Here is a 144179-nt window from a genome sequence, read left to right as displayed (position 1 = left end):
TACAGGACAGGCCTAACAAAGAAAATAACAGAACGCCACTAGCCGTCACCTTCAGCCCCCAACTAAAACCCCTCCAACGCATTATTAAGGATCTACAACCTATCCTGAAGGATGACCAAACTCTCTCACAAATCTTGGGAGACAGGCCAGTCCTTGCCTACAGACAGCCCCGCAACCTGAAGTGAATACTCACCAACAACCACATACCACACAACAGAACCACTAACCCAGGAACCTATCCTTGCAACAAAGCCCGTTGCCAACTGTGCCCACATATCTATTCAGGGGACACCATCACAGGGCCTAACAACATCAGCCACACTATCAGAGGCTCGTTCACCTGCACATCCACCAATGTGATATATGCCATCATGTGCCAGCAATGCCCCTCTGCCATGTACATTGGGCAAACTGGACAGTCTCTACGTAAAAGAATAAATGGACACAAATCAGATGTCAAGAATTATAACATTCATAAGCCAGTCGGAGAACACTTCAATCTCTCTGGTCACGCAATCAGAGACATGAAGGTCGCTATCTTACAACAAAAAAACTTCAAATCCAGAGTCCAGCGAGAAACTGCTGAATTGGAATTCATTTGCAAATTGGATACTATTAATTTAGGCTTAAATAGAGACTGGGAGTGGCTAAGTCATTATGCAAGGTAGCCTATTTCCCCTTGTTTTTTCTTAACCCCCCCCCCCCCCCCCCCCCCGGCCTTCTGGTTAAACTTGGATTTATGCTGGAAGTGGCCCACCTTGATTGTCATGCACATTGTGGGGAGAGTGGTCAGTTTGGATGAGCTATTGCCAGCAGGAGAGTGAGTTTGTGTCGGGGGGGGGGGCGTAAAAAACCTGGATTTGTGCTGGAAATGGCCCACCTTGATTTTCATGCACATTGTAAGGAGAGTGGTCACTTTGGATAGGCTATTACCAGCAGGAGAGTGAGTTTGTGTGTGTGTGTTTGGGGCGGGGGGTGAGAAAACCTGGATTTGTGCTGGAAATGGCCCACCTTGATTTTCATGCACGTTGTAAGGAGAGTGGTCACTTTGGATAGGCTATTACCAGCAGGAGAGTGAGTTTGTGTGTGTATGGGGGTGGGGGGGTGAGAAAACCTGTATTTGTGCTGGAAATGGCCCACCTTGATTTTCATGCACGTTGTAAGGAGAGTGGTCACTTTGGATAGGCTATTACCAGCAGGAGAGTGAGTTTGTGTGTGTGGTTTTTGGAGGGGGGTGAGGGGGTGAGAGAACCTGGATTCCTGCAGGAAATGGCCCACCTTGATTATCATACACATTGTGAAGACAGTGGTCACTTTGGATGGGCTATTACCAGCAAGAGAGTGAGTTTGTCTGTGGGGGGGCGGAGGGTGAGAAAACCTGGATTTGTGCTGGAAATGGCCCATCTTGATGATCACTTTAGATAAGCTATTACCAGCAGGAGAGTGGGGTGGGAGGAGGTATTGTTTCATGGTGTCTGTGTATATAATAATGTCTTCTGCAATTTCCACAGTATGCATCCGAAGAAGTGAGCTGTAGCTCACAAAAGCTCATGCTCAAATAAATTGGTTAGTCTCTAAGGTGCCACAAGTCCTCCTTTTCTTTCTGCAGGACTAAGTATTTCTAGACCATCCCTGACAGGTGTTTGTCTAACCTGCTCTTAAAAATCTCCAGTGATGGAGATTCCTCAACCTCCCTAGGCAATTTCTTCCAGTGCTTAACCACCCCGACAGTTAGGAAATTTTTCCTAATGTCCAACCTAAACCCCCCTTGCTGCAATTTAAGCCCATTGCTTCTTGTCCTATCCTCAGAGGTTAACAAGAACAATTTTTCTCCCTCCTCCTTATAACAACTTTTTATGTACTTGAAAACTGTTATCCTGTCCCCCTCAGTCTTCTCTTCTCCAGACTAAACAAACCCAATTTTTACTATCTTCTCTCATAGGTCATGTTTTCTAGACCTATAATCATTTCTGTTGCTCTTCTCTGGACTTTCTCCAATTTGTCCCCATCTTTCCTGAAATGTGGCACCCAGAGCTGGACACAATACTCAAGTTGAGGCCTAATCAGTGTGGAGTAGAGCGGAAGAATCACTTCTTGTATTCTTGGTTACAACACTCCTGCTAATATGTCCCAGAATGATGTTCGCTTTTTTTGCAATTGTGTTACACTGTTTACTCATATTTAGCTTGTGGTCCTCTGTGACCCCCAGATCCCTTTCCACAGTACTCCTTCCTAGGCAGTCATTTCCCATTGTGTATGTATGCAATGATTGTTCCTTCCTAAGTGGAGTAATTTGCGTTTGTCCTCATTGAATTTCACCTTATTTACTTCAGCCCATTTCTCCCAACATTGGTTTTAAAACCATGAGATTAAAAAAAAAAGAAAAAAGAAATCAATCTCTTGAATTTGGGGGCCTGTCTCGTGGTTTTTGAATGCCTGGGTTGGCCGTGCAGTGTGTGGGACACACTGCAGAGAAAGGGCTGTGTAAGTTTCCGTCACCTCTGACGTTCGCCCAGAAGGTCTCCTGGCAGCATCAGCGGATCTTTAAGCAAAGCCGATGCCTGGTGTGTGCATGCCCTTGAAACTGCTCAGTCAGATCAAACCTGAGCCATTCGCGGGTCCCCTCCCTTCTTTCCCCAGCTGCCTGGCAAATCCTTCAGAGTGAAAGGGGAGCTGAATCCCTGAGTGGTTTTATGAAACAGGAAACTGAGATGAGCCCCCTTGGCATGGGGATAATCACGACATCCCAGCCGCCTGGCCCAAGGCCCTGGCACATGCATGCCGGGGACATGAGCTCAGGAACTGTCACCACTTCAGTGCTTGGATCCAGCAAAAACCAAACTTTTTGTTTCAGGTGGTGGTAGTTAAAACATGGGCTTTGATCTCAAGTAAAGCTTTTATCACAGAGACTTCAGCCCCGGTGAGCGGAGAGGATAATCTTCCTTGCACACAAAAGGTCACATCTCTGCACGGGTCACGGGAGGGAGGATTTCACTCGAGTGAAAATGGTTTTCTCAGGGGCTCTCACCCAGAGTCCAGCTGGCAGCAGCTCCCAGCAAAAGCCTTTTATGAGCTCACTTACTGCCTCAAACTCTCCACGCCACTTCCTTTCACGTGCAAAGGGGGGGAAAATCTACGAAAAGTTCAAGTAGTGCAGGCTCAGAGGCTTTGCACGTTGGTATCACCGGGAGCCACCCTTAATAACAGGCAGGGCGAGAGCCCCTGGCCAGTCGCTCCCATTCCTCCTCTCTGCTCAGAAGACAGGCTGCTCTGCTGAGCTCTTGTAATGCTCGGTGAACTCCAGGGACAGTCAGCACCAGAGGCCTTGGACCATTGCTCTGCGATACGCCGGCCTGACCGGGCAGAGTAACCCTGACGAAGCCAGCGCAGTTGCTGTGGCTTTAGCCCTGTGTGGCTGTGATCTGGATCCGGCCGCGATAACGGAGGCTCCTGGCCCAGCCGATGAGAATAGCGACGCTTCACCAGCAAAACAGCTCAGCCCTTCCCTCTCGGTGCTGACCGCAGCACAGGGGCAAGGGAGTGCGAGGGAGACAGGGTTTGAGCACCCCACAGCTCATCACCTTGGTGAGCTGGTAGCCAGCAGTGGGGGCCTCACGGCATCACAGCATAGGAGGGAGGTCCAGGAAGGGACATACTCAGCACTAGGATCCACAGGTAGGGCCAGCCAGGTGAAGCTAAGGTATCTCCGTGGCTGGAGAAGGGGTTCAGGTTTCTCAGGCACTGGGGACCCTTTGGGGCAGGAGGCCCCATCCTGAGAGGGCAGGTTTATGGAGAAGTCACTATTATCACAACAGGCTCCAATTTCCTCACCCAGGAGCCGGGCTGCTGGCAACTAGACACGGGGTTGGGGGCGGGGTGTCAGCCCTCAGAGCTGGAAGGAGCCACAAGGGTCACTCAGGTTGGACACAAACATTGCACATGCCTGCGGGGGCAGAAGAAGAGACCGGCCGGTGTCCAAGAGGAGAGCAGCTAATGAGACAGGGCTGGGGGATAATGCGGTTTGACCCCCAGGGAGGAGCTTGTGGGCGTGTGGGACAAGGTACCGCGTGGGGATTCTTCGTGATGGGAGTCCTGGGCAGGAGAGGTCATGGGGTGGGAAAGGGAGCCTGCCTGTTTTATAAAAGAGCCTCCAAGAGCGGGGCATGGAAGAGACAGCTGGGTGGGGCAGGGGGGATCTATTGAGTTAGAAATACTCACAGAACTGTAGCTCCCAGCTCCGAGCCAGGCTAAAGGCCAGGGTATGTTAACAGAGATTCAAGAGGCTGAGTTTTGCACTTAAAGCAGAGAGTCCATCTCTGTTATGTGTGAACAGAGTCTCCCCCTCAAACATACAGCACTTACGCCGTGGGCCCCAAACATACTGCCACATCAGTCATTTAAAAAGGAGTATTTAAGAGTTTGGGAGGGGGAGACGGGGTGAATCTAACCTGTTTCCATATCCCTTTCACCAAATCATTACTGAATTGTGAGATTTAACAATTGCCTCCCTTCCAGATTTCAGCCAATGCTAAAGCACAGGGCTATTTTTAAAGTTTATTACTGTGTTGAATCTAAAATTACTACTAGATGTTATTCATGTATTTCAGTACCGCAATGATGGGCGAATGTTTTAACCCTTGAATAGATCTCAGATGAAATGGAGGTTCCAGCATCTCAGCTTTTGTTAAAACAATCTGTGTTTTTGTGCCCTATGACTGAGAAGATAATCATAGAATATTAGGGTTGGAAGGGACCTCAGGAGGTCATCTAGTCCAACCCCCTGCTCAAAGCAGGACCAATCCCCAACTAAATCATCCCAGCCAGAGCTTTGTCAAGCCTGACCTTAAAAACTTCTAAGGAAGGAGATTCCACCACCTCCCTGGGTAACGCATTCCAGTGCTTCACTACCATCCTAGTGAAAGTTTTTCCTAATATCCAACCTAAACCTCCCCCACTGCAACTTGAGACCATTACTCCTTGTTCTGTCATCTGCTACCACTGAGAACAGTCTAGATCCATCCTCTTTGGAACCCTCTTTCAGATAGTTGAAAGCAGCTATCAAATCCCCCCTCATTCTTCTCTTCTACAGACTAAACAATCCCAGTTCACTCAGCCTCTCCTCAGAAGTCATGTGTTCCAGTCCCCTAATCATTGCCCTCCGCTGGACCCTCTCCAATTTTTCCACATCCTTCTTGTAGTGTGGGGCCCAAAACTGGACACAGTACTCCAGATGAGGCTTCACCAATGTCGAATAGAGGGGAACGATCACATCCCTCGATCTGCTGGCAATGCCCCTACTAATACATCCCAAAATGCCATTGGCCTTCTTGGCAACAAGGGCACACTGTTGACTCATATCCAGCTTCTCATCCACTGTAACCCCTAGGTCCTTTTCTGCAGAACTGCTGCCGAGCCATTCGGTCCCTAGTCTGTAGCGGTGCATGGGATTCTTCCATCCTAACTGCAGGACTCTGCACTTATCCTTGTTGAACCTCATCAGATTTCTTTTGGCCCAATCCTCCAATTTGTCTAGGGCCCTCTGTATCCTATCCTGACCCTCCAGCTTATCTACCTCTCCTCCCAGTTTAGTGTCATCTGCAAATTTGCTGAGGGTGCAATCCACACCATCCTCCAGATCGTTTATGAAGATATTGAACAAAACCGGCCCCAGGACTGACCATTGGGGCACTCCACTTGATACCGGCTGCCAACTAGACATGGAGCCATTGATCACTACCTGTTGAGCCCGACAATCTAGCTAGCTTTCTATCCACCTTATAGTCCATTCATCCAGCCCATACTTCTTTAACTTGCTGGCAAGAATACTGTGGGAGACCGTGTCAAAAGCTTTGCTAAAGTCAAGGAACAACATGTCCACTGCCTTCCCCTCATCCACAGAGCCAGTTATCTCATCATAGAAGGCAATTAGATTAGTCAGGCATGACTTGCCCTTGGTGAATCCATGCGGACTGTTCCTGATCACTTTCCTCTCCTCTAAGTGCTTCAGAATTGATTCCTTGAGGACCTGCTCCATGATTTTTCCAGGGACTGAGGTGAGGCTGACTGGCCTGTAGTTTCCAGGATCCTCCTTCTTCCCTTTTTTAAAGATGGGCACTACATTAGCCTTTTTCCAGTCATCCGGGACCTCCCCGATCGCCTTGAGTTCTCAAAGATAAAGGCCAATGGCTCTGCAATCACATCCGCCAACTCCTTTAGCACTCTCAGATGCAGCGCATCTGGCCCATGGACTTGTGCTTGTCCAACTTTTCTAAATAGTCCCAAACCACTTCTTTCTTAACAGAGGGCTGGTCACCTCCTCCCCATGCTGTGCTGCCCAGTGCAGTAGTCTGGGAGCTGACCTTGTTCGTGAAGACAGAGGCAAAAAAAGCATTGAGTACATTAGCTTTTTCCACATCCTCGGTCACTAGGTTGCCTCCCTCATTCAGTAAGGGGCCCACACTTTCCTTGACTTTCTTCTTGTTGCTAACATACCTGAAGAAACCTTTCTTGTTACTCTTAACATCTCTTGCTAGCTGTAGCTCCAGATGCGATTTGGCCCTCCTGATTTCATTCCTACATGCCCGAGCAATATTTTTATACTCTTCCCTGGTCATTTGTCCAATCTTCCACTTCTTGTAAGCTTCTTTTTTGTGTTTAAGATCAGCAAGGATTTCACTGTTAAGCCAAGCTGGTCACCTGCCATATTTACTGTTCTTTCGACACATCGGGATGGTTTGTCCCTGTAACCTCAATAAGGATTCTTTAAAATACAGCCAGCTCTTCTGGACTCCTTTCCGCATCATGTTATTCTCCCAGGGGATCCTGCGATAATCCTGAGTCCATAACACATTTGTGCACAAACATCTTTCTGGCACCGTAGGGAGCATGCTGGGAGGGCGTTAGTGTGGTGGAAGGTGGGGATAGCAGTAAGCAAATGCTTGGAGAGTGGTTTCGAATTGAGTCTGAATGCTGTCTTCAGAGATGATTGCTGGGCTTTGCAGTGTTTGTGGCTTTATAAGGAAATACATTCCAGCCATGCGACGCCCAATGAATTCAAGACTTATTTTGTGCAGGAATAACCACAACGGGGTGATGACCCATCACCATCATCTGGACGAGCAACATAGTGTCAAGCTGGACCTGCTTTTCAGAGCAGCTTCGCTTGGTGCCGCCAAGAGAGAAGGCGAGTGGGACTCCGGCTAGGCAATTCCAGTGTGGGGCTGATAGCAGCCCCAAGCTCCGCTGGCCGTGTGGTTGTCTCTGCACCGTTAGGCCAGATACCAACAAGTGCACGGAGATGTGCTGAGAGAACACAAGGAGGAGGAGCTCTGAGTGGGCAGATTTGGAAGCTGGTGAACAGGTGGCAGAAGGGCTAAGTTAAAACAACTTGTCAAAGCGTGGAATGAGCCTGCAGGCAAAGAGAGACTCCATGTTCCAGGCTCAGATGCAGCATGTGCCTACGAGCAGCAGCTATTGCACTACGGGGAGGGAAGTCAGAGAAGGGCACTCGTTTGGGGGAAAGTGCATCCCACTTGGGAGGGGAGAACTGGACGGGAGCCTAAACAGTCCTGCCTAGAGTGCAAGCCTGGCATACAGGAGAGAGACACAGACCCATGAATGACCCCAGCACCATTCCCTAGCCAAAGAGAAGCAGGGAGGCTGCACAGGTCCGTGTGGGGCCCCAGCCCGGACAGGGTCATCACAGAGGATGGGGAACAGTAGAGTATTTTTTGGCTTCAGCCTGCCCTGTAGAAAAGAGAGGGACAGGCCTGGTCCCAAATGCACAGTCCCCAGGAAATAGGCATGCCTGGAGCAGAGCTGGCTCTGAAGAGGAAGCCAAGGAACTAGGCCCCTCGAGAGGCCTGAGGCCAGCTTGTCCCCAGGGGTGAAATAGCAGAGATGTGGATCAGGAAAGCAACAGCCTCAGCAACAGCAGCTCCTCTGGGGCCACTAACATGGAGCCAAAGGAGAATCTCAGCATCCCTGAGCTGGCAGCCTCCCTCCAGGGCTGGGGACACACCTGCCGAGAGAAGGGGGTGAAATTGCATCCTCCGCCCCACAGTGCTGAGAGCTGCATATGCCCCTCCCTCTGAGGGGGTGGGAGATGGCTCCTTCCCACAGTGTTACCCCATCAGACCCTGCAGGCATTTCCCACATACATCACCACGGACCCTACTCGAGTGACCCCCTCTGCACGCTGCCCCTGCCGCAGACCGGGGCTTGTGTCAGCACTGTTGCTGAGGGAGCTGGGCTCTCCACGTGGCTGGGCAGTTCTGGGGAGCAGCCCTGCTCCCCCACCCCTCCCCACAGCTGTGCACATTTGTGTTCACCACCCCAAGTGCACTGCACTCCTGTGATGCTATTGGAAGCCTCATAAAGCCACACCCCTAGCAAGGAGCCCCACCTCCCCAAGAAGATCAGCACTCAGAAAGTCCCTCTGCAGGCCGTCCCCCATAGGAGGATGGGTTAGGGTAGCAGTTCTCAAATTTTTGTACTGGTGACCCCTTTCACATAGGAAGCCTCTGAGTGCGACCCCCCTTATAAATTAAAAAACATGTTTTTATATATTTAATACCATTATAGATGCTGGAGGCAAAGTGGGTTTGGGGTACAGGCTGACAGTTCGCGATCCCCCATGTAATAGCCTTGTGACCCCCTGAGGAGTCCCGACTCCCAGTCTGAGATCCCGTGGGTTAGGGATAGGCCAGTGAGGGGCCCACCTGGCCTCCCATCGACAAAGGTGCAGGCCAGCTCCTCCGTCGTGATGGGATGATGCACTGCAATGGCCTCCCTGGAAAAGCATTTGGTGTCTTTACAGTGTCTACAGTGGGGGATTGTCAGGGGACCAGGTCGTAAGCGGTCTGGCGTAGTGGTCAGAGCAGGAGTCAGGCCTACTGGTTGGAGCAGGAGGTATAGCCATGTAGTAATCATAGCAGTAGTCAGAAGATAAAGGGGGTAAGGAATTGATAGCAGGAATGCAAGAGACCCATAGATGTAGACCTGTTAGAACAGCTTAAGCAGTTAGTATGAGTATATGGCCTTCTAGCCTGAGTAGGAGTAGATGCTCAATAACTCAGCATAAGTAAGTAAACTAACAGTGACCTAAAGCCTCAAGATGGCATAAGACTTTGTTTATGGTTTTGTAATAATCACAAGTGTTGCAAACTGCTGGTCGGTAAGTGCAAGAAGGCAGGTTGTAGTACAGTAGAGGAATATTGGAGAGGAATATCAGCAGATTCTCCACTGCAGATAACCACAGTAATCCAGTTGACGTATATGTTAATACACTTAATTTCATTAATATACTAAGCTATAGAGTAAGGACACCCCAATGTAATGAGGTTGAGAAAGTTAAGATATGGTCAAGAAAGGAAGAGCTATGCATACATATGCATGAGGACCATCAAGGTCTATAAAATGTCTGGTCTCAGGTACAGCTGTTGGAGTTCTTCATCACCATGCCAGAGCATCTGTCTCAACCTCTAGAGCTCTCCCCAAGGACAGAGCAAGTATATACCTGTAAAGGTGCCGGTCACTGACAGTGTTATATTACATCACCATAGTTGTGTAACCCTTCTGCCAGGTGGAGTTGGCAGCAACAAGGGCTGGGTTCAATAGTCAGGGATCCATCTTAACAATACAACACAGAACCGGCTCAAGCCCCCACCCAGTAACCTGAGAAAATGAAACACCACCCCTTGGCGCCTCCACGAGGTAATACTTCCCTCTCACAAGCACAGAGCATGTGTATAGCAAAGAAAAGTTTAATAAAAAGGAGGGAAGTTACCCGGAATTAATTTGGGAAAATACCACAAGCAGGATTCATAAACATAAAACCATGAGCCAACCTCCCTCCCCCCCAGAGTATGTTGGCCAGTGTCTTTTGCCTCAGGTTCTTGAGTCCAACAACCAAAAGTTCCTTTAACGTGTCCCTCCCTCATCCCTCCACCACACCCCACTCACAGTTGTTGTCCTTAGTCAGTGAAGACCCAGAGTTCAGAGGTGCAGCTGTGTGAGTTCACCTCCCACCCCGGCTGAAGCGGGAGGCACCTTGCTCGCTCCGTTGTCTGGGTGCTTGCTCTGGTGTCAGCTGCCCTGCTGGGTGACTGGCCACTTGCCGCTCTGCTCACCACCCGCCACTCCACCATCGGCCGTTCTGCTCCGCCAACTGCCCTGTGGCCATCAGCGATGCACACTGTCACCTTCTGCGGCCACCTGCCTCTCTACTATGACCTCTGCAGGTTGGTCTCTTGAGGTTCCACCCGACTCTCAGTCATTGTCAGCTCTCAGTGGGGGAACCTCTATTGCTGAAGCAGGCTGGACACAAATGCTGTCCCACAACTGATGATTTCAGCTCTAGTGATCACTTAATAAAACAAAAAAACTCCGAATGGAACCTTAATTATCTGTATCTTTGACCAGTGGGGAGGGGCAGGTTAAACCATGCCTAGGACTCAGGCAGAGACCACACCTCGCAGCAGGAACACCTGTCCCCACCCGCTCAAACCTTTCCCAGGCCTCTGGCATCTGAGCCCCCTGCTTAGCGAATTCAGTTCAGTTGAGGGTGACCCCCTCAATCAGGACAGGCCAAGCACATTTCTGCTGCCCTTTACTCCTACAACATTTCATTACCCCTGCACTCAGTACTACAGTGATTTGTAACCCAGCACCAGCCAAAGTTGATCACTTTGCCAACACAGCTCTGTCTGCTCATACCTAAGCGGAGTGGGTGTGTCATGTAAATAAAGTCTGGCCCTGAAGCCTTTCCCCCCCAAGCTCATCACTAGCTGTCAGGGGAGAACTCATTCAAATCTTGCTTAGACTTATTTGGATTGTTTTATTTATTGGACTAATGATTGTAATAATAAAACTGTTACAGTTACAGAAGATCTTCCCTGAGCGTCAGTGTGGTTGTCACTGCTGTGCCCCGCATGGCTCCCAAAGCAGCAATTCTGATAATACTGGGTCTGCTCTTGGGACAAGAACCTACCAAATTACAGTGTCCTAACTGGGAAAACTAAAATCAATCATCTAATCAACAAACAATCCATAGATCCTGCAACAGAGATCAGAGTCCAAATGCCAGAGCCAAAAGAGACAGAATCAGAACCACACATCTCCCTCTCGCGTGCGTACCAGGTTATAGGCTCCGCACAGGTCTACTTTTGAGCAGAACGCAGTCAATCTAAAAGTTTGTGGATGAAAGGGAGCAGAGAGTTGTTCCAAACGGTCATCTTGTTGAGTGCCCAATAATCAGTGCAGGGTCCCAAGGAGCAGCCCTTCTTAACAAAGAAAATTGGGACTCCCACCGGTGATGTGGATGGATGGAGAAGCCCCTTCTATAGGTTTTCTGGCAGATAGGTGTGAAGAGCCTGAAGTTCTGGTTCAGAAAGAGCATATCTCTGACTGAATAGAACCCCAGCTCTGGCCTGAAGGCGATTGGGCAGTCAGAAGTCTGGTGCTGGGACAGGGTGTTGGCGTTTCCTTTGTTAAACATGTCAGAAAACTGTGGTTCTTGTGAGGTATCTGTGGCAGCAGACTTGCCTGGGGTGGGGACTGTGCATTCTTGTGGACTTGTTGCCTTGCAGCAGGGATTCTCTAGGAGGCAGTGGGAGCTGCATAGGGTACTGGGTTTTGGGAGACAAATTGCCAGTAATACTGGAGAATCATATCATCCCCTTACTCCAGTAGACACAGGGGTCATGGGTGATGAGCCAGAGCACCCCAAGGATAACCTGCGGGTGGGAGGCCTGGATTAACCCAAACTGGAAGGTTTCCTGATGGCCCTGGAAGGTTACCACCACTGAGAGAACAGTCTGACGGTTACTGGGCTGGAGAAGAGGAGGTCTCAATGGTCTCCACCAGGTTTTATGCAGGAGTCTTAGCAAAGCCCTACTCCATAAAGTGGTAGGAGGCTCCTGAGTCAACGAGCACCTCCAAATGGAAACAGAATCTGCAACGGAAGCTGGAGGTGCACTGGGTGCTGACTTGCTGTTGCTACCATTCGGATGGGGGCACACCAAGAACTGCAAAAGGGAACAGGGAGCCACCCAATCCAGACCCCCTTGTTGGGATGTTTCCCAATCCATGAGCCAACGGGGCTTTCGCTGCGCATGCTGAAGCAAGGTGTCTAGGTCCCCATAACATAAGCATAGTCCTGAGGCTAGTCATTGGTGCTCCTCTGCTTCAGAGAGGGGGGGCGGAACTGGTCAACTTGCAAGGGCTCTGGCACCTGGGGTGAAAAGCGCAGCTGAGGATACTTGGTCTGAAATGTCAGCAGGATTGGGGTGGGGGGGTGTTTGACCACATTCATGGCTCTGTACCATCAGGCGGTCATATCCTAACACATAACTCAATCAGATCATCCAAGCTGGGCGGAGGTTCTCTCTGTTCGTCTTATCTTTAGTAACTTAGTTCAGCTCCAGTTGAAAATGCTGACACTGCACAGCCTCTTTCCACTAGAAGTCCATGGCCCAGCAATGAAATTTGGCAGCAGATTGGTGCCCCTGCTAGAGCTCTTGAGCTGTGACCTCAGCAGTTCATGTGTTGTTGGGGTTGTCAAAGACGGCTAACGTGGCTTGAACGAACTCTTCCAGTTGGCCTAGGAAGGGACTGGATTGTTCCAAGAGGGAAAAGGCTCAAGCCAAGGCCTTGCCAGTCAACAAACTAATGATAAGGCCGACTTGGGCTTGGTCGATGGGGAACAAGCAGGGATGGAATAGGAATAGGAGCTGGCACTGATTCAGGAATCCTCGCAATCGGCCATGATCGCTGTCAGTTTCATCTGGAAGTGGGATCTTTGGCTCCCAGGGGGTTGGGGCAGCTGCAGCTGCGTGTGCCTGCAGGGTCGTGTTCTGCACCCGCAGGGCAGACACCCCTGGCTGTGGGTTCTGTACAGTGTCTACCAGCTCCATCAGGGAGAAATTGGTCTTAATGGGATTCATGCTGGTGAGCTGAGTCCCTTGCCTTTGCGTTTCTGGGGCTGGGCAAACTGTCAGGGGGCTGGGCCGTAGGTAGTCTAGCCTTGTGGTGGGATCAGGAGGTCAGAACTTGAGTCAGAGCACAAATGCCAGAGCCAAGTGAGACAGAGTCAGAGCCAATAATCAGAGCTGTGGGTCAGAACTGGGTTATCTGGAGTCAGGGAAGGCAGGAGCAGGGCTGGTTCTGAGGCAGAAGCAAGGCTGGGACAGGACTGGAATGAAGCTGGGTGCAGGGCTGGGTCTAGGAACGAGGCCAGCACAGGAAAGCAGAGAATCTATGGGCATGTGTGTTGACCAGCTAATCTCTTTTGTTGCTGCTGGGCTTATAAACCAGGCTGCTGATCCTGCAGGCAATCAGGTGCTGCAATTAATCTGGCAGTTCCAGGACAGTGTATCTGAGCCAATTAGTTGCCTAGCAGGCAAGTTAGCAGGGGAGCAGGCCCGTAGCTGGGCTGACCCTGACAGGGATAAAGAGGCACTGCTGGCACCCTGCTACCTCCCGGCTCACTGGCCACCAGGCAGTGCTCCATGAGCTGAAGCTGGGGCCCTCTGGGCTTGAACAATCCTGGGAAGGGCTCATCTACACTGGAGAGTAAATTGGGATTAAGAAAGTATGATTTAAAGTGTAATAGCTATTACAGAGTCACTCCAGGTGTGTGGAAGAGCCCTACTCGCCCCAACCAGTAGAGCGCAGTGAGGTTTAGCCCTGGGTAAGGGAACAGGGAAGGTTTTTTTCTTTCTTTTTTTTTTGAAACAGAAAAGAATTTTATTGTAACACTTGCAAAGAGTTACCAAGAAAACAAAACAAACTATGCAACAAAACAACACAAACAGAAGGTATAACACAGCAGCTTTCAGGAGGGAGAAGTGTTCAGGCTAGCCTGGGCCCAGAGCCGGGGGGCTTCCTCGACACTCGTGGTCTTCCACCCTCCTGAGTTACCTAGTGGCCTAGAGCGGGGGGGCTTCCTCGACACTCGTGGTCTTCCACCCCCTCGAGTTACCCAGCGCCGCGCCCGGTATCACCGATTATCCCCCCCCGACAGTGCCCGGCAAGATGGGCACGGCTGCGGGGTGGGTGGTTTGGGGGTGGGGTGGGACACCCACGTATTATAGGACCCCTCCTAGATGACAGTGACGATGGTATCCACAGCGGCAATGCCTGGGGCTGGTGTCTCTCGCTCTTCCCCTCAATCAAAGGGTCAGACGGAGGGACCCGAACGGGGTCACCGAGCAGAGAACCCCGGACAGTGCCCACCGCTCTTCGAAGGTGTCAAGGGAGTCGGTGGACGCCGCCCAGAGAAACTCCGCTCGGATACGTGAATGTACTGAGGATCGGAAAAAGGCCCTACAATCGCAGGATGTTTCATGGGCCAACCTCCTCTCTCTGGTTTTGTAAATGGCTGTTTTAGCCAAGGCTAGGAGGAGGTTAACCAGGAGATCCCGCGATTTTGTGGGGCCACGGATGGGGAGTGTATAGATAAAGAGGTGGGGAGAAAAATGAAGCCAGAAGCGCAATAGAAGATTTGTGAGGAGCCGAAAAAGGGGCTGCAATCTGGCACACTCTAAATAGACATGCGCCAGGGTTTCCCTCACATTACAAAAAGGACAAGTATCCGGGATGGAAGTAAACCGTGTCAAAAACACGCCCGTGCTCACAGCTCCGTGAAGGAGCCGCCAACTGATGTCCCCGACGGGCCTCGGGACCAAGGTGGAGTACAGGCTGGCCCACCGAGGTTGCTCACCCTCCAAAGGCAGCAGGAGGTCCCACCACTTTGTGTCGGGGCAGGACACCAGGGTGTGGGCGTGAAGGGTGTGAAGCGTGAGTGTATACAAATATTTCCGTGATGCAAGTTGAAAACTGACCGGCTGCAGTTCATGCAGCCGGCTTGCAGTGAAAGGGTGAGGGGTTTGTTGGGATTGGCAGGGTAGGGGCCCAATGGAAACAGGGAAGGGTTTTTTTTTTGTTTTTTGTTTTTTTTTTGAAACAGAAAAAAAAAAATTTTATTGTGACAATTACAAGAATTACCAAAGAATCAAATCAAAGTATGCAACAAAACAACGCAAACAGAAGGTATAACACAGCAGCTTTCAGGAAGGAGAAGTGTTCAGGCTAGCCTGGGCCCAGAGCGGGGGGGCTTCCTCGACACTCGTGGTCTTCCACCCCTCGAGTTACCTAGTGCCACGCCCAGTGTCACCGATTATCCCCCCCCCGACAGTGCCCGGCAAGATGGGCACGGCTGCGGGGTGGGCGGTTTGGGGGTGGGGGGGTAGACACCCACGTATTATAGGACCCCTCCTAGATGACAGTGACGATGGTATCCACAGCAGCAACGGCTGCGGTTGGTGTCTCTCACTCTTCCCCTCAATCAAAGGGTCAGACGGAGGGAACCGGACGGGGTCACCGAGCAGAGAACCCCGGACAGCGCCCACCGCTCTTCGAAGGTGTCAAGGGAGTCGGTGGATGCCGCCCAGAGAAACTCCGCCCGGATACGTGAATGTACTGAGGATCGGAAAAAGGCCCTACAATCGCAGGACGTTTCATGGGCCAACCTCTTCTCTCTGGTTTTCTAAAAGGCTGTTTTAGCCAAGGCAAGGAGGAGGTTAACTAGGAGATCCCGCGATTCTGTGGGGCCACGGATGGGGAGTGTATAGATAAAGAGGTGGGGAGAAAAATGAAGCCAGAAGCGCAATAGAAGATTTGTGAGGAGCCGAAAAAGGGGCTGCAATCTGGCACACTCTAAATAGACATGCGCCAGGGTTTCCCTCACATTACAAAAAGGACAAGTATCCGGGATGGAAGTAAACCGTGTCAAAAACACGCCCGTGCTCACAGCTCCGTGAAGGAGCCGCCAACCGATGTCCCCGACGGGCCTCGGGACCAAGGTGGAGTACAGGCTGGCCCACCGAGGTTGCTCACCCTCCAAAGGTGGCAGGAGGTCCTGCCACTTTGTGTCGGGGCGGGACACCAGGGTGTGGGCGGAAAGGGTGTGAAGCGTGAGTGTATACAAATATTTCCGTGATGCAAGTTGAAAAGTGACCGGCTGCAGTTCATGCAGCCGGCTCGCTGTGAAAGGGTGAGGGGTTTGTTGGGATCGGCAGGGTAGGGGCCCAATGGAAACAGGGAAGGGTTTTTTTTTTTTTTTTTTTGAAACAGAAAAAAAAAATTTTATTGTGACAATTACAAGAATTACCAAAGAACCAAATCAAAGTATGCAACAAAACAACGCAAACAGAAGGTATAACACAGCAGCTTTCAGGAGGGAGAAGTGTTCAGGCTAGCCTGGGCCCAGAGCGGGGGGGCTTCCTCGACACTTGTGGTCTTCCACCCCCTCGAGTTACCCAGCGCCGCGCCCGGTATCACCGATTATCCCCCCCCGAGAGTGCCCGGCAAGATGGGCACGGCTGCGGGGTGGGTGGTTTGGGGGTGGGGTGGGACACCCACGTATTATAGGACCCCTCCTAGATGACAGTGACGATGGTGTCCACAGCGGCAATGGCTGGGGCTGGTGTCTCTCGCTCTTCCCCTCCATCAAAAGGTCAGACGGAGGGAACCGGACGGGGTCACCGAGCAGAGAGCCCCGGACAGCGCCCACCGCTCTTCGAAGGTGTCAAGGGAGTCAGTGGACGCCGCGCAGAGAAACTCCGCTCGGATACGTGAATGTACTGAGGATCGGAAAAAGGCCCTACAATCGCAGGACGTTTCATGGGCCAACCTCTTCTCTCTGGTTTTGTAAATGGCTGTTTTAGCCAAGGCTAGGAGGAGGTTAACCAGGAGATCCCGCGATTCTGTGGGGCCATGGATGGGGAGTGTATAGATAAAGAGGTGGGGAGAAAAATGAAGCCAGAAGCGCAATAGAAGATTTATGAGGAGCCGAAAAAGGGGCTGCAATCTGGCACACTCTAAATAGACATGCGCCAGGGTTTCCCTCACATTACAAAAAGGACAAGTATCCGGGATGGAAGTAAACCGTGTCAAAAACACGCCCGTGCTCACAGCTCCGTGAAGGAGCCGCCAACTGATGTCCCCGACGGGCCTCGGGACCAGGGTGGAGTACAGGCTGGCCCACCGAGGTTGCTCACCCTCCAAAGGTAGCAGGAGGTCCCGCCACTTTGTGTCGGGACGGGGCACCAGGGTGTGGGCGTGAAGGGTGTGAAGCGTGAGTGTATACAAATATTTCCGTGATGCAAGTTGAAAACTGACCGGCTGCAGTTCATGCAGCCGGCTTGCAGTGAAAGGGTGAGGGGTTTGTTGGGATCGGCAGGGTAGGGGCCCAATGGAAACAGGGAAGGTTTTTTTTTTTTTTTTTGAAACAGAAAAAAAAAATTTTATTGTGACAATTACAAGAATTACCAAAGAACCAAATCAAAGTATGCAACAAAACAACGCAAACAGAAGGTATAACAGAGCAGCTTTCAGGAGGGAGAAGTGTTCAGGCTAGCCTGGGCCCAGAGCGGGGGGGCTTCCTCGACACTTGTGGTCTTCCACCCCCTCGAGTTACCCAGCGCCGCGCCCGGTATCACCGATTATCCCCCCCCGAGAGTGCCCGGCAAGATGGGCACGGCTGCGGGGTGGGTGGTTTGGGGGTGGGGTGGGACACCCACGTATTATAGGACCCCTCCTAGATGACAGTGACGATGGTGTCCACAGCGGCAATGGCTGGGGCTGGTGTCTCTCGCTCTTCCCCTCCATCAAAAGGTCAGACGGAGGGAACCGGACGGGGTCACCGAGCAGAGAGCCCCGGACAGCGCCCACCGCTCTTCGAAGGTGTCAAGGGAGTCAGTGGACGCCGCCCAGAGAAACTCCGCTCGGATACGTGAATGTACTGAGGATCGGAAAAAGGCCCTACAATCGCAGGACGTTTCATGGGCCAACCTCCTCTCTCTGGTTTTGTAAATGGCTGTTTTAGCCAAGGCTAGGAGGAGGTTAACCAGGAGATCCCGCGATTTTGTGGGGCCACGGATGGGGAGTGTATAGATAAAGAGGTGGGGAGAAAAATGAAGCCAGAAGCGCAATAGAAGATTTGTGAGGAGCCGAAAAAGGGGCTGCAATCTGGCACACTCTAAATAGACATGCGCCAGGGTTTCCCTCACATTACAAAAAGGACAAGTCTCCGGGATGGAAGTAAACCGTGTCAAAAACACGCCCGTGCTCACAGCTCCGTGAAGGAGCCGCCAACTGATGTCCCCGACGGGCCTCGGGACCAGGGTGGAGTACAGGCTGGCCCACCGAGGTTGCTCACCCTCCAAAGGTAGCAGGAGGTCCCGCCACTTTGTGTCGGGGCGGGACACCAGGGTGCGGGCGTGAAGGATGTGAAGCGTGAGTGTATACAAATATTTCCGTGATGCAAGTTGAAAACTGACCGGCTGCGGTTCATGCAGCCGGCTCGCTGTGAAAGGGTGAGGGGTTTGTTGGGATCGGCAGGGTAGGGGCCCAATGGAAACAGGGAAGGTTTTTTTTTTGTTTTTTTTTTTGAAACAGAAAAGAAGTTTATTTGTAACAGTTACAGAGATTACAAAAAGATAAAGAAAAACTTAGCAACAAAACAACGCAATCAGAAGGTATAACACAACAGCTTTCAGGAGGGAGAGGTCTTCAGGTTAGCCCAGGCCCAGAGCGGGGGGGCTTCCTCGACACTCGTGGTCTTCCACCCTCCTGAGTTACCTGGTGGCCTAGAGTGGGGGGGCTTCCTCGACACTCGTGGTCTTCCACCCCCTCGAGTTACCTAGTGCCGCGCCCAGGGTCACCGGGGTATACCCATGGAATTGCTGATAACTACAGGGCTGGGGTGGGGGCAGGCCAGGGGACACTGCGGTTTGTCAGTGGTGTGGCGGAGTGAAGCCAAGGTCTATGTTTAACTTGGTGGCATTTCTCTGTCTGTAACCCACCCACCTGAGCAATTCCAGACTGTCAGGAATGGTCTCGGCAGCACGGGCCAGAACCCAGTGGATTTGGGTGAAAATTGGAAAAACCAAAAGGGGGAAGTGGGAGACACACATGGAGTCCCTGGCAGCTGGCCAGCAACTTTAACCAGCTCTGTAATGGCCCATCTGTCATCGACCCCGTCCAGCATCCTTCCCAGCTCCACCCTGTCATCCCAAAGGAGTCTGCCTGGGGACACCAGGAAATACGTCTCTCCCAGACAGAAAGAAAATACATGAGAATGGAGCGGGGGAAAGGATGGGGAGAAGGAGTTGCACACTGCAGCCCTGTGGGAGGAGGAATAAGGGACCCTGATGGGGGAGGAATGGGGAAGAAATGGGGGGGACACAGAGTCCCTGGCACTGTGGAGAAGGGGGACATAGGGGAAAAGGAGGAATGAGGAACCACACTGGCAATTCCTGTCTCCTGTCCCCAGCTGTATGCACACAGAACCCCTGGTGGGTGAGGGAGGGGGATGGGTAGCACACAGAGCCCCTGGAATGAGGGAGGGTGCAGGGAGTCCCTCAATAGAGGGGGATTGGAGGGAGGCGTGGGGGAAAAGAAGGAGGGATGCAAGGGGCCCCTGCAGGGTGCAATGCACTCAGCCTACACAAGCTAGGAAGCGTCCATGCTTTTCTGTCAGGACCTTTTCATGTTGCTGTCACACTTTATTTTATTCCCATCCAAATCTCCTGGGAGTTTTCCTCTCCCTGCCCAATTTCATTGTTACAACTCCTCCCAGCTAGGATCCTTCCCCCAGACACCTTCTCCAGTGGTCCCTAAACCTGAAAAACCATTTGCACTTAAAAAGCTGAGGAACACATAGCATGGGCCCACATGAGCAACAAAGCATGTGCCCCTCTAGTCTCTAATACGAGCTGTTAGCCTCCAGCCTGCAGAACTACTCAGTTCTGTGAGTGTAACTCATCTGAAACCAGTGGAGTGACGTGGGATTTGCACAGGAGAAAATGGGAACAGGATTGGGCCCGAGACAAGGGTAACTTAAGCTCTTACTTAAAAGCAGGAGCTGGTCACATGCAGAGCCCAGAAAGGATTTTATCCATCTAGATTATTGCATAAGTGCCTGGGTAACCGGGGGGTGTTTCCCTTTCCTGAGACATGTATACTATTGGTCCTGGCCAGAGGCAGGGCACTGGAGGAGCTGGCCCAGTGGTCTGATCAGGTTTGGCAAATCCTATTTCCTCATTGATTTTCTCGAAGGGATGCTCGCTGGAGGACGCCGGATATATGTATTTGTGTGAGTGGGGCATATTAGAGCATCAGGGAGTGAGATTATAGCCTACACTGAAGGTCATTCTCTTCTAAACCCCTCTTTTCAGTCACTAACAACTTTGAGAACGAATTCTTTGTGCTGAAATGTCTTATGCTTCGTCCTGGAGCAAAAGGTTGGGGGGAACTGGGAAGGAGATCTCTGGACATGCTCTGTTTTACCAGAGTTTAAAACCAGGGGGCGTAAATAAATAAGTCACTCCCTGGTAATTCCATTCGTTGTAATCCTCCTCCTCCTCCTCCAGCAACAGCAGTGCGGCCCCACTAGCCAATGCAGGGAGGCAGAGGAGCCAATACATGAGCATCCGTTGGCCCACTTCCTTTCCAGTTAGCAATGTCCAGAGCAAAGTAATAGCTGGAAAGATCAAGAGAGAAGGGAAGAGATGCTCCAACCAAACACCCTCCCACACATCCCCAATGGAGAAGAGGGGACTCTGTTTACCAGAATAGCCAGTGTGTCGGGTGTTCCTCTCCTCCCAGCTGACCCAGCAGCTGCAATTGCAGAGTGTCCCAGGCTGTGAGCCAACGCCAGTGGGATTGCATTTCAAGGGTGCTTGGACCCCCGCCAGCCACTCCGTGCCAAGAGACCCAATGGGTGATGCCAGGCCCAGGCATGAGATGACATAGAATCATAGAATATCAGGGTTGGAAGGGACCTCAGGAGGTCATCTAGTCCAACCCCCTGCTCAAAGCAGGACCAATCCCCAATTTTTGCCCCAGATCCCTAAATGGCCCCCTCAGGGATTGAACTGACAACCCCCGGTTTAGCAGGCCAATGCAGAAACCACTGAGCTATCCCTCCTCCCATGACGAGGTGCCTGCCTCTTATTGGAGAGGCAACTGCTGCTTCCCTCTGAGCCCAGGGGGCTGCCCTACCCCTTACCAAGAGCCACTCAATAATACCAGCCTGGTCCTACACCAGTGGGGCACAGTCTTCAGTCCACAGAGCCCCTGTGGAGGGGGGCTTCTCATGCTTGTTTCACTCTTTAAAATGAATAAGCTGCTACGTTCCCTGCAGCTGCTATGGAAAGGCAGAACAAGGAGCCGATGGCTGGAGGTTAAAGCCGGACAAATTAAAATGAGGAATTAGGCACACACTTTTCCCAGTGAAGGTGATTAACCACTGGCACAAACTGCCAGGGGAAGTGGTGGATTCTCCATCTCTGGATGTCTTCATAACCAGACTGGTTGCTTTTCTGGCAGAGACGTTAGCCAGACCCAAGTCACTAGGCTCAATGCACTCGTAGCAGGGTGAAATACCCTGGCCTATGTTACACACAAGGTCTAATGGTCCCTGCTGGCCTCAAACTCTATGAATCTCTGAGTACAGGAGAGGTAAACCCACAAGTAGAACTCATCTGACTCAGGGAGAGGGACAACAAGGAGATCGGCAGCGAGGTAAAGCAATTGGTTCATTAACACACAACTCCTCATTCAGAACAAACTCAGTGGGTGTAATGCTTTCGCTCTGCAGGCTAATGCCACTGACACAGAACACACTGCTTTCAGAGAAAGTGGTTTCTACCTACCTGAGGGGATACAGACTCAGGCTACATCCCGTAAAGGTTTGAAGAGGATTCCAGGAGCACCTGGGACACCAGAGATAAGGTTTCCCCAGAGGCCCATTGGTCAACGCTTAGATCTCTGCACGTTGGGATAAGAGCCAAGTTCTCCACCTTTGTTGGGAGTGCAAGTCACTGAGATGGCTAGGGAGGGCCTGGGGCCAGGTTTCTCTGTCAGCCGTCTTGAAACCAGCCAGAAGAAAAGCAAGGGACATACTAGAGGCAGCAGGAATGCACATCACAGCGAGCAGCTTTCCTAACTGGCGGCATCCTGCTATGAGGAGCAGCCCCCTCCCCGCCATCTAGCTATGTACCTGCACCCTCAGTTTCCACCTTGTCATTGCAAGGGTTGAGGCAGGAGGACAGCTTGGACTTAAGAGTGGCCCCCCAACTCTAGCTATGTACCTGCACCCTCAGTTTCCACCTTGTCATTGCAAGGGTTGAGGCAGGAGGACGCTTAGACCTAAGAGTGGCCCCCCAACTCTGGGGGCGAATCCAGGGATGCGGCACAGTTAGGCTCATGTTCAATGTGGGTCTCATAAAGACAGGGAAAGGTTGTGCTACAAGAGCCCTTAGCTAAAGGCCCCGTTGGGAAGGGTAGGGAAGGGGCGGATCTTGGACACCTGTGCAAATAGGGCTCGGTGGAGGCAGAGAAGGCAGCTGCGCCATCTGCATCCATTTCTATTGATCCACATCCTGAGGCTAATCTGGAAAAGCAATTCACTGGGGAATAAAGAGATCTTGTCAGCCTCCCTCAGGGACAAGGGACCTGAAGGCTGACTGGCCATTAAGCTATCCCCTAATTCCCAGATGCTTCCCTGCACGTCGCTGGAGACTCATTAATGAGGGAAGCCTCCCCTACTGGCCAGTGTAGGTTCAGAATAAAGTCCTCAGGCAGCCTGGATGCAATAGCACTGCTGTCCTAACAAAGAGGCTAGAGCATGGACCTGTGACGAGGCTGGATGGGCCAAATCCCCAGAGCTGGGATGGACACTCCAGGGTCTTCATGGGAATTCCAGGTAGGCACCAGGGAGCAGAAGGTACCAATCTGCCCTGAGATGGGTGGGGCCCTGCAGAGTTCACACGCTTGGGGTAGGTGGAGGCCCCAGGTAGAAGCAGTCTCTGCTGTGGAGAGGGGTGGGGGCCAGGCTCTCCACCTGCAGTGCTCAGTGACCCAGTGGTGAAGTGCCTATGGGGTAAAGTTGTGATAGAAAGCTGTTGTTTTCCTGTGTGTGACAAGCCCACCCCACTGCAGCCCTGCCAACCTGCTCCCTCTACCCACCCCTCCCCTCCCCTCCCTAGAAACAAGCCCAAAAAACATCCCGCATCAGCCCTAGCCCATGTGACAAGCCTGCCATTTCCTCCCTGCCAGCTGGCAAATCCAGCAGCAGGACTTTGCCTTGGCCCTGGTGTGACCGCTGCTGGGACACTGTGCCATGCTCTGGTGCCCGCAGTTCAAGGATGTGGATGAATTGTAGCGGGTTCAAAGAGCCATGAGAACAATTAAAGGATTAGAAAACTTGCCTTATAGTGATAGACTCAAGGAGATCCATCTATTTTGCTTAACAAAGAGAAGGTGAAGGGGTGACTTGACCACAGTCTGTAAGTACCAACATGGAGAATAAATATCTAATAACAGGCTCTCCAGTCCAGCAGAGGCAGGTCTAACATGATCCACTGGCTGGAAGTGGAGGCTAGACAAATTCAGACTGGAAATAACAGGAACGTTTTTGACAGCAAGGGTAACTAATCACTGGAACAATGTACCCAGGGTCATGGTGGAATCTCCATCGTTTTCAATTTTAAAATCAAGACTGGATGTTTTTGTAAAAGTGCTGCTCTAGGCATTATGGGGAATTTCCCGGGCCTGGCTTACACAGGAGGCCGGACTAGGCGATCACAATGGCCCCTTCTGGCCTGCGATTCTATGAATTAGTTGGGGATTGGTCCTGCTTTGAGCAGGGGGTTGGACTAGATGACCTCCTGAGGTCCCTTCCAACCCTGATATTCTATGAATCCCTGAACCCACCATCCTCTTCATCTTCCCCAGGCCAAGCGCAGCCATTCACGTGTGGGATCTGTTGCTAAAGCACCCAGGCATGATGCTCATTCCCCTGAGAACTCACCAGCACACTGGGGTGACCTCTGTGACTCGACAGCGGGATCTGGTCTCTGGGCAGGGGGCTTTGCTCCTGGTAGAACCTTTGTGCTCTCCGGAGTGCAAACAAGTCAGGCTGCTTTTACGGACACTGGTTAGCCCAGGGGTCGGCAACCTATGACCTGCGTGCCAAAGGCGGCATGCGAGCTGATTTTCAGTGGCACTCACACTGCCCGGATCCTGGCCACTGCTCCGGGGGGCTCTGCATTTTAATTTAATTTTAAATGAAGCTTCTTAAACATTTTAAAAACCTTATTTACTTTACATACAACAATAGTTTAGTTATATATTATAGACTTATAGAAAAAGACCTTCTAAAAACGTTAAAATGTATCACTGGCATGCAAAACCTTAAATTAGAGTGATTAAATGAAGACTCGGCACACCACTTCTGAAAGGCTGACGACCCCTGGATTAGCCCCTCATTACGTATCTGTGTACACCTCCCCTGAAGGGAAATGACTGCTCCTTGGTATACAATTGTCCCGATGCGTCTAATCAAACTCTCAGCCAGCACCTGCCAGCCCTGGTTCTGTTCTCTCCAGCTGCTAACAGGCTTGTTACATGGGAAAGGAAATTGGGTTCGATCGGTGCAGTGAGGTGAGTGCCCAGCACCGTGTGGGTCACGGAGGAAGCACTGCAGCTCTGCCCAGAGCCTTCTGGCTAAACCCTTCACACTCACAGCCAAGGTGTAATAGGGGAAGAGACAAGCAGCTGACACACCGGGGAAAGAAAGCAATTTGTCGTGCCAGGTTGTTTGACAGATGAGTCTGAAGTTGCCAATGGAAGCGGCAGGGCTCCAGCCTGCATTAGTTGTGGCACATGGCAGTCTGGAGGAAAGGTGCTGACAGCACTGACACTGCCAAGGGACCCTTCTCTGCTGCTTCTTCGCGGAGTTGCTCCGACAAGTTCAGAATGATCACTCAGCAACGCCTGATTCCCTGTCAAATGCAAGGCCATCTTTCTGCAATGTCTAGCATTCGGTATGCGAGAGCAGTAGAGCCTTTTGCAGCCAGAAGAACCGGAGTAGAGGAAAACAACAGGTAACAATATGAGGGGAACAAGACAGATCCTAGCAATGAGGCTCCAGCTGCATTCTCTGTTATGCCATCATTTCTGCTAATTCCAGTGTGTACGAGGGGCTGTGAGCTTGCTGCCAGCCCGGGCTAAGTTCCCAAGTCAAATCCCATAGGCAACACAAAGCTGGGCCTGGCTACTACTTGGATGAGAGGTCTCTATTCCAGGGTTTCTCAACCCATGGGTTGGGACCCAAAATTGGGTCGCCAGAATGTTTCAGAGGGTTGCATGGTGGCTCCTGCTCCATGGGGCTGGCTGGGCTCACCTTCCTGCTCCAGGCACGGCAACTTCTGGGGTCTCAGCGCCACTCAGATTTGGGCCAGCCATCATGACAATGGGAATCCGAGTAGGCCAAATTTGAGGGAGTGACACTGCAACCCCACAAGCCAGGTCACAATTCCACTCACACAAATTTGGTCCACTTAGGAGGGCGGGGCCAAATCTGAGCAGCACTGCCACCTTGGAGCCTGCAACGCCGGGAGCAGAGAGCCTCACCCAGCCAGCCCCACAGACAGGAGCTGCAGGAGCCATCACTGTGGGGTGACTTCTGGGCAGGACCCAACCCTCCGGGGAGCGGGATGCAACTGAAACCACCCCAGGGCCTCCATCCCCAGGTTATTTACTGGGTCACGACAGGCCATAAATATTTACAAATGGGTCCTGAGCCCAAAAAGATTGAGAACCACTGCTCTAGAGAAAGCCTAGGTGCCAGTGAAAGTGGTTTTGACAATTCAGTAGGTGGTACAATCCCCTGAGTCAGCACTGAGCCAGTGCTCCACTAGGGTGCTAGAGGGTGCTGTGCTGCTGGAGATGTCGTGTCTGATGTGATATATAACCACAGTCCTGATGATGGATGCCATGGCACTTTCTGCAACAGTAGGAAACATTAGCCCTACTGTTTTGTCACATTCCACTCAGAGGGTATGTCTACACTACGAAATTAGGTCAAATTTATAGAAGTCGGTTTTTTAGAAATCGGTTTTATATAGTCGAGTGTGTGTATCCCCACAGAAAATGCTCTAAGTGCATTAAGTGCATTAACTCGGTGGAGAGCTTCCACAGTACCGAGGCAAGCGTCGACTTCCGGAGTGTTGCACTGTGGGTAGCTATCCCACAGTTCCCGCAGTCTCCGCTGCCCATTGGAATTCGGGGTTGAGATCCCAATGCCTGATGGGGCTAAAACATTGTCACGGGTGGTTCTGGGTACATATTGTCAGGCCCCTGTTCCCTCCCTCCCTCCGTGAAAGCAGCAGCAGACAATCGTTTCGCGCCTTTTTTCTTGAGTTACCTGTGCAGACGCCATACCACAGCAAGCATGGAGCCCACTCAGGTAACCGTCACCGTATGTCTCCTGGGTGCTGGCAGACGTGGTACTGCATTGCTAACAACAGCAGCAACCCCTTGCCTGTGGCAGCAGACAGTACAGTAGGACTGGTAGCCGTCATCGTCATGTCCGAGGTGCTCCTGGCCACACATGGCCGCAGGGACTAAATTTGGAGTGACTTGACCAGGTCATTCTCTTTAGTCCTGCAGCCAGTCCTATTGAACCATCTTATGGTGAGCAGGCAGGCGATATAGATTGCTAGCAGTCCTACTGTACCATTTTCTGCCAGGCAGGTAAGAGATGAGGATGGCTAGCAGTCCTACTGCACCATCTTCTGCCGAGCAGCCATGAGATGTGGATGGCATGCAGTCCTACTGCATCGTCTGCTGCCAGCCAAAGATGTAAAAGATAGATGGAGTGGATCAAAACAAGAAATAGACCAGATTTGTTTTGTACTCATTTGCTTCGCCCCCTCCCCCGTCAAGGGAACTCATTCCTCTAGGTCACACTGCAGTCACACACAGAGAAGGTGCAGCGAGTTAAATCTAGCCATGTATCAATCAGAGGCCAGACCAACCTGCTTGTTCCAATAAGAACAATTACTTAGATGCACCATTTCTTATTAGAACCCTCTGTGAAGTCCTGCCTGAAATACTCATTGATGTAAAGCCACCCCCTTTGTTGATTTTAATTCCCTGTAAGCCAACCCTGTAAGCCATGTCGTCAGTCGCCCCTCCCTCCGTCAGAGCAACGGCAGACAATCGTTCCGCCCCTTTTTTCTGTGCGGACGCCATACCAAGGCAAGCATGGAGACCGCTCAGCTCACTTTGGCAATTAGGAGCACATTAAACACCACACGCATTATCCAGCAGTATATGCAGCACCAGAACCTGGCAGAGCGATACCGGGCGAGGAGGCGACGTCAGCACGGTCACGTGAGTGATCAGGACATGGACACAGATTTCTCTGAAAGCATGGGCCCTGCCAATGCATGCATCATGGTACTAATGGGGCAGGTTCATGCTGTGGAACGCCGATTCTGGGCTCGGGAAACAAGCACAGACTGGTGGGACCGCATAGTGTTGCAAGTCTGGGACGATTCCCAGTGGCTGCGAAACTTTTGCATGCGTAAGGGCACTTTCATGGAACTTTGTGACTTGCTTTCCCCTGCCCTGAAGCGCATGAATACCAAGATGAGAGCAGCCCTCACAGTTGAGAAGCGAGTGGCGATAGCCCTGTGGAAGCTTGCAATGCCAGACAGCTACCGGTCAGTTGGGAATCACTTTGGAGTGGGCAAATCTACTGTGGGGGCTGCTGTGATGCAAGTAGCCCACGCAATCAAAGATCTGCTGATATCAAGGGTAGTGACCCTGGGAAATGTGTAGGTCATAGTGGATGGCTTTGCTGCAATGGGATTCCCTAACTGTGGTGGGGCCATAGACGGAACCCATATCCCTATCTTGGCACCGGAGCACCAAGCCGGCGAGTACATAAACCGCAAGGGGTACTTTTTAATAGTGCTGCAAGCACTGGTGGATCACAAGGGACGTTTCACCAACATCAACGTGGGATGGCCGGGAAAGGTACATGACGCTCGCATCTTCAGGAACTCTGGTCTGTTTCAAAAGCTGCAGCAAGGGACTTTATTCCCAGACCAGAAAATTACTGTTGGGGATGTTGAAATGCCTATAGTTATCCTTGGGGACCCAGCCTACCCCTTAATGCCATGGCTCATGAAGCCGTACACAGGCAGCCTGGACAGTAGTCAGGAGCTGTTCAACTACAGGCTGAGCAAGTGCAGAATGGTGGTAGAATGTGCATTTGGACGTTTAAAGGCGCGCTGGCGCAGTTTACCGACTCGCTTAGACCTCAGCGAAACCAGTATTCCCACTGTTATTACTGCTTGCTGTGCGCTCCACAATCTCTGTGAGAGTAAGGGGGAGACGTTTATGGCGGGGTGGGAGGTTGAGGCAAATCGCCTGGCTGCTGGTTACGTGCAGCCAGACACCAGGGCGGTTAGAAGAGCACAGGAGGGCGCAGTGCGCATGAGAGAAGCTTTGAAAACCAGTTTCATGACTGGCCAGGCTATGGTGTGAAAGTTCTGCTTGTTTCTCCTTGATGAAATCCCCCGCCCCTTAGTTCACTCTACTTCCCTGTAAGCTAACTACCCTCCCCTCCTCCCTTCGATCACCGCTTGCAGAGGCAATAAACTCATTGTTGCTTCACATTCATGCATTCTTTATTCATTCATCACACAAATAGGGGGATGACTACCAAGGTAGCCCAGGAGGGGTGGTGGAGGAAGGAAGGAAAATGCCACATAGCACTTTAAAAGTTTACAACTTTAAAATTTATTGAATGCCAGCCTTCTGTTTTTTGGGCAATCCTCTGTGGTGGAGTGGCTGGTTGGCCGGAGGCCCCCCCACCGCGTTCTTGGGCATCTGGGTGTGGAGGCTATGGAACTTGGGGAGGAGGGCGGTTGGTTACACAGGGACTGTAGTGGCAGTCTGTGCTCCAGCTGCCTTTGCTGCAGCTCACCCATACACTGGAGCATACTGGTTTGATCCTCCAGCAGCCTCAGCATTGAATCCTGCCTCCTCTCATCACGCTGCCGCCACATTTGAGCTTCAGCCCTGTCTTCAGCCTGCCACTTACTCTCTTCAGCCCGCCACCTCTCCTCCTGGTCATTTTGTGCTTTCCTGCACTCTGACATTATTTGCCTCCACGCATTCGTCTGTGCTCTGTCAGTGTGGGAGGACAGCATGAGCTCAGAGAACATTTCATCACGAGTGCGTTTTTTTTTCTTTCTAATCTTCACTAGCCTCTGGGAAGGAGAAGATCCTGTGATCATTGAAACACATGCAGCTGGTGGAGAAAAAAAAAGGGACAGCGGTATTTAAAAAGACACATTTTATAAAACAGTGGCTACACTCTTTCAGGGTAAACCTTGCTGTTAACATTACATACATAGCACATGAGCTTTCGTTACAAGGTCGCATTTTGCTTCCCCCTACCGCGTGGCTACCCCCTCAACCCTCTCCCCTCCCCGTGGCTAACAGCAAACAAACGCTGCAATGCTTTGTAGTACAGTGATTCCCGAGTACATGTTACTGGCCTGGAGTGGTAAAGTGTCCTACCATGGAGGACGCAATAAGGCTGCCCTCTCCAGAAACCTTTTGCAAAGGCTTTGGGAGTACATCCAGGAGAGCCGCGAATGCCAGGGCAAATTAATCCTTTCACATGCTTGCTTTTAAACCGTGTATAGTATTTTAAAAGGTACGCTCACTGAAGGTCCCTTCTCCACCTGCCGGGTCCAGGAGGCAGCCTTGGGTGGGTTCGGGGGGTACTGGCTCCAGGTCCAGGGTGAGAAACAGTTCCTGGCTGTCGGGAAAACCGGTTTCTCCGCTTGCTTGCTGTGAGCTATCTACAACCTCCTCCTCATCATCATCATCTTCTTCGTCCCCAGAACCTGCTTCCGTGTTGCCTCCATCTCCATTGAAGGAGTCAAACAACATGGCTGGGGTAGTGGTGGCTGAACCCCCAAAAATGGCAGGCAGCTCATCATAGAAGCGGCATGTTTGGGGCTCTGACCCGGAGCGGCCGTTCACCTCTCTGGTTTTCTGGTAGGCTTGCCTCAGCTCCTTAAGTTTCACACGGCACTGCTTCGGGTCCCTCTTATGGCCTCTGTCCTTCATGCCCTGGGAGATTTTGACAAAGGTTTTGGCATTTCGAAAACAGGAACGGAGTTCTGATAGCACGGATTCCTCTCCCCATACAGCGATCAGATCCCATACCTCCCGTTCAGTCCATGCTGGAGCTCTTTTGCGATTCTGGGACTCCGTCAGGGTCATCGCTGCTAATGAGCTCTGCATGGTCACCTGCAGCTTGCCACACTGGCCAAACAGGAAATGAGATTCAAAAGTTCGCGGTTCTTTTCCTGTCTACCTGGCCAGTGCATCTGAGTTGAGAGTGCTGTCCAGAGCGGTCACAATGGAGCACTCTGGGATAGCTCCCGGAGGCCAATACCGTCGAATTGTGTCCACAGTACCCCAAATTCGACCCGGCAAGGCCGATTTAAGCGCTAATCCACTTGTCAGGGGTGGAGTAAGGAAATCGATTTTAAGAGCCCTTTAAGTCAAAATAAAGGGCTTCATCGTGTGGACGGGTGCAGGTTTACATCGATTTAACGCTGCTAAATTCGACCTAAAGTCCTCGTGTAGACCAGGGCAGAGACAAGATAGGTGAGGGAATATCTTTTACTGGACCAAGTTCTGATGGTGACACAGACAAGTTTTTGAGCTTACACATCCCGCTTTGGGTGAGTACATTCTCCCTATATTGCTCCTGTATTTTCAGCGGTCCTCAGCATTCTTCTTCTACGCTGTCATACAGCATTGCCCTGTGCAGTTAAACAACTGCTTGCGTCATAAATCAGAGAAATATGGGTTAAGAGATTTTGGATATATAGCAGGTAAGACAGTCTGGGTTTCTTCAGAATTAAAGGCATTATAAAAATGTAAATCACTATGCACACACCATCCAAGCACTGCACGCCCCATGCCTCTTCAATAACAAAAAGTGCAATTCCAAATAAGCAAAGAAGATTCTATCACTCAGCAGACTCAGCTGTACCAGGGTTGAAACAATAATTTAAAAAGAGAATTGTAAAACACAGCGGAACCAGGTAGTATAGTTCCCATAAAGGAAAATCATGCATCTGCTACTAGAATTATTTGTGTCAATAAAGCAATGGATGAAGAAGAACTAGTTTATTTAATTGATTTGGACTTTCCAAAAGCCTCAGTAGAGATTGTTAAAAAAACCAAGAAATCACAGAGTGGGAGGTGAAGTTTGTCATGGATCACAAACTGGCTCTTCATGGCAAAAGATGAACAGTGAGGGTTCCCCCAGGAACTGCACTAGACTTGTGTGTATTTAACAGAATGACTAATTACCTGGCAAGAGAAGGGAACAGTGAGGTGGCTAAATTTGCAGATGACACAAAATTATTTAGGTTAATTGAGACTAGAAGGATCTGTGAGGAACCTCAGAGGGAGCTAACAAAGCTAGGAAAGGGGGCAACACAACAGCAGATTAAATGTAATGTTGACAAATGCTAGGTAATGCACATGGGAAGGAACAATTTGAATTGATCTTGCATATTGCTAAATTTGAAATGTGCTGTAATCATTCAGGAAAAAGACCTAGATGTTATTGTGGGCCGTTCAATGAAAACGGCTTCTCAGTGCACAGCGACAATAAAAAAAGCAGTATGTAGAATGGGACAGTAGAAAATAACAATGAGAATATGGCCATGCTGTTAAATATAAATTGATGCCATGATCTGACTTTCGATATTGTTTTCAGTTGTGGCCACTTACAGCGGGGCACTCACCTCCGGAGTTCCTGGAAGCAGCTAAGTGCAGCACCGCAGTCCTTTTCTCACCCCTGGTGCTCCCTGCAGGCTACCGGCCAACCTTGATGGGTCTTCAGTGACTTGGCCTTCCTGCCTGAACGAACCCCCTCTGGGGTAGTAAGGAGTCCAATAAGTAGACAGTCTATTTGCCCTCACTAAGATCTTCAGCCCTGGATCTGGGCCCTTCAAACTCAGCCCTTTGTTCTGGTTCCCAACTAAGCCTGCTCCTCTTCCTGGGGTTCATACCACTTTAAACGTGGCCAGTGTGGGAACTCCAGGTTCCAACCCAGAGATTCTACAAACAGCAGCCACGAACAGCTCGATCCAATTCACTGCTGCTGCTTCTTCCCTGCGCCTCTTCCTACCTGGCCCCTTTAGCTTCGCCCTTATACTGGGGTATGGTTCTTAGATCCTCTCTCTCCTTGCAAATCCAGTTTGGCAAAATGCAGCCAGAAAACAGACTCTGGCTAGCCCTCGAGTTTCCATAGCCATTCGTTCCCCCTCAGGTCCCAGCCATGAACTGACCTGCTAAGGCCTGGCAGTGCCTTTGATCTGAGCCTGCTGGGCTCTGATTGGCTGCTTCTGTGAGGCTTCTCTAGGCAGGCTTAGAGGAATCCTTCCCCTTCACTTTGCTGCTTCCCGGGGCAGGGTGTAGTAGGACTGCCTCGCCACCTGTGGGGAGCAGCAAAGGCCAGATGTTACCCAGTCACTCCACTCTATGTCAGAAAAAAGCAGAACTAGATAAGGACCAGTGATGGGGAACAATTCATAGGTTCGCAAAAAGAAAAGGAGTACTTGTGGCACCTTAGAGACTAACCAATTTATTTGAGCATAAGCTTTCATGAGCTACAGCTCACTTCATCGGATCTGATGAAGTGAGCTGTAGCTCACGAAATAAATTGGTTAGTCACTAAGGTGCCACAAGTACTCCTTTTCTTTTCGCGAATACAGACTAACACGGCTGCTACTCTGAAACAATTCATAGGTTGTAGATTTTAAGACAGCCCATCTCCATTAAAAGACTTCAAACGATAGAGAATCCGCCACCCCTCTAAATAGTTCCTCTGCTTAATTACCCTATTTAAAAATTGCACCTTATTTCCAGTTTGAATTTTTCTAGTTTCAATTTTCAGCCACTGGATCTTGTTCTGCCTTTGGCTATTAGATGAAAATACTTTCTAGTATCAGAAATATTCTCCCTGTGTAGGCAGTTGCAGATTGTGATCAAATCACCCCTTAATCTTCTTTCTGATGCGCTAAATGGATTGAGTTCCCTAAGTCTCTCACTGTAAGGCAGGTTTCCAGATCTTGAACCATACTGGTAGCTGTTCTCTATACCCTTTCCAACATCCCTTTAAAATGTGGACACCAGCATTGTGCATAATATTCCAGTTTCACAAATGATCAAACCTACGATGCGTGCAGAGGTAATACAATTTTCCTACTCCAACTTGATATTTCCCTGTTAAAGTATCCAAGTATGGTCTTAGCCATAGCATCACTCGGCGTTCACATTCATTTGGCCAAGTCCTTTCCAACATAACTGCTTTGTAGGATCTCTCTGTAATTGTAAGTGGCTGATGTACTTTGTTTCTAGTCATATAACCTCTATAACCTTACATCTGGCCATACTAACATACACATTGTTTAATGGCACCAGGCTTACCCAGAAATCTAGATCACTTTGTTATAGCTCAGCTGATCTCTGCGTCATGAGCAAACATTATCTGCAATGACTTTATATTTTCTTTCAGATCACTGACAAAACACTGGGCTGAGAACCAGCTCCTGGCAGGGCTCTACCAAAAGACCCCCGTTTGATGATGAGGCCCCATTAACAATTATATTTTAAAATCTATCAGTGAACACTACACAAAATCAACATGACACATCATAAATGGATTAAAAACTGGCACATTTTAAATCAGATTTCTCTGTGTGGGGAGATGGATAACATTAGGACAATTTAGAGAGGACACAGAAAAGAGGGGACAGGGCAAAGCTTTAGACCAAAAAAATCATCTAGAGAAGGTAAAGTGAGGGCTCCTGTTTGCACTTTTTGACATAATACATAATTAACTTGTGGAACTCATTGCCATAAGGTATCACTGCAGTCAGGGGCATATTAGGATTAGCCATTTATTTGGATAATGGAAACATTAGTTAGGGTAAAAAAAAATATTCTAGGGACAGCAGGTAGTGACCCCTGTATTTATTCTAACACTCAACTGTTTCTTTGAGAAGCTCTCACACCTTCATTGTTTGAAGCAGACATTTGATATTCAGGAAGGAGAATGCCCTTGGACTACAGAAGTGCCTTTTCTTTGTCCCATGAAATTCTGTTATGACAATCTGCTAAAAATCTCCATTTCCTTTCTCTGGCTTGCATTCTTTATACTTTTGGCAGTCTGGCAGAATAATAAGTAAATATGCCAAAGCAGCAGCAGCCACTATATAAGGAACATCAGGGAGCTCCTAGAGCAGCTTTGGGTGGTATAAAGGAAATTGGTATAAAGGAAGAGAACCAGGATGAGGTCCTCCCGAGCTGGCACAGAGTCCTAGCGGCCCTTTCTTCCTCCCCTCACTCTTGGGGCCACCACATAGAATCATAGAATATCAGGGTTGGAAGGGACCTCAGGAGGTCATCTAGTCCAACCCCCTGCTCAAAGCAGGACCAATCCCCAACTAAATCATCCCAGCCAGGGCTTTGTCAAGCCTGACCTTAAAAACTTCTAGGGAAGGAGATTCCACCATCTCCCTAGGTAACGCATTCCAGTGTTTCACCACCCTCATAGTGAAAAAGATTTTCCTAATATCCAACCTAAATCTCCCCCACTGCAACTTGAGACCATTACTCCTTGTTCTGTCATCTGCTACCACTGAGAACAGTCTAGAGCCATCCTCTTTGGAACCCCCTTTCAGGTAGTTGAAAGCACCTATCAAATCCCCCCTCATTCTTCTCTTCCGCAGACTAAACAATCCCAGTTCCCTCAGCCTCTCCTCATAACTCATGTGTTCCAGTCCCCTAATCGTTTTTGTTGCCCTCCGCTGGACTCTTTCCAATTTTTTCACATCCTTCTTGTAGTGTGGGGCCCAAAACTGGACACAGTACTCCAGATGAGGCCTCACCAGTGTCAAATAGAAGGGAACGATCACGTCCCTCGATCTGCTGGCAATGCCCCTACTTATACCTCCCAAAATGCCATTGGCCTTCTTGGCAACAAGGGCACACTGTTGACTCATATCCAACTTGTCATCCACTGTAACCCGTAGGTCCTTTTCTGCAGAACTGCTGCCGAGCCATTCGGTCCCTAGTCTGTAGCGGTGCATGGGATTCTTCCGTCCTAAGTGCAGGACTCTGCACTTGTCCTTGTTGAACCTCATCAGATTTCTTTTGGCCCAATTCTCCAATTTGTCTAGGTCCCTCTGTATCCTATCCCTACCCTCCAGCGTATCTACCACCCCTCCCAGTTTAGTGTCATCTGCAAACTTGCTGAGGGTGCAATCCACACCATCCTCCAGATCATTTATGAAGATATTGAACATGTGACTAGAGCTCCCCCTACTCCCAAGGAGGGTGGAGAGAGAGCCCTCACAGCAGGCCAGGTTCCCTCCTACCACCATTGGTACCACCATACGGACCCAGCATCACATCCTCCCCTCTTGAGGCAACAAAAGGGACAAGAACTCCTCCAACTTCAGGGAGGAGGTGAAAAGAGAGAGTAAGGCTGGACTGAGCTCTCCCCCAAGCCCATCCTGAGGGCTGAGTCCACCCCCAACCCTCCAGGCTCACAGAGTTCTCTTGCTGCCCACTAACGTAGTTAGTCCTGAAGCTCACGTGGTCTAAGTTGGTGCTGTAATGTTAAATGTTCAGGTTCTAACTCTGCTGAGATGCCTGATGGGTATTCTGTACGTACTAGAATTCAGTTTTTAAACTTCCTGAAAAGAAAAGGAAAACAAAAACGCAACCCAAAACAGGAAATTTCCTAGAAAAAACTAAAGAATGTTATTTAGAATGCAAAGTCAAGCACTCAAAAGTTAAGAAATGCCACTTTACCATTACTGTGCAACCTTACTATGGGCCCCTTGGATATCTACTTTATGAGATAATCTTTAATTAGATGATTACAGACTTTTTTTCAACAGGATCCTGCCTCACACAGTGCACACAATGGACACATGAACGGGATGGGCAACGGTCGTTTCCTAACTTTTAGATACTCAACTTTAAAATGTAAACATCATCATTTTAACAGATTAAAAAAAACAACCCCACAATAAGGGCTATAAACTTTCCTGCTTCAGGGCATAAGCCAACAACCATTAATTGGTCATGGTCAGGAAGAAATTTCCCCAATGGCCACGTTATTCCCTGACTGTCCATTACAAGGTTCTTTTGCAGGTTCTTTCTTGGAAGCATCTGATACTGGGCACTGTTGGAGACCGTGTAAAGGGCTAGATGGGCCCAGTTCTGCTCAGGTCTGGCAGTTCCTATGCAACACAGCCTATGCTGCACGTGACTTAGGCCCAGCTCCTCGCTGCCTTCAGGATGGCGCAATGTTTTAGAGACACAACAGAACTCCAGAAGTCCAGGTGCCCACTTTCTACCCCACAGCTGGGAGGGCAGTAGAAAATCACAGATACAAGCAATTTCTACAACCGCATTTTCCTCCCAAACAATCAATTCATTTACATTTTGCAGTGCAGTTACATATTTCATCTTACACATTTTATTTTTATAGAGGAAAAACAAATGCAGCATAAAGTAAGAAATTAGCAATCAATACCTTACATTGTACATGCTCCATGCTAGTATATGCTCTGAAAAATACACTTTCTTTCTAGATAGAATGCAGGTGACGTTAATGTTGCCATTTGCTCTGACATGTGTATTGCACCACTGCAGAAAGAGCTGGAAGTGGGGGGTTGAGGTATTATTCTCGCAGTGATGCAGGAGATGCTTGATGGACTTTGTACAATGGCATCTTATGGCTAACAGTTCACAGTGCTGGTGCCATCCTCTATCTCCTTTCTGGGGTAGGCCTTGCTGCAGCACAGAGTGGCACAATGCAGGAGTCTGGAGGGGAGATATGGCTGTGCCCAGGCAGACATGCATAGGGCCCCGTTCAGGTCTTCCAGGGGGTTTATGCTGTTGCAACCCCACTGGTTCAGTGGAATGGCTGCTGGCTGAGGGTGATGGAGGAGCTCAGAACCAGAACCGTGCAAAGAGCTACTCCCCTTCCCAAAATGATTCGCTCACATTCGATAAGGACATCCTTACCCAGCCACACGCTCCCTCCGTTGTTGGTCTCTTCTCTACCTCTAGCCATGAATAGTCTAAAGAAGCAACTTATTACAAACTGACCCAAACTCTATGTGTAGGGCCCTTAGTTCCCAGCTTTTCCCCATGATAAATCTGCTTATTTCTACCCATTACTAGGACCACTTTCACTCTGATCCGCTGCAAGCATAGTCGGACCCCTCTGGTAGAATCATCAGCAGTGGGGATTGAACCCAGGATCTTCAAATCTAAAAGCAGGAGGCTTTACCGTCAGCTGAAAGACCCAGCTCCATTAGCTGAGGCTTGCTCGTCAGTGAATTCCCATCTAACACCCGCCCTGGCTTCTCCAGAGACTTTCAGAAGTGAAGACATCCTGCTGCATTGACCCAAAGGCTAGCTCTTCACCCCTTGCACTGTCTGGGCCTGATCTGGGATGTCAGCTCTAGGGTCAGGCTCTGGGCCACTTAGTGCAGAGGACGCCTGCAGAATTTAGATTACATTGTCCCTTGGGCACAAACCTGTTTTCACACGTGTTTTTCCCCGTGTTTGGGGAAACGCCTGCAGACGCATCACTACTCTGGGGACGGCAGCAGCACAACTGGCCCTGCTATCACACTGCCCATTCTGAACACCAGCAAGGATTCCTATGAAAACTAGGTTCGGCCTGCTGCTGTAGGGAGCAGGAGTCTGCCATGCAGCACAAGGATCCAAGGACAGGACCTGGACCTTGGCGGGAGGAAAGCACAATGGAAGGGATTTCCATAGGGGAAGAACATGTTGGGAGTGGGAACCTTTGGATCTTGAGGGGGAGTGTGGGAGCGGGGAGCTTAAACACCTCAGGCCACAGTCTGCAGAGAGCAGCAGAGCTTATTGGTACAAACCTCCTCCTGAAGAACTGCCCAATGTACAGGGAATTTGAGTAGATTAAACAGATGCCATGGGAGTCCTTCAAGACACTCACAGCATCGCAGATCCTGCAGGATGGACACTCCTGGGGGTTTGGATCCCCAGAGGGGAGGGTATTTTGTTCCAACAGCCCACGTACAAATGCAAGAAGCCGACACCCTAAATGGGTGGGCTAGTCTGTTGGTTAAATCAGACCTTGTGTTAGATTGGGTGAGAACACCAAGAGTGGAAACAGCGCTGCCTGGGGCTGTCCTGCTGGTGAGTGACTGCACCGAGCACAGGGCTGGAAAGGCCAGGCCTATCATAAGTGTCCACCTCTCAGGAGCAGTCACCGCAGTAACAAATTTCTCAGGCATGGCTCCAGCCCCAGCCCCTAATTTCATGCACTGTAGAGGGAAGCTTGAGGCGTTAAACAAGAGTGCTCAACTAGCAGCTGAGATGCTGATGACAGCACAATAGTACTGGGGGCCTGAGGCCTAATCCATGGCAGTCAGAAAGAGTTACTCACTAACTGCGGTCCTTCGAGATGTGACTTGGATGTCCGTGCATGTCCCGAGCACCAGAGCCAGAGAAATTTGGCTAGCAGTACCCACAGAGGGGCAGTACTCTGATGCAGATGGGACGGAGAGTAAGTCAAGGAATACACGTCTGCTTCACATCTTGAAGAACCAGTGACCATTTCTTCTTCTTCTTCGAGTAGATGCAGCTATGTATTCCACCTAGGCGACTCACAAGCAGTACCCTCACCCCAGGAAGCAGGGCTCGGAGTCCAACTAAACAAGGACCGCAGGACTGCTCTACCAAAGCTGGCATCTGCCATGGAAGACACGGTTATGGCATAATGGTCCATGAACGTAGGTACTGACAACCATCTAGCAGTCCTGCAAATGTCCAATATGGAAACATCACTGAGGGATGGTACAGGCATTGCTTCGGCCCTTGGAGAATGAGCTCGCATCTGCTGAGAGGGGGTAGCCAAGGCTAAATGATAAGCAGTCTTGATGCAGGATGTTATCCATTTGGAGATCATCTGCGAAGAGACCACTCGGCCCTTCATGCGATCTGCACATGACCCAAACAAACGAGGCGAAGCATGAAATGGTTTAGTCCTATCCAGGACATCGCCTGACATCTAGGGTGTGGACACACTGCCCCTCCTGAGATGGATGCAGCTTAGGAAAACACAAAGGCAAATCTATCACCTGGTTCAACTGAAACCGAGAAACCACTTTAGACAAACATTTTGGATGCTGTTGTAAAGCCACTTTGTCTTTGGAGAGTTGTGCATAAAGAGGCCCGGCCATCCGAACCTGCAATGCATACACTCTCCCGGTGGATGCTATTGCTACCAGGAATGCAGTTTTCTGACACAAAAACGGAAAGGGACAAGATGACAGGGGCTCAAATGGAGGTCCCATTAAGACCGCTAGGACTGAGTTAAGGGTCCACAGAGGAACTGGCGTTCGGATTCAAGGATGTAGACAGAGACCTTTTAAGAATCTTGCTGCCATGGCTTTGGAGAAGACTGATCTTCCTTGAATGGGGGGATGAAATGCTGATATCGCTGCCAGGTACAATTCTAATGAACTAAACACAAGCCCCAACGACTGACGGTGCAGTAGCTACTCCAAAATGTCCTGGATAGAGGCCAGTGTTAGTTGGATTCCATGAGCTAATGACCACACTGAAAATCGCTTCCATTTAGCTGAATAGGCCATCTGGTGGAAGGTTTTCTACTGTTGAGGAGCACCTGCTGGACAGCCACCGAAGATTTAGCCAAGCAGCAGCCATGCCATGAGATGCAGGGAGCTAAGCACAGGATGAAAGGTGCAGCTTTGGTTCAGAGTGAGTAAGTCAGGATGAAGAGGAAGCGGTATGGGAAGTTGAATAGACAGTGTGAGAAGGTTGGTGTTAGGGTATAGATATTCAGGCCTGTCTGCAAAGGCCTGTACTTTAAGAATTTAGGTGTATTCTTATCACTTGGCTAGTTCTAGAGGTATAAAAGAAAGAATCAAAATCACTGTCTGCTGGTGTAAGGGCCTTCTCTTACTGTGACAGTCTGAGACCCTGTTCTTAGGCTAAGGCCTTTGGCTAAGCAGCAGAGGCAGCCATAAGCTGGGAAGCGACCGGTCACTCCTCACATTCCAAACTAGTCACATTGAAATAAGGTGCTATTGGGCTGTTAGGCACTATCAGGACAGGATTGTATTCCTATCACCTCCAGAGAAAGGGAAGTGCCTAGAAAATGTAAACGGAAACTTAGTTTGATAGCATCCTGTCTGGCAAGAACTCACTTATCAATAGCTGGGATGTGAAATCCTCACTTCTGTATTGTTTTGTCATTATAGTTCCCACTTTGCTATTGTTTGTCTGTATAATCTCTGTCTGGTTCTGTGATTGTTCCTGTCTGCTGTATAATTAATTTTGCTGGGTGTAAACTAATTAAGGTGGTGGGATATAATTGGTTACATAATCATGTTACAATATGTTAGGATTGGTTAGTTAAATTTCCGGAAAATGATTGGTTAAGGTATAGCTAAGCAGAACTCAAGTTTTACTATATAGTCTGCAGTCAATGAGGAAGTGAGTGGGCGTGGGTGGGAGGGGATGGGTGTGTGGGTGGGGGGATGGGAAGAGGGAATGGGGGTGCGGAAATTGGAATCATGTTTTGCTAAAGAGGGGAAATGGGAACAGGGAATAGGGGTAAGGAAATTTTAATCATGTTTTGCTAAAGGGGGAAATGGGAACAGGGAATGGGGGTAAGGAAATTGGAATCATGTTTGGCTAAGGGCAGGAATGGGAACGGGGACACAGGTGTAAGGCTCTGTGGTGTCAGAGCTGGGAAGGAGGATACTAAGGAAGGAAACTGGAATCATGCTTGCTGGAAGTTCACCCCAATAAACATCAAATTGTTTGCACCTTTGGACTTTGGGTATTGTTGCTCTCTGTTCATGGGAGAAGGACCAGGGAAGTAAGTGGGTGAAGGAATAAGCCCCCTAACAGTTGGAGAACCAGAACTTACTGGGCCATGCTGGGGCAACGAGAATAAGCTAGGCCCAATCCACCTTAAGCTTGAGGATGACCTGAGGGATGATCAGGAGAAAGGTATACAGGAGAGCCGACTGCCAGCTGAGGTGGAAAGCACCAGACAGGGAGCTTGGACTGAGGCCCCCCAAGAGCAGAAACGACATTTCTTGTTGTCCCTTCCAGCAAACTGGTTGATTGTTGGGATACCCCAAGCTTTGAAGATGACCTGGAGAACACTTGTCTTTAGGGACCATCCGTGACTCAGGGAAAAATACCTGCTGAGATGGTCCGCAAGATGATTCCAAACCCCAGGCAAGTGAACACTTATTGGAGTAATGTTCTCCTCAGGGCAAAACTTCCACAGCCAGAGGAAGAACTTCCACAGCCTGCTGCTTCCACAGGCAGAGCAACCTGGAGCATGCTCCCCCTTGTTTGTTCACATAATATATCACAGTGGTATTGTTGATAAGCATATGAACTACGAGTCTCTGATACGATCCCAAAAAGTGTGACATGCACTGTAGATGCTCTAAATCTCCACCATGTTGTGAGGCCTCCGGCTCTGACCACAATCCCCCTACTTTCAGCACCCAGGTGCGCCCCCCAAGCCATCAGGGAGGGATTTGCAACAACCAACCTGGTTGGCAAGGGACGGACAAAGGGAACACCTTGGCAAATGTTCTCTGGACACATCCACTACGACAAGGAGTCCAGGAACCCTGGAGGAAGATGAACCGGTCTGTCTAGAGCAGGGGTTCTCACAACAAAATTTGTCATGCTCAGAGTTCCTGCTGGTGGCTGCTCTGACACTTTTTCCTAAAATAATTAATTAATTTTAGGAAAAACAAATAACTATGCACATATCCACACCCAAATCATTGCAATGTATTTATGTAGGTTTATTTTTTTGCAGACTCAGTAATAAAAATAATGCACAGTTGTCTCTGTTCTTTAGTGGACCTAAACACCATGGTTTGATGTCTGTATTGGGGAATAGGGGGGGCAGGCATGGCAGATTTAACCAGGGCTGGTCTTTCAGGAGGGAGATGTGGGCGACCTCCCAGGGTGCCACTGCCAGATGGGGGGCCGTGGTCAAGAGGTGAGGAGCAGGGGCGGGTGGGGACTAGGTTGTGAGGCAGCAGAAGGGAGTCCGTGGCAATGGGGGAGAGAGGGAGGCAGCCAGGCCTGTGGGTGATTGGCTGGGGGGAGTCCGGGGAGGCAGTGGGGGCCAGGGGCAATGGGAGGGGTGGGGAGACTGGAGAGGTAGCAGGGGACATGAGTGATGGGATGGGAGAGAAGCCCAGGGAGGAAGTTGGGGGTCAGGGATGATGTGGGAGTGGGTAAGTGGTGAGTCCTGCCACCCTGGGGCTGGAGCCTGAGCCCAAAGCCAGAGGTGGATTAAGATTTACTGGGGCCCTGGGCACAAACATTTGGGCCCCCCACATTCCCTTTCCCCTGCCATGGGCCCTGCCCCCTGTTCCTCCCCAAGAGCAGCCCCTGGCACATGTCCCTGACCCCCAAGGCATGCTGCCCAGGGCAGGTGGAGGGTCCAGGGCTCCCCACAGCAGCCCAGGCTCCCTGGGCGGCTCTGACCACAGCCTAGGGCAGTGGGTCCCTAAAACTGTAGGGCACGCCTCCTAGGGGGGCACAGAGAAATGTTCGGGGGGGCACGGTGGGGCCCTGGCCTGCCCCCTGCCCCCAGCCCCTGCTGTGACTCTGTTCCTGGCTGCAGCCCCAGCTGCAGCTCCAATCCTGTTCCCAGCTGCGGCCCCACTCCTGGCCCCCAAATCCAGCCCTGCTCCTGGCACCAGCTCCCAGGGTGGCACGGACTGGGTAAGGGGGGAGGGGCATAACCAAAAAAAGTTTGGGGACCCCAGCCTAGGGTGACCATATGTCCCAGTTTGGCCCCAGATGTCCCAACTTTTTTGGCAAAACTGGGCATTTGTCCAGTTTGCTCTCGGCAACTGATCACCAGGGCAGCAGGGCTGGGCTCAGGCGCTGGCCCCGGGATGGCAGGTCTTTGGACTCCCTGCGTGGGAGAGGAGGGAGACTTGGACAAGTGGCTCAGGCCAGCTCTGCACAGAGGTATGGAGGGGCTAGGGCCAGCTCAGCTCAGCATGGAGGAGGGATGACCCTCGGGCCAGCTCTGCTCCGCATGGGGGACAAAGGGAGAGGGGCTCTGGTGTGCAGCTCAGCCAGCTCTGTGTGGGGGCAGGGGGAATAGACTCACCTTACCACAGGCTCCATCTTCCAGCCAGGCCAGGGGGCAGGGCCTCAGGGGGAAGAGGAGGAGCAGTGAGGAGGAGCCCGGGGCAGGGAAAGAAGGAGCAAATTGTCCGGGGCCCCTCGGCACGGGCCCTGTCGGCCCATGCAGTAATCTGCCACTGCCCAAAGCCCCGCTGCCAGAGCCCTGGGGCCCAAGCCTGAAGCCCTGCCACGCCGGAGCCGGAGCCCGGCTGCCCCTAGGAAGGTGGGTTGGGAACTCACCAGCTGCCTGCGGAGTCCAAGGCTCCCCCGGCACTGTGCCCCGAGTGGCTCCAGAGGGGCTGCAAGGCATCGCTCCATGCTGGCGGCGCCAGCAAACACAAAGTCGGCACATCCAGGCGCAACAGGGAGGGGAGGGGCTGCTGCTTTGTCCCCCAGTCTCCCAATCACAGCCCAGGAAGTGGTCGTGGCCGCAAAAACAGCCGCTGGTGGCTGTGGGTGGCCACATTTGAGAAACGCTGGTCTAGAGAATGAAGAGTAGGATGGTAGATCATCCTGAGACACATTTGAAGGGGGTGAAGGCACATCTTTGCAAAATGGACGACCAACGCGCATGCAGACATGCGGTCCAAGAACCTCAGACATGTCCGAACTATCATGGAGGACTGAGACTGCAGACTGAGGCAAAGATGGCTAATTATCTGAAAACGGTTAGTTGGCAGAAACACTCTCAATGTCAGGGAATATACCAGGGTTCCAGTGACCTCGATTTTTTGAGTGGGAGCCAAGGTGGACTTTCCAGTGTTTAGAACGAGACCCAGACTGTTAAACAAATGCAGTGTTGTGCTGACACGAGCAAGAACTTCTCTGAATCTTCTCCTCAGTAACCAGTATTCCAGATAAGGGAAGATGTGAATTCCCTTCTTCCTGAGATACAACGACCACACATTTGGGAAAAACCCAGGGGGCAGAGGAGAGGCCGAATGGAAGCACTGTGTACTCAAGGTGGTGTTCTGTCACAATGAATTGAAGGAACTTTCTGTGGCTCAGCAAAATTGCCACATGAAAGTGGACATCTTGAAGGTCCAGAGCATCAAACCAATCATTCTGAGACAACATAGGGAAAATAGTTGATAGAGTGACCATTCAGAACCTCATGTACCTGATATATTTGTTGAGGCTGCGAAGGTCAAGGATGTGTCTTACCCCTTCTTTGGATTTGGGTATCAGGAAGTACTGGGAGTAAAAGCCATGACCCTGGTGTTCCAGTGGAATCTCCTCCACCGCTCCAAAAGCCAGCAAAAGACAGACATGCTTGAAGAGTGGTATTTCATGAGAGGGATCCCTGAAGAGGGGTGGGGAGTGAGAGTGGGGAGATGTTGTGGAGTGCAGTCAACAGGGAATAGCTCCTCTGTTTTTTCAGAGAGGCATCTGCTCCAGAACGTGAGACGGCAGCGCTCTTGGAACCCAAGGGTGATCTAAACAATCTGCAGATCGTACTGTTACACTGCATCCCATATTCCTCATAGTGGTATAATTATGTTACGATCATGACAATTATGATGCACCTTGTACAAAGTGTATCAAGTGCGGTGTCTACGGAAAAGTTATGATTTGCTGACTATGATTATCCTATGTGTGCATGTATCATTTTTGTATCTGAAATTATGAATATTGACTATGTATCTGTATTTCAAGTGTGCTTCCTCTGGGTAATACCCACAACTAGCCTTTCAGGTACAACAAGAAGCTAGAGACAGTGCTAATGGCCCATCACCAAAACAGTGGACTATGGAAAAGGCTTGTCCTCATCTGGGAATGCTTCAGCCAGCCTATGATTAATGGCTGCTATGAGTCAGCAAAGCATGCAACCAGACCACATGATACTGAACTCCATTTTGGTACCTGTACTTTTCCACAAACTGGGCTGGGAACTTGGCTTAGGACAAAGGGGTTCCCGCCCTATGGAGAGACTATAAAAGATAGGGAGTGACATCTTTTCGGGGCATAGGCGCCAACTTCCTCTCTGCCCAGTGGTGCTCGACACCCCCCCCATACCTGGCCCCACCCCTGCCCTGCTTCTTCCCACCCCTGCACCGCCCTCACCCCACCCCCATTCCACCCTTTCCCTAAAGTCCCTGCCCCACCCCACCTTTTCCCACCCCAGCCATGCCCCCTTTCCCACCCCTTTCCCCCAAATCCCCACCCCTGCCCTGCCTCTTCTCCACCTCCTCCCCTGAGTGCGCCACGTCTCTGCTCCTTCCCCTCCCTCCCGGAAAGTCCTAAGCTCTGCCAAACAGCTGTTAAGTGGCAGGGGGGTGGGAAGCGCTGTGAGGGAGAGAGTGGGGATGTGGCATGCTCGCGGGGGGCGGGGGAAAGGAGGTGAGGAAGAGGGAGCTTGGCTGCCGGTGGGTTTGGAGCACCCGCTAATTTTTCCCCATAAGTGCTCCAGCCCTGGAGCACCCACGGAGTCAGCGTTTATGTTTTGGGGCCTCATTCCCCACACAAGAGAACACCTGGAAATGCCTGAGGAACAAAGACTGAACTGGGGGAAGTGCTGGTCTTGGGTTAAAGGGATTTCTAGCCTGTATATGGAAACTTGGTGGACTGCTTGTATTATCAGTCAGGGTGAGATATTGCTGATTCAAATCCTATTAGTATATTAGGCTTAGTTTGCATTTTTGTTTAATTTCCTAGGTAACCAGCTTTGATTTGTTTGTTATCACTTATAATCAGTCTTTCTGTAGTTAGTAAACTTGTTTTATCTTAACCAGTGTGGTTTTGAGTGAAGTATCTGGGAAAATCTCAGCTCAGTTAACAAGGGCTGGTATGCATTGACCTCTCCACATCAAGGGACAAGTGAACTGGGTAATAAATTCATACCGATCGGGTTTTTGACCAGGGCAGGACAGTACAGTTCTGGGGTCCTAGGCTGGGAAGTGGGGGGTATTTTGGCTGTAGCCTCTCTATTGTTGGTTCATGCAGTGGCTGGCTAGAGCCTACATGTAACTGCAGCTGGGTGTAGTCCTGCCTGTGTGAATGCTGGTGGAAGTGCAGGACCAGGAGCAGTCTGCAGCTTGTCACAGCAGCACAGTGTGAGAGGGAGCCCAGGCTGGTGAATCAGAGGTCTCAGTGATATCACAGTTCCAGGTTGCACCCCGGGGGGGAAGACGATGGGGGGGACTCATCACACGTACAATGCTCTTTGATGTGGGCCTTGCTGAGATTGAGCAAGCATCGTGTGTGGGGATTGCTCTCCCACATGACAGACCTATGTTTAAACCCCAGTGAGGGCACCACTTAGGGAAACAAACTACTACAACAAACACTTCTCTAACATGAAGGGTACTACTGACTAGATCGGGGTGGGCAAACTATGGCCCGCGGGCCACATCCGGCCAGTCAAACCATTTAATCCGGACTCAGCTCCCGCCGGGGAGTGGGGTGGGGGGTTTGCCCTGTTCCGGTGCTCCAGCCAGGGAGTGGGGTCGGGGGCTTGCCCTGCTCCACACGGCTCCCAGTAAGCAGCTGGCATGACCCAGCCTCCAGCTCCTACATAGTACACAGAGGGGTGGCCAGGCGGCTCTGCGCGCCGCCCCGTCTTTAGGCGCCACCCCCACAGTGCCCATTGGCCAGGAATTGTGGCCAATGGGAGCTGCAGGGGTGGTACCTGCAGACGGGGCAGCATGCAGAGCTGCCTGGCCACGCCTTGGAGCCGGAGGGGGACATACTTCTGGGAGCTGCTTACAGTAAGCGCCGCCCAGAGCCTGCACTCAAGCCCCCACCGCGCCTCAATCCCCTGCCACAGCCCTGATCCCCCTCTTGCCTTCCGAACCCCTCGATCCCAGCCCAGAGCCCCTCTTGTACCCCAAGCCCCTCAGCCTCAGCCCCACCCCAGAACCTGCACCCCCAGCCAGAGCCCTCCCCCATCAGCCTGCCCCATCCCTGATCCCACTCCTGCCCTCTGAACCCCTTGGTCCCAGCCTGAAGCCCCCTCCTGCACCCCAAACCCCTCATCCCCAGTCCCACCCGAGCCCTCATCTGCCCCCACACTCCAACCTGGAGCCCCCTCCCACACCCTGCACTCATTTCTGACCCCACCCCGGAGCCCACACCCCCAGCCGAAGCCCTCACCCCCTCCCACATCCCTACTCCCAATTTCATGAGCATCCTGCAAAGGAAAGACGATTATATTTAGATATGATAAGTATCAATGCTATTTTCTTCACTGTTCTTGTTCGAAGGAAGAATTGTTCCTGGACCATTTCATTGCTGCTAGCAGTAAGCAGCAGCATTTTTACCCTCCCTAGGGAGAGGGGGTTGGCCCTAAGCCTCATCAAACCAGTTTCATGCTGTGTTAACAGAGTGGTGCTTTAACTCTTGGGGTGCTAGGTCAAATTCCCAAGAGGCCCAAGAGCCCAGCAGCGAGAGAAGGTTTGGAAATGTCCAAGGAGAGCTTCAGCAAAAGTTAGCAGAGGCCTTTCCACTGCAATGACCTCCCAAGACCTTGAGCACCATCTCCTGGCCATTCTTGGATTCAGGGTTAATTTAAGTGTCTTCAGTTTGCTTCTGACTTAAAATCCCCAGGGACAGACAGCCTGAGCATGTGCGTGCCTGAGGGAGATTCAGAGGTAGGAGCACATCACTACACTGTGCAGCATTTCAGCAACATCATCATCCGTCACCCACAAACTCATGCTGCAGAATGTCTGCTTCTCTGGGCCTTTGCTCCCAGCAAGGAAAATGGCACCTTGGCCATTTGCTCACATCCTTCAAGTTGAAATAGGGGCATCAAGCAAGGTGATTGGCAAGGAAAGCTTGGACTATTTAACAACAGTCTCAGGCTAGTGGTTGCAAGGAACCAGCACAGGATGCTGTTGGAAAGCCAGGATCTGTTCATCTTCTGCTCTTGTGTGGCTCTGGGCAGTATGATTACATGGGTATAGCTCACCGTGGGGGCTCGGCCCATGAGGATCACTGTTCAGTATGTAAATGGTGCAGTGGCAGAGTTCAACCTTCTGGCATGACGAAAAGGAAGATAAATGCTACTACTTCCCTCTGAGCTGCAGGAACCCCGCATCCATCTACTCACACTTCGTAATGGGTTCAGCAAACCATTAATTATCAGATTATATTTTAGGAAACTGCAGATAAGAATGCTTTGTGAAATTTATTCTTAAAGGGGCCATTACACAGCAATGAAGGTTTTGCATTGTGCTGGCACAGACAGCGAGCTTTATGCAAGGTATCTGAAAGCGTTTCACAAAGCCATGTATTGTGTGCTGCAGGGGAATGGCTGTGTACAATTCTGGCAACCATTATGTGCTCAAAGAGAAATATTTGCATGAGCGCCAATTCATCGGTAATAGTATTAAACGCCTGAGAAATGATGGGCCACAGCACTCAGATTAGCTACTTCTCTCTTCAAACACTGCAGCTTCAGCTGCACTAGAGGAGGCAGGGAGATCTTGCGGCTTTGTCATCTTACAAAGAGGCTACAAGCTGTAGCTGTCCAGCTGTGGGTCTGACCCTACTACTTAGTGTAGGGCATGAACTGTTCTGATAGCCTTGGCAGTGATTTGGCCAGGATTAGGCTCTGCCTACACAAGGCATTGCTAACCCTTGCTGGAGACAGGTTAACGGAGCCAGCTGCAGATATTAGGGGCTATCGGAGGCTAGTGTTTTTTGACTTTGGGTTAGAGCTTCCTGTATACCATTTTAAAAGTTGTGCAGTGCTGAGGGGGATGCAAGATGTGGGATGGATGGACAGCCAGCTTTCCCAGGAGGACTCGGCCTGAGAAAGGCAAGGGCCACTTGCTGAAATCCTACAAGGCTCCACGTAGTCCCCAAGTTAGCAAGATTGGTGCTTAACGGTCCTGACTAAAGGAGAGAATGAGGCTGGGCCATTCCCACCTGCTTAGCAGCCACTTTCTGAATAACAGACAGCTAATTAGATATGTTACATCTGCTGAGAGAGGTGACCCAACATCCTGTAACTGTGCACAATGGTTTGTCCCACGTGCTTGATCCTGAGACCCTACAGCTGCCAGCCCCAGACACCTTATTTTCATTCCCATGACTAAGCTTTGGATTTCCCTTTGTCAGGTTAAGACAGACACTTAGGGCAATGCCCCTGAAACTTCAGCTTGAGCAGAGATCCAAAGGGATGGCCCAACTGCAGCCAAATTTTCTATGGGTATGTCTGGGCGATAGAGCTCAAGCCCAGTCATGTACATGGCTGTTCTTAGTGCTGTAGAGTGAACTCTGTGACCTTGAGTCTGTAGACCCAGGCTCTAAGACTTGCTGCCAGGGGTTTAAAATGCAGTGTAGACACATCAGAGGGCCTCAAGAGCAGTGTAGCATGTGAGAGGGGGCAAGAGAAGAAATGAAGCAGTGTACCAGAAGTTGCCTTATCCACACAGACCTATGCTCTCGCAAATATCATGTGTGTCCATGTACAGCCTTTAAACTCTCTGATTTCTCCATAAGCATCTGTCACCAGCACCCCAACATAGCTGAGAGCAGCTCTTAGTCTGGTTCTTGATTATTGAACGGGCAGCCCCTAACTCTTTCTATGACTGACTGAAATTCCCTCCATCTCCCTCTTCTGCTCCCCACACATGCTTGTGCAGAGCCTTTGCTTAGCTGTGCTCCATCTCTCTCTTTTCCTATTACTCAAACCTGGGCTGGAAGGGACATGTGGCCAGCTCCCACAGAACCAAAAGCTGCTGCCCACCGCCCCTGCTAGGGAAGGACGCCATCCTGGATCCATGACTTCCAAGCAGGGTGAGTTCTGCCAATCTCTCACATTCTCACACGTGCTGGGCCTGCAGTGTGTGTCACTTCTTTTGCCAGTCTCACATATCCCAGTTTTTTGCTGCAAAAAACCAGAATTTCACTGCCAGAGCAGCACACTTCGGTACGTACAGCCGATAAGCCAGCTTGGTGGTTTCCCCTCCAAGTGCTCTCAGCCATGCCTCACTTAGCCTCTTCACAAATCAGAGTTACTTTGTCATCAAACAAGTCCTCCATAGTCACTGCCACCAGCTCCGAGCCAGCTTGGTTAGTTTGGGGATCTGGCAATGTCACAAAGAGTTGGGAGTCAGCAAGCTGGGCTTCGTCCAAGGTGATCATCTGCTCAGCTGCTTCTCCTTGCTCCGATGTCTGAATCACCTGAATGAGAGAGTCAAGGAGAAACTTAGAGCAAGCTTTCCTCTAAATTGCTCCAACGTCTGCATCATTCATTCTCGGCCCAAGCTCTAACGATAACATTTACTTTCACGCCAGAGGACTGCAATTACAATAGGCATGAGCCTAATGGGAAACTCCAAGCTGCATGCATCAGTGATGCAAAAGAGAAGTCAGGCAAGCAATTTAAATATTTCTCTTCACAAAGCTGCTATAATTTAGCACCATATGCAGTCTTGGATCATAAAGATTCTATGATAACACACGAGTGGAACGCCATCCCAGGGAATCTCACACACCGGGCTCCCACATCCAAAGAGTTATTCTCTACTGATAGCGTCAATATAAAGGGACAGTATGGGGTTCCAGGCCTAATTTGGCCTTCTACAAAACAGTTATAATCTAATGAGGAATGTCATCTGGATTCCAACAGACTCTTCCTTTGGCTAATCAGTCTGCTCCACACATCTCGCCAACACCTCCGCCTGAGTTCCCCGAGAGCATGGGTGAGAATGGGAGTCTGGGTCTGTGGAATGGAAAGCGTGGAGGTAAAGGGCTGTTCGTGATGGGGAACCAATTCAGTTTGAACAAAGCCTCAGCACTTCCTGCTTACCCAAACCCTGACTGATGTTAAAGTATTAACATACTGACAGGGCTCCCTCCTTCCTCCCCACCAAACCAGTCACACCCCTGTGTTTTGCATACCAGAGCCCAGGGAGCTCCAAGCAGCCTAAAGACCTATCAGACATGGGGCTCACTGGAGTCACGCTTTCTTGCGGGGAAGCTGTGGAGCAGGAGTGGAAGTAGGGGAGCTGGGGATGCCCACCAATGCAGAGAATAATGGGGCTGGGAGGAGGCAGGGGAGGAAGGAGAGGGATGGACCTCTCAACCCTTAGTAGGGGAAGCTAAAGTGGATGGGAATCTGGGAGGCAGTGACCAGGAGATGGTCGAGTTCAGGATCCTGACACAGGGAAGAAAGGAGAGCAGCAGAATACGGACCCTGGACTTCAGAAAAGCAGACTTTGACTCCCTCAGGGAACTGATGGGCAGGATCCCCTGGGAAAATAACAGGAGGGGGAAAGGAGTCCAGGATAGCTGGCTGTATTTTAAAGAAGCCATATTGAGGTTACAGGGACAAACCATCCCGATGTGTCGAAAGAATAGTAAATATGGCAGGCGACCAGCTTGGCTTAACAGTGAAATCCTTGCTGATCTTAAACACAAAAAAGAAGCTTACAAGAAGTGGAAGATTGGACAAATGACCAGGGAAGAGTATAAAAATATTGCTCGGGGATGCAGGAGTGAAATTAGGAAGGCCAAATCACACCTGAAGTTGCAGCTAGTAAGAGATGTTAAGAGTAACAAGAAGGGTTTCTTCAGGTATCTTAGCAACAAGAAGAAAGTCAAGGAAAGTGTGGGCCCCTTACTGAATGAGGGAGGCAACCTAGTGACTGAGGATGTGGAAAAAGCTAATGTATTCAATGCTTTTTTTGCCTCTGTCTTCACGAACAAGGTCAGCTCCCAGACTGCTGCACTGGGCAACACAGCATGGGGAGTAGGTGACCAGCCCTCTGTGGAGAAAGAAGTGGTTCGGGACTATTCAGAAAAGCTGGACAAGCACAAGTCCATGGGGCCGGATGCGCTGCATCTGAGGGTGCTGAGGGAGTTGGCGGATGTGATTGCAGAGCCATTGGCCATTATCTTTGAAAACTCATGGCGATCGGAGGAAGTCCCGGACGACTGGAAAAAGGCTAATGTAGCGCCCATCTTTAAAAAAGGGAAAGAGGAGGATCCTGGGAACTACAGGCCAGTCAGCCTCACCTCAGTCCCTGGAAAAATCATGGAGCAGGTCCTCAAGGAATCAATCCTGAAGCACTTAGAGGAGAGGAAAGTGATCAGGAACAGTCAGCATGGATTCACCAAGGGCAAGTCATGCCTGACTAATCTAATTGCCTTCTATGACGAGATAACTGGCTCTGTGGATGAGAGGAAAGCGGTGGACGTGTTGTTCCTTGACTTTAGCAAAGCTTTTGACACGGTCTCCCACAGTATTCTTGCCAGCAAGTGAAAGAAGTATGGGCTGGATGAATGGACTATAAGGTGGATAGAAAGCTGGCTAGATTGTCGGGCTCAACGGGTAGTGATCAATGGCTCCATGTATAGTTGGCAGCCGGTATCAAGTGGAGTGCCCCAAGAGTCGGTCCTGGGGCCGGTTTTGTTCAATATCTTCATAAATGATCTGGAGGATGGTGTGGATTGCACTCTCAGCAAGTTTGCAGATGACACTAAACTGGGAGGAGAGGTAGATATGCTGGAGGGTAGGGATAGGATACAGAGGGACCTAGACAAATTGGAGGATTGGGCCTAAAGAAATCTGATGAGGTTCAACAAGGACAAGTGCAGAGTCCTGCACTTAGGATGGAAGAATCCCATGCACCGCTACAGACTAGGGACCGAATGGCTCGGCAGCAGTTCTGCAGAAAAGGACCTAGGGGTGACAGTGGATGAGAAGCTGGATATGAGTCAACAGTGCGCCCTTGTTGCCAAGAAGGCCAATGGCATTTTGGGATGTATATGTAGGGGCATTGGCAGCAGATTGAGGGACGTGATCGTTCCCCTCTATTCGACATTGGTGAGGCCACATCTGGAGTACTGTGTCCAGTTTTGGGCCCCACACTACAAGAAGGATGTGGAAAAATTGGAAAGAGTCCAGCGGAGGGCAACAAAAATGATTAGGGGACTGGAACACGTGACTTATGAGGAGAGGCTGAGGGAACTGGGATTGTTTAGTCTGCAGAAGAGAAGAATGAGGGGGGATTTGATAGCTGCTTTCAACTACCTGAAAGGGGGTTCCAATGAGGATGGATCTAGACCGTTCTCAGTGGTAGCAGATGACAGAACAAGGAGTAATGGTCTCAAGTTGCAGTGGGGGAGGTTTAGGTTGGATATTAGGAAAAACTTTTTCACTAGGAGGATGGTGAAACACTGGAATGCGTTACCTAGGGAGGTGGTGGAATCTCCTTCCTTAGATATTTTTAAGGTCAGGCTTGACAAAGCCCTGGCTGGGATGATTTAGTTGGGGATTGGTCCTGCTTTGAGCACGGGGTTGGACTAGATGACCTCCTGAGGTCCCTTCCAACCCCGATATTCTATGATTCTATCAGAGGCATTTCAACTTTGGGAGCTTATTCCAGCCTCCCCTACATGAGGTTTGCCTGGCACTCATGGTGACTGCCAGCGACTGGAGGAATCAGTTACCTGCACAAGCTGGGCAGTGGTGGCCTGGCATTCCGTGAACGTCACCTTTGGGTGCTCAGCGCTGTAATGACTCTGCAGCTGCTCCCGAGTAGCGAAAAGCTCCCCACACAGCCCACAAGTGAAGGTGCTCTCTATCTGCTTAAAGTGCTCTGTGGTGACATGGTGCTGCAGGGCCCCCGGGAAGCGGAAGGAGGCCACGCAGTACAAGCAGCGAAATGGCTGGGTCCCTGTGTAAGAGACATGGAGAAAGCATCACTCTGAGTAGAACATACTGGAGGAGCAGAGAGCCAGGGCTGGGGCAGGCATGGGAGGAAGGAGTGCGATGCTGGAGACAATGGGGAGCAGTGTGTGAGAGGCTCTGCAATGAGCCGCACAGTGGTGTGTGCAGGGGTGGGACACCGAATGTGATGGTGAGGGATCCTGCCCGCACCCTGTGATGCATTATGGTGTGGATTGTTGTGGGGGTTTGGTTTTAATCTTGCCCATCTGCCTCTCACCCATAGCTCTCTCCACCCCGCTTCTGCATCACAGCCTCCATCCCCCTCTTCCCTGCATTGATTCAATTGCCTCTTCCTGTTACCCTCAGCCCTCTACAGCTCCCACCAGCTCCCGCCTGCTTCTCTTCCCATCTCCTTCCACCAGTTCAAATCCAGATCCTATATCCACACTCCCCTTCTCACCTCGGGAGATATCTGCCCCAAACTTGGCCCTCCCTCCATCCCCCAACCTCTCTACCTGCCAACCCCATCCCTGCCACCACCTCCACCCCTCATACCCATCTCTCTCCTTCCCCCTTCTCTTGCTGTCTCTGGAACACCCACTCCATCTCCACCAAGATCTCAGCCATCCACGACCTCCTCTTACCTCGCTCTCTCCAGCTCCTGGCTCTCACACAGACCTGGATCCCTTCAAGCTGATACTGCCTCTACAGCTGCCCTCTTTCTCTCATACTCCTTGCCCTGTATCAGATTGTGGTGGGGCTGTTGGGCTTCTTCTCTCCCATTACTACTGCTGCCAGCCTCTCCCTCCTCACTCCTCCTCATTTGAGCAGTCCTGCGTCCGACCCTTCTCTCCTCTCCCCTGCCATGCTGCTGTCATCTACGATCCACCAGCCTTCCTCTCCAATCTCAGCTCATACATTCACAGAACATAGGGCCAGAAGGGACCACTGTGATCAGGTAATCTGACCTCCTGCACAACACGGGCCATAGGACTGCCCTGAATTAATTCCTGTTTGAACTAGAGCAGATCACTTAGAAAAAACTTCCAATTTTGATTTAAAAAGACCATTGCAAGATCTGCCTTCACAACGCTCAGCCCCAGCTCACCCCCAACATCTGCTTCCTCCACTCCTGCTCCAGCGTGTCTTGGGCCAAACTCCTGCAACCAAAGTGACTTCCTCCACTACATATTTGTTCTCTCCTCCGTCAGTTCCGCCATCTTCCTAGCTAAACACATTCCTTTTCCAACCTAACTGAACACCATGTCCTCTATCCCAGCCGCGTTTTCTGTCGCCTTTGACTCATTCCTCCCTCCTCGTCCTGCCTCCACTTCTCTTTCTACACGGGAACTTGCTGATTTCTTCCATGAGAAAATTGACAAAATATGACAGTGACCTTCCCTCTCCCCTCAGCTTGCCTTCCCTTCCCGCCTCCCCACCTACAACATTCTCCTCCTCTGCTCACAGACACAGAAGTTTCTCATCTGCTCTCCTCCTCCAACCCCTCCACTTGCCCCAGTGACTCCATCCCATTTCCTGATCTCCCTCACACCCTCCCTTATTCTTCTCCTTAAACTCTCACTCTCCTCTCTCGTTCCCCTCACAAGACAAACATGCTTTAGTTTCTCCCATCTTAAAAACACACCCTTGACCCCACCTACCTCACAAACTAGTGCCCCATCTCCCTCTTTGCTCTCTACGATCACTGTATGGAACTGGAAAAGTGGAACTCCATTCCAGAACCTCTCTACAGTAGCTTCCTCCCCTTCAGCTCTACTGAAACTGCTCTCATCAAAGTCTCCAGTGTCCCCCTTTTAGCCAAATCTCAGAACCAGTCCTCTATCCTCATCCTCCCTGACCTGCCAATCGCCTTTGACACCACTGACCATGCTACTCTTCTTGAAATCATGTTCTCCCTTGGCTTCCCTGACTGTCCTCTCCTGGTTCTCCTTGTACTTCTCTAATTCCTCCTTCAGCATGTCCTAGGAGGATCCTCCTCATACCCCACCCCAGCTGTCTGTGGTGCTATCACAAGGCTCTGTCTTTATCCCCTTCTCCTCTCCCTTTACATCTCATCTGTAGATAATCTCATCTGCAAACACAAATTCAACTACCATCTCTATGCTGAGGGCTCACAGATCTACTTCACTACTCCAGACCTGTCTCCTTCTGTCCTAACTCAAATCTCGGCCTGCCTCTCTTACATCTCCTTATGGATGTCTAGCCATTAACTGAGGCTCAACATGGCAAAAACAGAGCTCTTAATCTCCCCAGCCCTCCAAACCTTTCCCCTACCTCCTTTCTTGATCACTGTGGACAACTACCCAACCAAGCTCGTCACACAGGCCCATAACTTGGGCATCATCTGTGACTTGGAATGCTCTCTAGGGCCTCACATCCAAGCTATGTCTAAATCTTGCAGATTCTTCTTCCATCACATCCTTAAGATACGGCCTTTCCTATCCATCCACACAGCTACATCTCTCCTCCGGGCTCTCATCTCATGTCTTGATTACTGCAACATGCTTCTCTCTTGGGCCTTGACAAAGGCAACCTTGCCTCACTCATATCCATTCAGAATGCTGCTGCAAGGATCATTCTCTGAGCTCGCTGCACGGACCATGACATCCCCCCTGCCTTTGCGTCCCTCCACGGGCTCCCTCTTCTCTACCGTACCATACATAAGCTATATGTATTCACTTTCGAGACCCTTCACAGCCTATCCCCACTCTACCTATCATCTCTCATTCACTATTGAGATGTTGACTCCCACCTCTGATTGGCTCGTGATGCCAGCCTCCATCACCCACTCGTTAAATTTTCAAACAAGAACCTTTGTGCTTTCTCCTACACTGCCCCTCATGTCTGGGAGGCACTCCCCATAAACACCAACAAAGCCATTTCATTAGCCTTCTTCACATCCCTCCTTCAAACTCTCCTTTGCCATGATGCCTACAAAACACTTGACAACAGTTAGGCTGCTGGTGAGCTGAGTCCGCTGGTGCTGACCAGTAGTGTCTGACTGTTTCCTTGTACTCTCCCTTCTGTTCAGTAGCCATCTGTTGTCTTCTATTCAGATTGCAAGCGCTCTGGGGCAAGGGCTATTTGTTCTGGGTTTGTACAGTACCTAGCACAATGGGGGCCTGGTCCATGACACAGGTTCCCTAGGTGCTATGGGAATACAAATAACAATAAAAAAAGACCTGAGTGCCTGCACTTGACATGGACCTGCAGCAGAGCCAGCGTGGGGAAAAGCTCATTACACTTCTCACACTCATGGAACTTCACATCTGAAAAGAAGAGCATGGGGAGAGGTGTGGGCTCAAAGTTCCTTCCAGATCAGACAGTCTCTCTGGACCAGGGCTCCCGACCTAGACACACGCCATTTCTCAAGGGGCCATGGCAGCAAGAGCCCATCTCACTACAGTAACAAGAAGCATCTTAGGAGGGATGACTTAGCAAAGGGAAGTTGTTACAGAACTAGTTAATCACACAGAGGGTATGTCTACACTGCAATTAAACATCCACGGCTTGCCTGTGTCAGCTGACTTGGGCTCGGGCTGTGGAGCTGTTTAACTGTGGTGTAGATGTCCAGACCTGATCTGGAGCCCACGCTCTGGGACCCTCCCTGCTCATGAGGTCCTAGAGCCCTAGCTCCAGCCCAAGCCTGAATGTCTACACTGCAATTAAACAGTCCCGTAACCCGAGCCCTGCAAGCCTGAATTACACGGGCCAGCTGCGGGTGTTTAATTATAGTGTAGATATTCCTAGAGAGGGGACTCACTGGAGGAGACTGGTTTGATGGGATATAGTGAATTTTAGTGCTGTCTCAGGAGACTGCTGTGCACAATCCTGCCAGGTTAGGGCTATTCATGCAGCTCACTTCGAACTCCACAGCACTGGCTCCCCAGAGCACACAGTGCTGGATTCTTACCTGCATGTTCTGCCTTGACGTGCTTCTTGTGAGCAGTAGTGCTGGAGAAGGTTTTGTCACAGGAGCTGCACTGCAGTGAGGAGAACTTGGAAGAGCGGTGATTCTGAGCTGCAAAGACATCAGGGTGATGGGTCCGGTTGTGATACCATAACCCTGACAATTGCTGTAAAGATATAAAGCAAACCATGTTACAATGGCAAAGCTGTTCCACAGGATAATGTGACAGCAACAGGCTGTGGTCATAAGGCCACATGGATACAGCAGCTGTGCGCCGTGGGAAGAGACACAGCAAACTGTACTTCTCATCTGATCTGATCCCAACCCACCCTGTGCCACTCAGCACAGTTGATACTTCGCTTGTGTTACTGTAACTCATTTACATCAGCAGTATAGCATCCTGAGTGGGGCTTAGAAAGCATGTGAGCTCTACTAACAAAATTCATCCCACAGCCTCTGAAAAGCCCAGCACTATTCGTTCTCTCCCATCTTCCTCACTACAGGCCCATTTGGCGCTAAATTTTCATATCTGCTGCTTCACTAGGGAGCCATTTGCAAAATGGGGAATTCTATTCTAACGGCTCTTAGCAGCCAAGAAGGCTAGAAACTTTATATTGAAGCCAAAGCTCAGATTCTGGGGAGTCCAGGGCAGGAATTTATCTAGATCTTTGCAACTGGCACATTTTCAGAGCCTACAGATTTCTATTGTCCTTGTTTGTACGCCTCCCTTCTTTCTACTGGTCACAAGACTAACCCTGCTCTGAACAACGAGTCGTCTTGTTCCTTTTGCAATGGAGGCATTGCCCTGTGTGAGTGTCTAATTGCACACTGTCAGTGAGTGGTTTCTCTGAAAAGCAACATGCAATGGGGTATGCTGGAGGGGTGGGATAACATGTGCATTAGGGTACTTGGGATGTTGGGGTAACATGTGCACTGAGCCCAGCCCACCTGATAGGCTTTGTCACAAATCTCACAGCTGAATGGCTTCCCTCCAACATGGGTCACCATGTGGCGCTCCAGGAGGGATGGAGCACTGAAGACTTTCCCACAGGTAGTGCAGGGATGGTACTCCCTGGAGTGGGCCTCATGAATGTGCTTGCGATGCTCCTGCAGGGTGGGGAAGCTCATCCGACATTTCTTACAATCATACGGATCCTCAATATCTGCTCCCACAAAGAGGTGGTGAAAAGCAGGGATGGGGAGGAGAGAGGAAGACAGACAGATCAAGAAGAAAAGAAATGAGAAGAGGCAGAAGAAAGAGGGGAGCAAGAGAGGAAAAGAAATGCTAGTTATTTCCAGGCAATAGCAAACATTTGAGTTTTAGGATCTTTGCAGGTAAGTACTATTCCCCTCTTTCTTCCCCCGTCACTTACAGTGATGAAGATTCCCAGTTGGTTCTTTGGAGCCCCACTTTCCCTTGGCCTGTGGTGTTAGACGGTGCTGTTGTTTCCTTGAGAAGATCCCACCCCTACCTCCACCATGTAAAGCTTAACAGCCTTTTCCTTTCCAGGAGGAAAAGTACCACCATGGAAGCACCAGTGAAAGACCAGACTGCAGTCCTTCATAGAGCCCATGAAGCTCCAGGACACCAGGACTGCCCCTCGCATTGTCTGGCAGAGCAAGGACTGCTGTGGTCTGGAACATCAAGCACTTGAACATGGCATTGCCCCTTCATCTCTGCCTCTCAGTCACATTCTGATGGCCATTTGTTTAAGGAGCTCCAACAGCTCTGTTCTGCCTTATGGGAAGGACTCTATTTGAGGCATGGCAGGGCTCAAGATACTCACTGTGGAAGGTGCGCAGATGGATGGAGAGCCCATTAGCCTGCCTGAATCCTTTCCCACACTCCCTGCAGACATATGGCTTATCTCCGGTGTGAGTCCTCACATGACGAGACAGCTCAATGGACTGGGCGAATACCGCATCACAGTACTGGCAGGCATACATCTTCCCTGCAGTGAGAGCCAAGATCAGAGGCTGGAACTTCTCCAGCTGGCCCTGACAAGGGGGACAGGATTTCTGGACATCATAAGCTCACTTCTCAGGAAAGGTGGCCGGAGGTTACGGAACACAAAAGCTCTCATGTGAGCAAGGTGTCGGTTCCAACACAAACTTCCGACAAAAGCAGTCCTTCCCAAAGACGCTGGCATCAGAACCACAAAACCTTGTGTGCAAAAGGTGAGCTCTCTCTGACTATAAACACAGACAATAACATACATGCAGCTACAATGCAGACCGTTTAACTACTAGCTGTTCTATAGACACAGATTTATTACTGTAAATAATACAGGGGGGAGGGATAGCTCAGTGGTTTGAGCATTGGCCTGCTAAACCCAGGGTTGTGAGTTCAATCCTTGAGGGGGCCATTTAGGGATCTGGGGCAAAAATTGGGGATTGGTCCTGCTTTGAGCAGGGGGTTGGACTAGGGGACCTCCCTTGAGGTCCCTTCCAACCCTGATATTCTATGATCTATGCTGTGCCACAAGTTTGCAATGTGCTTTACAAACATAGCAACACGTTCTCTGCTCAGAGGAGCTTACAAGCTTCCACGAGACAAGGAAACACACCCAAGGCAGCAGTCTGTCAGGGATGGCCTAGAAAATACTTAGTCCTGCCATGAATGCAGGGGACTGAATTAGATGACTGCTCGAGGTCCCTTCCAGTCCTATGATTCTATGAGGGGGGATGTAGGAAGCATTGATGAGTAGAGTGAGGTGGAATATTTCTACTGAAACATTTTCCAATCTAAAGTGCAATTTCCTTGAAATTTAAATGTTTTGGAAAAACAGTTTGATTTTTATATTTTTCAGTGACAAAAATTAAAATGAAGCAAATTTTTTTCATTTAATTTAATTTTTCAAAACCTTCCAAAAATGGGGTTTGATTTTGGGGGTTCCCCTCACCTTCTCCTCATTTCCTACTTTTTGTACCTTTTTTCCAGAAGGGAAAAAAAGAGGAAGGAAGTTTTTTGTTTGTTTGTTTGTTTTAAGAAGAGAGACAGAGAAAAAAGGAATAAATTTTATTTATTTATTTATTTTTTTAAAAAAGCTGGAACTTTTTCAGTTTTTGAAAACCAAAATGGAAATGTGTTGTGTTTGGATTTGTTATCAAAATGTACCATGGGAAAATCTATTGCAGAGAAGAGGGGAAGGCAGGCTGCTTTCATAGATGAGGCCAGAAGAGACAACTATACTAGTCTGACATCCTGCAAAGCATGGGCCATAGAACTTCCATGAATTCAATCGTGTTTGAAACAGTGAGATTGGAGGCAGAGAGGGCATCAGGCAGGCAAGCACAGCAGGGCTGTTCCAGGCAGAGATGGCAGTGCTTAGAAGGTATAAAGCTCAGAACAGGAGGAAGAGACAAAGGGGGAAGAGAGGGGCAGAGACCTGGGACGAGAATGGGGGGGGGGGGGGGCAGTGGGGGAGGAGAAAGAGACAGGGACTAGGTGGGGACAACAGTATGTGCTGCCTTCCAGGCAAGGTCTTGGAGCTTGTATGGGAGACTGTAGAAGTCAGAATGCCAACCCAGGGATTCCAGGAGTGGGTACTGAGGTCAGAGGAGTTTCACAGCTGTGGCTGGGACAGACTAGAGAAGCAGGAAAGCCAGCAATAATCAAGGCAAGAGATGACCCACATGGGGATTGGGGTTTCAGCAGTGGGGATGGAGAGGAAAGGGCAGGTTTACCAGACAGGGAGAAGCATTGATTCAGCGAAGGACTCAATGTAGGGCTGAGGGGAGGAGTCAATAGACACTGGAGCTGTGGGCCCAGAAGACAGGAAGGGCAGTGGACACAGAGAACAAAGGCAGAGAGAGGGAACACAAGAAGGTCTGTTTCAGAGACAGAGTGAGATGGCAGCTGGGCAGTGACAGGCTGATGTTAGAGGCAGCTGGAGCTGGGGAATGATCTGCATCAACTGCTAATGTGAGTAGCTGAAACCATTGTCAGCAGATAAGGTTAGAGAAAGGCAGGAAGTCAGGGAGACAGGCACCAGCCAAGGACAAAAGCAGAGGAGCCATTACAAGGGAGGCTGAGGGAACAACCCACCAACAAGGCAGGAGCAGTAGAGGTAGCCAGGCGTGGATGGATGAAGCCATGACCCCTCACACATGTAAATACTAATATCCCATTCTGCAGCCAGGGCACCTATAGTGCGGCCCTGTGCTTTAACTGCCAGGCCATGCTCCTCCTCTAAGCATACACAAAGGCACACAGGCCCTGGGGCACAACAGGGACACAATGACTCCAGCAGGCTCACCCTCAGAGTGCTTCTTCTTCGTGTGATAGGCCAGGGCGGAGGCCTGTGTGAAGGTCATGAGGCAGTGCTTGCACATGAAGGGGCGGTCTCCGGTGTGCAGCCGCAGATGGTTCTTCAGGGTGGAGTTGGCCGCAAACTTGGCACCACACTCTTCACAGGAGAAGGGCTTCTCGTCAAAGTGCTCCGTCAGCTTATGGTACTGCATTCCTGGGGGTAGGAAACCAAGGGCAGCAGTTAATGCCCGGCACAAAGGTATTTTGTACAAAAGCAATACCCCATCCCAGCCTTGACACCAGGTGACTGCCTAACTTCACATCCAAGGAGCTGATTTTCTTAGCAGCCAGCAGTCCCAAACTGCTTCCCTAGCTGCCACTTGCTGATAAGAGGAAAGAATGACATGGCAGTGAACTCCTTCTTCCCATAGAGCGGTGTTACCCCATCCACCACGCTGAGAGCAGGGAGGCTTGGGGTAAGGGGAAAAAGAACCCAGAGCACTGAGAAGCTTTGGCCCTTTTCTTACCACCAGCTGAAGAACTGAACAGGCCATTTTGCAGTGCAATTATTTCTGGAGGCCTTTTAAATTGCCAGCAGCCCCACTTTTCCAACATAAGCTTCATGCAATGGTGGAAAAAACAATCACGCAAGAAGCTGGGGCAATCAGCAGGGCAGGTGAAATGAATTGAACTGCATTCCCCTCTCCACAGTGCAGTTCAGGGCTTCTCAATCTCCCCTAGAGTCCCCAGTGCATAAGTGAGGGAAGGGGCTCTGATTTCAGGCTATCTAATGTGTTGTCAACATGGCCATTACCCTGGTATCTAAGCACCTCTTCCCCTGCTGCTTGTGGAATCTCTCCCAGGTCTAACCCTACCTGAGGCATGAGCAAATTCTCTTCCACAGATGTCACATGTCACTGGGAGCCGCTTCTTCTTCTTTTTCGCTGTCCCTGCAGCTCCAGGCCCTCCATGGGCTTCCAGCTGATGCTTTTCCAGCTCCTTCTTGGAGGTCTTGATCTCACTGCACTCTTTACACTGCACTTGCTTCCCCTTGGCCACACGACACCGCTTTATGTGCACCTTCAGACGGCAGTAGAAATGGAAGCTCTTATCACAGGCCTTGCAGACAAAGTTCTTTTTGGAGGGAGCTTTCTCTTGGGGCTCCTTCTGCTCCTTGGCGCTTGCACCCCCAGCCTTCTCCTCCTCCTTGTCCATAGCTTCAATCTGGGATTCACTGTTCACCTTCCATTTCCTGATTCCAGCCTTCTCCCCACTGCCCTCGGTCAGGAGCCCTGTGTGCACAACTCCCATTTCAGTGCTTACTGACAATTCCAGGTTCTGGCCTTCCTCACCCCATGCCTACTAAGAGGTGTGAATGGATGCCTGAATGTGTGCAGAACATGGTCACATCCGAATGGCAGCACTTCACATTCACTTTGTGAAGGTCGCAATGACAATATCAGGTGCAAGGAAGTGGAGCATCAGGCCTGAATTTCTCTGTCAAAAATGCCAATATCTACAGAGGGTTGGATAAAGCGACAGAGCACCTGGGCAGAATTTCAAAAGAACTCAGCTCTCATTTCAGCACCAATGAGAATAACGAGAGCTGCAGGGAACTCAGCACTTCTGAAACTGCCTCCTACTCACATGAGTGAAATTACTGTGTGGGTAAAGATTTGCAGGTTTGAGGCCTTTGTTATGATGGCACCCTAGTGGCACCAGAGATAAGGCAGCATTGAATTTTCCATTTAAAGTGAATACAGATCCCGTAATTGAACAGGGTAAATCCCAGGAATCCCTCTCCATCATAGCCTGTTTCTAAGAGGACACATTAATGCTCTGGGGTGCTTCATGCTCTTCTGGGAAGACCGCTACTGGATTTAAAATCACTCATTAGTGCCCCCTTTCCAGAGATTCTAACAATTTTTCAAGCCCCAGCAACAGCACAATCCCAAAAGGCACAAACTGGAAAATGTACACCAGACTCCAGCCTACAGGAACCCCCCCCCCCCCCCCCCCCCCCCGTGGTAATCGGTGTGGGGGAGGCAATACAAATATAAACAGCTATTTGGCTTCTTCATTATAGGTAGAATTCTGCAAATCTGTGGCCATGGAAACTAGTGCAGAATTCACCCCTTGCCACAGCACGGTTCTCAGGAACTCCAGGCTGCATTTTTGAAAGTATGTTTCTAACTTTTGTGGTTATGGAGCGAACCTTGCAAATGTAAACTGAGTGTAACCAATGCAGGGTTGTCACCCTGAGTTTGTAGGTAGCCTGAAAAACAGCTGAGGGATGTTAAATACCCATGTATTTTAATGCATCATTAACTCTGAAACCTAAAGATGTCACTCTGTGGCATACTGAAAATGTAGAGTGTGTAAAATAAACTCTAAGACGAGCCTCCAGTTCACCCTCCTTTGCCAAGACAGCACCATCCATATCTCACCTCTTCCATTTCAGCCCCACTAAAGTTCCACTCTACTCCCCTCCCACAGACCAAATCTACTCCCCTGACACCAGCACAGGAAGCTTTTCCCACTCTCAGCATTGAGGCTCCCTGTAGCCTTCAGCACCTTAAATCATCTTAAATAGGTTTTTGTGATTAGACAATACACACTCTTTTGGATATGCTACAGAGAACATTCTCTAAGATATGAGCAGCAAGGAACTTGGGACTTAAGATGTTCCCAGGCCCTGGCTGACTGATACGGCATCCTGGGTGAAAATCCTGACCCTACTGAAGTCAGTGGGAGTTCTGACATTGACTTCATTGTGACCAGGATTTCACCCCCTGAATTGAACTTGCCATTGAGCTGCAATACTTATTGTAGTACATAAACTACCCAAAGAATGTACAGGGTGTGTATATGAGGCAGGTGATTAAGGAAGACTCTTAGAACCCACCTCCTGTAATCTAGGTCACTGCTTGTGAGACATCAGCAGTGGAATGTATATAGACAAGCACCCAATGAAGAAGAAATGATTACTCAAATTACAGGAACTGTAGTTCCTCAAGACTGGTTGTTCAAATATATTCCATAACCCGCCCTTCTTCCTGCTACTGCGAGGTCTGACTAAGCCTGGACTCTGTATTGGTGAAGGAACTGAGGGGCAGGTGGGGTCACCCTGCCCTTTATGCCCTTGGCTGGGAGCACCAGGACACTTAGTCCCCCAACAGCCACCTTTGGCCAACAGGTGCAGAATTTGATTGCACCAAACACTGGAATAGATGTGAACAACACATCTCGAAGAACCACCATTGCTGTAAGCTAAGCAGGAAACCCCCCTGTTTTCTGAGGTGCTCTGAGCAACCCCACACCCAGATACCTCAACAATGATTACAGGATAGACCAACCAAAACGAGCATCGGATCTTGATGCTTCCACTATTTAGTAAAGCTGGTTGCTGCTGGACATATTTCTAGTGTCAGAACACTGCTCAAAGACGCAACAGAAGCTGCATGTGCTCTAGCAGAGTGGGTCTATGTGGGCTAAGAATAAGTAGAAATCCAGTTAGGAAGTCTCTGTGTTGAAATGGCCTGACCTTTCATCTGCATAAGCTATGAACAGACTGGGGAATACCCTCAATGCCTTAGTTTTATCAGTGTAAAAGGAGCACTCTGCGAACAGCTAGGGTGTGACACTTAGGTTTGCCTTTGTTTGAATGTGGTTTGGGGGAAAACACAGGTCATGTATAACCTGGTTTAGGTGGAAGTCAGAAACTATGTTCGGTATAAATTTTGGATGAGGTCTTGAGGACACCCTTGTCATTATTAAAAAACATATGTGGGGGCCCTGTCATTAGTACTTTTATCATCCTTACCTTCTGATGTTATTGCTACTGGAACATCTGTTCTGGTAGAAAGATGAAACAGGAAACATATAGCTGGTGGCTCAGAAGGTGGGCCCATAGCCCTGCCAGTATAATAATTAGATCCCTAGCAGGGGAAAGTTTTCTGTCTGGAGGCTATACCCTCATACGGCCTTTTAGGAACATCTAGTCACCGTAGGGTCTGAAAAGGTGGAATACCCCTGAACTGTAGGGTGGAAAGGTGAGATGGTTGCTAGGTGGACTCTCAGAGAGCTTATCAGTGACAGTAGGACTGCAGGATGCCTGGTATCAGAAGCAGAGATGGCAATAACTGGCATTATTGTGTCGAGATAGTGAATCTTTTACACTTGGCAGAGTAAGTCTCAGAGTCCTTTCTACTGTGGAGGAGAACATTTTGTATCTCAGTTGAACAGATTCTCTGTGCTGATGTATGCCAACCAGTATCCATGCTATGACAGACAGGGAATGTGAATCTGGATGGAGGATCTGTCCATCTGTTTGAGATATCATATCTGTATTGGAGTTTGGATGGGTCTGAGAATCAGAACAGCCTCAGCCATGCTGGCACTACCATGATCATTCTGGCTGTATGCAGCCTGGTCACTTTGAATCAATGGAATTAAAGGGTAAGCATACGTACAATAGGGCCAAATTAAGAATACACTAGGAAAAACAGCCTGAATGTTCAAACAACCACTAAACTGCATAGTCCTTGTGCTATAGGGTTGTAATGTCACTACAGACTTGTGCTGGACAATACCGTTATCTTAGGTCAACCTATGAGATGGCTAATATATTTACAATATGAACACAGAAACCTACATGGATCCAGTATCATGTGAACAGCCAGGGCTGAGATAGCTCCACATGAAAGTAAACCAGTGAACATGCAATGCAGCTAACAAACAGCCTGAGTGTTTCCTGAGCAAAAGCCTAGCCCATGAAATCACATATAAAGGTAGTGGGTGAATCACTGAAGTTAGAGATGGTCAACACCTATTAAGCCAACCAATCCATGTCCCTGCTAATGTAGGAATGACCTTACAGTACATTTCCTAGTACTAGGGTACATGCATGAATCCACTAGGATCCCAAGCACACCTTTAGTGAATGCCCCATTCTAATAGTACAATACAGGGGTTGGGCAGGCAACAATTCCATGCTGTGATCCCACATTAAACCACACACAGCTCCAATTACCAGAGACTGGTGTAAGCGAACTGGAGTGGTACTTGCAGGTTTCTTACCCACATGCCCCAGCTCCTGCATCACTGGTTGTAGGCCTGGGAAAGACTCATGAACAGTGCATAACAGCTGACAGATCTTGATGGCAGGTACAGACTTCTCCTGTGCAGCGCTCAGAGCTGCTTTCAAGGAGGCCTCTGAACTCTCCTTCTGAGAAGAAATACTCAGTAGCTAAAGAAACACAAGAGAGAAGAAGTAGTCACATGGCAGATGATGTTGTTTTCATTCCTGTAATTGCTTTAGCTTGGTTTAGACCCCTGTATGAGAAACAGAAGAACATGCCTTTCGCCACAGAGCTCAGAACATAAGAACAGTCATACTGGGTCAGACCAATGGTCCATCTAGCCCAGTAACTCATTTCTGACAGCGGCAAGCGCCAGATACTTCAGAGGGAATGAACAAGCCAGGCCAATTTTGAGTGATCCATCTGGTCATCCAGTCCCAGCTTCGGGAAACTGGAAATTTGGGGATGCACAGAGCATGGGGTTGTATCCCTGACCATCTTGGCTAATAGCCATCAATGGACCTATCATGCAGGAACTTCTGTAATTCTTTTTTGAACCCAGTTATATTTTTGGCCTTCACAACATCTCCAGGCAACAAGTTCTACAGCATGACAGTGAGTTGTGTGAAGAAGTACCTTCTCTTGTTTGTTTTAAACTTGCTGCCTATTCATTTCATTCAGTGACCCTAAGTTGTGTTATGTGAAGAGGTAAAGAATACTTGAAATAACAACCCTTTCTCCAGACCATTCATGATTTTATAGACTTCTATCAGATCCCTCAGTCGTCTCTTTTCTAAAATGAGCAGTCCCAGTCTTTTTAATCTTTCCTCCTATGGAAGCTGTTCCGCACCCCTCATCGTTTTCATAGCCCTTCTCTGCTTTTCCAATTCTAATTTATCTTTTTTGAGGCGAGACAACAAGAACTGCACACAATATTCAAGATGCGTGTGTACCATGAATTTATACAGTGGCATTATTATGTTTTCTTTCTTATTATCTGTCTCTTTCCTAATGGTTCCGAACAGTGTTCGCTTTTTTGACTGTTGCTGCATATTGAGCAGACGTTTTCAGAGAACTATCCACGATGACTCCAAGATTGCTTTCTTGAGTGGTAACAGCTAAGTTAGACCCCATCATTTCGTATGTATAGTTTGGATTATTTTTTTCCAATTACTTTGCACTTTCCAACACTGAATTTCATCTGCCATTTTGTCACCCAGTCAAGTGAGATCCCTTTGTAACTCTTTGCAGTCAGCTTTGGACTTAACTATCTTCAGTACTTTAGTATTGTCTGCAAATTTTGTTCAGCCCTTTTTCCACATCATTTATGAATATGGTGAATAGCATGTGTCAGTACAGAAGGCCAATGGCATTTTGGGATGTATAAGTAGGGGCATTGCCAGCAGATCGAGGTACGTGATCGTTCCCCTGTATTCGACATTGGTGAGGCCCCATCTGGAGTACTGTGTCCAGTTTTGGGCCCCACGCCACAAGAAGGATGTGAAGAAATTGGAAAGCATCCAGCGGAGGGCAACAAAAATGATTAGGGGTCTGGAACACATGACTTCTGAGGAGAGGCTGAGGGAACTGGGATTGTTTAGTCTGCGGAAGAGAAGAATGAGGGGGGATTTGATGGCTGCTTTCAACTATCTGAAAGGGGGTTCCAAAGAGGATGGAGCTAGACTGTTCTCAGTGGTAGTAGATGACAGAACGAGGAGTAATGGTCTCAAGTTGCAGTGGGGGAGGTTTAGGCTGGATATTAGGAAAAACTTTTTCACTATGAGGGTGGTGAAGCACTGGAATGCATTATCTAGGGAGGTGGTGGAATCTCCTTCCTTGGAGGTTTTTAAGATCAGGCTTGACAAAGCTCTGGCTGGGATGATTTAGTTGGGGATTGGTCCTGCTTTGAGCAGGAGGTGGGACTAGATGACCTCCCGAGGTCCCTTCCAACCCTGATATTCTATGATTCTATGATCCTTGGAATACCCTGCTATTTACCTCTCTTCATTGTGAAAACTGCCCATCTCTTTCTACTCTTGGCTTCCTGTTTTTTAACCAGTTACTGATCCAAACCTTCCCTCTTATCCCATGACGGCTTACTTTGCTTAAGAGCCTTTGGTGAGGGTCCTTGTCAAAGGCTTTCTGAAAATCAAAGTACACTACATCCACTGTATCAGCCTTATGTACATGCTTGTTGACTCCCTCAAATAATTCTAATAGATTGGTGAAGCATGATTTCCCTTTACAAAAGCCATGTTCCCGCTTTCCCACATATTGTGTTCATCGGCGCGTCCAATAATTCTGTTCTTTACTATCGTTTTAATCAATTTGTCTGGTACAGAAGTCAGGCTCCCTGGCCTGTAATTGCCAGGATTGTCCCTGAAGCCTTTTTTAAAAATAGGTGTTACATTAGCTATCCTCCAGTCATCTGAAACAGAGGCTGATTTCAATGATAGGTTACATACCACAGTTAGTAGTTTTGCAATTTCATATTTGAGTTCCTTCAAAACTTTTGGGTGAATACCATCTGGTCCTGGTGACTTATTACTGTTAAATTTATTAATTTGTTCCAAAACCTCCTCTATTGCTGACTTTCCTTTGGCAGATATTGTGTTTTACTTAGTTTATAACTCTGCACCAGCTGAAAGGGCTTCTGGGGATTTGAAAAAAGAAAAGGTTACATGATTTCAATTTGCTGCTTTTGGACTGAGCCAAACTAGCACTGCTGCTCCAAGGAAGTGGGGACCATTTCAATCCCCATTAGCTCGCTTTCCTTGAGGGTAATGACATTGTTAGCTAACTGGTAACTCCAGCCTTTCATTGGGAGATAGCACTGATGTGCTGTGATTTATAGGACATTAAAGTCATCATTCCGATGGCCTTTGGGTGTTTCCCTCCCCTTCAACCCTGATCCCATGGTACTATACCCACTGTAGCTCTTCTTGGCTATAGAAGCATTAACTGTGTATGAGATAAGCAACAGCATGGGAAGAGTTGAGGATGTTACTAGGGAGTTTGCATCAGGTCAAGGCTTGAGAGAGCTTTCCATTTTAACAAATATTTACAGTCAGTCTAAATAACACCAAGTCCTCAGAGAGGCTGCAACATCAATTAGAAGAGCAGAGCTGATCAGCTGAAGGCTGCTCTGTGAATAAATTTCACCCGCCAGCCAGCCACTGAGGAGCCCAGCAGATGCTTTTGCCTCTTTTAGTTCTACAGGCTCGATGTGGCCTAGTCTCCCTTTGCTAGAGGTGAATGCCAAGGTGGGCTCGCCAACATTACAAGACAGCTAAAATCCACCAAGTCATAGCAACAGCCATATCATTCTCAGCATGTCCACTATGAATACTTCACTTGTTTGACAGGCAGTCTGGAGGCTGCTGACCTACAGGACAGTCCACACCATGCTAGTTGACAGCTGTGCTTTCCTTAAGGCATCTATGCCACTTTGCAGAAATGAGCTAGTACTGTACGGCAGGGCACCCACATTTTGCTCAAATGAGGGCCTATTGGTAACTTCCAGGAGCCAGAGCTGCATGCATACCTTGCATAAAATGTCTGTCAACCCCTCATTCTCAGAGAAGGGTAGCTCCGAGAACACAGATGCCAGTATGCCATGTTCTACTCTGATCTAAGTGGTTTCAACTTGAATCAGGATGGAACATTTCAAGCTAGGAGCCGTCAATATCATGGAATGTACATTGCATTAAAGCAGAGGACAGCTGTGGGCCACCTTACCACCCCATCAGTACCTCTTTCACTGCCTCTGTGAGGCCCACTTCTCCTGGAGCCAAGCCCTCCAGTCCAGCTCTCTGCTTGATGGCCTCCGTGATCAGCTTGCTGTGTCTCAGTATTATCTCGATGGCTGTACTTTCACTGGTGGCCACTGAAGGAAAAGAATATATTAAGAATGGAGTGGGTTCCTGCAGGCTCTTATCTCTATTTACCCCATTTCAGACAGGGGCACCTCCCCTCAGTGGGAACGCTTCCCTTTGAGAGCTGGGGGAGGGTCAAGGACTAAGGTGAAGACTTTGGTGGCATTAGTTATGGCTGTGAAAACACCATTCAACAACAAATCCAATTAGAAATAAAGCAGGAGTAACAGTGTTCAATGCTTGTCCACTTTGGAGCATGGGGTGAGAAGAACAGGTTTCGTGATTCTTTTGAAGGAATTTCTTTAAAGAAACACAGTCAACTTAAACAATCATCACACTTCTCTTTGAGTGCATCCTGCCTGCTTTTGTAACCAGCAGTGCCTAAGATTGCTGCAGTGGAACAAATTAGAGGATAAATATATTTTCTCTAGTTTTTCCAGTGTGTTTACCTGGTACATTTAACAGCAGTTTGTGTACAGTCAGCTTCACTCTTTCCCAACATTGCGAGTCAGCCAGCTGACCGCCACTCTTGTTTGTGTGAGATTATTATTCAGTAAGTGGGGAAAGAAAAGCATTTTAAAGTAGAAAAATGTAATTATAGTTGGCAGGGAAACTCTGAGGCAGAAATAAGTTCTAGAGGGTCAGGCAGTGGACCTGTACCAGCTGTGGCCTTGGAGTTACCATTAGCTTATGTTTTCAAACTGATAGGGTTTCAGTTTGATGGTACCTCTTGAATTCTTTCAAATCAGTTTTTTACTGAAAGTGCTAACCAGGTGCAGGGAGGTGACACACTTGCATTTTCATTACCTGGCAGGACACCAGGGAGGGGAAACTGAGTCAGGGAAAGACAAACACCCTCCCCAGGCCTCAAAAGCTTTGCTGATTTCTAGAGGCAAATGCTGCGTTGTTTGAAAGAGTTTAGTAAATATCAGTTCTCCAGTCCTGCTGTGTCCCCTTATTTCTCATTTCAATGAGCAATATGCTACACAATTCTAGCAATGCATAACACCACATGAAAAGCTGTTGTTCTGGTGTTTCCGGCTCCAACTATAAAGAGTGTGTGCTGGAAGTCATACAAGAAAGATGGCTTTCACCATTTTTCCAGCCAAGTTGGGGGGTGACCCAAGGGATTCAGACACACAGCCAAACCTCTAGATGCTTATCTGAACTCTGAAGCATTTAGTCACCACTTCACAGGATTGGGGTGAGAACTGTTGTACATCTCTACATCTGCAGCAGGGGGGAGTGCAGGAAGTGAGAAGATCTGGTGGGATCTGAGAAGAAAGCACCTCTAAAGCATAGGAGGAAAGTAGACTGAGTGAGATTTGTTGTTGACTGTGGGAGGGAGGCTCTGTAGATAATCCATTTCTGATGTCTGCGGGGACGAGGGGGAGAAGGATGGGTGGGAACAATGAGAAAGGCACCTCAGGAAGGATCTGGTGGGATCTAGAAGGAAAGCATCTTTGTCCAGAATACAACATCACTACCTGTTTGGAAGAAAAACTCTGCATCGGGTTCCTTCCGGATTTCCTCAATGAGCAGGTTCAGAGGAAGCTCTGCCTCTCGCACTGCCAGTAGCAGCTGCCAAACGGCAGTCACCGACACAGTTTGTTCTTCCAGTGCTGCAGATACGAGTGAGCTGAAACCACTCGAGTCAGTCTCCCTCTTCACAATCTGTTCCATTACCTTCAAGAAACAGGCACCAAGACACTAAGAGGAACTTCTATGTATCTGCCACAGACTAGCCAACTACCCATCTGCCTGCTGGAGATTTGGACTCTCATTTTGATACTGCCCTGCTGAGACCTATACCAGGAACATGTGTCACGTGACCAAAATGCTTGAGCCATGCAGCAGCTAATGTGCAGCCAGACTGGGTACTTACAGGAGTACCAGTGTGCGATGAGACATGCCAGTACCAAGAGAAACTGAAGCCATTCCCTTGGCTGTGGAGTGAGTAGTTGCTATTTGGCAACTTTTAGCTCCATGAATCCATCTTTTGCTGTGTTTTGCTGCACCTGGTGAAAGCTAACAAGACATTAACCCAACTTCTGCAGTAAAAAAACCCACACCGTGTTGCACTGATGAATGAAATAATCAGGTCCTCCTTAGCCTTCCACATACAAATCAGGGTTTAGGACACCATACTCTAGTCAAATATGAAGACAGACAATCCTCTCACCTCTCTTTCTCCAGGAGCTAAGTTTTGTGCAGCTGAGATCCCTCGCAGCAGCATCTGTGTGTCCATGAAGAGCTCTGCAAAGTTTTTTTGGTATCGTTTCAGTAATTGGGTCCCATAATCCTCTGGGGTCCTTCTGGCTGAATGCAAATGAAAACAACAGTTCAATATGTTGTGCCTTTCTGATGCTCAGAGCTAAGGGGATAAAGCAGATAGGGGACCACACTGGCACACTAGGTTACTGCAGTAGCCTTTCATTTGGGAGACCTGGGTCCAAATCCAAGCACAGGATGCAAGGAAAAAATAGGTTTCAGTTCTAATCACTAATGATCTGTAAACTGAAAATTGAAGGAAGCACAGATTCTCCTCACAAGAGCCTTGGAGGCCAGGGGGTTGCAGGACAGGTCTGAGGTGTCTTGGTAGTACTGTGCTATGAATATCAGAGATAGATACTCCAGTCAGGATGGAGTGCCACTGGCAGAGCCCCGGGGATCAGAAGGAATGGACAGCAGCAGGTGTGAGGTGCACTGCACTGGCTGAGCTGTGTAACAGAAGTTTGCAGTGTCCACCTGCCCTTTAGTGAGGTCTAGCCAAAGGCTATTAGCCATTCAGTTGTCTAAGCTCTAAACTTATCCATATGAAAGGAGACATTATAAACTGTACAGTGTGTGTATACACATAAGTCTCCTGGCTGCAGATAGATATTCCTAGTCTATTCAAAGCATCAGTCACAGTCCTCCTAGTTCAGAAGATCAAAGGCTCAGCTTCTTAAACAGACCATATAGTCCAGCATATGAAGACAATATTGTGAGACGATCCTTCACAGTTTCTCCTTTCGATTCCCCTGTAGTTAGAAGGTTCCATTGCTGACTTTTAGTTGTCGTTACATTGAGGGCGCCTATGGTCTATAAGTCACAGACTGTGAGTAACTCTTCAGGTGCGTACAAGTAATATATTAAATACGCTACACCATTTCCCAAACAACCACATGGCCAAGATAATCTGGGTCTGGGTAGGCGGGGTTATCTTTGATGAGAATATTTAGGGAAAAGTAAAGCAAATTGTGGATTGCAAAACAGCAGCCAAAAAAACAAACAAACAAAAAAACCCCAATGCCTCTTCTGAAGACCTGAGAAATGAGGAACCTAGAATGCCACATTCCACTGTAGGCACAGCAACACCAGAACGTAGTTGAAAACTTGAGTGAATCAGGAAAGAGCACCAATGAGATTCAGATGCTGAAGGAAGGAATGAGTTACAATTACAGAGCTATTGGGCTTTTGGGGGAATAGATAGGGAGTCTCAAAGAATTGGAAATGTACACACTGTAAAGAGAGAGCACAACTCTTTAAGGTGGAGAAAGGGGGCAATGGGAATTAATGGATGAAATTAAGAAAAGGAAGATTCAGAGTGAATATCAGAAAAAACTTCCTGCCAGTGAATTAAATGAGACAGTGGCCTGGTCTCCCAAGGGAAGCAGTGAAAGCCTCATTGCCCAATCTAGCTTTAAATGTAGCATCCTGGAGCTGTAAGGAACAATCCTGCACTGAGCAGGGAGCTGGGCTAAGAACTAGCAGGTTTTTTTCTCATATTTAATGTTTAAGATTTCATTAAACAAAAATTAATTCTTAGAATTGATTCCAAATCTTGTAATCATGTCTAGCCCTGAAAATGCAAGCACACTTAGTATGAGTCACTTAAACTCTGTCCATAGCAATAAGGTACATTTCACATCACAGTAATACTCTACCAAATCCAGAGCTGTTCAATCTGACACACAGTGCAGTGCGGTATCAGTGGACTCTCCCTTGCTCTTTACTTCCATGGTAAAGAACTGTGCTTCTATTTATTCCAATTTCAATTCCAGAATATGCAACTCATGTAATGAAGGAATGCTCCTCCCTGGAATGGGTATTATCATTAGATAATTAACCACATTCGGAGTCTGATGTTTCAAGGGAAGCAATGGTGCTCAACAAATGATGAGGCAAACTGTCTGCCTGGAATGTTTGTCACAGAGGGATTTCTCGGTATTATGAGCACAAATTTGCTTTCTATTAAACTTTCATTTACATTTCACTGCATTTCAATTTAGTTTTTAATTTTTAAGTGGCTTCAGCACTGATGAAAGATGCTGGCCTATTTGAAGTCCAGGACGGAGGACCTAGGCCCACATAGGACAGAAGGTCCATCCCCACTCAAATGAGGAATGGTCCTCAGAGCTCAAAAAACAGAGCTGCTGTGGCCGGGGAGAGGCACCCTTCCCCCAGCCCTGAGCTGCTGCAGTGAGAGAGGACTGAGGGAAGTCCTCTCTCCCCGCTGCAACCTGCATCCCAAACCCCTCATCCCTGCCCCCCCGAGAGCCTTCAACCCCAGCCACAGCCCTTGCCCCCCCTACACCCCAACCCTCTGCCCTAGCCCTGAGCCCCCTCCTGGACCCCAATTCCCTTACCCCATTGTACCCCAACCCTCTGCCGCACCTTGAGCCCCCTCCCACACTCTGAACCCCTCGACCCCACCCCGCCACACATCTCCTCCATATTGGTGCACATAACAAAATTCATTCCACACATGGATCTAAGAAATTAGATGGAACATTGCTGAGGAGGAGGTGCGGTGACTCAGTGCAGCCATGGACAGGGAGTGCCTAAATAGAGAAGGTGCAACCAGAACCTCAGCAGGAGGTTATAGAGGAGCCAGAATAGGGGCTGCACTGGGCACACTGGAGGTAGGCATCTGCCAGGGTCTCCTGTGTGGGATCGAATGCCTTGGAGCCTGAAATGTTTCACAGAAATGACTACAAATGCATTCATAGTGGTTATTTGGGAGTTACACTCTTTTCTCCCCAATGCTGTGGTGATCCATACTTTCGTGGTCTCAAGCTGCAATTACACTTTGACACTGCCCAGCAACCTACTCCAAACTGCAGCTGTGGCAAAACACAGCAGCACAATTACTCAAGGACTTTGCATTCAACAGATATTAATGCAGACTCAAGGACTCCAGCAGCAGCCATCACATAGGGACTGCTTCAAAGGTCTCATTACTACCACACACTGATGCTTAAACACAGTAACAGTGCCAGTCTATGTGACAGCCCTATGTCCTGTCCCTGGGAAAGAACTACTGACTCTCCCATGTTACTATATCGACATTTACCTGTGACACAGGAAAGCCCCTCCCTTTTAACTTACTCTATGACACATCTGTGGGACCCTCCTGGGTAAGGCCAAACACCAATTCTAGATTAGATTATTAGAGCTGGATTTTCATAGGGCTACATTATAAATTTACAAAACAAACTGTATAAATGCCAACTAAACACTGCAGGATTGCAGCCACTAACGGAAAGAGCTCCAAGGGAAGGCCTGGGTTCAGTGTGGGAACCTATATTTCATATGGTCATTCATGATGTGGAAGGTGTAACTGTTTAAGTGGCCCATCTGCTGCAGAGGTTATAGCTTTGCCCACTCTCCACCTCTGGTTCTCTCCTTAGTCCTGTAAATTATATCTAGCTCTCTGATAAAACCTTGTAAGATCCTGAGAGAGATCTCAGGGACACCCATCAGCTCTGGGAGACTGTAGGGCTTATATGCTCTGCAGAACCAAAGAGACTCCTGTGGAATTTAGTGGGTCAGATTCTCAGCTGGCATCTGATTTCAATGGATATACACAAACTGAAAATCTAGCCCACAATCTCCACATGAGTCCCAAGCCATGAGGAAAGGCACTCAAAACCAGCCTTCTAAAAGAAAGCTAGTCACATCCTGAGCTCTGGAGAGAGACTCATTTCCCTCAGCGGTGAGATTGGCTAACATGAAATACTGGGCATGAAAGGCGATGTTTGTGCTTGAATGCTTTGGTATCTGCGAGATTTTGGTATCTGCTTTTCTCACATAAGGGGGCACCTGTACCAGCAGCCAAATATGCCACTAACACATCAGTGCATCGAACAGTGGAGTTTGGCAATTTTGCCTATAAAAGGAACACTGTATTCAACCCTAGGTTTGTCGCAGATACCAGTGCTGTTATGTTCATGTGATTAACTAAAAAGCTTATTTGTAATTAGATACTGGACAGAAACACTCTTGTATTTAACAGATTAGCTTTAAATCATTAGATTTAAATTTCACCAAGAAGCAGTTATGGGCTTGCATATGGTAACACTTGCTCTGTATCATAACATGGGCCTGGGGAGGGACAGACCATTGTCACTGGCAAGGTCCTCTTATCCCATTGTTCTTTCACTCATCTGGTGTTTTGTGAAAATAGTCTCCATTTCTGCTTTTATAAAAGTAAGCTTTCAGAAGTGCACTGAAGTCCAGACAAACATCCAAACTTTCTGGCCATTATCTGAACACTTTGAAGACTTCACAGACTCATGGATTCTAAGGGAAGAAGGGACCACTGTGATCATCCAGTCTGATCTCCTGTGTAACACAAGCCACAGAACTGCCCCACAATAATTCCTAGAGCAGATCTTCTAGGATAACATCCAATCTTGAGTTAAAAATTGCCAGTGATGAGAATTTGCCTTGGTAAATTGTTCCAATGGCTAATTCCCTCACTGTTAAAAATTTACATCTTATTTCCAGTCTCATTTTGTCTAGCTTCAACTTCCAGGCACTGGATTGTGTTATACCCTTCTCTGACAGATTGCAGAGGCCATTATCAAATATTTGCTCCCCATGTAGGTACTTATAGACTGTGATCAAGTCACCCCTTAGCTTTTCTTTGTTGAGCTAAATCCATTAATACCTGTGCCATCAGACACAACTGCTGCTGCCACCAAATTGTCTAGCAGAAGGTGCAGATCAGGGAATGATGCTTTTACAGCCCCAAGGAGTTTTACCAAGCTCTCAGCTTTCAGGGTCTTCTCTTCCACCACCTTCCTGAGCAGACTCTCCATTGCCTCCCCGTGGGAGCTGCCTTCACAGCAATCCAGAATCACCTGAAGGAACAAGCAAACAACCAGTTATGAGAAATTCTTAATGACTTTTATGTCTGAATGACTCAAGATGGCCTAAAATGGCATAAGATTACACAATGCTCTATTAGTTTTGTATAATCTTTTTACACTTTTTCTAGTATTACACCTACTGTATCCACTGCTTCAGCTGTATTTCACATCATACTCTGAAGTATTTATAAGGTGCCTGTAACTTTGGTTTCTAAGCACACTATATGTGACTGACATTTGTCAACCAGAAAAATAGGTTGTGAAGAAACACGTCTGGAGGACAAAGACTGAACTGGGGAGGGTGGTCTCAGGCTGAAAGAGACTTCCAACCTGTGTATGGAAGATCTGTTTGTATTATCTATCAGGGTGAGACACTGCTTGATTCAAATCCTGTCTAGTTTATAGAACTCAGATTGCAATTTTACTTTTATTTCTTATGTAACCAACTTTGATCTGCACTCTTTATTATTTATAATCACTTACAATCTGTCTTTCTATAGTTAATAAACCTGTTTTATATATTACCTAAAACAGTGCTTTTTGGTTGAAGAGCTTGGGAAATCCGCTCAGATTGTAAGCGCTGGTGGATGTCCACTTTCCTTTGTGGAAGTGGCAGACTGAGTAATAAATTTACATTGTTCAGGCTTCTGACCAGGGCAAGATGGTACAGCCCTGGGGCGTCAGGCTGGGGGGAATTGGCTGGAGTCTCTCTACTGCTGTTGTGTAAGTGCAGTACCTGGAAAGGTTTGCAGCTTGTCACAGCATCACAGTATGAGAGGGAGCCCCGGTTGGTGCCACAGACTGTTCAGTGGCACCCAGTTCCAGATGGCACCTCAGGGAACCCGTCACATAGGTATATGTAGTTTATTGACCTCCCTCTATGCACAAGGTCAGATCATAGAATCATAGAATATCAGGGTTGGAAGGGACCTCAAGAGGTCATCTAGTCCAACCCCCTGCTCAAAGCAGGGCCAATCCCCAAATTTTGCCCCAGATCCCTAAGTGGCCCCCTCAAGGATTGAACTCACAACCCTGGGTTTAGCAGGCCAATGCTCAAACCACTGAGCTATCCCTCCCCCCAGTAGGATTATGTTTTCCCACTGAACCTGGCACTTAGAGTTGGTCAAAAAATGGAAAAAACATTTCTGACAAAGAATTTCAATGTTATTTTCATTCTGCAGGTTCCAAAAAGATTGTTGATTTATTCAAAATAAATTTCCTTTTAAAAATTTTTTTGGTTTTAGTTTTTTTTGTTTTTTTCACTTTTTTTTTTTTCTTTTTTTGCTCCTGGAAAATGGGTGGAAGGGAGAGAAACCTTATTATTTTAATAAATACCTTATTTGTTAACAGTGATTTATTTATATGACCCAGCCATGGACCATCCCTTATGCATGGTATAACAAATACATAGCACAAGATTAAAAACACACTCTGAATACAAGATTGCACTTCTCGAATACAGGCAGTAGCAGAAGAGATGGTCTTTTCACAAGGAATAACAGATACCACATTCCAAACACAGGCTAGCATGGACACTATGCAAGAAAACCCTTTACAAATAGCAGACTCTACATTGCTCTGCTGTCAGCAAATAGTTGTGAAACCCACTGGAAAAGTGTGTTTCATCTCCTTCTGCTACTGCTACCAATTACTCTGTTAGCTCAAGTTGTAGATCTGTGCTGTGACTGTAAAAGGTCCAGACCCTGCTAATGACACAGCCTGGGGGTCAGCATGGTTCTACATGATGGAATTTGCATTTTTTCAATCTGTTTTTTAAATTAGGAAACTGCATCAAAAAGTTACGTTCAAAGAATATTAGGATTGAAAAGTCAAGCTCTCACAAGTTAGGAAATGCCACAGTTAAGGTTGCACATGCAACCTTAATTCAGCCCCCTTGTCTGTATGCATTATGATAGCTTTTAATTACATGATCACATACTATTGTTTCCATGGGACCCCTGCCTCATTCAATGCACAGGATGGAACTGCTCTCGGGGTGAATCAGCATTGTGGGGGGGGGGGGGGGGGGGAGAAGAGAGAGTTACTCACCTTCTGCAGAAACATAGGTTCTTCGAGATCTGTGTCCCTGTGGGTGCTCCACTTTAGGTGTTTGTGTGCCCCTACCCTCAGAATTGGAGATTTATGGTAGCAGTGCCTGGTTGAGTCACACATGCGTGGTCCCCATCTCGCACCACTTCAGAAGGCTAATTGGTGCCATGCGACCAACCCCCTCTCTGTTTCTTCTCTACTGCAGAGCACTAGTGTGAAACTCCGAAGTAGAGGGGAAGAGGGAGGGTAGTGGAGCACCCACAGGGGGACACATCTCGAAGAACCTATGTTACTGCACAAGGTGAGTAACTTTCTCTTCTTCTGCCCTCCGGTAGGTGGAAGGGGCTTCAGAGTTGAAGTCATAGCAGATGAGAGTACAGAGAGTCCAAACAGGGTAGCGGAGGTTGCATGCTGTTCTAAAGCATAATGTTGAGTAAATGCATGGACTGAGGCCCAGGTTGCAGTCTTACAGATTTCTGTAATGGGAACATTGTTAAGGAATGCTCTGGGGGTTGATAAGGCCATGGTGGAATGAATGCGAATCCCCAAATGGGGTTGTTGGACATGCTGATGGTAACAGTTTTATGCAATCCGAAATCCATTTGGATAGCCTCTGTGTGGATATGGCATTCCCTTTCGATCGTTCAGTGATTGAAATAAACAGTTTTGGAGACTTACAAAAGGCTTTTGTTTTGTCTATGTAGAAGGCTATTGCCCTGCGTACATCCAAGGTATGTAGTCTGGACTGCCATCTATCCTCGTGGGGTTTGGGGTAGAATATCGGTAGGTGGATAGGTTGATTGAGGTGAAATGATGAGGAAATTTTAGGCAAAATCTTACGAGGGAAACTTTATCTTTGAAAAAGACTGCGTATGGTGGGTCTGCCATGAGAGCGCCCAATTCTCCCATCCATTTGGCAGATGTAATCGCTGTAAGAAAAGATGCAACAAAAAGCATGTCACCCTGCGTTCAAATGGAGGGCAGGTGAGTATTTGAAGGACTAGATTAGATTAAGGTCCCATTGCGGGGTAACTTTTCTCACTTCAGGGTAGAAGTTGTTGAGGCCTTTCAGGAACCTTTTGGTGAGTGCGTGAGCAAATATAGATAATTCGTCTACCTTGTCGTGAAACGCTGTGATAGCGGAGAGATGCACTGCAATCAAGCTCATGGAAAGAACCAACTTTTTAAGTTGTAATAAGTAGTCCATTATTAGTGGCAAAGGGGCTGAAATTGCTGCAGTTCATTTTTGTTGGCGCCATGCATCAAATTGTTTCCATTTGTATAGGTAGGTGGTGCGGGTGTTTGTTCTGCAGCTATGTAGCGAAGTGTTTTGCACTTCATTCAAACACATTATTTCAGATCCCTTCAGCCACGGAATAGCCACGCTTTGAGATGGAGGCTTTGGGGATCCGGATGAAGAATGTGACCTGTGTTCTGAGACAGAAGACGAGGCAGAAGCGGGAGTGTCCGTGGTGGGCATACCGAGAGTTTGAGAAGGTAAGGGTACAAAGTTTGGCAAGGCCATGTGCGGGCTAATCAGAATTACCCTGGTGTTTTCATGTCTGATCTTGTGGCTCACCAGGGTTAGGAGGAGGGTTGCGGGAAACGCGTGTCAATTCATAGATATTAAGGTCAGAAGGGACAATTATGATAATCTAGTCTGACCTCCTCCACAATGCAGGCCACCAAATCCCACCCACCCACTCCTGCAATAAACCTCTCACTTATGTCTGAGCTATTGAAGTCCTCAAATCATGGTTTAAGGACTTCAAGGTGCAGAGAATCCTCCAGCAAGTGACCTGTGCCCCATACTGCAGAGGAAGGCGAAAAACCCCCAGGGCCTCTTCCAATCTGCCCTGGAGGAAAATTCCTACCCAACCCCAAATATGGCGATCAGCTGAACCCTGAGCATGTGGGCAAGATTCACCAGCCAGATACCCAGGAAAGAATTCTCTGTAGTAACTCAGATCCCACCCCTTCTAACATCCCATCACAGGCCATTGGTCCTATTTATCATGAATAGTTAAAGATCAATTAATTGCCAAAATCATGTTATCAAATTATGTAAAGGAGAGGAGCTTTCCACTTCACAAGGAAGCGTTACCCAGAAAGCGGTGACCGAGTCCCGCCCTGGAGCAGAATAGTGGGCATTTGGTGTTTTGTGCCATTGTAATCAGGTCTATCATAGGGAATCCCCAATTCTTGAAGATGTTCTGGAGAACGTGTGTGTCCAGTTCCCACTTGTGGTCCTGGAAGAAATTCCTGCTTTGTGTATCTGCCATAGTGTTCTGGCAGCCAGGTAGATATTGTGCTGTAATGTGGATATTGTGTCTGATGCACCATTGCCAGAGTCTTATGGCTTCTACACAGAGGGAGTGTGATTGTGCTCCCCCTTGTCTGTTTATATAAAACATGCAAGCCACGTTGTCCGTGAGGATCTGTATGGTCTTGCCTTTGATGATCAATAGGAACTGGGAGCAAGCATTGCGAACAGTTCTCCGTTCTAGAAGATTTATGTGCAGAAGAATTTGCACTGGGGACCAGTGGCCCTGGATAGAATGCGGGCGTAAATGTGCTCCCCAGCCCAGAAGTGAAGAATCTGTCGTGATGGTCATCATTGGGGGAGTTTGTGTGAATGGCATCCCTAGGCAGACATTGTCTGGTTGAGTCCACCAGAGTAGAGACTCTTTTACCTTGTTTGATATTGTGAGGCACTTGTTTATATTGTGTCTGTAGAGGACATAAGCCAATTGGAACCAGGCTTGTGGGCACCTCATATGGAGTCTTGCATGCTTGACGACATACGTTGTGGAGGCCATGTGGCCTAGTAGTTGCAGGCATGTCTTGGCAGTGACTTGAGGACTGATTTGTACCATGGAAATCAGGTGGGTTAAGGTGAGGAATTGTTGTGGTAGAGAGGCCATCGCCTCGGGAGAATTGAGGTACGCTCCAATGAACTTAATTTCTTGCACTGGTGTCAGTGTAGACTTTTGTGCATTTATCTGGAGGCCTAACCTCGTAAAGAGCATGAGTGTCTGTTCTGTGCCATCTAGTGCCGCTTGTTGTGTCGGTGCTTTGAGCAGACAATCGTCCAAGTATGAGAATATCATAATTCCTTTTCTGCATAGGCAGGCAGCCACAACAGCAAGGACCTTTGAAGGAACTCGAGGGGCAGTGGATCGGCCAAAAGGAAGGAACTTGTATTGGAAGTGATCCTGTCCTATTGCCAACCAAAGAAACTGCCAACATGAGGTATGGATGGTTATATGAAAATACACATTCTAGAGGACCAGTCCCCCTTTTCTAACGCCGGGATTATGGAGGCTAGCGTGACCATCTTGAAGTGTTGGGTTTTTACGAAATTGTTGAGAAGTCTGAGATCGAGAATGAGTCTCCATCCTCTTTTTTTTCCTGAGAGAGAAAATAACATGAATAGAAACCCTTCCCTTGCTATTTTGATGGTACCAGTTCTACTGCTCCTAGATGCAAGAGATGGGCAACCTCTTGTTACAGTAGATGTTTGTGAGAGGAGTCCCTTAAGGAGGATAGAGAGGGAGGGTGGATGGAAGTAAATGGGATGGAGTATCCGATCTTGATTATCTCCAATACACATCCGTCTGTTGTGATGGACTGCAAGTCTGGGTAGTATGGGATAAGACAGTCCGAGAAGGTCTGAGATGGGAAAGGGTTCCAGCGTTGAAAGATGTTGCGTTCTCGGGCCCTCGACCAACACATCGAACTTGCTGTCTAGAGGATGGTTGGTGGACGTGGCAGCTTGTGGTGGAGACTGTTGTCTCCTTAAAGACCTTTGTTTACAACCCTGAGGTTCGTACTGCCTGTTTGATTGTGTATATGGTGTAGATTGGAACTTCTGTGGATTGTAATATTTGCTCTGTCTTCTCGTGTTCCTAGGGGTATAAATACCCAGGGATTTGAGAGTTGCCCTTGAGAGTATGTAAAGACTCATCAGTTTTGGCCGCAAAGAATTTAGGTCTATTAATGGAAAATCTTCAGTGTCAATTGCACCTCTCTGGGGAAGCCAGAGAGATGCAACCAAGAAGCTCTCCTCCTGACTATCACAGTAGCTGTAGACCGGGCTGCCATATCTGCAGAGTCCAAAGCAGCCTGCAAAGCCATTCTGGCAATCAGTTGTCCTTCAGAGGTGAGTGATCTAAATTGTTCTTTTTTCTCCTCGGGGAGAAATTCAATACAGTCTGCTAATTTTACATAATTTGTGTGGTCGTATTTTCCAAGTAGTGCTTCATAGTTGGCAATTTGAAGATGGAGAGTCACCAAAGAATAAGCCTTGCGGCCGAAGAGGTCAAGCCTCTTCCAGTCCTTGTCATATGATGTATTTTTGGGGAATGGTTGTCTGCCCTGTTTGTTGACTGCATCAACAACCAAAGAATTTGATGTGGGGTGGGAAAAATGGAATTCTGTGCCCTTCAATGGCACATAATATTTTCTGTCAGAGCTCTTACAAGTTGGTGGAATGGTTGCTGGAGTCTGCCAAATCAGTCTAACTGGTTCCATGATGGATTCATTCATGGGTAGGGAGATTTTAGACGAGGTAGACATCTATAGAACGTCAAGAAGTTTGTGTTGTGTTTTTTGGATTTCTTCGAGTGAGATGTCCAAGGAGCTTGCGACCCTCCTATAGAGGTCTTCAAAATTGTTTAAAGTCGTCCACAATGTTTTTTTTGGGGGGAAGGGGCAGGCGGAGGGGATGATGGTGTCATCAGGAGAAGATGAAGAAAAGTGGAGGGTAGGTTCAACATCCCAGTCACAGGGTTCATCCTGTTCTGCAGGCACCTCCTCAGGGGGCTGAGATGGTCCCAGTACCATGGACTGGGAGGTCTGCAGTGGTAAGACGGATGTGTCATCCGTGGTGTCCAATATGACCATTGTGGTGGAGGTGGCATGGGTGTCATCCATGGGTACTTGTACCACTGAGGTTATTTGGCCTCGGCATGATATCCTCTGTGTGATGGGGCATGCCCTGCCGGATCGTGAATGGGAAAAGAGTGTTGGGAGAAATAAATCTCTCCATTATCATCATCATCATCGTCGCTTGAAAGAGGGGGAGCTGAATGAGGTGTACTGGAAAGGTGACTTGGTACTGAGCGAGCTGGGGGAACGCTGGTGCTGAAGATGGGTAATTCAGGCATTGAAGAGACCGTCAGATCCTTTTGTAGCTAGAACTGATTCAGTACCAACTGTGGCGGTGCCATTGGGGTCATAGCAGTTGGTGCTGCTGATTGTGTTGGTACAGGCATGCACGCCAGCTGCAGTATACCACCAGTAGGTAGCAGCATGGCTTGCATTAGCGGGGAATTGCTGGTGCCAGGTTGGCTCCGGCGGTGCAGAAGCATGGGGTTTTATTTTCCCCTTACTACTGTGTCAGAGCTGACTCATTTAGAGTCCTTAGCTCTCGCTGTATCCATGGAACCGGAGGGTGCTGCTACCTCAGTTGTAGAGGCTTATGGTGTGGTCGGTACAGACTGAGCATGCTGTTGCGGGGAACGCCTTTTCTTGGCCGTTTCCCGAGTTGGCGAAGCCGCAGGATGCTTTTCAGCCGCCTTTACAGTTGAGTGGTCTGTTGTCTGAGCCTTAGTAGAAGAGCCTCTGTCAGAGGTTGCCATAGGTGATTTGTGTCTGGGGTGTGTGTGGGGGGAAGGCAAGGGGTGGGTGTCCTTGCTTCCAGCTCAGATGCTGGCCTGAGGGACTTCTCCATTAGGAGTAATTTTAGTTACAAGTTCCTGGCTTTCCTGGTCCTGGTTGTTAACTTATGGCAGTGCGAACACTTTTGAGGGATGTGTTCTGTCCAACACTGGTATCGATAGCCTTACAGGTGAGGCAGCGTTTAAAGCCAGGGGAACAGGGCATGCCCCTGAGAGGAGAGCTTCGTCCCCCCATGAAGGGAGAACTGGGAGTAAAGGTTCAACGAAAACCTACTTCTAGTCAGGAAATAGGATTTTGGGGAAGGAGGGGGAATAAACAGGGACAAAACAAATGAAAACAGGTTGACTATTTCTAATAGTACTAGAACTAACTGGGGTTATTCTACACTAAATAAGCTCTGAGGCACTGCCAAGTGCACCGACTCACAGCCAATGGCGGTAAAGAAGGAACTAAGGGCAGTTGGTCGCACAACGCCAGTTAACTGCCTAAAGCAGCACAAGACGGGGACCGCATTTGTGCAACCCAACTAGGCACTGCTAACATAAATCTCTGATTATAGCTCGGGGCACCCATAGGGACATCACTCAACGAAGAAGTCTGCATTACATTTTACAATTTCATAAATAAAACACCACTACAAAGAAAAAATCAGCAGAATTTTTGGGGGAGTACTTAAGATTTCAAAAAAAGATGGTTTTTCAACAAAAAAAAATTGAAAAATTTCAGCTAGCTCCACTTGCTCTTCATGCATACAGATCTACACTCCTGATGCAGCATCAAGGACCAAGAGCTCAGATCCATGCAACCTCTTGGAGCATCTGTGCCTCAGGCTTTGTAATACCTGTGGTGGATGCTCACTGCTTTGTGTGACCCTTCCTTCTCATGTCTCCTTCAATGGAGGAAGTTTACCAAACATTGGGCTAATCTCTAAAGCCAGGAGGGGTAAACTTGGGATTCTGATAATAGCACCTTCTCTGGCCTTCTAGAATGGCTGGCAGCACAGTTCATGCTGAGAGATATTTTGCTGGGAGCAGTTAATAAAAGGAGCCTGTAACAAACAGTAATTTAAGAGACTATCATAGGTAAGAACAGAGATTCTCAGCTCAGGTGCTGTGGCCTCAAGTCAAACCCACTCACACAGAAAGCAGGCTTCATTCACACCAATGGCCCCAAGGATACTCTCTATTCATTGCAATACTGTGTCACAGGGCAACAAACAGGCCCAACTAACTGCAACAGAAATGAGGTTGCAGGCACCTTTACCAAATATATCACAGGCCACACGCAAGAGAATTCAGAGTTTTGGTGTACATAGATGGATTGTAAACAGCCCTCCCCAAACAATGCAGAAAGTGCTAAACCGTATAAAACAGAAGGTCCTTTAGGCTAGGCCAGTCTGTGTGCACAACGCAGTCACTCACAGGTGAGCACTGCTAATCCACCAGGAAATACTAAGCATTGCAATTTGTAAATTTCAACTATGCTGAATATCAAAAATTGAGAAGAGGATGTTCTGCATATGGGGATGTTTTACATGTATGAACAACTGTTTTCCCAGTTTAAGTAAACCAAAAGCTTTGGAGAGTTACCTGAAAGATAACTTAACAACTGAGACAAACACATACAGAATGACATGCCTACTAATTAGGCTGGGGTGCGGGTATTCAACACTGGAGTTTTAATTTCCTGACCTGACCTTCACAACCCTATGGTAGTGCATTGCTCTCTGGGTTCACTACAGTGGACTTTCCCAGAACTTATAAAGAACACTAGCTGCCTCCCCTCCCGCAGCTTGGCCAGTGGGGCATTCAGTGCATAGACCTGGGACTGGGAGTGCTCATCTCAGTGACGAATCTTTGCAATTCAGCTCTCATATTCACATGGTTCAATTAGAAAGTTAATGGGAGGATCTGAACTATTTCTATTCCATGCTATGCAGGGTAAATAAGGTAGTTACCAGCTCAGGGAAGCAACTGTGACCTGGCAAATCATGTGATAAGTGTTGTGGAACCACATGCACACCTCACACATACAGAGCTTTACTTATTTCAGATTTGTTACCCGCTTCTCCAAGCCAGTCAGGAATCCCTCCTCTCCTGTTTCTAGGAACTCTGTGATGGGGCTCAGCTGTGTTATGCTCTGAATCAGTTCTTCCCTGTATTCCAGTAATAGAGCAGACAGGGTCTTTCCCTCTTCTGTGCTCCCTGAGGAAGAAAGATTTGGAAATGCAAGAGAAAAAACAAGTCACGTTTGAAAAAAGTGACAGCAAGAGATTTTCCAGGGAGAGAAAGATCTAAGTGAATAGCAAAGCTTATCCTGAGCATAAGCAGCAGAGAAAAACACTTCACTATTCTCTTTAAACCCTATGAAAGAAAAATGTCTCACTTATCTAACAGAGCACAAAGCCGCAAAGCAAACTGGAGGTTAATGACAGGTTTGCGAGGCCACTGCTTTGTGTCAAACTCAAATAAGAAAGAAACAGTCAATCCTGAGGCACAGTCAGAGAACTGGCCCATGCTGGCCACCTAGCCATTGATTTAGACCTACAGTGAGTGAAGGGCAAAGAAATTTCTGAGATTGCTCCACTGAAGGCAGTCAGAGTGGAAATGCAAAATCCTGCTCCGAAAAGCGTGGAGATCTCGGTTAGCGTTTGTGGCTATATCACACACAACAGAGAGCTAGGGCCTGAGTGAAATGAAATCCGCATGCTCGAATAACAGCGTGCTGGGAGAGCGGCAGAAGGGTTTTGGAGGACCCGGTGAAGAGCTGCTCTCGTGCCCATGGGGTGTGCCTGCCCTCCTACCTGTTTGCTGCAGGGTCTCTCCACTGTCCTGCTCTCTCTCCAGCAGTGCTGCGTTTATCTTGGGATGTGTGTTTCGGAACAGCTTCAGTACAGACACAACAGCCTCAGCATCCAGACTCTGCTCATCCCTCACTTTGCTGAGCAAGCTCTTGAATGCTGACTGTTCTTTGGTGTCTTCCAAGCATGCCACTAGCGTCTGTAAGATAATAGGAAAACGCCAGCCGGGGTTAGTAACACAGTTAACTGCCCTGTGCGGACGTACACAAAGGTCAGCCACCCACAGCCCCTAGCTCAGCAGAGAGCTTCAGCCCACCGACTGGTGAGGTGCCCAGTGGAGGGGCACATTCATCTCTCCAACCACATCAAATTCTGTCTCAGCTACAAGAACACTTTTTTAAATTCACCCTAAGCCTTCAGGAAGGAGAACGACAAGCCTACTTGACCAGCTTTTATATTTATTGTCAGTCTGACAAATTGTAGCTGGCAAGCGGCCCTATTTCAGGCCTGAATACATCTCTTCAGGAGCCTGTGCATGAGCCAGATTCCAACAGTGCTGAGGTACCTAATAAAACACATTCAAAGCAGTTTTGGCAACTCAAGGCCGGAGTGGGGAATACTAGGTTTCACTGCAAAACAAGGAGGTCACTTGTGTGCATGGAGAGAGGGAAGTTTTTTTTAAGCAAGATTATCTGGGAACCAAGTCAGAAAACCAGGCACACCACACCGAAAAAGGTTTGGTGCCTGATGTTCAGCAATGCCAAGCACACAGAGCTTCAGCTGGTAGTGGTAAGATCAGAATGTGGGGTTCTAAAGTCTGTCCCTATGTCCCACACCAGCACAACAGGGTGGATGTGCTTGTGCTGCTAGGGAACCTATTAATCGGGGATATAACAGGGGAAAAAAATAAGCTGGAGCTCTCATGGTCATTCCTTAGAGCCCATTAATGTTGTAAATACCGCCCCTTAAGACACAAGCTGTCTCACTCTCAAGGAGAGAAGGCGTCCCTTCAGAGCAGGCATCCTTTATTAAAGACTCCAGGGATGTTACAAAAGTACCTTTGAAGTTGAGCGCATAGCCCAGCTCCAGGGAGAATGGCCATTTTCTGCTGTCATCGTCACTTTCATTTCTATGGTAAAAAGACTGAAGATAACTGCTTTAGGCCCCATCGGGGATGGTGTACTTGCTTTTTGTAACAGGTGTAAATGCTCGTGTATTAGTATTGTGTGACAGTGCAATGAGCTATTGCAAAGAGTATCCACAGAGGGAGAGCTGCATGAGCCCCAGCTCTTACCCTTCTAATGGCATTTTTACTGCCAAAGAGAGGAACATGGACATCAAGGGTTCCGTTATAAAGGACCTGTGGGAAGAATGGTGATGCAGACATGTTTGGAGTATTGACTTAAAGATCTTTAATGTGAAGGGCATTTTGGAATAAAAAGTTGATAACCAGACCTAGTAAATTCTTTGGTTTTGGACACTCGGCCCATTTCTTTAAGGGCCTGATGCTGTGAGATGCAGAGCACGTTCAACTTCCACTTAAGTGAATGGGAGTTGAGAGCGCTCAGCACTTTCCCAGGATCAGACTTTCACTGCTTATATGAGAAAGTAATTTAGCATTGTTCGTAATTTTTTTTTAAAAGGTAAACAGAATAGCTAACCCAAGCTCCCGATTGCAGGTCTTTCTCAATGGACTATTTTGGTGAACGCAGTGCACTTGTAGCTGTGTAGGTCCCAGGATATCAGACAGACAAAGTGGGCCAGGTAATATCTTTTATTGGACCAGTTTCTGTTGGTGAGAGAGACAAGATTTTGAGTCACAGGTCTGGGAAAGGTACTCCAAGCATCACAGAAAAATGCAAGATACAACAGATTGTTTAGCATAAGTAGTTAGCACATATGCTAAGGAACTGGTCAAGGTGTGGCTCGAAAGCTTCTATCTCTCACCAACAGAAATTGGTTCAATAAAAGATATTATCTCACCCACCTTGTCTCTATATTGATGAATGTTTTTCCAATTTGTCTGGGACTTGTTAGGATGGGTGTTCTGAAGATGAAGAATCCCACTGTTCTCAGTGTTTCTAGAACAGCCTCTCTCAGACACAGCCCTCCATGAGAACTAGAACCTTCCAGCATTTTGGGGGAAGACTCAATAGTGCATTTTACAATTATTGGCTATGAAACTGTAAAAATGCCTCAGGTCCTGGAAAAGCTTAAGAAATATCACATTTAGATGGAATCTAAGCTTCCACTTATTATAAATTAACGTTTTAAACCCTTTTCATTGTAAAGAGCCTTGAACACATCAAACCAATTTTTCTGAATAAAACACTAGGTTCCCAAACACCCCATCTGCATCAGAGAGTTGGTGCTTTTCCAGCGTTGTTTAGAATGCTCATAAAACCCTTCTCCTGGGACCAATATGACAAACAACACTGCACACAACAGTTGGTCCAGTGAGTTTTAACAGAAACTCATGCAAGAGAAACTGCAGAACTTATAAATTCCCTAGGAATTCCTTACAAGTGCTGCCGGAATTCCTATTTAAATCTGAATTTGGTCAGCTAGTAACTAGTACTACAGCAACAACATGCATCAACATTAATAACTTCCTTGGTTTTAAACCGAGTCTTGTTATTAGTCAGGTACTTCTCCTGAAAGACAAATCCTGACACATTTATGAGAGTTAGCTGGGGCAGTAAGCAGTACTCTCTAAAATCAGCTGCACTATCCCCAAAATGGCTTGATTACTTAACCTAATGAAAGTCAAAAGGGCATTTTCTCAAAAGTTATGATGAGATGTGATAAAAACAAAAAACCCCAAAAAACCACACACCAGAGTTTAGAACAGGATACCTAGCACACCTTCGCTACAGAGCAACTCACGTGACTCCATTACTGCGTGATTTGCTCCTGCACATCACTTTCATAGAGAAAGTGATTACCTGAGGGACAGCAGAACGGATCCTTGGAACTCAGGAAAACAAGATATAAGGGTCACGCTCAATGTAGAACTTCCCCCATCCCACTCTACCACACCCCAATCCAAGGTATATTTGGTTAACAAAGTCATCCCTAAACAAGATAGTTTGCTGATTCCATAATTCAATCCCATTTACATTCTCTCAGAGACAGGCTGTACACAGAGTTCTAGCTGAGCATTGCTGTAAAGTCTCCTGCAACACAAGGCTTTCCATCTATAAAAGGAAGGTTTCTGCAGGGAAAATTCAGAGACATAATGATCAATCCTCTGTGAAAGGAAGTTGTTTTTTTAGTGAGCAATTTTTGAAGTGCACACACTGAAGCAAAAGTAAAAGACTCATCAGAACCTTCCCCTCTCAATACAGACAGAATTGTTATCAGCATGGATGGCACAGGGACTAATTTTACATATCTGAACCATAGAAAAAACAAGCAGGCTATAACCAAATTATAAAGTTAATCAAATGTCATGATGCACACAGAAGTCATAGAGAAAATCTGCACTCCGATTCCAACGCTGCCAATTCAGACACCAGAGGTCTTTTTGTTTTTCTAACATGCATTCTCATGGACAACTGACAAGTGGATCCTTAAACAACGGTGATGTCGCTAGAGAAGCCCCATCTCAACCTCAGCCCACAAAATGTCAAATCAACTGAAACTAAAACCAGGGACCCTTGTCTTAGACCAGAACTTCAGGATCCTTTTTCCAGCAACAGAGAGCATTTCTCTAGCACTGCCTTTAGTAAAGAAAGTAAAGTTTCAGCCAATTGCCCAATATTCAGGATGCAGAGGATAAAGGAGTTTACTCCCTCATAACTTTGTTCAAAAATTCCTGCTTTTGCAAAAGGAGAGCAATAATTGGGCAGGCTCATATATAATGGAAATGATCCACAAGCACAGTGACATTTACTCTACATGGAAAAATCAACACTCCTTTCGCTTCATCTGAACCTAGCAGTAAATGGAACAAATGAGCTGTGCAATAATTTGAATTGAGTTTCTCTAAGACAGCACAGGAAGATAAGATTTGACACCAGCAAAGCTCTTCCATGCTTCCCCAAATTACTGCAATTTTAGTCTCCTTCTCATTTCCAAGCAGGTTTCAGCGAGCCCAGAACCAAATTATATAGGAATAGTTTATATGAGAGATACACAGAGAGATTCTAACCAAAAAACCTCAGATCTCCCTAAATCAGGGGTGGACAAACTACGGCCCACAGACCGCATCCAGCCTGTCAGGCCTTTTAAGCTGGCCATCGAGCTCCCACTGGGGAGCAGGGTCAAGGGCTTGCCCCACTCCGGCACTCCAGCCGGCGAGCAGGATTGGAAGCTTGCTGCACAGCTCCCAGAAGCAGCGGCATGATGTCCCCCCTCCAGCTCCGACACGTAGGGCCAGCCAGGGGGCTCTCTGCATGCTGCCCCTCCCCCAAGCACCGCACCCCACAGCTCCCATTGGCTGGGAACCATTGGCACAGGAGCCGGAGGAGGGACATGCTGCTGCTTCTGGGAGCTGCCTGAGGTAAGCGCTGCCAGGAGCCTGCACTCTTGAGCCCCCCCCCCCCCCTCCCCGCGTCCCAACCCCCTGCCCCAGCCCTAATCCCCCTCCTGCCCTCCGAACCCCTCAGTCCCAGCCCAAAGCACCCTCCTGCACCCCAAACTCCAGCCCTACCCCAGAGCCTGCACCCCCAGGCAGAGCCCGCCCCCCCCCACCGCAGCCCAGAGCCCACTCCTGCCCTCCAAACCCCTCAGTCCCAGCCCGGAGCACCCTCCTGCACCCCAAAACCCCCATCCCCAGCCCTACCCCAGAGCCCACACCCCCAGCCAGAGCCCTCACACCCCACCTCCCCGCACCCCAGAGCACCCTCACACATCCTGAACTCATCCTTTCTGATGCCACCCCAGATCCCGCACCCCCTCCCACACCCCGACACCCAATTTCGTGAGCATTCATTGCCCGCCATACAATTTTTATACCCAGATGTGGCCCTGAGGCCAAAAACTTGGCCCACCTCTGCCCTAAAGAGAAAAGTAACTCATCAAGGGCATGTCTATATTTTCCATCCCCAGAAGCAGAGACTGTAGAGTCAAAACTGGAGAAACTAAGGGCTAGTCTACACTAGAAGTGCTACATCAGCGCAGACACTGTGGCTCTATGCTGACTCTCAGGTCAGTGTAACTTATGTAGCTTGGGGGTGGCTTATTCACACCCCTGAGCAATGTAAGTTATACCAAAATAAGTAGTAATGTAGACCTGACCTAAGATTTCTCATGGATTTAAGAGAATGGGTCCACTGAGCCATGAGCCAAAAGATTACTTAAGGAAGAAACCCTGTGACTTTACACACCTTAACTGGATGTGCCAGGAAATAATGAAGTGGCACCACAGAGGGAAAATGTGAGCATAGTGTAGCCACCTTCCTAGAAGTGCCATGTGTCCACTGTAAAGAACCAGGTACCCCTTCATGGATGAGGAAAAGGTCCAAAAAGCTAAAGAATACGAAATGCTAAAGGAACAGAGAAATTGCCGGCCATGTCCAAGGCAAACCACTGCTGAAACCTGAGGAGCTGAAAAGCCAGGGTTGCCTATGATTTAATGGGCATCCTTGCAAAATCGCCATAAAATTACCAGCTATGGTACAGAGTCTGCTTGCCCTCTCTTGACACGTTATTAAAAATACATATATTTCATTTGCCAGCAGAGAAGAGTTACTCACAAAAGAGGCACTAGCAGAGAAAGAAGGCTCTGAAAAGTTGGAAAGCTCCCCTAGACCGGAGGACTTAACAGCAGTAGCTAGCATGAAGCAGTGTGAAGCAGAAAGAGGCGCTCCCTGCACACCTGGTTACGGCTCTTCTCATAGCATGCTCCAGCAGCTCCAAAATGGCTATTACCTGCTATCACTGCCCTGGTCATGCTCCCTTGCTGGACACTCATCCAGCTGGTGTTTTAGGACCCACATGCTGGGCCCAAGTGCTTTTTAAAGATCCCCTTTGGTCTGAGTAGGCTCCAGGCCCTCTTTTTCTTTAGCCTCCGGACTTACTCCCTGGGCACAGACTCTCTGGTACCCCTTCATGGAAGCTCCGTAGGACCCAAGACCAGTTTTGAACTCGTCACACCTCTCTCACCCTTCCCAGAACTCCACCCTTGTGAGTGCTCTGGTTTAGAGTTTACCCTTTCAAAGACACATGATAATTGAAGTAAAGAGACAGTCTTTGTGAAGGATATCTAAAACAATCACTCTTCACTTTCGACAGTACAAGAGATATACAGAGCCATTCAAAATATGTATGCCATTCCCTGCCTCAGTTTCCTCAACATTCTTGAGTGGTCTTTGTTATGTGGGACAGAGTCCTTCCAGGATTCCAAGTCTCCTCTCTTGGACCTCCAGCTCATGGTTTCTCCTCTGAATCAGTCTCCCCTCAGACCTCTGCAGCCACTTAAGCCTGGTCTACACTATGGGGGGGGGGGGGAAATCGATCTAAGATACGTAACTTCAGCTACGAGAATAGCGTAGCTGAAGTCGACATATCTTAGATCAACTTAGAATCACTTACTTCACATCCTTGCAGCACGGGATTGACGGCCGCCACTCCCCCGTCGACTCCGCTTCCACCTCTCGCCCTGGTGGAGTTCCGGACAGCAGAGCGATCAGGGATCAATTTATCGCGTCTACACTAGATGCGATAAATCGATCCCCGATAGATTGATCACTACCCACCAATTCGGCGGGTAGTGTAGACGTGGCCTTAGAGTCATAGAGTTCAAGGCCAGAAGATCATGTAGTCTGACCTCCTGCATGGCACATGTCATCAAATCCCACCTAGCCATCCCCACACCAAGCCCAGCAACGCAGACTGGACCAAATTATTACAGCCCTCTGGAAACTAAACTATTGTATGCCACAGGCAGAGAACAGGTGGGACCAAAGTGCACCAATGACTGAGGCCCCAGGACTGGCAGGGAATTAATTTGGTGAGATATACCCAGGTAAACCTAGCAAATGACCTGCACTACATGCTGCAGAGAAAGGAGAAACACCCCCACTTCTTGTGCTCAAAGGTCCCTGCTAATCTGACCTGGGAGAAAATTCCTTCCCAGCTCCCAGAATGGAAATCAGTTTTACCCTGAACATGTGAGCAAGACCCACCACCATGCAGCTGAGAAAGAATACTCTGTACCAATTCAGAGCACTGGCCCACACCATACAGCATCCCATCTCCAGCCACAGCCATCTCTAAATCTTCAGATGAAAAAGAGAAAAATAAAATAAGACTATCTCAGGGAGGGAAAAGTTTCCTTCCTGACCGTTAGGGGAAACTAGCTGAAGGCCTGAAGCATGAGATTCAGGACATAAGAGACTGGGCCAGAAAGGATCCCCTGGGCCATCAAGCCTCGCCCCCCACCTTCGCCCCACATCATAGAAGGCAACCATGTCAAACAATCCCACTCATAAATTTAATCAAACACTATCTTAAAACTAACTAGGTTGTCTGTCACCACTACTTGTCATAGAAAGTACATTTATAAAGTTTGTGAATGATACCAAGCTGGGAGGGGTTGCACGTACTTTGGAGGATAAGATTAAAATTCAAAATGATCTGGACAAACTGGAGAAATGGTCTGAAGTAAATAGGATGAAGTTCAATAAGGACAAATACAAAGTACTCCACTTAGGAAAGAACAATCAGTTGCACACATACCAAATGGGAAACGACTGCATAGGAAGGAGTACTGCAGAAAGGAATCTGGGGCCATAGTGGATCACAAGCTAAATATGAGTCAGCAGTGTAACGCTGTTGCAAAAAAAAGCAAACGTCATTCTGGGATGTATTAGCATGAGTGTTATAAGCAAGACACAAGAACAGGTTTCAGAGTAGCAGCCGTGTTAGTCTGTATTTGCAAAAAGAAAAGGAGTACTAGTCTCTAAGGTGCCACAAGTACACCTTTTCTTTTTGCGAAGACACAAGAAGTAATTCTTTCACTCTACTCTGAGCTGATTAGGCCTCAACTGGAATACCGTGTCCAGTTCTGGGTGCCACATTTCAGCAAAGATGTGGAGAGAGTCCAGAGAAGAGCAACAAAAATGACTAAAAGTCTAGAAAACATGACCTATGAGAGAAAACTGAAAAAAATGGCTTTGTTTAGTCTGAAGAGAAAACTGAGGGGGGACATAAGTTTTCAAGTACAAAAAAAATAGTATTACAAGGAGAGGTAAATTGTTCTCGTTAACCTCTGAAGATAGGACAAGAAACAATGGGCTTAAATTGCAGAAAGGGAGATTTAGGTTGGACATTAGGAAAAACTTCCTGCCTGTCAGGATAGTTAAGCACTGGAATAAGCTGCCTAAGGAGGTTGAGGAATCTCCATCACTGGAGATTTTTAAGAGCAGGTTAGACAAACACCTGTCAGGGATGGTCTAGAAAATACTTAGTCCTGCCACAAGTGCAGAGAATTGGACTAGATGACCTCTCGAGGTCCCTTCCAGTCCTACAATGCTATGATTCTATTGGGAGGCTGTTTCAGAGCCCCACACCTCTGATGGTTAGAAACCTTCTTATGATGTCCAGCCTAAATTTATTCATGGCCAGTTTATTCCCAGTTGTTTTTGTGTGAACAACTTCCTTTAGCTTAAATAGGTCTCTACCTCACTGGTGTCTTCCCCCAATGTATTTATAAAAAACAATCAGATCCCCTCTCAGCCTTCTTTCTGGTAGGCAGAGCTGTCCCTTGGGTAGAGTGATTTGGGGCGACCGCCCTAGGCTCTGCACTTTGAGGGACCCCGCAGTTTGATAAAATCGGGACTGTCCCAATATTTAGCCCTTTGTCCTGCATCCCGACTGATGTATAATAGGGACGCCATTTGTCCCGATATTCAGGTGAGGAGGCAGGTGGGAAGGTGAAGCAGGTGGGCGAGCGGGGTGAGGGGATGAACAGGGAAGCGAGCAGCAGGTGGGCAGGCGGGAGGGGAGGTGAGAAGGCAGGCGGTTGAGCGGCAGTGAGGAGAAGAGCGGCGGTCGGGCAGATGCTGCCGGACGGAAAGGAGACTAGCAAGGAGGCTGATTTATCCCAGGCCCCGCACCTACTAGAGCAGGCCCTGCTGCTAGGCTAAACAAGCCAAGCTCTTTCAGACTTCTCTCTTAAGACAGGCTCTCCATTCTCTGTCCTGTTGCAGTTTGAATTCATTCTTTCTTTCTTGAATACAGGTGAGCAAAATCATACACAGTATTCCAGATGAGGTCGTACCAATGCCTTGTACAATGGCTTTAATACTTCCCTTATCTCTACTGGACTACACTGACACTGCAGCGGCCTAACTACATCACGCTTTACTTTACGCTGCTCGTGGAGGTGGAGTTATTAAGTTGGCGTAGCCAGGTAGTTACATTGGCGGGAGTGAAATTTAAATGTAGACACTTCCACAGTTAGGTTGACATAAGCTGCCTTGCATTGACCTATCTCTATCGTGTAGACCAGACCAAAAAAGATTTCCTCTTCACTCAGGAAACATGTCCCTTTCTTCCTTTCTCTTCAACGTCTCAGTCTCTGTGGTTTTAAGGCCTTTAGGAACATTGCTGTCTCTGTTTTCCACTCCTCCTCCTCTAGAGATTTGGAGGGCTGGTTTCACCTAGGTTGCAGTTACCCCTTTGTTCTGCCAGGACCAGTTTAGTCACTTGGCTATAGTTCTTAAGGACTGTCTGATTCAGAAGTACAGACTCAGGCACCCCTCCCTGTCTCTTTAGCACAAGGAGTGTCTCTGGAAAGATGTTAATTCCTTGGGTATGACTACGGCAATAAAATAAGGAGTGCAAGTGAGTCTCAGAGCCCAGGACTCGGGCTCGCAGGGCTCGTGCTACAGTACTAAAAATAGCCCAAGGGTTTCAGAGCCCCACCTTCAGCCTGAGCTATAGATTGTAGACTAGGGCTCTATAGACTCATGCTTTCAGGCTTGCTGCTGCAAGGTGGCGTGTTTGTTTTTTGCAGTGTAGATGTACCCCTTGAAACCAAAGCCTGGGCTACACTTAAAAATTAGACCGACTTAGCTTCATCGTACAGGACTGTGAAAAAATTTGAACCCTCAGTGCCATAGTTAGGTTGACCTAATCCCAGTGTAGACATGGCTAGGTCGACAGAATTCTTCCTACAACCTAGCCATCACCTCTCAGAGATGGATTAACACATTGATGGAAAAACCCCTTCTGTCAATGTAGGGAGCATTTATACCACAGTACTGTAATGGCACAGCCATAGGTGTGCCACTGTAGCTGCTGTAGTGTAGACATGCCCCAAGTAGATAGCAATACAAGTGGGCAAACTGAGGCACACAATAGTCATAGAAATCCAGAAGTTTCCCAGGTTTCCCACTGCTGCCAGAAGGCATATATGAAAGATTCCAACAAGCGACTGGCAAAATAACACAAAGGAAAGAAAACTCTTTCAATCCTACCACTGACACAATTACAGCCTTAATTGTATGTCCTGAGCTAGATTTCTCTGAGGTGAACTTGCACTTTAAGCATCACTTCAAAACACAGCACTATGTCTCCCTGAAGACGACACCAGGATTCCCTCCCTGGAAATAAAGTGTGGATTTGGAGTAGGTGCCTACAGAGCCTGTTTATCCCAGTAGGAAGCTCAGGAAATGATAGTTCTAGCTGAGTGGGGAGTTTTAGTCTAAGCCCTCAGTTACAATGGGTTGAGGTTCCTCCTCCTCCACAATTACCTTTGGGACAGAAATTTTTCATGCTTGTTCACAGCCCAGAAATGATTTTCTGGAAGGTTTGAAGAAAATCCATTTCTCATTTATTTGGCATTTATATATAGCTGCTGAAAAATTGTCCAGGTGCCGTTGTGCAGTCAGACAGCTAAAAAATAGTGCGGATTTCAAACTGATCCGGTGCAGGCAGAATTCTGTGCCTGCAGGAGCCCCAGTGAAGTCAAAAGGGCCCTACATGGGCCCAGGGGTCCACGCGCACCAACTCACAGTAGGATCAAAGGAATGCAAACTTCACCATGTTTGAAAAATAAAAGGAGCAGAGTTACAAAGTCAGAGAAAATGAAGGCAGGACACAGCCCACAGGGATGGTGTAATGTCCTGGGACAGTTGGAGGAGAGGGCATGCTGGAGGTGGGCTAGGTGTGCTGGGGAATGTGGTGGAGCCAAGATCCACCATGCTTGATCCTCCACTGGCATACGCTCTATTACAGACCTTACACCAGTGTGAAGTTCGAGTAGGTCCCCTGCTGCTCCAACATCCTTCAGGGCCAAACAGCCAAGGAACAGGGAGCTGCAACTGGCTCTCTGCAGCTGCAGCTCTCCACTATGTCCATGCAGCAGAGAACTGAGGCAAACACCATCAGTGTATTACCTAGGGAAGTGGTGGAATCTCCTTCCTTTGAAGTTTTTAAGATCAGGCTTGACAAAGCCCTGGCTGGGATGATTTAGTTGGGGATTGGTCCTGCTTTGAGCAGGGGGTTGGACTAGATGACCTCCTGAGGTCCCTTCCAACCCTGATATTCTATGATAGACTAAAAGTCAACACTCTGCCCTGACCCTGCCTCTTCCCCACAGAAGATCGGCTTCCTGTGATGGCTCCATGCATGTAAGCATCCTTGAGCTCAAGAGCCATGTTCCAGTCTCCTCAGGACAGGTGAGGATGAAGGAATTAATGAACCTGCTTTGACTTCTCAGATCCACTTCTTTCTTTGCGATCCAGTACCTTGCTTGTAATCCTTTCCTCGGATATTTTTGGGCTATTCTGCACTAACCGGAGGCCCAGTTTGAAGGTTTTGGCACTAAGGTACCAGACATTCATGTAAGAACTGAGGTCCTGGGCTGAGGCACCAACATGAATGCTTTTGGCTTCTTCATTGATTCAGCACTAGTAAGGGCCCAAGATTTAGAAAACCTGGTAATTAGGCCTGTCATAAATATAAAGGGAAGGGTAACCACCTTTCTGTATACAGTGCTATAAAATCCCTCCTGGCCAGAGGCAAAACCCTTTCACCTGTAAAGGGTTAAGAAGCTAAAATAACCTTGCTGGCACCTGACCCAAAATGACCAATGAGGGGACAAGATACTTTCAAATCTGGAGGCGGGGACGGGGGGACAAAGGGTTTGTCTGTCTGTGTGATGCTTTTGCCGGGAACAGATCAGGAATGCAGCCTTACAACTCCTGTTAAGCTAGTAAATAATCTAGCCAGAAATGCGTTAGATTTCCTTTTGTTTAATGGCTGGTAAAATAAGCTGTGCTGGGTGGAATGTAGATTCCAGTTTTTGTGTCTTTTTGTAACTTAAGGTTTTGCCTAGAGGGATTCTCTATGTTTTGAATCTGATTACCCTGTAAAATATTTACCATCCTGATTTTACAGAGGTGATTCTTTTACCTTTTCTTTAATTAAAATTCTTCTTTTAAGAACCTGATTGATTTTTCATTATTCCAAAAATGCAACGGTTTGGGTCTGTGTTCACCTGTACAAATTGGTGAGGATGCTTATCAAGCCTTCCCCAGGAAAGGGGTATAGGGCTTGGGGGGATATTTTGGGGGAAGACGTCTCCAAGTGGGCTCTTTCCCTGTTCTTTGTTTAAAACGCTTGGTGGTGGCAACATACCGTTCAAGGACAAGGCAAAGTTTATACCTTGGAGAAGTTTTTAACCTAAGCTGGTAAGAATAAGCTTAGGGGGTCTTTCATGCAGGTCCCTACATCTGTACCCTAGAGTTTAGAGTGGGGAAGGAACCTTGACAAGGCCTCTCTTCAAGGACAGTGCAGAAGCTGAAGGTGGAGCCAGTGATTTAGTCCACAGGGAAGTGACAGGTCTAAGTGCCAAGGATGTCTGTTCATGGTCCATCACAGAATGGTGGCCCAAGTGCTCTTCGAAGGCTGTGCTTTTGCCTTAAATACCTCCACTATAAGGCAGGCTTCAAGCCTAAGCCGATCTGAGGAATGAAAGCCCAGCATTTAGAACACTGAACTGATGAATGAGCCTCCTTCAGACAGATGAGGCATCAAACAAGCACATCAGGCACAAGGGAGGACAGGAGGAACATGCATTAAAGCCTTTATTAGACTTTGCTCCAGTCACGGTGCAGGCCCTGAGCCGAGCTGCAAGGCATCAGAGTATGTAAAACAATCTAAAACTGACCAAAATCAGAAAGAATCTAGAAAACCAAACTAATCTATAGAAACTAACTGTATAAGAAACTTTATGAGAGAAGGTGCTCAGACATGGCCTAAGGGGGTGCAACAGGCAGGTTCCTGGGCTCTCTCCTGCAGAGAAGAAATGGGAGCTTCACTTCCTTCCTCTAACTTGGGATGCTGAATGTTCAGTGCCACCAGATAGCACTTGTGCAGCTGTAACAAGCACTGCTTTTCACAGAGCTCCAGAATTCGAGGCATTGAGGGCAACAGTCCTGTGATTGAGAACACTCTGAGATCTTTGGAGAAGAATTTGAATATCCTGACTTTTGAGCTGTTAAGGTCTTCTCCTTAGTATCTCAGTAATGTAGATTTTTCCAATGAGTAAACACGTTGGTTTGGGTTTTAAAAAGGGGGAAACCTGCCCTAATAACAGGATGCTATGTCACACTGTCACAGGACAGCATGTCATACTGTCATAGTGATACCTTATTCCATCATATGTGGGGGGAAGTAGGGAGGTTTACACAGAGCAACCCTGCAGGATGTGAAAGAGAACAATATTGCAGTCTGGAGCATCTCAGGAAATTTGGGATGGGTGGGTGGGTCTGTGGCCACATATTGAAAGGCAGAATGTCACTGAGGCCAGTGGAATGCACAGCAGAAAAAGTAATCCTTGTTAAAAAATAGTTAAGACTCCTACTCTCATACATGGGAAAATGTAAAGAGGACACTTTATGCAACAGGACAGACTGTCTTAGCAACTGCTCCATCGGAAACACATCTGGGCCCACAGTAAGGAAATGAATTGGAAAGAAAAATTAAACAGAAACATACATATTTGAAAATAATAGTATTGTTGTTTTAGAACTGACCTCACAGTTTGTTCAGTGGCTTTTTGAGTTCACATGACGGCTGGTGCTCGGCTGCCGCTGTTCAGGACATGAAACATCCTTTCACACAAAAGGAGCATCGAGCAAAGTCACCAATAGCCACTGTTTTTAGAATGGAACTTTCTTCGTTAGAAGTACTCAGGAACGACCAGCCAGAGTGATGCACATCTATAACAGTCTAACATGACTCAGGACAAATCCGTGATGCAGAGAACTGAGCAGCTGTTCCACTGTGAGGCTTCACTGAGCACAGGGAAGTATGAAAGTCTGCTCCACACAGGCGCACCCCCTCTCAGCTGGGCATGGCATAGGGGGCATAATGGGGTTGGCACCCACCTCTCATGAGTGCCCCCTTCTGGTTGGGCATGTCTCTCTAGCCCTCCCTGGGCTGTGGTGTTTAAGTAGTCCAGCCCTGGTATGGGGCTGTATCCCCAGGGCTTCCCCCCTGGATACACTATCTTGCCGCAGCCCTCGCCAGGCTTGGTCCCTAGTCAGTCCTAGCAACCAGCCAGGAGGTCCTTCAATGCTTTCCTGGTTCCTGATAGCAAACCGCACATGGCCCTGGATATGGCCCTGGCCCTGGCTTTTTTTTAATATTCTTGGCAATAGCAAAGCAGTAATATCAATACTTTCATCCTCAGAGTCTGATTCTAACTCCCATACGTTTAGCCAAAGTCAGTAGTTCTGGTGTCTTTGTTCTTTCCACTGTATTTTGCAAAATGTTTCCTCATACAGTCTGCCTTTACACTCACTTTTTCTTTGCAATTTCTGCACCAAAGATTCTCTTTGCTATCTTTGTGAACTTTCTCAGAATAATCCTGAATTGGGTCAAGCACTGGACAGCACAGCATGGGGAGGAGGTGACCAGCCCTCTGTGGAGAAAGAAGTGGTCGGGACTATTTAGAAAAACTGGATGAGCACAAGTCCATGGGGCCGGATGCGCTGCATCCGAGCTTGCTAAAGGAGTTGGCGGATGTGATTGCAGAGCCATTGGCCATTATCTTTGAAAACTCATGGCGATCGGGGAGGTCCCGGACGACTGGAAAAAGGCTAATGTAGTGCCCATCTTTAAAAAAGGGAAGAAGGAGGATTCTGGGAACTACAGGCCAGTCAGCCTCACCTCAGTCCCTGGAAAAATCATGGAGCAGATCCTCAAGGAATCAATTCTGAAGCACTTACACGAGAGGAAAGTGATCAGGAACAGTCAGCATGGATTCACCAAGGGCAAGTCATGCCTGACTAATCTAATTGCCTTCTATGACGAGAAAACTGGCTCTGTGGATGAGGGGAAAGCAGTGGACATGTTGTTCCTTGACTTTAGCAAAGCTTTTGACACGGTCTCCCACAGTATTCTTGCCAGCAAGTTAAAGAAGTATGGGCTGGATGAATGGACTATAAGGTGGATAGAAAGCTGGCTAGATCATCGGGCTCAACGGGTACTGATCAATGGCTCCATGTCTAGTTGGCAGCCGGTATCAAGTGGAGTGCTCCATGGGTCGGTCCTCAGGCCGGTTTTGTTCAATATCTTCATTAATGATCTGGAGGATGGTGTGGATTGCACTCTCAGCAAGTTTGCAGATGACACTAAATTGGGAGGAGAGGTAGATACGCTGGAGGGTAGGGATAGGATACAGAGGGCCCTAGACAAATTAGAGGATTGGGACAAAAGAAATCTGATGAGGTTCAACAAGGACAAATGCAGAGTCCTGCACTTAGGATGGAAGAATCCCATGCACAGCTACAGACTAGGGAACGAATGGCCAGGCAGCAGTTCTGCAGAAAAGGACCTAGGGGTTACAGTGGACGAGAAGTTGGATATGAGTCAACAGTCTGCCCTTGTTGCCAAGAAGGCCAATGGCATTTTGGGATGTATAAGTAGGGGCACTGCCAGCAGATCGAGGGATGTGATTGTTCCCCTGTATTCGACATTGGTGAGGCCTCATCTGGAGTACTGTGTCCAGTTTTGGACCCCACACTACAAGAAGGATGTGGAAAAATTGGAAAGCATCCAGCGGAGGACAACAAAAATGATTAGGGGACTGGAACACATGACTTCTGAGGAGAGGCTGAGGGAACTGGGATTGTTTAGTCTGCGGAAGAGAAGAATGAGGGGGGATTTGATAGCTGCTTTCAACTACCTGAAAGGGGGTTCCAAAGAGGACGGATCTAGACTGTTCTCAATGGTAGCAGATGACAGAACGAGGAGTAATGGTCTCAAGTTGCAGTGGGGGAGGTTTAGGTTGGATATTAGGAAAAACTTTTTTACGAGGAGGGTGATGAAGCACTGGAATGCGTTACGTAGGGAGGTGGTGGAATCTCCTTCCTTGGAGGTTTTTAAGGTCAGGCTTGACAAAGCCCTGGCTGGGATGATTTAGTTGGGGATTGGTCCTGCTTTGAGCAGGGGGTTGGACTAGATGACCTCCTGAGATCCCTTCCAACGCTAATATTGTATGATTCTATGAAGTGGTTTCCATCTTTGCTCATGCTGAAATATTTTGACTTGAGTCACCGTACTCACTGAGTCCAATGGGAGCAGTTGAACTCCAGCCAGCCAGATTAAGACATGGAGTCCTTGACTAGACAGTTTGGCAGTTTACTTCAAACAGAAACTGAAACTTCTAAATCTGGGAATTCCCCTTCTTTGTTTGCTAAACAAACATGTAATATTCATTGCTAAACAAAGAAGAGGAATTCTTAGATTAAAAAGTTTTTGTTTCTGTTTCAAGTAGCCAAGGCAATAGCATACAGCTTTAGGTTAAGGCTCTTTTTTATTTTATTTATAAAATTAAACACCCCACATTATTGCAAAACTATTATCAAAATCCTAAACATTTTTCAGTAATTTTCATTAGTATACTGAAACAACAATTTTATTTTCCCCAGTTTAAAGTAGTATTTACCAATGTCCTGTCCTAGTTTTTCTGCAGGGACTTGCCAGTCCTGTCCAGTGGTCTACTCCCTCTCCCAATCACCCACCACTGAGCTGGACTTTTCCTCTTTTATCTCCTCCCTCCAGGCTTGACACCTTGCACATGTATAAAGGGGTGAGGATGACTGGGCCCACAGGCTCTCATGAACTCTTTCTTGGTAAGTGAGGAGTCTGTATACACCATCATACCAAGTTTAATTTTGCCATCTCATATATCAGTCCTTTACAATAATAAACTGATACTGTTCCTGAAGAGAACACCACAAATAGGAGGCAAGCAGCCAGTAATAGTGAGGACTAGAGTCAGAGGTGAAAGTAAGCCGGTACGCCCCGGTATGGCGTACCGGTAAGAGCCGGTGCACCGTACTGGGGAAGTCCGGCTTCCCCGGGGGCAATTTAAAGGGCCTGGGGCTCCCAGTAGTGGCTGGAGCCCCAGGCCCTTTAAATTGCCTCCAGAGCCCCGCTGCTGGAGCCCTGGGGTAGCAGCTGCAGGGCTCCAGCAGCTATTTAAAGGGCCTGGGGTTCCCCTGCTTCTACCGCCCGGGCCCTTTAAATAGCTGCTAGAGCCCCACCGCCCCTACTCCAGGGTTCCAGTGGCTATTTAAAGGACCGGGGTGGCAGAGGCAGCTGGAGCCCCGACCCTTTAAATAGCCCCTGGAGCCCCCCCTACCCCAGGGCTCCGTGGGCTATTTAAAGGGCCCGCGGCTCCCCTGCTTCTACCGTCCCGATCCTTTAAATAGCCGCTGAAGCCCCGCCGCTTCCCGAGGGCTCCGGCGGCTATTTAAGGGGCCAGGACGGTAGAAGAGGGGAGCCCCGGGCCCTTTAAATAGCCCCCGGAGCCCCGGGCTGCTGCTACTACCCTGGTGGGGGGGGGGGGGCACTTACCTTACAGGGTGGGCTGGGGCTGGCTCTGACCCCCTCAACGCCGCCCCTTCCAGGGGCCAGAGCTGGCCCCAGAGTACCGGTAAGTCACTGGACTTACTTTCACCCCTGACTAGAGTACAAACGAAAGTGCCTTCAGGGAGCTGTATAAATTTAAATCTCTGGATTACATGCCCCAGGAAGCTTGCTTTCACACATGCTTCTCTCACAGGCATCGTTCTCTCAAGGGCGTTGTCCTTCAAGCAACATGACACAAGAGTCTGTTTCCAAAAGGCCCACTCCAATCTCCCTGCTGTTTGGTTTTGTAGATCTGTTGCTTTGTGTTGTTCATCTGAAGAACAAGCATACTTTACTGAGAGAGGATCTTGGAATCAAAAGCTTATGGCTGATGCCTACCAGCGGTCAAAAATTTTCAGGAACACAGACACATACACCTGACTTGCTAGAATTTCTGGCAAACTTCAGGAAGGGATTTCCTACACAGAGACCATTAAAAGGGTGAGGGAAGAGGAAAAGCCTCTTGCTTGTCCGGCAAACCACCTACCTCTCTCTGAGACCCTTCAATTCCCCTGCACTCATCCAGTCTCTTCAGCACGGTCTTGGTATCAGAAAGGGCCTCTGAGAAAACACCTTCATACTGAAGCAGGAAATCCAGTTTACAGGTTTTGCTCTCTGCTTCTGCATGTAAGAAGTGAGCCGAGTTACTCATTTATTGAAAGGATTCATGGAAAGAATAAGACGATGGACAGTCATCAGTTTATAACTAGCACTTTACACAGGGTTTATATCACCTCTGATATAATACGGAAAAACTGACTCACAGATTCCTTTTACAGGCCATCCAGCCTGCAGGGGAGAAAGTGTTTAACACTAGTTAGAAGCATTTACTTAAAATGCAACCTTTATTTCCTCCCAGGGTGAACAGACGTTTAAAGGCTAAAAGTATTATTCGCAGATTTATGTGGTCACCTATTGCTCTGCAGATTGCCTTACCCACCTCCCTTCCTCTGCACCAAAAATGGATTCTACTGTATGTCAGATGCAGAAGTCCACATATAGGCAGAACAGGCTTTGCTCACAGCAGCTCAGGTGAAATAACAGTACATCAGGAAGCAGACTTTGTAACGCCCAAGGCAAGAAGGGATCTGTTTGGGTTCAAAGGAGAAGAGGGCATCCACTGAATTCTTAGAAGGGGACCCTTGTTTCAGAGTTAGGCATTAGCAGGGGAACACATGCCAAACTAACCCCACTCACCTACCCGGACACAAGGAACCAATTAAGCAGCTCAGTTGCAAATTGCTGAAAGACAGGGTTGTGACTGGAGTCCCAACTGCTCACCTGGATCACCAATTTTTCCTTTCTTCTTCACGGGCTCAGTAGCCTCCCCTTCCTCACAGCTGTCCTGCCTGGAAGGGGAATGGTGGTCAGCATGGGCATTTGAATCCTCGTTGCGGGATTTTGAATCCATTGGGGTTTCCTCCTCCAGAATCCCCTCATGGCCCAAGGCGTGAGTCACAGTAATTTCTTGCGCTGTGGTGGAGGTGACTGTCTCCATTTCAGGTTCTTCAGAGCCAACAGAAGTTGAAGCCTTTTCAGGAAGCTGAGCATCTGTAGCATCTTCAGCAGGAGGGTTTTCAGTCTGGGGTAGCTCATTAGCATCAATATTATTTCTGGATGAATCTACTGTCTGAATGGAGCTGTCCCTCACTACCTGATTCTGAGTGGAGCAGTTGATGAGGTCACTGAGAAGGTTTTTGCAACTAACAGCCACATCAAACATCTGCAGACTGTCAGCCACAGAGATAACTTTGGTAAAGTTATGTTTGCCAAGTGGTAGCTTGCCGGTATACACCATTTCTAGCAGAAGAGCAAACTCATCAGGAGCCACCACAGAAGCATCAATGGAGATGGTGTCTGTGCTATCCAGCAAGGACTTAAAGAGCAGACTGGCAGCAGCCAGCACAAGCTTGTGTGCTCTGAAGTGCACAGTCCCAATGAAGATGGTGCAGTCACAGAACTGCTGCTCTTTGCAGAGCGTGTAAAGCTGCTGTAGAAACTGCCTGCTGTAATTGGGAAGCTCCATTGCTCCAGTGGTCTACTGGCCTCTTCCTCCTTCAGATGCCACACTGCTTTAATGCGAACCAGCTACAGATAAAACAAAATACCTTGTTAGCACTTTACTCAGCCAATAGCAAGGTGGAAAGAAACAGCTAAAAAAACTTCCTGTTTTTGTTTAAAATTTTCATTAATTTTCTAAGGAATGGCCACCATAATTAAGGTATATTTAAGAATGGGGAGAATGAACAGATAATACAAACAAAATCACATTTTTCCCCATCATAAAAACAGTCTTGTGACTTCTTTTTTAAATCTGCTTTTAACTCATAACTGCTCAGAGTTTAAATTTGGCAGAGAAATAGCACAAGTGCAGAGAAGAGAGTTCTAGTGAAAACTGGTTTTGATTGTACTTGGTTATGCCCACCATCTGAACATTACACACGACATCTTGCAGGGATCTTCTCATAGGGTGAAGTTTGCCACATGCAGAGCGCCCACACAAAACCTATGCACCACCCGAATCCCATTAAATCTTGTCTTGGGAGCTCAAGCAAGCCTGAAGGCATCCATGACTTTTGCTGGGCCACTCCACACAGGTGAATTTCACTCCTGAAAAGCACACCTATGAAATACTTACCAACAGTGTAAAGGGGCTCAGAAGTCACAGAATTATTAAGGTGTGAGGAGTCTAGTGTTAGCTACTGCCTCCTTGATAAGAAATGCAAGTGGGAGGCCTGTTGTGCAGCATCTTTGACACTGTAAAGATATAAACTATGGTCCAGATTCACAAAGGTACTTTAGCACCCAAATCTCAATTTTAGGCTCCACTGTGGTCCACAAAACTCCCACTGAACAACTGTAGGCACCTAAACTGTCTCAGCTTCTAAATTTCCACTGTAAAAGTTCCCCAGATGCCTATGTTTCTGCCTGTGAGTATGTGCACTACTGCCTCATTGTAGGCATCCAGATACCTATTTCCTGCCTAAACCCCAGAACGATCCACATACTGGGGAAGAGAAGCATTCCATTTTGGATAAATAATTAAAACATCATTGAAGCAGAGGGACTAGACCCTGGATCTCCCACCTCCAAGGTGAGTGCCCTACCATTTGACTATAAAGTCAATATCTCTCTTACTTTTTGGCCCAATGATTCTTTAATTATTGATACACAGTGGAGCAGCTTCAACAGGAGGCACCAAGGGAGCCCCATATCAGAATATCCTATATCTCAGTGGTTAACACACACTCCTGAGAGGTGGAAGTCCCCTATTCAAATCCTTTCTTCTCCTCTGGCAGAGGGGAAATTGAGCATGGATCTCCCACATCTCAGGTAAGTGTTCTAACCACTAGGCTAAAAGTTATATGGTGGGCAGCACCTACACTCCCACCCTGTTTTCTGTGGAGCAACTCAGGCACCTAACTCATTCTCACAAGAAACCCATTAGGTGCCTAAGCCACCTGACTCCAGCAGAGGAGCTCCCACTTGTATATTGCTCTCAGAAATAGGCACATCTCTGTAGCCCAGACTTGGGGAAGGGCTTAGGACACACTCCTCTGCTCATCATCTTCCACTGGCTAGCTTACATGGCTCCCTGCCTAGTGTGCTGGCTTTTGTGGATCACATTATTAAGCACCCAGCTCTCCCCATTCTTTGTAGTGAGAACTCAGGCTTTGTGGATTGCAGTGTTGTTCCTGTGATTTTCTAGGCACCTAACTCCCATTGTGGACCCCACACCGATGTCTTCAGTTGCCTGGTGATGAACGTCCATTCTGTCAAATGGGTGCGATTCATAATGTCATGTGCCTCAGTATACCAGTACATATGAGAACAGACGCCGAATCGTAGTGATGATTGGAGAGCTCTCAACCATGCTTGTAGTGGTTTCCATCGCTTCACACTGACTCAGACATTCTAGGGTTCAGCATGACTCACTGACAGAGTCGTCTGCAGTTCTGTTGGGGCTGTGTTGCTCCCAGGATAGTAGAGAGACAGGGTAGGGGAGGTAATATCTTTTATTGGACCAACTTCGGTTGGTGAGAGAGACAAGCTTTGGAGCTACACAAGATGCAGGACGGCCAGGGAAATAAATGCATTTTCAAAATGCGTCAAGGAATGCCTAGAGTACAGCATAGAGGCTCCTTTCCATGAATATGTATAAATCTGAACACCGAACAGCTCAACCTTCTGGTTCCCTGGATCAAAGGTAGACATGGCTTCTGTGTGTCACTATTACCACTGGTTGTCTGTAACTCTTCTCCATTGCGTGAGAAGTGCCAGATCGGCTACCTAGGCGCAGGTTTACTAAACATATGTGCTCAATTATCCTTCCACAACACTGTAAATCAGGAGTAACAACTCACACCAGTGGAATTACACTGGCGTATGTGAGAGGAGAAGGAGGTGCATTTTCCTTCCCAGATTCAATGTATCAGCAGCATTACCCCACCTGCTGCTTGCCTAGAGCTGAAGGATCTCTAGTATCTGAAATGGTATTTGATCATGATTGGTGTGGAATAAAAGAAGGGATATTCCCTGTGAGAGGAGAATAGGGAGCACCTATGTCCTGGAAGAAGAGTTCTCTACTCAGCCCCACCCTCAAATCTTTTCCAAAGTGTCAGTCTCCTCCACCTGTTTGCTTAAACGTCACAGTGCCAAGGCTGAAGCCAGAGTCTCCTTCCCACCATGCTAATGGTCAGGAGTAGTGAAGATAAGGTTGCAGGGTCAAGACATTATACAAGAAATCCAAGACCAGCCTCAGAGGCCCCTGCCCCTTCTCCAAGACAGACAACATTGAAGCAGAGGGTCATAGACCCTGGCTGCCAGTGCTTCTGAGCCACTAAGTCATAGCCCCTTTTGCAGTCATCCACTTGCAGAATCCTAAAGAGCCACTGTGATCCCAAAGAGAATGGACATTTTCTTTACACTAAAGGTGACTGCTATGTTCAACCTCAGGACTGTTGTCCAAGATGCATAAGCTCCCTGGGCAGACTACATATCTTTTATTCATAATGTTTAAGGCCAAAGGGGACCATTATATCATCTAGTCTGACCTCCTGTATATCACAGGCCATTAAATTTCACTCAGCTACCTCTGGATTGAGCCCAATAACTTATGTTTGGATAAAGCATATCTTCCAGAAAGGTGTCTAGTCTTGACTTAAGGACATCAAAAGATGGAGAATCTACCTCTTCCTTAGGTAGTTTGTTCCAATGGTTAATGACACTCACTGTTAAAATGTGTGTCTTCATTCTAATTTGAATTTGTCTGGCTTCAGCTTCCAGACACTTTATGGATGACTTTTGGGAAAACTGGCTTACTGCCTGGGCTGTACAGGGAATATTTTCAGGTCATCATTATTACTTGTTATTTATCTACTAAGCACTGACAGCATGTTCTCTTTGTGCCTCTTGTCATCCCTGCTTGAAAGGAAAAGGCAATTTTATTGCTTTTTCAGCCTGAATCGCTGAGGCCACTTCTGAGCCAAGCTCAAGGATTTGAGAGCTCACTTCTTTAGGGATTTCAAACCCTCTGTACAGCACAGCTTAGCTGTGCAGTTGTTGGTTCCTCTGGGGCATGGGAGCCATCTGAACATTGTTCCTCTTCTGATCAGAAAGCTGCCTCTGTTCATTTTCAATGCTACTTCATTGCAATCTAAACAAAAGAAGGGGCTGTGCGAGGGGGTCTCCTGGAGAGAAGGCCAAGACACTTGCTGAGCTGAGTTAGCCCCCCATTTATAATCTTTCTTCATGGATCAAGAGAGGAAGAACCATATGAGGAAAAGCAGGCCATTTCATGCCTTCTCATGCAGGGAGCTTGCTGCCTTGGAGGGGAACTGAGGACCATTTTCACAGATTCCAAGGCCAAAAGGGACAAATGCAATCATCTAGTCTGACATTCTGTATAACACAAGCATATAGAACTTCCCTACCCCACCAAGCCCCATTCCCCCAGTACCTGGACCCCCTCCCTCCACTGAACCCCTACACCTAGAGCCCCCCAAACCTTGACCCCTCCTGCTGAGCCCCAACCACCTTCACCTGGACCCCCCCGCAGAGTCCCATTGCCCCTGCATCTGGAACCTCTCACCAAGCCCCGTGCATCCAGATCCCCCCTGGACCTGTCGCCAAGCCTTCCACACCCGGATTTCTCCACACAGAACCCTCTCACCCTACACCTGGATCCCCCCCACTACGCCCCTCTACATGTGGATCCTGCTGGGCTAAGCCTGCCTGCCCATACCTGGTACACCTGGCGTGAACGGGCAGGACCTTGTGCTGTGTCAGGGTCAGGTACGGCCTCATTGCCAAGTCCCCATCCTTCTGGAGTGGAGAGGGGGAACTGCAGGGTGATCTCCCACCTCCATGCAGCCAATGGCCTGTGCTCCCCACTGCTGGAGCCTCCATGTTTATTTACTGACAAATAAAATCTGCAGAATTTTGCATAATTTTAAAATATTGTGCACAGAATTTTTAATTTTTTGGCACAGAATTCCCTCAGGAGTACCTAGTGCTCTCATGCCATTAGAAAGCTGTTAACATCAGGGACTGTCAGAGGGCCAGTGCCATTGCACTCATGAAGATCTCATATCCTTGGCACTGCCATAACTAACATATATAAAGTTCTGACCAACACCTCTGCTGATACCGATAAAAATACCAAAACCTGCTTTAAACATTGTGTTTAAAGATTATTAGAACCAAAGTGACTAACTTTAAAATGTATAACATGACAGAGAAGCTCTTCTTCAGGATTTCAAGTGTCTTTATTTGTCTACCCTTTAAAAAATGAAAATCAACCACCAATGCATTACCAAGAAATTAATAAACAATAACTCAGCACTACTTTTTAAACAATCTACAGATTCACAGTAGTGGGCTCCCCCCGCTGACAGAACTTTGCTAACAAATGCTATTGCCAGACCTGGACAATGCAGACACAGGTGATAAAAGCAATGTGCAAAAGAAGATAATATTGCCTAATAAGGGGCTAAACAAGGGAATGCTGTTAAACACTCTGAGTGTAAGAACATTAGGGGAAAATATTTTATATTCAAGCTTATAGGAAATTACAAAGCATGCAAAGTATATAAAATGAAGGTGTACTGATCAGCAAAGAGAATAATTCAGCCTGCCAGCTATAAATAAAAGTCACTTCGGTCTGACAGCTGATGAGTCTAAAGCCCGCATCATGAAATATCCTATCACTGTCGTCACTAGTTGGGCCCCCTTGTTTGCACTCTGCTTACAGTAGCTAAGCCCTGAATTGGTCATTGGGGCCAATCTTCTCTCTCCTAAGATGACTGCTCTCAGTGAGAGGTGAGCTTGCCTTGTCAATGCCCATGTTGCACCTGCTCAAATCCTGTTTTTAAAGGTTCTCATCTAAACCAATAAACACAAGTGAACAGAAAGCCGATGTTCGTTCCGTCACTTTCTTTCACTGTGCTGTCCCTTGGCCATTGCAGCAGTCTCTGAAAAGTGAGCGAGGCTCCATATCAAGTGCTGTGTAAATGTGAGAGTTAAGGACAGAGTGACTGTCTTAACTCAGAATTTAAATACTTTTTTGTGTGCATGTTACCAGTTTCCTGTCTTCTTGTTATCAAGATGATGACCTTAGAAAAAGGGTTATTGGAAAGCCAGAACATCACATACATGAATGGATTTTCTTTCCTCTCCCACCAAAAGTGAAAGTCTTTTGAAGAGTTGAAAGAAACTGAGGGGTCATTACCTTCCTCTTGGATGATCCAAAGTGCAGGAGCAGGCAATGCTCCCAGAGGATAATGCAAAACTCAGTATGATGAGCCAACGCATACCAATTTGTTTTTCAATCTATTTTTATTTCAGTTCAAAGCATCAGTGCAGACAGATAGAGGAAAACAAGCAACACTTTGACTATATTCAGTCTTCCTCAATCTCTAAACGTGGCAGAATACAGCCAAAGCATTGCTTGTTTTCCTAGGCTATCTGTCTGCACTGATGCTTTGAATGGAAATAAAATAGATTGAAAAACAAATTGGTATGTCCCAGCTCTTCACAGTGAGTTTTCCATTATCCTTTGAAGCAAGGGTTGCCATCTATCCTACTTGGAACACTGTAGCCCTAATGAAAGTATAAAATTACAATCATGGAAGTCCTGTTGAAATCTAAAAAACAAAAAACAAAGGAGAACAGAAAAGGAGTACTTGAGGCACCTTAGAGACTAACAAATTTATTTGAGCATAAGTTTCGTGAGCTACAGCTCAGTTCATCGGAGCTGTAGCTCACGAAAGCTTATGTTCAAATAAATTTGTTAGTCTTTAAGGTGCCTCAAGTACTCCTTTTCTTTTTGCGGATACAGACTAACTGCTACTCTGAAAGAAAGTCTGCTTTGAAACTCTGTTCCTATCATGCCTCATTGTGCCCAAAAATGCTGAGAGAAATACTGAGATTATACAGGTTTTCAGTAACACCTGCAATACATACAGGATGCCAGTTGCAGATTTCAATTTCTGTTCATGTTTACGTCATACATATAGATTCCACACTGTAATTCACTGTGGTGTTTACACTGTTTTGACCAGCTCCTTTGTGCCAGTCTGCTTTCAATAAAGCACAGAACATACTCTTCCAGTGAGACTGTGATGAATGAAAGGGGGTGGGAGTAGCTCCCTTTTATGGACACCCAGCCAGCCAGTAGCTATAAAATCCCTCTTAGTAGCTGTTCTCTAATTGCTCTACCTATAAAGGGTTAAAAAGTCTCACTGCTATGGATAGGTAAAAGGAAGTGAGTGGGCACCTGGCCAAAAGAGCCAATGGGAAGACTAGAACTTTTTAAAATTGAAAAAAGACTCCCCTTTTTTCCGTCTGTTGTTGTTCTCCCAGGGAGAGAAAGACAAGGCAACAGCTATGCTATAAGAAGCTTGGGCCAGGTATGAAAAAATCATCAGTATCATACCTAGAAACTACTCATTTAAAACCCCAGATATGTAAGTAGGTCAGGAAACATCTAGGAAGATGCAATTCGGTTTATCCTTTTTATTTCATTATGGCTTGTGGACAATCTGTGCTAACCCCAAGTGTTTTTGTTTTGCTTATAACCTTTAAGCTGGACCTCAAGAAAGCGATTCTTGGTGCTTAATTCTTGTAGTTGCTCTTTTAAAATCTAGCAGTAGCCTAAGTTTCCAGATGTATTTTCTTTCTTATTAATAAAATTTACCTTTTTTAAGAACAGAATTGGATTTTTGTGTCTTAAGAGGTTTGTGTACACATTGTTTAATTAGCTGGTGTCAACAGCTGATTTCCTTTTTTCTTTCTTTCTTTCTCAGCTCTTTCCTGGAGGGGGGTGTATGTGTGAAAGGGCTTTAGGGTACCCCACGGGAAGGAATTATCGAGTGCGCCTTCCTTGGTTCTCAAAGGGGTTCTGCACTTGGGTGGTGGCAGCATCTACCAATCCAAGGTCAGAGAAAAGCTGTAACCTTGGGAGTTTAATACAAGCCTGGAGTGGCCAGTATTAATTTTTAGAATCCTTGCAGGCCCCCACCTTCTGTACTCCAAGTGCCAGAGTGGGGAATTAGCTTTGACAGAGACGGATATCAGACAGGGCATGAAGCAGTCCACAATGATCCTCACTGAAAGTCTTCTAAAGGAAAACCTTTTGGAAGGACACGGTGTAAGAATGGTCAGCCCAAAATGGTGCCTATTTTCCTCAAATTTGTTTGTAAAGTCCATAGAATTATCCTATTCCAAAACAAATCCCTCAGTACTGCTCTATAAAAGCAATACCAGCTGCTCTGCTCTCATAAGCAACTTCACAACAACCAGCATGTCCAGCTAATAGAAGAGAAGTGGGGCAGGACCAGATGGATCAGTACGTGAGACTCCCTTATCTACTCCTGGGGGAATTCTGTGCTACTGTGCGTGTGCATAATTAATGAGACATGCATATTTTTAATTTATTGCGCAGAAAAAAGCTTCTCCCAAAATGTTGCTGCAGTTCTGCCTTTTGCCCACCGGAGGGCGCCGTGGTGATAGAACAAAGCAGCAGCTCCAGGCCAGCTAGGGAAGAGAAAGAACCTGCCTTCTTTGCAGCGCCTGTCAGGCCACGTCAGGAAACAGGGGCTATGGGGAGACAGACAGCTTAGGGTGCTGGGTGGGCGGGGGAGAGAGGGATCAGACAGGGGCTCATAAGGGCTAGTGGGGGAAGAAAGACTGGGGCAGGAGCTGAATGGGAGTGAAGGCACAGGTCCACAGTGGGGAGGGAGGTGCAGAGCTATGTAGGGATGGGGGTGGCTGAGTGGAGGCACAGAGATACATGGGAACAGGAGGAGGGGTACAGGGACACATAGGGACAGGGGAGTGTCTGGGTGGGGGCACAGAGACACATGGTGATGGGGGGAAGGGGTATAGAGCCACATAGGGTCAGGGGGAGGGGTGCAGGACCACATGGGGATGGGGAAGTGGGTGTCTGAGTGGGGGTGGAGGGACACATATGGACAGGGGGTGCAGGGACACATTTGGACAGGGGGCAGATGTTCTTGACGAATGAGAGAAGCTAGGGATCACCCAGGGTCTGCATGGCAGAACTCCCTAACAATCCCTCCCCACCCCCCAAAAAACCTGTTCCATACTTTTCCCACCCATACCCAGCAACCCTCCAAGTTCACATTCAGGCTCCTTCCCAGCAATTTACTTCCATTTCCCTCAGCTCCTCTATTCCCCTGACTCCCCCAAGCCTTTACACTGCTTCTGAGGAGTGCGGGAAATACGATTCTGTATTGTAGTTTAAATGAATTATTACTGAGAGTTCTGTATTAATATGTCTAGTAAGGAATCTATTTGTCAGAAAACATTTCCTGAATCTTTGTTGTTGTCTGTATCGTTACAGACATACTTGCTGACAGGTATTTTGAAATAAATGACCAAAAATAATTGAAAGTGGTGTGACTATATTGTGTTATTTTGACAAATAAAATATGCAGAATTTTGAAATATTGTGAGCAGAATTTTTAATTTTTTGTTGCAGAATTTTTAATTTTTTGGAGCAGAATTCCCCCAGGAGTACTTATCCCCAAGAGAAGCATCTTGGCCTCAGAGGATTCACAGCTGATTGTCTTCTCAGCATTGGCCATGGAGACATCTTCTAAGATTTTATACCCTAAAATCTCTCTCTTTATGTACTGATAAGGCCACCATCACAGTCATTAATGACTGTATCCTCACAATTCCCCTCTGTAGTTGGAAATACTACTATTTCCATTTTACAAATAGGAAGCTGAAGCACAGAGCAATTAAGGGCCAAATTTCCAAAAATACTTCGTATTCATCAGCTCCCTTTGAGAACAGTGCCGAAATGGGAAATTAACTCTTTCTGAAAATCTGGCCATTTACTTGAGTGTCCAATGGAAGCTTTTGGATGCTGAACTTTTTTCTTTTTTTCCACAAAATCTGCCCCATGTGACATCCCCAAAGTCACACATGAAGCCTGTGGCATCCCAGTCTAGTGCCTTAAACATAAGCCCATTCCTTCCTCCCACTAGCTAAAACAGCACTAAAGATGGCTAATAAAGCAGAGATTATTGGGATTAGCAAGGGTTCTGATTTTATGGTACGCAAAAAGAACTGGGAGATGGTTAAGGACCATGGCTCTTTATAAACCCTCATTTTTTATTTTTGTAACATCAGAGATATGAAGGCATAAATGCAGTTGCTTTCCAGATCACAAGCTTATATGGGGAGGGATATATACAACCCAAGGGTGGGAATCTATGAAGGAAATGCTTAAAGAAAGGAGAAAATATCTATAACATTTTTAAAATAAAATACATCATCCTAATGCAAGTATAAGTAGGTCCTCTATCATGAATTAAATTATACTTGAAAAGTAACTAAAGAAGATATTTAGTTTTTTTCTTCATAAATTTACATTCTAATTTATTTGCTTAAATAAACATTGTATTTAACAATCTAAATAAAGTGACCTCTCTCCCCACCTTGCAAAGAAAGAATCTGAGTAACACTCATTAGTTGGGCACACCTGACTGCGTAGGACAGGCTTTTCAGCTTTCTTAAGCGTGCCTTATATATGTTTAAGAATGAGGAGATCATCATAATAAAGTGTACAGCATAATTCTGAACCCTAACAGCATTCTACGAATTGGAGCACAATTGTGAAATCCTTGGAAGAACTCCACACATACAGCAACTGGGATTTTAATTCCTATCCCACTAAGTAGTTTTAAAATATTTTTATAAGCCCAGCAACCAGTGCAGCAATTTTTAAGCCAGTTCATGTTGTCAGATGAGACAAACACGACAATCTGGTTTTCAACATTTTAGAAGAGCAGACAGGGCTGCGGGCCCAGACTAAGAGATCTGGGAATGTCCCTAATTATTAAGGCTACGTTTATGTCACAGAGATCATGGAAGTCACTGAATCCCTGACTCCCAGAGACCTCCCTGACATTCTCTGCTCCAGCCCCAGGGATTGCAGGACTCTGGGGCTGACAGCCAGTGGGGCCCCGGCAGGGAGTGACAAGCAGCGACAGGGGGCCCCTGCAAAGTTCCTGGGACAGGTGACAGATTCCTGAGGGGGCCCTCCTCACGGTTCCAGGGACAGTGACAGGCTCGAAAAGGGGGAGCGGTTGGGGTGTCCCATTTTCTCTTGGGGAAATATGGTCACCCTACAGCTCCAGCTGCCATGGGCAGAGCGGGAACCCCACAGCTCCCAGCCACCACGGTGGTGGGGGAACCAGGGAGCCGCAGCAGCAAAAGTCACAGACAGGTCACGGCGTCCGGGATCTGTCCCTGACTTTTACTAGAAACAACCATGACAAAATCTGATCCTTGCTCATTATGTCCATCCAACTTTTCGCAGTTAAAATGTGAAAAACCGCGAGGGACCTTCTCAACAGAGTCCCCCAGAGACCTGAACGGTCCGGACCCGCACCAAGGCCCAGAGCGCACCGGGGCGGCGCAAAAGCGCCTCCGGGCATGGAACGGCGCCTGGGCTGGAAGCCGAGCCTCCGGCGCGCCCCGCCTCAGGGCGGAGGGCCACGGCCTGGCCCCGGGGACGCCGCTGCGGGGCCGGGGAGGAGCGGGGAAAGAGGCCCCCGGCACTGCGGCCCCTGCAAGGCAAGGCCCGGCTCGCTGTCCCTGCAGCAGGACGCCGCCTGGCAGAGGGGCCCACGCCCGCCGGGGCGCTCCTCAGCCGGCACGCGGGGGGGGGCGGGCGATAAGGGACAACCCCGCCCCCACAGCGGCCAGAGGCGCAGAGAGCAGGGGCGTGGGGGGGCTCCCTCGGCCCGTGGGGTGGAGGCCTCAGGCCGCGGCCGGGGAGAAAGGCGGCGGGAATCCCCCGTTCCCCTGAGGCCCCGCCCGGCTCCGGGACAGCCGGGCCGGCGCCTGTGGCTGTTACGGCCCGGCCCGGCCGTTTCCATGGTTACCTTTATTGGGAGCGGCGCGGCAGCAGCAGGAACAATAAAGCTTCAACAACAGGCTCCCCCCGGCGGTGCCGGGCCCCGGCCTGCGCGCCGCCATCTTGAAGCCACAGCTTAGCCCCCCCCGCCCCGCACGGCCGCCTATGTCACGTGGCGAGAGCGGGCCTGGCGGGTACCACCGCGGAAGCGGCTGGGCCGGTCACGTGATGCATGTCCAGTAGGCGCCCATATCACGTGACGCGGGGTCGGGCCTGGGCAGGTGGGGTGGCCTGTTCCCGGGGACTGGGCGGGGCGGGGCTGCTAGCCCGGGGCGCGGGGTCTGGGCGGCTGCAGGCTCGGGCCTGGCTCGCAGCTGTGTTGCTTGGTTCGCGTTTTCAGCGGGTTCCTGCAGTCGGGAGGACTGGACCCTTCCTGTCCACTGAATGAGCGCTGGGACTCTTGTGTGATCGCCTGACTCCGGGAGCTGGGGCGTGGGGCCCAGGCCTATGGCTTAGGCTGGAGCTGTGGTCCAGCAACATGTGTGTAACCCACTGGCAAAGTGTGGGTCAGATTTTCCCCAGGGGTTAGTCCACCTCCCCATGGACTGACAGCCTCCTGCTGTTACTAGGTTAGCCCAAGTGGAAGTGGTTTGGGATGGTGTTCACACATTGGTGACAGGCCGTCTGGGATAAAGGAGTTTGTCTCTCTAATGTCCTGGGAACAACACAGCTACAACATTGCATATAACAGTCAGATTTAAAAACTGTAAATTAAGTCATATGCTCAAGGGCCAAATTAAGCCCATGGAAAGTCAAATAGGTTAATATTTTTCACCAGCACTAAATCTACACTTCCAAAATAAAACTAAAGCTTACTGTTGTCTGCTAGGAGTAATAGGCGTGACAAAGACCTTGATGTTTTCATCACTTCCCTTTAACTTTCTAGAAATTAGTTTTTGTTGCAGATGAAGATTAGACCTTGATGTTTATAGAATAAAAAAAAAGTAGGTAGGGTTGTGACACTCCCCAGGGTACAAAACAGCTGTGTCCTGTCAGCTCTCCAGCCTGAGATGCCTTTTATAGTGCTTTGCTGGTGAACAGCCACCCCTCCAGGTTCCACCCACACCCAGCCTCTCGCATGTAATTTGTCCGCAAGTATACAGTATTGAGTGCTATCGCTAGATACTCAAGAATTAAACTGCAGAGCAATGCCAGCAAGTTCTCTAGTTCCAGACTTCTATCCCAGAGATATGTGTCTTGTACTGCCCAGTTCCTTCACTGTGTAGCCCAAGTGCATATGAAGTCTGACATTCAAGCAAAGAATAATGTTTTTGCACCAGCCTTCTTGTCTCAAGTGAAATTTCCCAAACACTTCAATCAAACATACTGTCTAGTAGGCAGCATGAAATGGTAGCATTTTACTCACACTTCGTACTGGTGTGATTCTCTATAGTGACGTGCACCCAGAGAGAGAATGGAGACCATCTGTAAACCCCATGGCTCAGAGGACAGAGTCAGTCCTGCAGGCACAGCTTGTAGAGAAGCTGCTATTGAATGTTTGGTTTCAGAGTAGCAGCCGTGTTAGTCTGTATTCGCAAAAAGAAAAGGAGTATTTGTGGTACCTTAGAGACTAACAAATTTATTTGAGCATAAGCTTCCATGAGCTACTTCATCGGATGAAGTGAGCTGTAGCTCACGAAAGCTTATGCTCCAATAAATTTGTTAGTCTCTAAGGTGCCACAAGTACTCCTTTTTATTGAATGTTTGTTTGCCTGCTCTTAGCCTGTAGGTGCCTGTGTCCTGTAAAGCACCATGTGTATTTCTGATGCTGTATACATGATTTATAATTACATCTCTGCTCTTCCACATCCATCCCCACACTATGGAAGCAATTCAAACCCCCTCATTCCTGCAGTTTAGGCTCCTGAAGACACCACTTGACAGGCCAAGTACGCTGCCACTACCTGGAACATCCCATATGCCATCGCCAAACTACCTCTGGAGGTTGTACATGTCATCTTTTTACATCTCCTGCCTCACACATGCCCTGTATTACCTGGGCATCTCCATGAACTTCCCCTCATCCCTACCTGTTTTAAACACTCCTGCTTTCTGATGAAGTCCCTCCACCTACACACCCAAACATCCCACTTCCTTCTTCCCAAGGGATCTGCTGGTTCCTCAGATGCAGCTGAGCAATGCAACCTCTAGTGTCTCTGTACAGCCCTCTGTATGAAGGGCTCTGCCACTTTCATAGAATCATAGACGATTAGGGTTGGAAGAGACCTCAGGAGGTCATCTAGTCCAACCTCCTGCTCAAAGCAGGACCAACCCCAACTAAATCATCCCAGTCAGGGCTTTGTCAAGCTAGACCTTAAAAACCTCTAACGATGGTGTCATAAACATACAGCTAAGGGTAGCATAAAATCCCTCCTTTACCTGTAAAAGGTTAATCAGTTCCATTAAGCTACTTGGTGTTAGGATATAGATATTCAGGCCTGTCTGCAAAGGCCTGTACTTTAAGAATTTAGGTGTATTCTTATCACTTGGCTAGTTAGAGGTATAAAAGAAAGAATCAAAATCACTGTCTGCCAGTGTAAGGTCCTTCTCTTACTGTGACAGTTTGAGGCCCTGTTCTTAGGCTAAGGCCTTTGGCTAAGCAGCAGAGGCAGCCATAAGCTAGGAAGCGAACAGTCACATCCTCACATTCCAAACTAGTCACATTGAAATAAGGTGCTATTGGGCTGTCAGGCACTATCAGGACAGGATTGTATTCCTATCACCTCCAGAGAAAGGGAAGTGCCTAGAAAATGTAAAAGGAAACTTAGTTTGATAGCATCCTGTCTGGCAAGAACTCACTTATCAATAGCTGGGATGTGAAATCCTCACTTCTGTATTGTTTTGTCATTATAGTTCCCACTTTGCTATTGATTGTCTGTATAATCTCTGTCTGGTTCTGTGATTGTTTCTGTCTGCTGTATAATTAATTTTGCTGGGTGTAATGTAATTATTGTGGTGGGATATAATTGGTTAGCTAATCATGTTACAATATGTTAGGATTGGTTAGTTAAATTTCAGTAGAATGATTAGTTAAGGTATAGCTAAGAATATTACTATATAAATTAGGGGCAAACAGGAAGTAAGTTGGGATTCGAAAATAAGGAAAAAGGAACTTGTATTTAAGCTTGCTGGAAGTTCACCCCAATAAACATCGAATTGTTTGCACCTTCGGACTTCGGGTATTGTTGCTCTCTGTTCATGCGAGAAGGACCAGGGAAGTGGGAGAGTGAAGGAATAACCTCTCTTAACACTTGGCACCTGACCAGAAGGACCAATGTGGAAAGAAGATACTTTCAAATCTGGGGGGGAAAGGTTTTTGTTTGTGCTCTCTTTGTTGTTCTCTCCAAGACAAAGAGAGAGACCAAGCAAGTAATCCAGCTCCTACTGAATGATACATCTAAAATTACAGAAATAGTAAGTAATAGCAAGGAAATGTGTTCGAGTATCTTTTATTTTAGTTTGTGAATTTTTCCTGTGCTAAGAGGAAGGTTTATCCCTCTTTTTTGTAACTGTAAAGTTTTGCCAAGAAGGGAATCCTCTGTGTTTTAAATCTTATTACCCTGTAAAATTACCTTCCATCCTGATTTTACAGAGGTGCTTCTTTTACTTTTTTTTCTTTATAATAAAGTTCTGTTTTTAAGAATCTGATTGGGGTTTTAGTGTCCTAAAAACTCAAGGGTCTGGTCTGTGTTCACCTTGTTTACTCTCAAGCCTCCCCAGGAAAGGGGGTGAAGGGGCTTGGGGGGATATTTTGGGGAAACAGGAACTCCAAGTGGTCCTTTTCCTAAATCTTTGTCTAACTCACTTGGTGGTGGCAGCGATACTGTCCAAGGACAAGGAATAATTTGTGCCTTGGGGAAGTTTTTAACCTAAGCTGGTAGAAGTAGGCTTAGGGGGTCTTTCATGCGGGTCCCCACATCTGTACCCTAGAGTTCAGATTGGGGAGGGAACCCTGACAGATGGAGATTCCACCACCTCCCTAGGTAACCCATTCCAGTGCTTAACCACCCTCCTTTGTACCATTCCAACTTCCCAATGCACCCTCTGGCCTCTTTCACCATCTTATGTGCATCTGAACGGATCACCCAGGACAGGAATGGAGCCTCAGCATCCCTCACGTTCCTCCTAATGGGTCATGCCATCCCCACCTCATATAGGTCATGATCTGGCCTTGGGTGCAGCCTTATCTCCCTACAATCTCTCCACTCTCTTCCCAATGGATGATGCTGTCTACCCTACTACCACTGCTGGAGCTGAGCTATTCCCTGGATCTCACTTGCCCCCCCCCCCCCCCATCTCACCCAAATGACCTGCTCTTTTGACAGCCTGAGTGGGAAGCAAGACCCTGTGAGGGAGTCTGGCCAGGATGTTGGAAAATCTCTCAGGCTGTTGGCTTTGAATGAGAATTCATAAATTTTAAGGCCAGAAGGGACTATTTTGATTGTCTGGTCAGACCTCCTGCATAGCACAGGCCACGGAACTTCCCTGAATTAATTCCTGCTTCAAGTCGCATAGCTGGGCTCAAACCAGAGCAGATCTTTTAGAAAAACATCCAATCTTAAATTGCCAGTGATAGAGAATCCACCACAACCCTTGGTAAATTCTTCCAATGATTAGTTACCCTGGCCATTAAAAGTGCATACCTTATTTCTAGTCTGAATTTGACTAATTCCAATTTCCAGCCATTAGTTCATGGTATAACTTTCTCTGCTAGATTAAAGAGCCCTTTATCATCAAATTTCTGTTCCCCCTGTAGATACTTATAGACTGTGGTCAAGTCACCCCTTAACATTCTCTTTGATAAGATAACTAGATTAAGATCCTTGAGTCTTTCCCTATAAGGCATGTTTTTCAGTTTTTTAATCATTCTTGTGGCTCTTCTCTGAACCCTCTCCAATTTGTCAACCAGAACTGGTCACAGAATTCCAGCAGCAGTTGCGCCAGTGCCAAATACATCCAAGGATCACATGAGCCCTTTTGGCCTCCATGTCACACTGGGAGCTCCACCGTGACCCTTGAGTCCCTATCCTGTGAGCATGGCCTACATTCTTTGTTTCTAGATGTATGACCTTACATTTGGCTGTATTAAAACACATATTGTTTTCCTGAGTCCATCTTACCAAATGATACATATTGCTCTGTATCAGTGACCTGTCCTCTTCATTATGCACGACTCCTCCAATCTATGTATCACCTGCAAACTTTATCAGTGATGATCTTATATTTATTTCCAGGTCATTGATAAAAATACAGTGCAAATACAGTTAAACAGTGTAGGGCCAAGAACTGATTGCTGCAGGATCCCACTAGAAAGACATCTGCTTAGTGACGATTCCCCATTTACAATTACATTTTGAGACCTGTCATTTAACCAGTTTTTAATCCATTTAATGTATGCAATGTTGACTTTATATCATTCTAGTCTTCTAATCAAAATTTTCTGTAGTGCCATAAGAACGGCCATAATGGGTCAGACCAAAGGTCCATTCAGCCCAGTATACTGTCTACCGACAGTGGCCAATGCCAGATGCCCCAGACAGAGTGAACCTAACAGAGATCAAGAGATCTCTTTCCTGCCATCCATCTCCACCCTCTGACAAACAGGCTAGGGACACCATTCCTTACCCATCCTGGCTAATAGTCATTTATGGACTTAACCTCCATGAATTTATCTAGTTCTCTTTTAAACCCTGTTATAGTCCTAGCCTTCACAAACTCCTCAGGCCAGGATAAATTGGATGTGGATAAATTGGAAAGAGTCCAGCGAAGGGCAACAAAAATGATTAGGGGTCTAGAGCACATGACTTATGAGGAGAGGCTGAGGGAGCTGGGATTGTTTAGTCTGCAGAAGAGAAGAATGAGGGGGGATTTGATAGCTGCTTTCAACTACCTGAAAGGGGGTTCCAAAGAGGATGGCTCTAGACTGTTCTCAATGGTAGCAGATGACAGAACGAGGAGTAATGGTCTCAAGTTGCAATGGGGGAGGTTTAGATTGGATATTAGGAAAAACTTTTTCACTAAGAGGGTGGTGAAACACTGGAATGCGTTACCTAGGGAGGTGGTAGAATCTCCTTCCTTAGAGGTTTTTAAGGTCAGGCTTGACAAAGCCCTGGCTGGGATGATTTAACTGGGACTTGGTCCTGCTTTGAGCAGGGGGTTGGACTAGATGACCTTCTGGGGTCCCTTCCAACCCTGATATTCTATGATTCTATGATTCTATGAGTTCCACAGGTTGACTGTGCACCATGTGAAGAAGACCTTCCTTTTATTTGTTTTAAACCTGCTACCCATTAATTTCATTTGGTGGCCCCTAGTTCTTATATTATGGGAACCAGTAAATAACTTTTCCTTATTCACTTTCTCCACACCACTCATCATTTTATAGACCTCTATCATATCCCCCCTTAGTCTCCTCTTTTCCAAGCTGAAAAGTCCTATTCTCTTTAATCTCTCCTCATATGGGACCCATTCCAAACCCCTAATCATTTTAGTTGCCCTTCTCTGAACCTTTTCTGATGCCAGTATATCCTTTTTGAGATGAGGAGACCACATCTGTATGCAGTATTCAAGATGTGGGCGTACCATGGATTTATATTAGGGCAAGAAGATATTCTCCGTCTTATTCTCTATCCCTTTTTTAATGATTCCTAACATCCTGTTCACTTTTTTGACTGCCGCTGAACACTGTGTGGACGTCTTCAGACAACTATCCACGATGATGCCAAGATCTCTTTCCTGATTAGTTGTAGCTAAATTAGCCCCCATCATATTGTATGTATGGTTGGGGTTATTTTTTCCAATGTGCATTACTTTACATTTATCCACATTAAATTTCATTTGCCATTTTGTTGCCCAATCACTTAGTTTTGTGAGATCTTTTTGAAGTTCTTCACAGTCTGCTTTGGTCTTAACTATCTTGAGCAGTTTAGTATCATCTGCAAACTTTGCCACCTCACAGTTTACCCCTTTCTCCAGATCATTTATGAATAAGTTGACTAGGATTGGTCCTAGGACAGACCCTTGGGGAACACCACTAGTTACCCCTCTCCATTCTGAACATTTACCATTTATTCCTACCCTTTGTTCCCTGTCTTTTAACCAGATCTCAATCCATGAAAGGATCTTCCCTCTTATCCCATGACAACTTAATTTACGTAAGAGCCTTTGGTAAGGGACCTTGTCTAAGGCTTTCTGGAAATCTAAGTACACTATGTCCACTGGATCCCCCTTGTCCACATGTTTGTTGACCCTTTCAAAGAACTCTAATAGATTAGTAAGACATGATTTCCCTTTACAGAAACCATGTTGACTTTTGCGCAACAATTTATGTTCTTTTATGTGTCTGACAAGTTTATTCTTTACTGTTGTTTCAACTAATTTGCTCGGTACTGACGTTAGACTTACCGGTCTGTAATTGCCAGGATCACCTCTAGAGCCCTCTTAAATATTGGCGTTACATTAGCTATCTTCCAGTCATTGGGTACAGAAGCTGACTTAAAGGACAGGTTACAAACCATAGTTAATAGTTCTGCAATTTCACATTTGAGTTCTTTCAGAACTCTTGGGTGAATGCCATCTGGTCCCGGTGACATGCTACTGTTAAGTTTCTCAATTAATTCCAAAACCTCCTCTAATGACACGTCAATCTGTGACAATTCCTCAGATTTGTCACCTACAAAGGATGGCTCAGGTTTGGGAATCTCCCTAACATCCTCAGCTGTGAAGACTGAAGCAAAGAATTAATTTAGTTTCTCCTCAATGACTTTGTCGTCTTTAGGTGCTCCTTTTGTATCTCGATCGTCCAGGGACCCCACTGGTTGTTCAGCAGGCTTCCTGCTTCCGATGTACTTAAAACACATTTTGGTATTACCTTTTGAGTTTTTGGGTAGCTGTTCTTCAAACTCCTTTTTGGCTTTTCTTATTACATTTTTACACTTAATTTGACAGGGTTTATGCTCCTTTCTATTTACCTCACTAGGATTTGACTTCCACTTTTTAAAAGATGCCTTTTTATCTCTCACTGCTTCTTTTACATGGTTGTTAAGCCACAGTGGCTCTTTTTTAGTTCTTTTACTGTGTTTTTTAATTTGGGGTATACATTTAAGTTGGGCCTCTATTATGGTGTCTTTGAAAAGTGTCCATGCAGCTTGCAGGGATTTCACTCTAGTCACTGTACCTTTTAATTTCTGTTTAACTAACCTCCCCATTTTTGCATAGTTCCCCTTTCTGAAATTAAATGCCACAGTGTTGGGCTGCTGAGGTGTTCTTCCCACCACAGGAATGTTAAATGTTATTATATTTTGGTCACTATTTCCAAGCGATCCCGTTATAGTTACCTCTTGGACCAGATCCTGCGCTCCGCTCAGGACTAGATCGAGAGTTGCCTCTCCCCTAGTGGGTTCCTGAACCAGCTGCTCCAAGAAGCAGTCATTTAAAGTATCGAAAAATTTTGTCTCTGCATTTCGTCCTGAGGTGACATGTACCCAACCAATATGGGGATAATTGAAATCCCCCACTATTATTGACAGGTTTCAGAGTAGCAGCCATGTTAGTCTGTATCCGCAAAAAGAAAAGGAGTCCTTGTGGCACCTTAGAGATTAACAAAATTATTTGAGCATAAGCTTTCATGAGCTACAGCTCACTTCATCGGTAGCTCACAAAAGCTTATGCTCAAATAAATTTGTTAGTCTGTAAGGTGCCACAAGTACTCCTTTTCTTTTCACTATTATTGAGTTTTTTATTTTGATGGCCTCTCTAATCTCCCTTAGCATTTCATTGTCACTATCACTGTCCTGGTCAGGTGGTCGATAATAGATCCCTACTGTTATATTCTTATTAGAGCATGGAATTACTATCCATAGAGATTCTATGGAACATGTGGATTCATTTAAGATTTTTACTTCATTCGATTCTACATTTTATTTCACATATAGTGCCACTAAAACGACTGTTCTGTCCTTCCGATATATTTTGTACCGTGGAATGATTGTGCCCTATTGATTGTCCTCACTCCACCAGGTTTCTGTGATGCCTATTATGTCAATATCCTCCTTTAACACAAGGCACTCCAGTTCACCCCTCTTATTATTTAGACTTCTAGCATTTGTGTACAAGCACTTTAAAAACTTGTCACTATTTGTCTGCCCTTTTCTGACGTGTCAGATTCTTTATGTGAATGTTTCTCGTCTGATCTGGCCCATACTTTAGCCTCTTCCATCCTCTCCTCCTGACTAAACTCTAGAGAATCTCTCTCACTAGACTCTCCTCTAAGAGACGTCTCTGTCTGATCCACGTGCGCCTCTGCAGCGATCGGCTTCCCCCATCTCTTAGTTTAAAAACTGCTCTGCAACTTTTTTAATATTAAGTGCCAGCAGCCTGGATCCACTTCGGTTTAGGTGGAGCCCATCCTTCCTGTATAGGCTTCCCAATCACAAAAGTTTCCCCAGTTCCTAATAAATCTAAACCCCTCCTCCCTACACCATCATCTCATCCACACTTTGAGACTCTGAAGCTCTGCCTGCCCACCTGGCCCTGCACATGGAACTGGAAGCATTTCTGAGAATGCCACCATAGAGGTCCTGGATTTCAGTCTCTTTCCTAGTAGCCTAAATTTGACCTCCAGGACGTCTCTTCTACCCTTCCCTATGTCACTGGTACCTACATGTACCACGACAACTGGCTCCTCCCCAGCACTCCACATAAGTCTATCTAGATTCCTCGAGAGATCCACAACCTTTGCACCAGGCAGGTAAGTCACCATACGGTTCTCCCAGTCATCACAAACCCAACTATCTATGTTTCTAATGATCAAATCTCCCATTACTAACACCTGTCTTTTTCTAATGACTGGAGTTCCCTGCCCCGGAGAGGTAACCTCAGTGCAAGAGGATACCCCAACATCATCTGGAAGGAGGGTGCCAACTATGGGAAGGTTTCCCTCTGTTTCCGTTGACTGCTCTCCTTCTCTGGGCCTTTCATTCTCCTTAACAGCACAGGGGCTGTCTGACCAGAGGTGGAACAAATCTACAGTGTCCCATAAAGTCTTATCAACATACCTCTCTGTCTCCTTTAGCTCCTCCAGTTCTGCCACCCTGGCCTCCAAAGCCCGTACACAGTCTCTGAGGGCCAGGAGCTCCTTGCACCGAATGCACACATACACCACCCATCCACAGGGCAGGTAATTATACATGCTACACTGAACACAATAAACAGGATATCCCCCACTCTGCTGCTGGGCTTCTGCCTGCATTTTCTCCTACCGTTACCTAGGTTAATGATAGGGTTTTTGTTTAAATCAAGAAGTTTTGATTATAGTATAGTTTAAAGGTTTTAAAGAATGGCAAGTGTACCTTTCCCCCTTCCCACCCCCCTTCCAACTCCCTCTCGAAAATCCCTGTTAGTGGCCCCTGTTCGGTACCAAGGCTCTTCTTGGGCTGCAGATTGTCCTCGGGCTCGGAAAGTGCTGTTTCCTCTCATTCTGGGGCAGGTGTCTCTACAACAAGGCTCAGAAGCAGGTCTCATCATCAGCACCAAAGAAAAGGTCTCTTTTTCTGAAATGTGGCAACCAGAACTGCACGAAGTATTGAAAGTGTGGGTGTACCATGGATTTATATTGTGGAATTATGATATTTTCTGTCTTATTATCTCTCCCTTTCCTAATGGTTCCTAACATTCTGTTAGCTTTTTTGACTGCTGCTGCCCATTGAGCAGATGTTTTCAGAGAACTATCCATGACAACTCCACGATCTCTTTCTTGAATAGTAACAGCTAATTTAGATCCCATCATTTTGCATATAGGTAGTTCGGATTATATTTTCCAATGTGCATTACTTTGCATTTACCAATATTGAATTGAATTTCATCGCCATTTTGTTGCCCAGTCACCCAGTTTAGTGAGATCCTTTTGTAACTCTTCACAGTCTGCTTTGGACTTAACTATCTTGAGTAATTTAGTATCATCTACAAACTTTGCCACCTCACTGTTTGCCCCTTTTTCTGGGTGATTTGTGAATATGTTGAACAGCACTGGTCCCAGTACAGATCCTTGGGGAACCCCTATATTTACCTCTTTCCACTGTGAAAATTGACCATTTATTCCTACCATTTGTTTCCTATCTTGTAACCAGTTACTGATCCATGAGAAGAACTTCCCTCTTATCCCATGAGTGCCTACTTTGCTTAAGAATCTTTGGAAAGTGATCTTGTCAAAGACCTTCTGAAAGTCCAGGTACGCTATATCAACTGGATCACCTTTGTCCATATGCTTGTTGATACCCCCAAAGAATTCTGAGAGATTGGTGAGGCACGATTTCTCTTTACAAAAGCTGTGTTGAGTCCTTCCTAACATATCATGTTCATCTATATGTTTGATAATTCTGTTCTTTACTTTAGTTTCAACCAATTTGCCTACTGAAGTTAGGCTTACCAGCCTATATTTGCCAGGATTGCCTCTGGAGCCTTTTAAAAAAAATTGGCAATACATCTGCCAGTCATCTGGTACAGAGGCTGATTTAAGCAGTAAGTTAGATATTACAGTTCTGGAATTTCGTATTTGAGCTCCTTCAGAAATCTTGGGTGAATACCATCTGGGCGTGGTGACTTATTACTGTTTAATTTATCAATTTGTTCCAAAGCCTTTACTAGTGATACCTCAATCTGGTACTGTTCCTCAAATCTGTCACCTAAAAAGAATGGCTCAGGTGTGGGAATCTCCCTCACAATCTCGTCAGCAAAGACCAATGCAAAGTATTCGTTTAGCGTCTCTGCAAGGGTTCTGCCTGCCTTGAGTGCTCCTTTAGTACCTCGATTGTCCAGGGGTCCCACTGTTTGTTTGGCAGCTTCCTGCTTCTGATGTACTTAAACAAATTTTGCTGTTAATATTTGTGTCTTTTGCTAGTTGCTCTTTGAATTCTTTTTTTGTCCTGCCTAATTACACTTTTCTACTTGACTTGCCAGAATTTATGCTCCTTTCTATTTTCCTCAGTAGGATTTGACTTCCTCTTTTTAAAAGATTTTTTTTGTCTCTAATCTCCTCTTTTACTCTGTCATGATGACATTTTTTTTGGTCCTATTACTGCTTTTTTGTTATTTGTGGTATACATTTACTTTGAGCCTCTGTTGAAGTGTTTCTAAAAAGTTTCCATGCAGCTTGCAGGCATTTCACTCTTGTGACTGTTCCTTTTAATTTCTGTTTAACTAGCCTCCGCATTTGTGTGTAGTTCCCCTTTTTGAAGATAAATGATAGTGCGGTGAGTGTCTTTGGTATTTTTCCCCCTACAAGTATGTAAAATTTCATTACATTCTGGTCACTCTTACTGAGCACTTCAGCTATATTCACCTCTTAGACTAGATCCTGTGCAGCACGTAGGAGTAAATCAAGAATTGCTTCTCCCCTTGTGGGTTCCAGGACTAGTTGCTCCAAGAAGCAGTCGTTAATGGTGTCTAGAAGTTTTATCTCTGTATCAATATGGGGACAGTTGAAATCCCCCATTATTATGGATTTTCTGTTTTTGTAGCCTTTGTAATCTCCCTAAGCCTTTCACAATCACCATCCTGGCCAGGTGGTCGGTAGTATATTCCTACTGCTATACTCTTATTATTCAGACATGGAATTTCCATCCATATTCTATGGTGCAGTTTGATTCATTTAAGATTTTTACTATATTTGACTCTATACTTTCTTTCACACATAGTGCCACGCCCCCGCCAGCACAACCTGCTGTGTCATGCCTATACATTTGGTACCCTGGTCCCTCGCTCTGCCTGATTCAGATCAGAGTTTTTCATCCCAGGTCACTCACAGTCAGGCAGAGCAGGGACGTACCTGGTTCTCCTCCATCCCCACCCCGGACCCAGACCAGCCAGCTAAAGGGCAGGAGACAGTTTTCCCCTCAAACTTAATCAGACCATCTCCATGGAATGATTTGGCTTTGTCGAGCCATCTCTGACGTGCTCTGGTTGTGGTCACACAGGTGTACCTCCTGTCTCATATCCAGAAGCCCCTTTTGGATGTAACAGGTTCAAAATGAGTTTGAGACACAGTGACTCCAACAAGTAACAGCCAGGCACGTGTTCCTGGCTTGTAATTACCATGATCGCATCTGGAGTCTTTTTTAAAAATTGGTGTCACATTAGCTACCTTTAGCCATCTAAACCTATCGCTTAAATCAGCCTCTGTATATGTACCACAGTTAGTATTTCTGTAATTTCATATATGAGTTCCTTCAGAACTCTTGGGTGAATAAGTCCTGGTGATTTATTACTGTTTAATTTATCCATTTTTCCAAAACCTCCTCTATTGACACCTCAATCTGGGTCAATTCCTCAGATTTGTCACCTAAAAAGAATGGCTTAGATATGGGAATCTTCCTCACATCCTCTGCAGTGAAAACCGATGCAAAGAATTCATTTAGCTTCTCTGCAATGGCCTTGTTTTCCCTGAGTGCTCCTTTAGCACCTCAGTCATCCAGTGGCCCCGCTGATTGTTAGGCAGCTTCTTGCTTCTGATGTATTTTTTTTTAAATGCTGTTAGTTTTTGTGTCTTTTGCTAGTTGGTGCTCTTCAACTTCTTTTTTGACCTGACTAATTATCCTTTTACACTTGACTTGCCAGAGTTTATATTCCGCAGTAGGATCTGATTTCCAGTTTTTAAAGTTTGCCTTTTTGTCTCTAACAGCCTCTATTACTCTGCGGTTTAGCCATGGTGGCATTTTTTCTTTTTGGTCCTCTTACTGTATTTTGGGGGGGGGGGGGTATGCATTTAGTTTGAGCCTCTATTATGGATTTTAAATAGTTTCCGTGCAGCTTGCAAGCATTGCACTCTTGTGACTGTTCCTTTCAATTTCCATTGAACTAGCCTCCTCATTTTTGTATAGTTCCTTTTTTTAAGTTAAATGCTACTTGGGTGGGTTTCTTCGGTATTTTCCCCCCAGAAGGATGTAACATTTAACTACATTTTGGTCGCTATTACTGAGCAGTTCAGCTCTATTCCCCTCTTGGACCAGATCCTGTGCGCCACTTAGGACTAAATCAAGAATTGCCTCTCCTGTTGTGGGTTCCAGGACTAGCTGCTCCAAGAAGCAGTTATTAATTGTTTCTAGAAATTTTATCCTTGCATCCCGTCCTGAGGTGACATGTTCCCGGTCAATATGGGGATAGTTGAAATCCCCTATTATTATTGGGTTTTCAGTTTTTTGTAGCCTCTCTAATCTCCCTAAGCATTTCACAGACATTGTCACCATCCTGGTCAGGTGGTTGGTAGCATATTCCTACTGCTAGACTCTTATTAGTCAAGCGTGGAATTTCTATCCATACAGATTCTATAGTACCATGTGATTCATTTAAGATGTTTGCTATATTTGACTCTATGCTTTCTTTCACATACAGTTTATCCATCTGCACCATCCACAAATCTATTTTGGCTGGCCTTCTCTCCACTCTCATCAGCTCATGCCAAATCTATTTACAGACACTTATCCTGTGCTGCTAGCACAAATTTCTCTGCTGAACTTCCCCTTATTTAATCTCCTTTCTTTTGAGCGTAGTCCCCTCCTTTCCAACACCCTGCCACCATCTTTGCCACAAGAGGTTTGGATTGCAGCACTGCCATCTCAAATATCACTTTTCACATTGCCACCCTTACTTCTGCACTGCTGCTGGCACAGCGCTGTCTTCAGAGCTTGGCGCCCGGCCAGCAGTCGCTGCTCTCCGCTCTGCCTTCAGAGCTGGGCGGCAGTGTAGGTACTTGGAGGTGGGGGCATAAATGACTACAGACACAAAAAAGGGGGCCCAATCAAATTATTTTGAGAACCACTGGAAGCCATTATGGCCATTCTTATGTTCTTGCATAAAACAGTGTTAAAAGAACATTACTAAGGTTGCAAAGGCAAGCACTGAAAAGTTAGGAAATGCCAGAATTAAGGTTGCCTGTGCGATCCTAATTCTGCCCCCTTGCGTATCTGCATTATGATACCGTATTTAATTACATGATCACAGGCTGTTTTGTCAGCAGGACCCCATGCACTAGCTCCAACCTGTCCCTGTCCCAGTCCTGACTCTTCCCCACTCCAGTTCCTTGTTCCAGTCTCATTTTCCTCACCTAGCCAGTGCCAGTTTCCACTCCTCAGATTTCTCAGCCTATTCCCAGTCTCCTTGGTCAGGAAGTCTTAGTCTCACCCTGCTCCCAGATCCAGTCTCCCAGCTCCATCATTCCTAAATCTCCCTGCTTTTCCAGACTTTAGAGGAGTAGCTCTCTGCCAGCCCAGATGCACTTTGCCCCCTACAACTGCTGGACTGTGCATAGGGGTCCGAAGGTAGTTCCCGTGAACACCAGGGGCAATGGCCCATGCGGAGGGGTTCAGGGGACGGTGGTTGGAAGAAGCAGATGGGAACATATCCAGGCAAGATAGGGGACACGGCTTCGAGGGAACCTGCAGTGCCTAGAAGGATGCTGAGGGAGGAGGAAGAGGTCCCCCACTCACCACCAGAGGGAAGAGGGGCGTGGTGCATGCATTTCAGTCTGTGTATCCACTGGGAAAACACACACACGCACAAGGGTGGGGGCTTAGGTCAGAGAGTTAGACCATCAGAAGATGGACCCACAAGGGGCCGTGACATTTTAAATACATCTGCTGTATAGGTCACTCTCTTGAGACTTTGGACCTGTCACAGGAGTTTAGAACTTGCAGGTCTGGCAATGCCAGAGACCCACCTGCTGCTCCATGCTGGGAGCTTTCAGGCCACCCAGCTAAGGAAATGGGACCAGTTTTCAGTGTAGCCATTTATAAGGATGTATTTGCAGATTGACCACTAGGTGTCACTATTGTATCACACAAAATAGACAAAAGGAGTACTTGTGGCACCTTAGACAAGCTGGAAACCAAGGGCCCCAGCCTGATTCTGCTGCTGTCCCTGGGAGCAGGATCAGGCCCTACAGATTGGTCTGAACTGGTTGTGCTGAAACCAGACCCTTTGCCCCAAGCTCTTACCAGACTGTAACCAGGACACTTTTCACTCGCTGCTGGGCACAGGCAGCTGGTGAAACATTCCTAGGGGCACTGAGCCTGCCTCACAATCACCATCTGGTGGCGGCTCCTGTCCTGCAGGGCTGGACCCAGCTCCCTGCTGTGACCCATTGGCTCTTGTTCACCACAGCAGGGGCCCTCCCCGTGACGCACCCCCTCACCCTCCACTGGGCCTGGTGCAGCCAGACATGAGACCTCAGCATCTCCACCCTTCCTCGGGAACTACCTGTCCCACCACCACTTCATGATCTATCCCATGCCCCCGGGACTCCCCTTCTCCACCCCTGCCCCATTCTCTCAGGATCTCCCTCCTCCCCCAAGACCCAGATGCAGGCAGTGCCCTTCCCCACTGCACCCTACCCACCCTCTTGCTGGCCCTGGCAGCTTTGCCTGCAGAGCTTAGCATGTACACAGGCCACAGGGTGACTCAGAAAGTAGGTCTGGGGATCTGAGCCTGCTCTCGTCCTAGCCCCCTGCCCCTGTTTTGTTGGAGTCCGGCCAGGCATGGGGGGCATAGCTGATCTTGTATCATTCCTGCCCCATTATCCAGGTCCTAGAGGTTCAGATAATCTCCTAGGTGTTGATAAGCACAGAAAGCTTATCTTCTTGAAGCCCCAGCTCCTGGACTACATGGTGGTATGGGAATTTGAGCTTTCCTTGTACCCTTATGGTTTCAGGTAAGACACAAGTACACCTTGAAGACTCAGAAACCAGAAGGAAAATAAAAAACCCATCAAATGCATGATTTGTTGAACTCTCATGACATTAAGCCAATCTCAAGATTTTAGCGGGGCAGATGCAGGATGTTTGAATGACTGGAGCTGGCCCTGTTGTGTCAAGCTTTCTACATTCATGCCTTTAGAGCATTCCTGTTTTGACTACTGCTCCGCTGGCACGGATATACATTTCACCCAGCAGAGCCTTTGGTCACTGCAACATTCTGTCAGATCATCACACTAAGGATTTGTCTACACTGAAGCTGAGCGTGTAATTCCCATCTCAGTAGATGCCCGAGCTAGCTCTGATCGAGCTAGTGTGCTGAAAATAGTGTCGCTGTTTCAAAGCAAGAAATGGGAGGGCTAGTCACCTGAGTACGATTCTGTTCAACACACTAGGTCTGTACTTGGGGCGGTTAGCCCCTAGCTTCACTGTGGATGCACTGCTATTTTTAGTGCAGTAGCTTGATCTCAGCTAGCGAGGGTATGTCTCCTCCAGCTGGGAGTCGTGCCCCCAGCTCAAAGCATATACATACGCGAAGTGAGGATCTGGGTGACTGCTGGGTCCAGCTAGCCCATCCCGCACACATAATTCCCATCACTAGGTTGTAATACCCCATTTGCAACGCTGGAGGGCACTGTTGGAGTTTGAACAAATTGGGTATTTCTATGACTTTGTGAGAGGTCTGTTTCATTTATACCACACAGGTTATGCAGCCCCATATTCTGGGGGACATTCAGCCTTTTGACAGTTCAGCTTTCCACTGTAAACCTCTCTGTTTCCAAGGGTTTATGGTGCAGACATGAGCATTCATTCTTACGCGAATCTCTGCAAAGAAAATCTCAACTCAGTGACACTGGTTTGTTTGTTTTTAAAGTGTCTCCATTTTTCAGACAAAAAAGAGGAGTTTCATGAGATTCAGATTTTTTTTCCACTATCAGTTTCTTGGGGGTCAGATTTGAAAAGGCCCCATGCTTAGTCTCTTGGAAATGTGCTTTTTCTGAGAACACCCAGCAATCTGTCTCAGTGTAGTTCCCACGGGGCAGCAAAGCCAGTAGCCCTGGGGAATTAGTACATCAGCAGTGCTGAGAACAGACTCCGCTTGAAGCAGAGGAGCAGTGCAGGCTGCTCTAGGGTCAGTTCTGCGACAGCGCGGAAGGATTCTCACACAACACTCCATTGGGGAAGCAGTGCCAGAATAATTATTTACATGCGCTGGCATAACACAACTACTAATGGAGTGGAACACCAGGAACAAGCCCTCCAAATGGATCCAAAGAGACACTCTGGGTTGCCAAGTAAAGTGCATGTTCCATGCTTCTCCATGTACCAAAATCCAGATTTAGTCACTCACACCTCTGCTAATGGACTAGAAGCAGACTCCCCTTCCAGGTCTGTGACACTTTCATCTCCAGCCCCAGCGATCTGATTTAGGATCAAAACAATCAAAGCGTGATTCCTAAGAACAGAGAGCTGAGAGCACTGCATCACGGACCTCAGCTCTAGCCCATATTACCCCTGCTTTGGCAGCTTGCCTTATGCGTAATAATTCTGCATCACCACTTGTTTTTCTCTAGTTCTGCCTCCCTGCACTCTCAAATCTGGCCAATGCCCCTCAAACCCAACCTGCAGCATCCCTGGCTCTGCCCTTGCCTGCCACCGCTCTCTCAAGCTGTGCTTACGGGTCTCAGTCTTGGCCCACAGCAGCCCATTTAGTCCAGCGCTGGCATTCTGCTGAGCAAAGGTTTCAATCAGTGCTAAGCTATGAGGTAGTTTGTGGGATGGACAAATATTCATACGAAGAAAGAAAAGGAGTAATTGTGGCACCTTAGAGACTAACCAATTTATCTTTTTGCGAATACAGACTAACACGGCTGCTACTCTGAAACCATTCATACGAAGGGATCTGGGACCATTACCTTTATTTTCATTTGTGAACTTAACTGGTTTGGATTGTTCCACGTACCATGTGCTATGTAATAATATGTGAAGATGCCACATTTCTAAAACCCCACTGGCTCTTTATTAAGAGAACTATTTACAGAGATGCTACAACTGCAGCTCACATTCCAGCCATGCACACACAGACCAACTTCCTGGTGCCTCCTCTAAACATTTCCCTTCTGCAATCTGTGCTCCTCTCTCCAAGTTCCATGCAGTGCCAGCATTTGCTGATTTGCTGGAGGGCAGGCCAGAGGTTACTAGTTTAAGGCCCACCCTAGGGACATGGCCTGTGCTGCCCGTCAAGTGGGTCCTGTTAGGCCTTATAATCCTTTAAGTGTGCTGGACTTCGAACCCGTCTCCCACTTCTTGTTTGTGTTATCGCTGTGTGGAGAGGGACTTGCTTCCACCCAGTCGCTGCCTTCATTCTATTGGGTGATGGTCTATTGGCCCTTTGTGTTGCTCATATACCTGGTGTCTTTGACTGTCCTACGTTGGGCCAGCTGATGCTGAGGCTCTTTCTAAGTCCTTCTGGTCCTGACCATCGCTCCGTCTGTCCGGGAGTGCCGGCTGTCTGCCGCTGTTCTACAGTTGTATTTGGTTTCATCTCCATTGCTGTCCTGAGTCTGTCGCTACCACTTCTGAGCTGTGTCCCACTGCAGCTGGGGCTGTTGCTTTTTGCCATTGCTTTGTGTGGCTATTTGGTGATTGGAACCCGACTTGCTTACCTGTGCAGAGTGGCCTCAGGTCCTTCCCTCCTTTGTTGTAGCAGGCAGTAGCTGGTGTTCTCTTAGCTCCTTCTGTGTGCTGTCTGTTGTTCCTCACCTGGGCTGCAGTAGATTACCCCTCCTGGGAAGCAGAGTCTTGGTTCTCAAGTCCATCAGTCCCTGTGCTGGGCTACTGTTGATGGTCCAACATTGCCGGGTAGGGATCTCTTCCTGTCTACTTTGCCATCAGTTTCTTGGCTGTCTCTACTGCTGATTCTGACTTCCTGTTGCTTTGTGAGTTCCCCAGGGACAACTTCCTCAGATCCCCATGTGCCATCGAATCATTGAATTCTGTTGCTATATACTGCGTCCATTGTCTGAGCAGAGTGTGTCAGGTATGCCAGCAAAATGTGCCTTCAGTTTCCTGATCACAGATCTTGCCTAAGTGTCCTCCAGATAGTCCACCACCTGGAAGCTGGAGCAGTGATGCATTGGGACCAGATAGTTCCTGACACTAAAAGTGAATAGATCTGTTCTGATCTTTTCCCAGATCAGGCTGGAATTTCATGGGGCTGTAAAGTTTTCTGTCTATCCCTACACTCTTGGCACACCTCGCTCTCTTCCATATATACTCTCAATTGGGCTGTCGTGTCTGGCCAGTAGATATGCTCTCTGGCTGGTCTCAGGCAGGCTCTGTCCCCAGGTGTGAGGCATGTATCCATTTCTAGTCACCTTACTGCTCAGTCCCCTTGAAACAAAACCCCATCTTGTGCACACACTTCATCCCTCCCCTGGCAGTAGGGGGAACCTCCTGGGGCACTTGCTTCTTGTGATCTGGCTGGCCCTGCAGTGTGAATTGTCCACTGTCCATGGCACCCTGTCCTGTGTGGGGCTTGGCTGGATTCCTGGAGCTTCCTAGCAGAGATGCAGTGGTATTGCAGGATGTTGATTGACTCTATCTCTGGTCCTGCAGAGCCCTCTGTGTTGGACTCAGGAAGGCCTGGCCTGCTCTGGGTATCTGCCACCAGCAGTGACTTTCCAGGGCAGTGCCTTATCCTTCTCTCGTTGCACCAGAGCTGCAAGGATGTGTTGTAGCTGCTGGGTGCACCAAAGTAGCAACTTCTTCATGCTGTTTTCTAATGGCTTGTGTTCAGAATGCACGTCCAGCTGGTGCCCAGAGAGAGCCGATGGCATCATTCTGTTCCAAAGAGCCCAGCCAGGACCTCTTGCCTGAGCATATCCCCTTTCTGTGCCTCAGGATCTGGCTGGAGTCCCTGTGAAGTCAACAGATATCCAATGCAAGGGACCACGGTCTTTCTCAGCTTCAGCTCGTCTACATTCAGCCTAATATTCCTCTCCCAGCAACAGTTTCAGAGTTGCTGCAGCTTGGCATGATCATGAGGGTTCCTTCTGTCCTTAACGTCTCTGAGTCCTGCATTGCCTCTTCCGAGACATCTCCTTCTCCTGCAATAAGAATGTCAGGCTTGCCAGTTCCTTCAGCGGCTCCGTCAGGGCTAATTGAACTGTGTGTGTCACTTGTCTCCTGGGCTGCATGTGGGGGTCTGTTTCTAACTTCAGCTTGGCCTCCAGGTGTCCATCTCTTTGCAGTATGTCCTTCTATTCTGGCAGAATGCTGGATTAGGCCCATGGTGACTCTTCTCCCTCCTCTCTCTTGTTGAGGATATTCTGGTGTTGAGCTGTGATCAAATCTATGACTTGCACTGCAGCTACTCAGCAGTTGTTGGTTCTCCCGTGTGTCAGCTGCTCTAAACTCCAAGTGATTACATCTCTTTTTTCATGGATTTCTTTTCGATGTTCTGTATTTGTCCAGTGGCCTCAGAATGGTTTTATTGTACATCACCAGCATGTGGTCACATTCCTCCAGTCTACTATTGTTGCTTATCCGTGTTGCTGGGATTACGTTGGAGCTGGTTCCACAGTGCAGCTGCAATTGATCTAATAACAGAGTTGCAAAACCAGCAGTTGAATGGCTGGCAGCCTTCGTCTGCAGTGTGTGTACACAGAGAGTCTTTGGATCTGCAGATATCCTCCTCCTCAGTGCAAGTCTCTACATCCTCAGTCACAGCATGTTCTGCTCCTTTTTTCTTTCCAGGTAGTCATGGCAATGGGACGTAAAGTGGTTCTGTTACCCACGTCCCTCACACATAGGCTGGGCATTTTTTTCGATCTTTCCTGTCACTTCCCACGGTACATACCTTGGACCATGAAGCCCGCATTCTCGGTCAATCTGTCTCTATCCTGCCACCTGGGTTTTTTTAGTTGGAACCTGTGTACTTGTAGGCACCAATGGTTGTCATTGGTTTGCTCTTTCCTTGGCCAGATTTCAGAGTGGTACCCATGTTAGTCTGTATCAGCAAAAACAACAAGGAGTCCTTGTGGCACCCTAGAGACTAACATATTTATTTGGGCATAAGCTTTCGTGGGCTAAAACCTACTTAATCAGATGCATGGAGTGAAAAATACAGTAAGCAGAATATATCATAGCACATGAAAAGATGGGAGTTACCTTACCAAGTGGGGGGTCGGTGCTAACAAGCCAATCCAGTTAAGGTGGAAGTGGCCTATTCTCAACAGTTGACAAGAAGGGGTGAATACCAAGGGAGGGAAAATTACTTTTGTAGTGCTAATGAGGCCAATGCAATCAGGATGGCCCACTTCCAACAGTTGACAAGAAGGTGTGAGTATCAGCAGAGGGAAAATTACTTTTTGTAGTGACCGATGGGTAGTGACTCCTCACTGGGGTTTTTTTTGGACAGTTCAGCGGCTGTTGCCGTTTGGAGGCATTTCTTTAGGGTTAGAACTGTTTCTCTCAACAATCTCACTTGTAAGCTGGAATCTTGGGTCCCACAAATGAGCCTCTTACTAAAGAATCTTCATGTCTCCAAAGCTACATGTGGTTGCCAGAGCTCTCATCTCTTTAATGTAATGTAGAACTTGTGTGTCACTCATCTCCTGGGCTGCACCTGGGGTCTGTTTCTAACTTCAGCTTGGCCTCCAGCTGTCCATCTCCTTGAAGTATGTCCTTCTATTCTGGTAGAATACCTGCTTCTTGGGTTGGGCGGGGAAGAAACCAGACTGTCTCTACAATCTCATTGTTTCTGGGGTCACAGTTCTCATCAGACACCTTTATTAGCTGTTCCAGGGTTTGGGGCATTATTCCTGGCAACTGCGTCTCACTCATTTCTTGTCCTTTTCTCTCAATGGATAGTAAAAGAAAATTATCTTCATTTTCTTATCTCTATCCCCCATTGTCAGCTCTGCAGCCAGACACAGTTCTTGCTTCCATGCTTGGGCAGGGCTTTTTTGTTTGTTCCTGGTGGTCTGGGTCATCCTTGCTGCCTGTTTGTTCTGTTTCTAGATGCTGCTTTTTGCCTGTTAATCCCACTCTCTTCCTGGCTGTGGGTCTCACTAGATTCAGGATTGTAGAGGTAAAAAAAAAAAAAAAAAAAAAAGAAGTGGGTAAATTAACTTAACCTAAAGTCCTAACTCCCCAAATAAGAAGTTTACCCTTGACTACACTACTGACTTGACTGGCTACTGCTTCCATGTTTCATGTACCATGTGATGGGTAATAACATGAGACAATTCCATGTTTTTAAAACTAAATTGGCTCTTTATTAAGAGAATTGTTGACAGAGATGCTGCAACTGCAGCTAGCATTCCAGCCACATGCACACAGACTGACTTCGTGGGGCCGCCACCAAACTCTGCCCTCCTGCAACCTGTGCTCCTCCCTCCAAGTTCCATGCAGGTTGCTACATGGATCCCAGCTCTCAAGAGGCCAAAGGCTTGAGCCAAGTCACCTCTTTAGAGCTCACCCTGCAGGCACTGCTGTGTGGGTATAACTAGAACTAGTCAGTGAATAGGAAGCATGCTTTGTGACTGCCCACATAGCAAGCTCTCTCCCCGGGACTTGCTGGCTCATGTTGTTTGTTGTTCATACTGGGGGTGTGCATGAAATTTGTCACTGATCCCAAGAGATCCATGAGTTTGAGTCAAACTGATGATGCGTGCGTTCTTCGCTATCGCCACTCAGCATTCTATTTTAAATGCCTCCGTCATCCAATGAGGGAGCAGAAGCAATATCATGTGACTTGGGTGAGAAATTTCACATTGAAAATAGTGAATAGTCACAGCCAACATTTGCTTCCTTGGGGCCAGATCCTTGAGTCTGGCTTAGCTGTTCTTTCCCAATCCTGGCCAAGGGCCATTCTGGCCTCAAGTGTAACTAAATTACATTGTCAGGAACAGTCCACTAGAGCAGTGGTCCCCAAACTGTGGGGCATGCCCCCCTATAGGGGCATGGAGGAACATTCGATGGAGCCTGGGGGGCCCAGGCCAGCCCCCACGAGAGGCAGAGAGGGAGCGCCACCCATCCCTGCTCTGTCCCCAGCGCGGCTTCGACCCTGATCCCAGCCATGGCTCTGGCTCCCGGCTGCAGCCCTGGCCTCAGTCCCTGACACCTGGCTGTGGCCATGGATGCTGGCCCCAACCGCAGCCTGGCTGTAGCTTTGCTCCAGGCCCCCAGCACCACCCCTAGCCTCGGCCCCTGACCGCAGCTCCGCTCCTGGCCCAGCCCCCATCCTGGCCTCAGACCCACGCCCAGCCTCGGCCCCTGACCGCAGCTCCGCTCCTGCCCCAGCCCCCATCCTGGCCTCAGACCTGCGCCCACCCTGGCTCCCAACCCAGCCACAGCTCTGGTCCCAGCCTCCCCCACCTTACTCATGTCTGAGCCACTGCCCCCCGCCCCGAGCCACGACCACGCTCCTGCCACCTGGGTTGGGGGGCAGACAGGGATAGTGAAAAGTACAGGGAACACT

The 144179-nt window shown here is 47.8% G+C and overlaps 1 protein-coding gene across 7 annotated transcripts; it reads right to left on the bottom strand.

Moving 5' to 3' along the window:
* Window positions 1–48297: 48297 nt before the first annotated feature.
* Window positions 48298–120076, bottom strand: ZBTB40 (zinc finger and BTB domain containing 40). Of its 7 annotated transcripts, XM_043531644.1 has the most exons (19): window positions 119920–120076; window positions 107780–108586; window positions 106986–107119; window positions 88625–88820; window positions 87883–88025; window positions 77889–78081; window positions 73134–73270; window positions 72439–72637; window positions 70829–70962; window positions 67075–67243; window positions 62871–63287; window positions 62003–62209; window positions 59531–59695; window positions 58692–58906; window positions 57747–57909; window positions 57016–57102; window positions 53593–53819; window positions 50734–50860; window positions 50190–50319 (listed from the first exon to the last, which is right to left on the bottom strand). In XM_043531644.1, the coding sequence occupies exons 2-18, from the start codon at window positions 108522–108524 to the stop codon at window positions 50750–50752; spliced, it is 3642 nt and encodes a 1213-aa protein (XP_043387579.1). In that variant the 5' UTR covers window positions 108525–108586; window positions 119920–120076; the 3' UTR covers window positions 50190–50319; window positions 50734–50749. The 7 variants fall into 7 exon arrangements, with proteins under 7 accessions (XP_037736969.1, XP_043387580.1, XP_037736970.1 ...); XM_037881041.2 differs by lacking the exon at window positions 50734–50860 and having other exon boundaries at window positions 48298–50319; window positions 119920–120075; XM_043531645.1 differs by lacking the exons at window positions 50734–50860; window positions 53593–53819 and having other exon boundaries at window positions 48298–50319.
* Window positions 120077–144179: the final 24103 nt, after the last annotated feature.

The sequence above is a fragment of the Chelonia mydas genome, chromosome 18 (genome assembly GCF_015237465.2).
Source record: "Chelonia mydas isolate rCheMyd1 chromosome 18, rCheMyd1.pri.v2, whole genome shotgun sequence".
In the NCBI taxonomy this organism is placed as follows: domain Eukaryota; kingdom Metazoa; phylum Chordata; order Testudines; family Cheloniidae; genus Chelonia; species Chelonia mydas.
This window is presented reverse-complemented; position numbering and strand designations above follow the sequence as displayed.

What these genes read in the sequence shown, in the direction of transcription:
- ZBTB40 (XM_037881041.2), bottom strand. Translation starts at nt 108,524, where the DNA reads ATGGAGCTTCCCAATTACAGCAGGCAGTTTCTACAGCAGCTTTACACG. An exon ending in AGAGTTTTTCTTCCAAACAG is followed by an intron (nt 70,963 to 72,438) that starts GTAGTGATGTTG and finishes CTTTTCCTTCAG; the next exon opens with TGGCCACCAGTGAAAGTACA. An exon ending in CCATCTGCGCACCTTCCACA is followed by an intron (nt 58,907 to 59,530) that starts GTGAGTATCTTG and finishes TTGTGGGAGCAG; the next exon opens with ATATTGAGGATCCGTATGAT.